The following is a 144,179-nucleotide window of genomic DNA, read 5'->3' as shown; positions in this document are numbered from 1 at the left end:
CTCAGAGAAGTGTATTCCAAGGAGGTGACATTTAAGTTGGCAGAAAGATGAGGAAGAGTCAGGTGGCCTTAGAGTAGAGGGAGTGTCCCAGGAAAGAGAGAAGTGTGTGTATGAGAGGGTCCCAGGATGGGGGGACAGGGAGAGAGGAGGGCTGGAGAGCACTAATCCCATCTAACTGGCAGGGATATGACATGGGAGTTAAAGAGTACAGACTCAGGAACCAGACTTCCCGGGTTCAAGTCTCCATTCTCCCTCTGCTAACAGTGTGATTTCATGTAAGTTTCGCGTTCCATTCCTCAGTTTTCTAACCTATAAAATGGAGGTTAAACATAATACTTGTCTCATAGGGTTTCAGGAGAAGCCATAAACCCACATTTTTACATGAACTCTCAATTGTTAAATTTTTAAATTTTGGTCACTTATTTTGGAAAGATTTTGTTTTTTTTAAATGAGTAAATTGGCCAGGCCCAGTGGCTCATGCCTGTAATCTCAGCACTTTGGGAGGCAGAGGCTGGTGGATCCCTTGAGTTCAAGAGTTCAAGATTAGCCTGAGTGGCCAGGCACGGTGGCTCACGCCTGTAAGCTTTTGGGAAGTTAAAGTGGGCAGATCATGAGGTCAGGACCTGCCTGGCTAGCATGGTGAAACCCCATCTCTAGTAAAGATACAAAAAATTAGCCGGGCATGGTGGCACACACCTGTAATCCCAGCTACTCGGGAGGCTTGAACCCGGGGCAACAGGCAAGACTCCATCTCAAAAAAAAAAAAAAAAGAAAATTAGCCTGGGTGGCATGGCAAAATCCCGTCTCTACAAAAAATACAGAAATTAGCCAGGTATGGTGGCGTGTGCCTGTGGCTGCAGCTACTTGGGAGGATGAGGTGGGAGGATTGCTTGAGCTGGAAAGGTTGAGGCTGCAGTAAGCTATGATGGTGCCGCTGCACTCAACCTGGGTAACAGAGTGAGACCCTGCCTTGAAAAAAAACAAAAACAAAAACACAAAAACACAAACTGAGTATTTAACTCCATTTGTGAACTCCTTATGACGTGGGGGTCACTAGTTTACAGTCTTTTATTTGGGGCCTCATATGGCACATAGTTCGGACTTTTCCCCTCAAGTTTTATGGGAATTCATTGAGGTGACATAGTCTGACCTATGTTTTAAAGATGATGTGACTGCAGACCAGAAAGTGGATTAGAGAGGGCAACGGGGAAGCAGTAAGACTGTTAAGACTTGGATGCAATTTCTGGAATGACCCTAGAATGCTTTAATGACCCAGTTCAGCTGTTTAGTTACTTCCTTTTCTTTGAAGCCACCCCCAAACTCCCATTAGTCCAGAGTCATTCTGAGACTTTCTTAAGGATTCATCCATTTACATTTGGAAGCCCCTGCCCATATTATCTATGTATTTGTTCATTCATCCATTCATTCAACAGACACTTATTATTTTTCTCTGTGCCAGGTACTGTTCTAAGCACTTCACATTTACTTCTCACAGTCTTCTAGAGGTGGGTACTACTATTATCCTTTTTTTTTTCTTTCCGAGACAGAGTCTCACTCTGTCACCCAGGCTGGAGTGCAGTAGTACAATATCAGCGCATTGCAACCACCACCTTCCAGGTTCAAGTGATTCTCCTGCCTCAGCCTCCTGAGCAGCGGGGACTGCAGGCATGTGCCATCGTTCCAGGCTAAATTTTGTATTTTTAGTAAAGATGGGATTTCACTATGTTGTCCAGGCTGGTCTTGAACTACTGACCTCGTGAACTTGAACTCCCGCCTCGGCCTCCCAAAGTGCTGGGGTTACAGGTGTGAACCACCACGCCAGGCCTATTATCCCATTTTACAGGTGTCTTGTCCCAGTCAACACTACTAGAATGAGGAAGAGCTTTTAACTGGGCAGTCTGACTCCAGAGTCTGATTAGAGTTTGCCTTTCATTGTGATCTTTTGCTGCCATGGCATCCTGCATTAAATAAAAGTACATATAAGTCTGTTAGGGAAAAATGGTGGGGATTGCTATGACTTTGCCTGTGAAAATATTTATTCCTGAATCTTGCTGAATTTATGGCAGACCTTGAGTTTCTCAACAATCACCATGCATAATACGATTTCTCGACAATCACCATGCATAATACAAAAATCTTGCAATTCAAAAAATCTAACCTACTACAACTGATTTTCAAATGTAGTGAAATGTTTATGAACACTAATTAACAGTGTGCTGCGTGAAGTGGCTCACGCCTGTAATCCCAACACTTTGGGAGGCCGAGGCAAGAGAATTGCTTGAGCTCAGGAGTTCAAGACCTGCCTGCACAACATAGCAAGACTTTGTTCTCTACAAAAAAATCAAAAAATTAGCCAGGTGTGGTGGCACGCACCTGTAGTTCTAGCTACTAGGGAGGCTGAGGTGGGAAGATTGCTTGACTCGGGAGGTGGAGGCTGCCGTGAGCTGTGATTGTACCACTGCACTCCATCCTGGGTGACAGAGTGAGACCCTGTCTCTTAAAAAAATAAAAATAAGTCAGACTCGGTGGCTTATGCCTGTAATCCTAGCACTTTAGGAGGCTGAGACAAGTGGATAACGAGGTCAGGAGTTCAAGACCAGCCTGGTCAATATGGTGAAACCCCATCTCTACTAAAAATACAAAACTTAGCCAGGTATGGTGGTGGGCGTCTGTAGTCCCAGCTACTCGGGAGGCTGAGGCAGGAGAATCGCTTGAACCCAGGAGGCAGAGGTTGGGGTGAGCCAAGATTGTGCGACTGCACTCCAGCCTGGGCAACAGAGCGAGACTCTGTCTCTAAATAAATAAATAAATAAAAATTAATAGTGGCCGGGTGTGGTGGCTCACACCTGTAATCCCAACACTTTGGGGGGTCAAGGCGGGTGGATCACCTGAGGTCAGGAGTTCGAGACCAGCTTGGCCAACATGGAGAAACCCTTTCTCTACTAAAAATACAAAAATTGGCCGGAGGAGGTGGTGGGTGCTTGTAATCTCAGCTACTCGGGAGGCTGAGGCAGGAGAATTGCTTGAACTGGGGAGACAGAGGTTGCAGTGAGCTGAGATTGTGCCACTGCACTCCAGCCTGGGTGACAGAGCGAGACTCTGCCTCAAAAAACAAAAAATAAAATAAAATAAATTAATAAGTGCACGACAGGGACATAATGCAATGCGTTGTAGACATTTAATTAACCATTTATTAATTTTGATTTTGCCAATTAAAATTTGTTTCCATGTCTTAAATTACTTCCATGAACCTTGGAACCCCTAAATATCTAAAGTCCTGACCTCAGTGGCCTGAGGGATGGGCTGGCCTCATAGCGCTCCTGGTCTCTATCCTCCACCTCTGATCCTTTCCTGACTGTATCTGGGATCCTGGCCCCTACTGGTTCAGGCCCTACTGGCTGAAACCCTTCTGTAAATCCCTGCGCAGAACTGAGATCCTGCTGCTTTGCTTTCCTCTTGCCAGTCCTGCCATAGGGCACTGGAGTTTTGCCCTGCAGATCCGGGGACTGAGTTCCACATCCCCTGGCCTGCTCACCTGCCCTCTGTGTAGTTTCTGCAGCTGAATTCCCTCTCATTTAGCCTAAGTGGATTGGAAGTCACAGGAGCTGACCATTTCCGAACAAAGCCCTGAGAGCCAAATCTGTTGTGTTTCTTGGACATTGTGCCAGCCCAGTCAGCACCTCATTAGGCAGCTCTGTCGTGCCAGCCTCCATTCCACCCTGGAACTCAGGGTAGGTGATGGGTCCACTTTGTTGGTTTTTCTGCCTTTTCTCCCACTGTCTCTGATGGACCTTCTGGGTACTGAGTAGCACTTGCTTTACATCTGCTTATGTGATTATTTGATTATTTCTGTCTTCCTTGTTATTCATAAGTTCTGCAAAGGTGGGGCCCAACACTGATTTTGCACAGCATTGTATCCCAGAATCCAACAGTGCCAGGCACTTAGATGGTGCTCCGCATGTTTTTATTGAATAGATTAATGACACTGAGGTGCATTTTCTGTTTACTCTTCCTGTTCTGTTCCCTTTTTTTCTCTTCCCTTTTTCATTTTTTCCTAGTTCCTCTAATCTCTTGGCTTCTTCAAATTCTTAATCTTTTTATCTGATAAAAGATGGTTCTCCTTTCCCTGTTCATGTATTTTGAATCAAGGGGCTCTTATTTCCCCCTTCCATCTTCATTTTCAAATGTGTGGTCATACAATGCTGTTGCAAATATATATATATCTGGAAGACCAAGTTAAAGGCTCAGACAGATTTGGTGTCGTGTAGGGACCCTGTCTCTGTTTTTCAAGATGTTGCTTGGAAACAGCAGCCTTGCTGCTACATCCTCCAGAGGGAATGAACACTGTCTTCTCATGTGGTGGAAGTGATGGTAGACAAAAGAGACTAGGCTGCTCTCTTCATTTTTTTTGTGGGGGCGGGGGACAGAGTCTCCCTCAGTCACCCAGGCTAAAGTCTGAAGTGCAGTGGTGTGATCTTGGCTCACTGCAACCTCCGCCTCCCGGGTTCAAGAGATTCTCCTGCCTCAGCCTCCCAAGTAGCTGGGATTACAGGCGCCCGCCACCACACTGGGCTAATTTTTGTATTTTTAGTAGAGACGGGGTTTCACCATGTTGGCCAGGCTGGTCTCCAACTCCTGACCTCAAGTGATCCGCGTGCCTCCACCTCCCAAAGTGCTGAGACTACAGGTGCGAGCCACCGTGCCCAGCCACCATTTTTTCTTTTTGATAAGAACAATAATCCCATTCGTAAGGATGGATATGGCCCGGTGCAGTGGTGCATATCTATAGTCCCAGCTACTCAGGAGGCTGAGGCAGAAGGATCATTTGAACCCAGTAGTTGGAGACCCAGCCTGAGCAACAAAGCAAGAACTTGTCTCAAAATAACAACACAAAGAACAAGCGGCAGCTTCAGCAAATAGAATTACAAGGTGGATGATGTATATACTCTCAAACACCATAACGTTGAAAAAAAAATCAGAGGAAAAAGAAAACTAAACTCTGTACTGGATAAAAGGCAGTAGGTAGTATTTTTCAAATGTCTCGACATTCTAAGAAGTCTCTCAACAGTTAATAAATATGTTTTTCTTTGGAAACTGCCTGTGAAATATTTTCACATTTAAGATTTGTTTTGGTTATTAAGGTTATGTAACATGCCAAGGCAGAAATTAAGTTAGAAAATTCTTGTCACAGTTGGATGTGACAACAACCCATTAGTATAGACCTTAAAATGAAACTATGTAATACAGTATTTTTTTTTTTTTTTTTTTTTTGAGACAGGGTCTTGCTCTATCATCCAGGCTGGAGTGCAGCATGCAATATCAGTTCACTGCAACTTTTGCCTCCTGGGCTCAAGCCATCCTCTCACCTCAGCCTCCTGAGTAGCTGGGACTACAAGCGCATGCCACCACACCTAGCTAATTTTTGTGTGTGTGTGTGTGTGTGTGTTTTGTCGACACAGTGTCTCGCTATATTGCCTGGGCTGTTCTCTAACTCCTGGGCTCAAATGATCCTTCTGCCTCGGCCTCTCAAAGTGTTGTGATTACATGCAGTGAGCCACCACGCTCCACCCATGATAAATATTTCTAATTTCTACGATGCTTGTCATCTGCAGCCCTCCAGTGACCAGCAAACACAAACAGTCTGATTTTCATGTGGGTGAATACATTTCCTAATGCCCGGTAGCCAAGCTTACTCTCATCCCCATGAGACAGGAGGGGAAGTATATGCTTAGATCAAGACACTTTCTATCTTGCAAGAAAAGAAATGGGTGCTAAAAGGTCAAGTGGCCTGACAACATTTCCTAGAGAAATGCATGGGGTATGGGGAACTCTGAGTAGAGCCCAGATTTTTCTTCTGGGAATCATTAGCTCTGAGGAATTAAGGGAAAGGTGAAATCAGTTTGTCCTATGTTGAAAAGTTTAGTAATCTTTCAACCCACATATCATACTGGACTATTTCCTACTTTTTATTTTCTTTTCTTTTCTTTTTTTTTTTTTTTTTTTTTTGAGACAGAGTTGAGCTCTTGTTGCCCAGGCGGGAGTGCAATGGCATAATCTCTGCTCACCACAACTTCCGCCTCCCAGGTTCAAGCGATTCACCTGCCTCAGCCTCCTGAGTAGCTGGGATTACAGGCATGTGCCACCACACCTGGCTAATGCTTTGTATTTTCAGTAGAGACAGGGGTTCTCCATGTTGGTCAGGCTGGTTTCGAACTCCCGACCTCAGGTGATCCACCCACCTCGGCCTCCCAAAGTGCTGAAATTACAGGCGTGAGCCAATGCGCCAGGCCTTTCTTCTTTTCTTTTTTTTTTTTTTTCCTTTCTTTCTTTCTTTTTTTTTTGAAACAGTCTCCCTTTGTCACCCAGGCTGGAGTACAGTGGTATGATCTCTGCTCATTGCAACCTCTGCCTCCTGGATTCAAGAGATTCTCGGCCTCCCAAGTAGCTGGGGCTACAGGCATCCACCACCACGCCGGCTAATTTTTTGTATTTTTAGTGGAGACAGGGTTATGTTAGCCAGACTGGTCTCAAACTCCTGACCTCAGGTGATCGGCCCCTCTCAGCCTCCTAAAGTGCTGGATTACAGGTGTGAGCCATGGCGCCCAGCCAGTTACCGACTCTTTTATACCATTAGGATATAAACCAACAGACTGGTTGATTTGGACATTTAGAACAGCTTTTCTGGTACTCAGTGTCTGTCAAAATATGGAGAAAATAATGTAACAGAATCAGTGGTCAGCTGAGTCCTGGCCCTGCCTGCAAGTTAGCTATGTGCTCTTGGGCGTATCTCACTGTCAGACTTCAGAAGAGGAAGGAAGGGAGAGAGAGAGAGTGATTGAGAGAATGAGAGGGAAGGAAGGAAGGAAGGAAGGAAGGAAGGAAGGAAGGAAGGAAGGAAGGAAGGAAGGAAGGAAGGAAGGAAGGAAGGAAGGAAGGAAGGAAGGAAGGGAGGGAAAAAAGAAAGAGAAGAAGAGATAGGGAAAGAAAGAGAGTGATGAAGGGAGAAAGGGAGAAAAGGAAGGAGGGAAGGAGGAAGAAAAGAAAGGGAGGGATGGAAAAAAGATGGAACAAAATGATTATGAAGCTGTATTTCGGTTGTAATAGTCAAAACCATGATTCTTTTTATTTCCTTTTCCTTTTTCTTCTTTACAACACAAGAACAACTTCACAAGAAAAAATGTGAAATCACAATTGATAGATACATATGGCTTTCTCCCATCTAGTTTTGGCAGGACATCCAATGATTCCTTTGTTCTAAAAAATTATTTAAAATCATAGATGATAAACATAAATGGAAAAACATTCCATGCTCATGGATTGCAAGAATTAATATCATTTGAATGGCCATACTACACAAAGCAATCTACAGGTTCAACACTATTCCTATCAAACTACCAATGTCATTTTCACAGAATTAGAAAAAAACTATCCTAGAATTCTTTTTTTTTTTTTTTTTTTTTTTTTTTTTTTTGAGACACAGTCTCGCTCAGTGCAATGGTGTGATCTCAGCTCACTGCAACCTCCACCTCCCAGGTTTAAGCAATTCTTCTGCCTCAGCCTCCCAAGTAACTAGGATTATAGGCACCCACCAACATGCCCAGCTAATTTTTGTATTTTTAGTAGAGACAGAGTTTCACTATGTTGGCCAGGCTGGTCTCAAACTCCTGACTTCAGGTGATCCACCCACCTTGGTCTCTGAGGCTGAGGCACACTTACAGGCGTGAGCCACTGTGCCCAGCCCTAAAATTCATATGTAGCCAAAAAAGATAAAAGAAAAAAAAAGTTTGAATAGTTGCAGCCATCCTAAGCAAAAAGAACAAAGCCAGAGACATCACATTGTCCAACTTCAAATTATACTATAAGGTTAAAAATAACCAAAACAGCATGATACTGGTATAAAAACAGACACACAGACCAATGGAACAGAATGAAAACCCCAGAAATAAAGCTGCACAGCTACAACCATCTGATCTTCAATAAAGTTGACAAAAACAACAATGGGGAGAGGATTCTCTATTTAATAAAATAAAAGGTGCTGGAATTACTGGCTAGTCATATGCAGAAGAATGAAACTGTATCCCTCCCTTACACCATATACAAAAATTAACTCAAGATGGATTAAAAATTTAAGTGTAATACCTCAAACTATAAAAATCCCGGAAGAAAACCTAGGAAATACCATTCTGGACATTGGCCTTAGCAAAGAATTTTTGACTAAGTCCTCAAAAGCAATTGCAATAAAAAAAAATTGACAAGCAGAACCTAACTAAACTAAAAAGGTTTTGCACAGCAAAGAAACTATCAACAGACTAAACAGATAACCCACAGAATGGGAGAAAATTTTTGCAAACTATGCATTTGACAAAAGTGTAATATCCAGAATCTGTGAGGAACTTAACAAGCAAAAACCAAATAACTCTGTTAAAAAATGAGCAAAGAACATGAACAGATACTTCTCAGAAGAAGACATACAAGTGGCCAACAAACATATGAAAAAATGCTCAAAACTACTAATCTTCAGAGAAATGCAAATCAAAACCACAATGAGATACCATCTTATACCAGTTAGAGTGGTTACTATTAAAAAGACTAAAAATAACATGCTGGCTGGTTGCAGCGGCTCACGCCTGTAATCCTAGCACTTTGGGAGGCTGAGTGAGGCAGGTGGATCATCTGAGGTTGGGAGTTGGAAACCACCTGACCAACATGGAGAAACCACGTAAACACTAAAAATACAAAATTAGCCGGGCGTGGTGGCACATGCCTGTAATCCCAGCTACTAGGGAGGCTGAAGCAGGAGAATTGCTTGAATCAGGGAGGCAGAGGTTGTGGTGAGCCGACATCACGACATTGCACTCCAGCCTGGGCAACAGGAGCGAAACTCGGTCTCAAAAAAATGTAAAATAACAGATGCTGGAGAGGCTGTGGAGAAAAGGGAATGCTTATATACTGAAGGTGGGAATGTAAATTGGTTCAGCCTCTATGGAAAACAGTTTGAAGATATCTCAAAGAACTAAAAACAGAACTACCATTCCATCCATTACAGATCCACCCAATCTCATTACTGGGTATAAACCCAAAAGAGAATAAATTGTTCAACCAAAAAGACACATGCACTTGTATGTTCATTACAGCACTATTCACAATAGCAAAGACATGGAAACAACCTAGATACCTACCAGTAGTGGACTGGATAAAGAAAATGTGATACGCATACAGCATGGAATACAACTCAGCCATAAAAAAGAATGAAATCATGTCCTTTGTAGCAATATGGACGCAGATGGAGGCCCATGATCCTAAGGAAGTTAACACAGGAACAGAAAACAAAAAACTGCCTGTTTTCACTTTAAATGTGAGCTAACCATTGGGTAGATAAGGACATAAAGATGGGAACAGTAGACACTGACAACTGCTACAAGAAGGAGAGACGGAGAGAGGCAAGGCCTGGAAAATGACCTATAGGGCACTATGCTCACTACCTGGGTGATGGGACCATCTCTACCCCAAACCTCAGTGTCATGCAATGTATCAAGTAAGAAACCTACACATGTATTCCCTGAACATAAAATAAAAGTTGAAAAAATTATTTGCATTGCGTTTCCTCAAAAGAAAGAAGCAGTTAACCAGTCTGGGTCATCGGAGAGTGCCTCTCCTACCCAGTGGAAGAAAATCCTTTTGCTCGGCTGGGGCAGAATTGTTAGCTGACAGGTACAGAAACTGCAGGGGGCATCTGGACATCACATTCTCTTATTTCATTCATGTGCTTTGCCCATATTAACCAACTACCTAGACCTTCACTGCATACCCCATGGACTGTGAATGGCTGCCTTTCACTTGCTTTGTTGTTAAGTCATATTAATATATGTGTATCAAGTTTCTAGAAAATAATGTCTTTGCAGTACCGGGAATATGATGAAGTCAACGGCACTGTCCCTACCCTAGTGAGATTTGAATGGGCATAGAGAAATGTGCTCTTCCTCTTCAAGGCATGCGACTTGGCTTCCCCTTTCCTTCTCTTTGTTTGAATTCTTGTAGTTGCAAAGGCCAGAAAAACTCTTACTATTAATAAAATTTCCCATAGCAAAATGGGGAACTCTACTGGCTTTTAACACAGACCGGTTTGCATACGGCCAGATTTCGGGATTGAATTATGTCACTGAGTCAGGTCCATCTCTTGGGTAGAATTTCCGTCATGTACACTTTAGTCTCTGGAAGGTCCTTGTCAGAAAGGTGAAGGCCAGCAGAACTTCACCTAATCTTCACAACGTGCATGCAGCAACAACAATAAAAAAATACCTCTTTTCTGGTCCCTTCAGCAATAGTTGTGGGATTGGTTCAGAGTGAGTCTGATTGGGTGGGTACCATTCCTGAATCAGTCACTGTGGCTAAGGGAAGGGATGCTCCAATTGGTCTGGTCTTAGTTAGCAGGCAACAAAAGGAGCTGAGAATGTGGTTGACCCCACTCACTCAGCTACAGGGACTGACAATGGGCAGTGGGTAAAATTTCCCAAGAGAAAGGAGGGACACCTATACTTAACTCCAAGAAGAGTGAATGAACACTGGCCAGGCTATGTGAACCAATATCCACATTATCCCGTAACATGAATCTTCTGAATCTCTTCATTCAGAAGAATAAGGGAGAGTAAAGAGGCAGAGGGATGATGAGATCAACCAGGTTGAGGCTGGATACTTGACCAACCCCAGTATCATTTTATCCTAAGGACGAACTGAACCAAGTACTAAGTAGACCGTCCACTTTTCTGTTTCTTTTCTGTTTATCTTTGTCATATCACAAGTTAGAATTCTTACAAATCCTTAAGAAAGCTGCTCCGGCCGGGCGCGGTGGCTCAAGCCTGTAATCCCAGCACTTTGGGAGGCCGAGACGGGCGGATCACGAGGTCAGGAGATCGAGACCATCCTGGCTAACACGGTGAAACCCCGTCTCTACTAAAAATACAAAAAAATAGCTGGGCGAGGTGGCGGGCTCCTGTAGTTTCAGCTACTCGGGAGGCTGAGGCAGGAGAATGGCGTAAACCCAGGAGGCAGAGCTTGCAGTGAGCTGAGATCCGGCCACTGTACTCCAGCCTGGGTGACAGAGCGAGACTCCGTCTCAACAACAACAACAACAACAAAAAAAAAAAAAAAAAAAAAAAAAAAAAGAAAGCTGCTCCTTACAATGTACACAGGGTTTTGCTATATTATTATTTAAATGTTGAAAAGTGTTTCTTTTTTCATCCCTCATTGCATTTTGGCTTTTCATAGTGTGCAATTTTGCTGCATTTATAATCATTGTGTACTTTGTTTCGGGAGAATGCATTTGGTCATAAAAGCTCTTCACACAGCAAGAGGAATGATCAGCTTCATGATCAATATCCAAGGACAACCTGGTTTTTTTTCCTCCCTAAAAATATTTAAAATAAGTTGTAAAACTATATGTACAGAAATTGAAAAAAGAAACTGAAATCAATTTGATTTTTTTAATCAAGAAATAATTAATTTGTGCATGACAATATTCGAATATTATTTTTAAAAGGCTGGATGTATTTCTTTCCCTTTTCCTTTCACAAAGTTGCCATTTAAATCTAGCTTTGTTTGTGGTATAATAATGCAGAGCTTGTGCACAAAGTGCGACAAAACTAACAGAAAGACTTTTCTTATGAATAGGAAAAATGAATGTTTTTTTAATTTAAAGGAAACTGTATTTAAAATTCAATTTTTGAAAAATATAATAAAGTCAAATATAAATATTGTGAACAGATGTTTCTTAAGAAGCTTCTGAAATGAATAGTCACCATCTGGAACCATTTACAAGGAGAAGAAGGTAAGCACGCACCTGTTTCTTTCTTTAAAAAGATGTAATCTCTGTCCCAAATTATAAAGAAGTATGGCAGTTACCACAAAAATGTAATATTCAATTTGTCAAACTGTTTAGAAAAATATTGATAAGAATGTAGATGGTTTAGAAAAGTGTGCTTCTAAAAGGCTTAATCTGTTTTCAGATTTCTTTGCTTATAATTTTTTGAAGATAAAACTCTTTGAAATGGATGCATGTTTTAAGTTTCAAAAAACATGCACAAAACCTCAATAGACACTATCACTGCTGCTGCCACCACTATCATCGAAGGTATCCATTTGCCCATTATTACATTTTAGATACTCCACAACAAAAATTGAACCCATATACTTCTTCCAGTTAACCTGATTGATCGCATTACAGGCTCTAATTAATGCCCTACCTGTATCCATGCCCTTTGCAACATGGTATTGCAGCCGCTCTCATCAAAAAATGGAGTTTTGACTGGGCATGGTGGCTCACGCCTGTAATCCTAGCACTTTAGGAGGCTGAGGCCAGTGGATATCCTGAGGTCAGGAGTTCGAGACCAGCCTGGGCAACATGTCAAAACCCCATCTCTACTAAAAACACAAAAATTAGCTAGGCATGGTGGCAGGTGCCTATAATCCCAGCTGCTCGGGAGGCTGAGGCAGGAGAATCACTTGAACCTGGGGGATGGAGGTTGCAGTAAGCCGAGATAGTGCCACTTCACTCCAGCCTGAGGGAAAGAGTGAAACTCTATTTCAAAAAAAAAAAAAAAAAAAAAAATGGAGTCTTGTTGCCCATCCTTTGCATCTGGGCTGAACTTGTAACTTGCTTTGGCCGAGAGAATACAGGAGAAGAAACAGCATGCCAATTCTGAGACTAGCTCTCAAGAGGTTTTGTACTTTCTCATTCTCCCTCATGGAGCCTTGCTACTGCCAATGTAAATAAACTTGGACTATTCTGCTGGAGGAGGAGAGATGACATGGGAGAGAGCCTTGCAAAGGCCATCTTAGAGCAGTAAGACAGCCAGCCAAGATCAGCAGAGCTGCCTTACTTAGCTGTTTGCCTGCAGCAGGAAGATTTTAATTTCTCCCTGCCTTAAGATTGACAGAGGGTGATATAAAAGTTGCTTAAATTTTGGGAACTTCTGGCTACTGTCCTTGAACTTTAGGGAGGTAAGCACAGTTGCAGGGACATAGTGCAAAAGAGAAGATACTGGGATTTACAGATAGATCTTGATTTGCAGATTGGAGGCTGTAAATAAACAAAATAGGAACAACTCATGGGGTTTGTATAGAAATACAATTAACTTATTGAGGAGGATAATCTATTTTAAATAATTTTGGCATATTTTTAATATAATAACAAATGAGGCTAATCTCTTTATCAAAACCCATCCTTCCTACAAATGAATTCTTCGTGTTCAATAGTTAGCTCCACATGCTATATGTTCTTTTAAAATACTCAACTAATTTATCTGTAAGTAAACTCTATTTGTTTCCTAACGAAGTCATCTTACTTAGAATACTTTTACCATAACTGAATTAATTGAGTTGTATTAACTCTGTTAGTAAATTTATCTAAAAGTTCTTGAAACAAAATTTCAAAGAGTGAAGCAATGAAGAATTACTTTTTGCCTGGCGCGGTGGCTCACGCCTATAATCCCAGAACTTTGAGAGGCTGAGGCAGGCAGATCATGAGGTCAGGAGTTCTACACCAGTTTGGCCAACATGGTGAAACCCTGTCTCTACTAAAAATACAAAAATTAGCCTGGTGTGGTGGCAGGTGCCTGTAATCCCAGCTACTTGGGAGGTTGAGGCAGGAGAATCGCTTGAACCCGGAAGGTGGAGGTTGCAGTGAGCCAAGATCATGCCATTGCACTCCAGCCTGGGTGACAAGAGCAAGACTCTATCTCAAAAAAAAAAAAAAAAAAAAAAAGAAAGAATGAAAAGAAAAGTTACTTTTCATATTAGTAACGATCATTTATTGGTTACTTCCCTGGCATCCATCTTGCAGTTTTCCCTTTATCTTTACCCCACAATGTCTTTCCCTCATTCTTGGTCATGTGATTTGGGTGGGAACAACTTTACTCCAAATGACAGGGGTGGGCTCCGATTGGTCTGGGGTGATATATTGCACAGTCAGAGATAACAAGATGCAAGGAGATGTTTGTTGGCCTTCTGTTGTGGAAAAGCTGGGCAATTTCCCAGCATGGTGTGAGAACTAGAATTAAGGAAGTCCTTCCTTCCTTCCTTTCTTCCTTCCTTCCTTCCTTTCTTTTTTCTTTCTTTCTTCTTTTTTTGACTGAGTCTTGCTATATCACCCAGGCTGGAGTGCAGTGGGATGATCTCGGCTCACTGCAACCTCCACCTCCGAGATTCAAGCGATCCTCCTGCCTCAGCCTCCTGAGTAGCTGGGATTACAAGCACGCACCACCACGCCCAGCTAATGTTTTTATTTTTTAGTAGAGATGGAATTTCACCATGTTGGCCAGGCTGGTCTTGAACTCCTGACCTCAGGTGATCCACCCACCTTGGCCTCGCAAAGTGCTGGGATTACAGGTGTGAACCATCAGGCCCAACCAGAAGTCATTTTTCTATAAGCAGAGGGGAGGAGATCCTAGAGTTGCCAGAGAGCCACAAAGTGGAGTCTAAGGGTAAAGGCAGACCATAGAAGGCAGAAAAGAGACATATAGAAAAAAATGGGTCCTTGGAAACATTATTCGAACTGCTAGATACAGCCTTGCCTGAAGTTAACATTGCCTCTGGAGTTTTTGCTGATGTGGCCAATAATTTCTATTATTATTTAAACCAAATTGAGTTGTTTTCCTCACTTGCAAGTGAAAGATCACTGAAACAATCTGCACCTCTTAGTTTCCAGCTTTGCCTCAAGCACCCTAGTTCAGGACCTCTTTCCTCTTGCCTGGACTACTGTACTCTCTTAACTACAGGCCCTATTTCAAGTCTGTACCGTCTGATCTCTACTTCCCTACTGGGTTAATATCTCTCTTTTTTATTTTTTAAGACAGAGTCTCACTCTGCCACCCAGGCTGGAATGCAGTGGTGCAAGCTCTGCTCCTTGCAACCTCCACCTCCCGGGTTCAAGTGATTCTCCTGCCTCAGCCTCCTGAGTAGCTAGGATTACATGCATGCGCCACCACGCCCAGCTAATTTTTGTATTTTTAGTAGAGACAGGGTTTCACCATATTGGCCAGGCTGGTCTTGAACTCCTGACCTCGTGATCTGCCCACCTCGGCCTCCCAAAGTGCTGGGATTACAGGCGTGAGCTACCACGCCAGCCCATGGCTTAATATCTCTTAAGCACATCTACAATCATATCCCCTTGCTCAGACACCTTCAGTGGGTCGCCAGTGCCGACTGGACTGTACTAAAAACAAACATTGTCTTTTGACATTCCAGGCCCACCTTCATGTGTCCCAGCCATTTTCCTTAAGGCTTTCCATGATCTCCATTCAATGTTGGTAAGTCAGAAAATTTCTTTTCACTTTTTCTTTGAGATGGAGTTTCATTCTTGTTGCCCAGGCTGGAGTACAGTGGTGCAATCTCGGCTCACTGCAACCTCCGCCTCTCAGGTCCTGCCTCAGCCTTCCTGAGTAGCTGGGATTATAGGCATGCACCACCATACCTGGCTAATTTTGTAATTTTAGTAGAGACGGGATTTCTCTATGTTGGTTAGGCTGGTCTAGAACTCCCGACCTCAGATGATCTGCCGGCCTTGGCCTCCCAAAGTGCTGGGATTACAGGCGTGAGCTACCGCGCCCGGCCCACTTTTTCTTATTTGACAGCTTATTAGTGTTTAGCATTGTTGATGGCTCTCTACTAAGACATTCTGTTCCCTAGTGTCTGTAGTACAGCACTCAGATTGTTCTTCTCTGCTCAAACATTAAATGTTGGACTTTTTCAGGTTTGTATTCTAGTATTGTTGCTTTCTTCTGAGTCCACACACATCACATTTTCTGGATATCTCTCATCTACTCGTATGACTTAAAATTCCCCCATTTTGTCTTTTCTTTCCCTTCCTTCCTTCCTTCCTTCCTTCCTTCCTTCCTTCCTTCCTTCCTTCCTTCCTTCCTTCCTTCCTTCCTTCCTTCCTTTCTTTCTTAGACCAAGTTTCGCTCTTGTCACCCAGGTTGGAGTGCAGTGGCGTGATCTGAGATCACTGCAACCTCTGCCTCCCCAGTTCAAGCGATTCTCCTGCCTCAGCCTCCCGAGTAGCTGGGATTACAGGTGCTTGCCACCATGCCCAGCTAATTTTTGTATTTTTAGTAGAGATGGAGTTTCACCATGTTGGCCAGGCTGGTCTCGAACTTCTGACCTCAAGTGATCTGTCCACCTTGGCCTCCCAAAGTGCTGGGATAACAGGCATGAGCCATCGCACTTGCTTTATTATTATTATTATTATTATTATTATTATTATTATTATTATTTTGAGACAGAGTTTTGCTCTTGTTGCCCAGGCTGGAGTGCAGTGGCACAATCTCAGATCGTTGCAACCTCTGCCCTCCACGTTCAAGAGATTCTCCTGCCTCAGCCTCCTGAGTAGCTGGGATTACAGGTGCCTGCCACCACACCCAGCTAATTTTTTGTATTTTTAGTAGAGAAGGGGTTTGATCTTGTTGGCCAGTCTGGTCTCGAACTCCAGACCTCAGATGATCCGCCCGCCTTGGCCTCCCAAAGTGCTGGGATTGCAGGCATGAGCCACCGTGCCCAGTCTTTCTTTAAAGATGAGGCCTCACTATATTGCTCAGGCTGGTCTCAAACTCCTGAGCTCAAGTGATCCTCTTGCCCCTTGGCTTCTAGAGTCACTGGGACTGCAAGGTGCACCACCATACCACCACACCTGGTGAAAATACCTTTTAAATGCCAATGACTCCTAAATCCAAGGCTCCAGCTGAGACTTCTCCTCTAAGTTTCAAGTACCAACATCCATTTTTTTCCATTGGACATCTTCATTTCAGCTTTTCCACGTTACCCTTTCCTACTCCCATAGTTATCACCACTTACCTAGGTGCTCATGCCAGAAATTTTGCTGGCCTCTTGCACCTTTTTAATTCTTCAAATCTAATCAAACACTAAATCCTCTCAATTCTACCTGCTAAACATCTCTTGTGTTTGTTACTTCTCTCTGTTACCTATACTGTCACCCTCTAGGAAAAGCCAAAAATCACCTGTCCTGAACTATTCAATAGTCTCCTAACTGGTTTCCCAACTCCCACAACCTTTCAACATTTACTGGGGGGCTTAGTTAAAAATACTAAACACAAACTGGGCTGGACGCAGTGACTCACGCCTATATTTACCTTTTTAAAATTTAAATTTAATTTCTTTTATTTTTTTAAACAGAATCTCACTCTGTCACCCAGACAGGAGTGCAGTAGTATGATCTCGGCTCATTGCAGCCTCTGTCTCCCAGGTTCAAGTGCTTCTCCTGCCTCAGCCTCTTGAGTAGCTGGGATTACAGGCACACACCACCACCCCTGGCTAATTTTTGTATTGTTAGCAGAGATGGGGTTTCGCCATGTTTAACAAGCTGGTCTCAAACTCCTGGCTTCAAGTGATCTTCCTGCCTTGGCCTCCCAAAGTGCTGAGATTACAGGCATGAGCCACCATAAAATATTTTTAAAAATTTTTTAAATACAGGAGTCTCACTATGTTGCCCAGACTGGTCGCAATCTCCTGGACTCAAGCAATCCTCCCAACTTGGCCTCCCAAAGTGCTGGAATTACAGCTGTGAGCCATTGTGCTGGCCTCATGTCTATAATTCCAGCACTTTGGAGACTGAAGTGGGAGGATTGCTTAAGGCCAGGAGTTCAAGACTAGCTTGGGTAACATAGCTAGACCTTGTTTCTACAAAAACAAAAAATTAGCCAAGTGTGGTGGCACATGCCTATCTTCTAGCTACTCAGGAGGCTGAGGTGGGAAGATCACTGGAGCCTAGGAATTTGAGGCTGCAGTAAGCTATGATTGCCGCCACTGCACTCCAGGCTGAGCAACAGAGTGAGACCCTGTCTCTTAAAAATAAATAAATAAAATAAACACAAATTCTGTCTTTTCTTTTTAAAATGTCATGCTTACATGTGCGTGAAGATTGAAAATAAATTTAAAAGGAAGGTAAATGTTTTGCATAAAATAAATTTCTCAAAGTATATTCCTAGCTTGTGAAATAAAAAAGTGTATACAGATGCTCCCTTTAAAATAATATTTTAAAACCATTATTTAAATAAGTTTCTTACAAAGGAGTATATTTGAGAAAGCAAAGAAGTAAAAACCCTGAAACCTCTTAGCATGTTTCTATCTTTGCATCTATTTGCTACAGTGGAGAGAATTGCTGACAAATTAGAAGTTAGGTACTATAGGTCATGTAAATAGGCAGTTGCTAATGACAATGTTACAAGTTAAAAATTTGAATTACAGACATTAAATTAATTTTCATTGCATGTGTTTTCTTTTGATAAGATCCTTTTAAATGTAGTCTAAATTTTAATTTATTGCACTTGAAAATAAAATCAATGCCATTGATTAAAAGAAAATGTGGGCTGATTGTTAATTCAGCCTCTGTGTTTGGGGTAAATGAGTCAGAACCTCCTAGCACCTAAGGTTTTCTTAGGTGGTAAAGGGAAATTCTTCGAAACCTTTATTAACTTTTCCTAGCCACATGAACATGTTCAAAAAGCTAGTTAGAAAGCTGTGCTAACAAAGAAGAATACAGCGCCCAAACTCAAACTGATTGCACTGTGCAGTTCACCCAGTAAACAGTCATTTCCTACATTAATCAGTTATCAGAGCTTTAGGAGATATGCCAAATACAGATAATTAGTTTTTGAAAACTTAGTACATAATAACTGCATTTAAGGCCAAAAAGATACTATACATAATTTTAGGTATTTGTGAACTTAATAATTGATAATGTTCATAGCATTATGCTACATGCCCTGCATGCGCTATCTCATTTAATCTTCCCAAAAATTCAATGTGATATGTACTATCATTCTCTATTCCCTTTATATAAAGGAGGCAATTGAGGCTCAGAGTGGTTAAGTAACTTGACTATAGCCACACAGCTAGGGGGAGCTAGAATTACAGGCCATGGAGCTGGGTGTGGTGGTGGGTGCCCATACTCCCAGATGGGAGGATCCCTTGAGCCCAGAAGCTTGCAGGCATCCTGGGCAACAAAAATAAGACCCTGTCGCTGAAAAACAAAACAAAACAGAGTCAGAGTTTTCTGACTCTGAAGCCAGTAGATTTAGTCACAATGGTGTACTACTTCTCTTTAGATTATGAATTTGAATATTCCTATCCTGATAAGGTGTGGAAATGATAATACCAATTTCTGATTATACAATAACGAAAAGCTGACTCTGATGCCATATTTAATTTAATTTTTCAAATTTCTCACAGGAAATATATTTTTCTCACAGAGAGAGTTTTAGCAATCAAAAAACAGTTCTTTCTTCCGGGAAACGGGTGGACTTCTCTTATCTTAGGACACTTGGTGGCTATCAGTATCAACTTCATTTCCCAATGCTTGTTTTAGAGTAATTTAAATTCTATTTATGCTGATAAGCCCTGCCCATCTCCCTATCAGTTACAGGATGGGACATCTGGGAGGCAGGCTCTGTCTGATGGGGAGATGCCAGTGGGGATTTGCCTGGGGGAAAGGAAATATGTGCACCTTAAGCAGAGAATTGAGAAAACTAGAGTCCAGCTCACTGCAACAGTTTGTTTGTTTGTTTCTTGAGACAGGGTCTCACTTTGTTACCCAGGCTGGAGTGTGGTGGTGTAGTCATGGTTCACTGTAGTCCTGGCCTCCCGGGCTCAAGCAATCCTCTCGCCTCAGCCTCACAAGTAGCTGGGACTACAGGCACACAACACCATACCCAGCTAATTTTTGTATTTTTGGGGTTTCTCCATGTTGCCCAGGCTCTTCTCAAACTCCTGAGCTCAAGAAGTCCTCCTGCCTCAGCTTCTCAAAATGCTCAACAGTTATTAAATAAAGGTGGAGCATCCCTGGCCTGAAAATCCTAAATCTGCAATGCTTCAGAATTTGAAAACTTTTGAGCACCGACACGATGCCACAAGTGGAAATTCCACACATGACCTCACGAGACAGGTAGCACAGATTATTTAAAATATTGTATAAAATTACCTGCAGGCTATGTGTAGAAGATGCAAACGAAACATAAATGAACTTTGTGTTTAGATGTGGGTCCCCTCCCCAAGGTATCTCACTATGTATATTCCAAAATCTGAAAAAAGTCCAAAATCTGAAAAAATTCCAAATTCAAAACACTTCAGGCCGGGCGGGGTGGCTCACCCCTGTAATCCCAGCACTTTGGGAGGCCAAGGCGGGCAGATCACCTGAGATCGGGAGTTCGAGACCAGCCCGGCCAATGTAGTGAAACCCCATCTCTACTAAAAATACAAAATTTAGCCAGGTGTGGTAGCACACATCTGTAATCCCAAGTACTCGGGAGGCTGAGGTAGGAGAATAGCTTGAACCTGGGAGGTGGAGGTTGCAGTGAGCTGAGATTGTGCCACTGCCTTCCAGCCTGAGTGACAGAGTGAGACTCCATTTCAAAAACAAAAACAAAAAACCCCACTCCGGTAGCAAGCATTTTGGATAAGGGAATAAGGGACACTCTACTCGTTCCTGTCATGTGTTAGGCACTGTGCTCCCCACTTTTATTTGGTAATATTATTGGCTTTTACAGTTGAGGAAACTGAGGCCCAGAAGGGTGTGACAGCCACAGTCACAGTAGTGCAGAACCCTAATGTGTCTGATTTTATCCAACACTCTGCTCTGCAGTACTGTCGGGTGAAGGCATGCACAGAGGCTGGAATCCAGCACTCACTGCCTGTTCAGAGTCCCAGGACAGGCAACTCCGAGCCAGCACTGTGAGGGCTGTGAGAAACATGGGACATTGCCGCCTGCCTTTCAGGACAATGCAGTCTCACTTCCTCTGGGATCAAGTCCAACAATTCTTTCACTTCCCAATCTCCTCTCCCAGTTTATTAACAGACCCAAGTTTTCTTTATCAAAAAAAAAAAAAAAAAACCCTAAAAAATAAAAAAAATAAAAAACCTTTCCTTGACCTTGCTACACCTGGAAGCAACCCACTTATCTTTCAGCTTTTCCTTGCTCAACCTCTCTTGAAAGGGGTTTACACCAAGGCGAGGCACCGTGGCTCACGCCTGTAATCCCAGCATTTTGGGAGGCCAAGGTGGGCAGATTATTTGAGGCCAGGAGTTTGAGACCAGCCTGGCCAACATGGTGTAATGCCATCTCTACTAAAAATACAAAAATGAGCCAGGCATGGTGGCGCACGCTTGTAATCCCAGCTACTAAGGAGGCTGAGGCAGGAGAATCGCTTGAACTTGGGTGTTGGAGGTTGCACTGCACTCCAGCCTGGTTCACAGAGCAGACTCTGTCTAAAAAAAAAAGGTGGGGCTGGGGGCGGGGTGGTTACACCAGCTGCCATGGGTAGGGTGGCCCTGGGTTACCCAGGATATAGGAGTTTCCTGAAATGTGTGACTTTCCATGCTAAAAAGGGGACAGTCCTAGACGCATTCGGACAGTTGGTGACCATAATACCAAGAAGATCCTCTGCTCACTCTGGGCTTATGTTCAGATTTAACCTTAGGAATCTGCCTTTCTTCTCCACCCACTGAAACCAACACTAACACCCAAACTCAGTGGGTTTTGTTGTGTTTTCTTAGTTCTGCAGTATTTGACTGGTGAACTTTGCCTTCTTGAAATTCCTTGGTTTCTTTCTTTACCCTCAGTAGCCCCACAACATTATAATTTTGTTTCTTCTAGGCCAGGCGTGGTGGCTCACGCCTGTAATCCCAGCATTTTGGAGGTTGAGGCAGGTGGATCACTTGAGGTCAGAAGTTCAAGACCAGCCTGGCCAACATGGCAAAACTCCATCTCTACTAAAAATACAAAAATTGGCCGGGTATGGTGGAGTGCTTCTGTAATGGGTATGGTGTACAGTATGGCCAGGTATGCTGGGGTGTTTCTGTGCTACTCAGGAGGCTGAGACACGATAATTACTTGAACTTGGGAGGTGAAGGTTGCAGTAAGCAGAGATCACACCACTGCACTGTAGCCTGGATGACAGAGTGACACTCTTATCTCAATAAATAAATAAATAAGTAAATAAATAAACAAATAAAATATATAAGCCAGGCGCGGTGGCTCACGCCTGTAATCTCAGCCCTTTGGGAGGCCGAGGTGGGTGGATCATGAGATCAGGAGCTCGAGGGCAGCCTGACCAATATTGTGAAACCCCGTCTCTACTAAAAATACAAAAAAAAAAAAAAAAAAAAAAAAATTAGCCAGGCACGGTGGCACACGCCTGTAGTCCCAGCTACTCAGGAGGCTGAGACAGGAGAATCGCTTGAACCCAGGAGAGGGAGGTTGCAGTGAGCCAAGATTGCGCCCCTGCATTCCAGCCTGGGCAGCAGAGCAAGACTCCATCACAAAAAAATAAAAATAAAAATGAAATAAAATAAAAATAAATATATAATTTTATTTCTCCTAACAACTGCTTCTCTGTCTCTTTCATTGACTCCTTTGACTACCAAATTCTGACATCAAACTGCATGGGATCAGGCGGATCTGGGTTCAAGTTCTGATTCTTTACTTGTGAGTTCTGTGAACACGGCAAGTTATTTAATTCCCCTGAAACTTAGCTTTCTGGTCTGCAATATTGAGTTAACAACACTTACTTACACTGTACCATAACGACTGGGAGAGAAATATTTAGAATATTTAAGGCAGCTGTTGGAAGAAAGCAAGTCTCATTAAAAGGAAGTTATAGTTACGACTGTGGTTCATCATATCTTAGGGCTTCAACTTTCGTTTCCATGCAACTTGACAGACTGCAGCCTTAAGTACCCTTTCTACTTCTATGACCTAATTTCTAACTGCTACCTTTCCCAGGTTGTCTTCCAGGTCTATCAGTGAAAAATATTAGGGGACGAGGTGGCTGGCGTCTCTAATCCCAGCACTTTGGGAGGCCAAGGTGGAAGGATCCCTTGAGCTCAGGAGTTTGAGATTAGCCTGGGCAACATAATGAGACCTCATCTCTACAAAAAATTAAAAAATTAGCCAGGCATGGTGGCATACACCTGTTATTCCATCTACTCAGGTGGATAGGAGGATCGCATGAGACCAGGAAGTTGAGGCTGCGGTGAGCTGTGATCATGCCACTGCACTTCAGTATGGGTGACAGAGTGAGTTCCCGTCTCAAAAACCAATTTAAAAAATTAAAATTAAAAATATTTAAGGCCAAGCGCAGTGGTTCACACCTGTGATCCCCACATTTTGGGAGGCCGAGGCGGGTGAATCACTTGAGGTCAGGAGTTCCAGACTAGTCTGGCCAACATGGCGAAACCTCATCTCTACTAAAAATGCAAAAAATTAGCTGGGTGTGGTGGTGTGCACCTGTAAACTCAGCTACTTGGGAGGCTGAGGCAGGAGAATTGCTTGAACCCAGGAGGCAGAGGTTGCAATGAGCCAAGATGCTGCCACTGAACTTCTAGCCTGGGCAACAGAGCAAAACTCTGTCTCAAAAACAAACAAACAAAAAAACAATTTAAAGCCAGGTGCGGTGGCTCACGCCTGTAATCCCAGCACTCTGGGAGGCCGAGGTGGGTGGATCACGAGGTCAGGAGTTCACGATCAGCCTGGTCAACATGGTGAAATCCCGTCTCTACTAAAAATACAAAAAATTAGCCAGGCATGGTGGTACATGCCTGTAATCCCAGCTACTCAGGAGGCTGAGGCAGGAGAATTGCTTGAACCCAGGAAGTGGAGGTTGCAGTGAGCCGAGGTCACGCTGTTGAACTCCAGCCCAGGAGACAGAGCAAGACTCCGTCTTGAGAAAAAAACAGAAAACAAAAAAAAACCCCAACAATTTAAGACCAAAGCCATCATCTTCCCCTGAAACCAAATCTAAGAAACTGTCTCCTGCTAGGTAACAGGATTCTCAGGAATCAGGTTGAAACACTCCTGGCTAACTTTGACTCATTCTCTGATTCTCCTCTCTCCCCATCCACATCTAATCAGTTCCAAATCTGACTTGTTTTCTATGGCATGTTTGTGGATTTTCCTTCCTCTTGTTGTGATTCCCAGTGCCACTGTTCTCCCCGCTTCTGCCCACCCCCTAACCCCCGGCTCCCATCTCAGTGTCTCATAAGCTCGTACCCGGGCTATTCCAGTAGTCTTTTTATTGACTCTTCAACCCACAAGATCTTTTGTGCCTGCTTCTGCCAGATTAATTTCCTAATGCAAGACTCAAAAAGACCTTCAGAAACAAATAAGGCACAAATTCATTAGTCCGACTTTCAAGGCTAAAGGTTCAAGACTTTTGAAAATGACTTAGCCCACATCATTTGATTGCTTAATACGTGCTTTTTGAGTGTTCAGATTCAAGCAATTCCTTGAGAAATACTATGATTATTTCCTCAATTCAAATCATGATTGACTGGTCATGCCTGTAATCCCAATACTTTGGGAGACCAAGACAGGGAGGACTGTTTAAGGCCAGGAGTTCAAGACCAGTCTTGACAACATAGTGAGACCCCCATCTCCATAAACAATAAAAATTAGTCAGGTGTGGTGGTGTACCTATAGACCCTGTTACTCTGGAGGCTGAGGCAGGAGGATAGCTTGAGCCCAAAATTTTGAGGCTACAGTGAGCCATGATTGCACTACTGCCCTCCAGCCTTAGTGACAGACTGTCTCCAAAACATTAAAAAAATCAGGATTTTGTTCCCACCCTCCAACAATATTCCTGTTTGTAAGTTCACCTGTAACCTTACACTCCCAAATCCAATGCTACTCCTTTTTTTTTTTTTTTTTTTTTTTTTTTTTTTTTGTTAAGATGGAGCCTCGCTCTGTCACCCAGGCTGGAGTGCAGTGGTGTGATCTCAGCACACTGCAACCTCCGCTTCCCAGGTTCAAGTGATTCTCCTGCCTCAGCCTCCTGAGTAGGTGGGATTACAGGTTGGAGCCACCATGCCTGGCTAATTTTTGTATTTTTAGTACAGATGGGGTTTCAACATGTTGGCCAGACTGGTCAGATGATCCGCATGCCTTGGCCTCTCAAAGTGCTGGGATTACAGGCATGAGCCACTGCAGCCAGCCCCAGTGCTACTCTTCTTTGCATTCATGCTATCCCAACTCTTGGCTGTATACAGGGCCTCACCCTCCTTTACACATTTCCTCTCCTCTGCCACAAGGAATGGATCAAGAATGGTTCCAAAGTATTTGGTCTGAGCAACCAGAAGAATGGAGGTTCGAATATGGGAAGGAATGAGCTGGAAATATAAAAATGGGATGCTTGATTGAGGCTATAGAAAAAGGCTTAAGAAAATGTTAAGACAAAATCTAGTGAGGGCCATGGGAGTGTATGGTTAAGATAGGGTAGAGACAAAATATTAAAGGTGAGGAGATTAAGAAAGTGAGCCGTGTGTGGTAGTACATCCCTGCGGTCCCAACTACTCCAGGGGCTGAGGTAGGAGGATCCCTTGAGTCCAGGAGTTCAAACCCAGGAGTGTGAGGCCAGCCTGGACAACATAGCCAAGCTTCCACCTCTGAAAAAAAAAAAAAAAAGAAGGAAAGGAAAAGAAAAGAAAAAATGAGGCTGGAGGCTGGGTCCAGTGGCTCACACCTGTAATCCCAGCACTTTGGGAGGCTGAGACAGGCAGATCAGTCAAGGTCAGGAGTTTGAGACCAGCCTGGTCAACATGGTGAAACTCCATCTCTACCAAAAAATACAAAAATTAGTTGGGCATGGTGGCATGCACCTGTGGTCCCAGCTACTCGGGAGGCTGAGGCAGGAGGATCACTTGAGCCCAGAGGTGTGCAGTGAGCTGAGATTGCCCTGCTGCACACCAGCCTGGGTGACACAGCAAGACTCCATCTCAAATAAATAAATAAATAGACCGGCTATGTGGCTCATGCCTGTAATCCCAACACTTTGGGAGGCTGAGCTGGTGGATCACCTGAGGTCAAGAGTTTGAGACCAGCCTTGCTAACATGCAGAAACCCCGTGTCTACTAAAAATGCAAAAATTTGCCAGGCATGGTAGCAGGCACCTGTAGTCACAGCTACTCGGAAGACTGAGGCAGGAGAATCAGCTGGACCCAGGAGGCAGAGGTTGCAGTGAGCAAAAATCATACCACTGCACTCCAGCCTGGGTGACACAGCGAGACTCCATCATCAGAATAATAATAATAATAAGATGAAATTAATATTGACATTGTTACTTGCTCATCTTCACACCCCATTCAAGTTTTGCCACTTAGGTCAAAAGGATTCAATTCCAAATCGGCATTACGTTTAGTTTATCATGTTCCTTTAATCTACTTCATTATAGAAAGGTTCCTTGGTCAGCGCCTCTGCCAGGCGGCCAATCGTCTGAGAAGTGAGGGGTGCCTCTGCCTGGCCGCCGCCTCATCTGGGAAGTGAGGAGCGCCTCTGCCTGGCCGCCAACTGACTGGAATGTGAGGAGTGCCTCTGCCCGGTAGCCAACCATCTGGGAAGTGAGGAGCGCCTCTGCCAGGCCACCCCATATGGGAAGTGAGGAGCACCTCTGCCTGGCCGCCCCACCTGTCTGGGAAGTGAGGAGCGCCTCTGCCCAGCCACTGTGCAACCTTCCAAGTGTGAAGTGACAGCCTTGTGTGTGAGCATTTCTCTCTTCCCCAAGTTTGCGTTTTCGACATTAAAGTTTACTTTTTAATTAAAAGTTTTAAATTGTAGAATAGATAGATAGATAGATAGATAGATAGATAGATAGATAGATAGATATAGAGATATATATAGAAAGAAAGGTTCCTTGGTCTTCTGTTGACTTTTATGACCCTGATAGTTTTGAAGCTTGTAGTTAGCTTATTTTGTAAAATGCCCTTCAATTTGGGTTTTTCTGATAGTTCCTTGTGATTAGATTCATGTAGCAGGATGATCACAGAAGCAATGTCATGTACTTCTCACTGTATGGTATCAGATGGTGCACAATTTCAATTTGTCCCATTACTGATGTCAAAACGCAAAATCATTAGTTTAGTTATAGACCTAATTGGCTTTTATTTGGAATTTATGAGTTGAGATAGCCTTTATTCTACAAAATGGAAGAATAGATTGGCAGGGGGCAATAGAGAAGTGGGTTTTGTAAGGTGAGAACAAGGAAACAGAACAATAGAAATGAAGCTGATTAGCCAATGTCAAGTTACTTCAGATTACTTTTTTTCTTTTTTCTTTTCTTTTCTTTTTTTTTTTTTTTTTTTTTGAGACAAAATCTCACTCTATAGCCCAGGCTGGAGTGCAGTGGCATGATCTTGGCTCACTGCAACCTCCTCCTTCTGGGTTCCAGCGATTCTTGTGTCTCAGCCTCTCCAGTAGCTGGGACTACAGGTGTGTGCCACCACACCTGGGTAATTTTTGCATTTTTAGTAGAGATGGGGTTTCACCATGTTGGCCAGGCTGGTCTCAAACTCCTGGTCTCAAACAATACACCCACCTCAGCTTCCCAAAGTGCTGAAATTACAGGTGTGAGCCACCACACCCGGTCCAGGTTACCTTTTTGCAAGGGTTAAAGCAGAGGGAACTTCCTTATCATGCTGGATGAAACTGGCCTGTTTAGGGATTTGGCTATTTTTTTCTCCTGATTTCTTGGAAGGTCAGATAAGCAACTTAGTTTTGGCTTGGTTTAACTCCATTTTGGTCTGTTGGGCCTAGGGTAGGAGCCTAGTCTAAACAATGCCCTCCTATTAAGTTTTATTTAATTAACACTGATGATGTTCATTTTGTATAATTTTTTTAAAAAACACACTCTAAGAAACCAGAATAATGTGGTTGTTTTAGAGATAGGGTCTTGCTCTGTCACTCAGTTTGGAGTCTAGTGACATGATCGCAGTTCACTGCAGGCTCAAACTCTTGGGCTCAAGCAATGATGGTGTTCAGCTGGATCACATGATTACTGTGGTGTCTGCCAGCTGCTTCACTGTAAAGATACTCTTTTTTCCTTTATAATGAATAACTGTGTAAATCTTCCATCCCTTCAAACTCTTAATTTACTCATGTTTTAATGTACATCTGCATGGGCTCATGATCTCTATTTTAGCAAATAGATTATAATTTGCTACTATCATTGTTTATTTAATGTTCAAATCCTGACCACACTGGCCAGGGGAAGCCCATTCAAGTTCACTCCGTGTCCTTTGACAGACCCTCATCACTGTTGTGATACTGTCTTGATTTCTGGTACAAGATGTTCCAAGCTCATCGTGTGCATTCTCAGTCCTAACTCCAGAATCAGCCAGCTCTCCAAGAAGTCCTCATTCCTTTTAGTGAAAAACAATATTTAGAAACCAGATCTGAGCACTAGGTGTGTTCGCTGCTCTTCGGGTGTTGCTGCTCTCAGCACACGGAGCTAGGTAATAGAAATATATATGCATATATATACATTTAAAACTGTATTATTCATTGATCTCTATGCATGAAAAACTGTAAGTTTTCACCAAAGCATCTAATTCCAGTTCAACAGTTCAGAATTTATCCTAGTTTTCTCCCTTTCCATAGAGACCTGACTCTTATTATCCTTATCACATTCATTTATTTGATCAATCCTCTGGAGTACAGCTAATCTCCCATCTCCTTCTCCCATGTAACAGGCTTTCTCTCCTGTTTGAGCCCTGACTCACCATGCCAGAGGCTGCCCTGCTGCATGGACAACCTGCTCACCTCTCCTGGGCACTGACATTCCACATCCGTTCACCTGGCATCCCACTATGCGTCCTGCCCAGGCTCTGCTTCCTCATGCTAGGCCACTGTGGATTCCTCTCTCTCCCAACTATGGAGGTCTACCATGTTCAATTAACCTAAAAAATGGAGGGAAGGGGAGAAGAGAGAAGGGAGGAAGAAGTGTAAGGAAAGTGAGAAGCGGAAGGCAGATGAAGGAGGGAGGGGAGGGAATAGAAGTGGGATGGGTAGAAGGAGAAAGGAAGAGAGGAGGAAGAGGAGGGAAAAGAAAGAGAATGAAGAGGGAGGAAAGGGTCAAGAGACGGGTGGAAGAGAGGAAAGGTGAGGAAAAATGTGTAATTTTTTATCTCTTTAAAAAAGGCAATGGCTAGGCTCGGCGTGGTGGCTCATGCCTGTAATCCCAGTACTTTGGGAGGCCAAGACAGGTGGATCGCTTGAAGTTAAGAGTTTGAGTTCAACATGGTGAAACACTGTCTCTACTAAAAATACAAAAATTAGCTGGGCATGGTGGCGCATGCCTGTAGTCCCAGCTACTCGAAAGGCTGAGGCAGGAGTGTCACTTGAACTAGGAAGGTGGAGGTTTCAGTGAGCCGAGATTGGGCCACTGCACTCCAGCCTGGGGGTGACAGAGCTAGACTCTGTCTCAAAAAAAAAAAAAAAAAAAAAAAGCAATGTCCAAGTACAGTGGCTCGTGCCTATAATCCCAGCACATTGGGAGGCCAAGGTGGGAAGATCATATGAGTTTGAGACCAGCCTGGGCAACATAGTGAGATCCTGTCTCTAAAAAAAAAAATGTTTAATTAGACAAACATGGTGGCATGGGCTTTAGTCCCAGCTAATTGGGAAGCTGAGGTGTGAGGATCCCTTGAGCTCAGAAGGTTGAGGCTGCAGTGAGCCATGTGGGCCACTGTACTCTAGCCTGGGTGATAAAGTGAGAGTCTGTCTCAATCAATCAACCAATCAATAAAAATTAAGGCAAAGGCAAATATGGTAAAATGTTAAAGTTTTTTTTTTTTTTTGAGACTGTTTCTTGCTCTGTCTCACAGGCTGGAGTGCAGTGGTGCGATCTCGGCTCACTGCAACATCTACCCTCTGGGTTCAAGCAATTTTCCTGCCTCAGTCTCCTGAGTAACTGGGATTACAGGCACACATCACCATGCCCGGCTAATTTTTTGTATTTTTAGTAGAGACGGGGTTTCACCGTGTTAGCCAGGATGGTCTCGATCTCCTGACCTCGTGATCCGCCCCCCTCGGCCTCCCAAAGTGTTGGGATTACAGGTGTGAGCCACCATGCCCGGCCAAAATGTTAAGTTTTGACAAAGCCTGAGTAATGGCTAAATGAGTGTTTGGTGTTTTTTTTTTTTTTTTTTTCTTTTTTTTTCTTTCTTTTTTTTTTTTTTTGTATTGTCTGTGGTTTGCTTTTCAAACCATGTGTGATAAAGTTTCCTTCTTCTTGAATTATTTCCATTCCATTATGGACTGATATCCTTGTAAATATGCTAAAAATGAATAACTAGAAAAGTGAAATAGCAAACCAAAGACATGTAAAACATAGGCTCTCCAATTTTTATTATTAGATTCAACAGACATAAGATTATTCTGTGAAAGTGCTCTGAAATTTTCAAAATGCATTCTCTCAATTTCTTCATTTCTCCATTGCCCAATAGTAAGAGTCATGAGAAGCACTGTCTGTTAGCAACCCACAGTTTGAGTAACACTGTAGTCTAGATTTTTTCATGCTCAACATATGACTTTTAAAAATAAGATAAAAAACAGGCCAGGTGTGGTGGCTCACACCTGTAGTCCCAGCACTTTGGGAGGCCGAGGTGAACAGATCACGAGGTCAGGAGTTCAAGACCAGCCTGGCCAAGATGGTGAAATCCTGTCTCTACTAAAAATACAAAAATTAGCCAGGGGTGTTGGTGGGTGCCTGTAATCCCACCTACTCAGGAGGCTGAGACAGGAGAACTGCTTGAACCCCGGAGGTGGGGTTTGCAGTGAGCCAAGATGGTATCACCGCACTCCAGCCTGGGCCACAGAGTGAGACTCTGTCTCAAAAAAAAAAAAAAAAAAAAAAAGATAAAAAACAAAGACTAAGAGCCTGGATTCTACTTTGAAAAGTCACAGCTATGTTCATGAATTTGTGGGTGACTAGATGAGGCCTTCTGCAGGCATTCATTCCATTGCCAAAGCATCCTGCCAAAATAATGGTATTTAGGGACTGGTAAGTTGCCCTGACCTTGACTTCCTGGAATCTAGGGACGAAAGAAACGAGAGAGAGAGTAGACTGGGAGAACCAAAGGGACAGAAGCCCAGGCAGACAGAAGCCCATTAGAAGGCTCCTTACAGAACACAAAAACTTCTAAGCAGAGAGAGGAGATGAGCAGGCCTGTTGTAAAGAGATTACTTTCAAAAAACTGCATCTGTGTTTCTGGATCTTCCCCAGACAAGGCAGTCTCCTTTCCAGTCATTCCTGGTCCATGAGCCTGAGTAACTTGGAGTGCTGGCAGCTACTCTGAAAGCCTTTGGCTCCACGTTTTGCAGACAGTGACTGACCCCTGAGAGCCTTGTCTCCTGTCATCCGTGTGGAGATTCTGCAGTCCCCGTTGTTCTAGGATCCTGTAAACAAAATCACAGTGGAAGAGGGGAGATAAGGAACAGATGTGACCAGCACATCTGAAATACAAAACAAAGCACAACAGAAAACAAGGGTGCTGCACAGTTTTTTCCACAGTGGGGATCAGGTTTCTACGGGGTTTGACTTTGCTTTGGCACAGGGCGCTCTGAGTGGGTAGTGAGCGTGCTCAGCACAGGAAGAAAAGTGCTCTCTGCAGTGTTCATTTTGAAGGTTTATGTTTTTAGAGCAGCCATTTTGATTTGAAAAATGTGTCAGCTTAATGCCCTCTCCCCAGGGCCCTGAAAGGCCATTTCTTTAAGTGTGAATTTCCCAGCAAAATATTTACTAGATTTTTGGCTTTTTTTTTTTTTTTTTTTTTTTAAGTACAGTTAACCTGGAATTTTCCCTAACACTTACAAGTGGTTTTTTCTTTAAATGAACCCCTTAGCTCAGTCGTGTGGAAAATATTATTCTTTATATTTCCTCTGCTAGAAGGCGTTAGGTTGCATTTTCCTTCCCCCGATGGCATTTTTATTCGTGCTTGACAAGTCACTTTGACTACTGTCAAAAGTGGCCCTGGGAATTCTCTAGAGGCCAGGATGAGGTCTGGATACCATTCCTGGGTGGTCTGAGAGCAGGGTATTTAAAGCTAACTTTTCACATTCTGGGTCTGGAATCGTTTCTGAATCCATTCCTCAGAGCTCTGCTGCTTATTCTGAGACTTCTTCCAGTGCATGAATTGGGATTTTGGCTGCATGTGCTCATTAAGAAAACCCATGTCACTTGTCACAAGCGTAAAAAGAGTGTTTCAAATGTTCCTGGAAAACTTTCAGCTGGTCCACATCCATGCCTAGGTCCTTCTTATAATTTCCCGTATTCCTCCCTGCCCGGGTTATCCTTCGGAGTTATTTCTGAGGCAGAATTACTGCCACGGGTCAGCCAGTCAGACTGGCTGCCTGTAGGTGATGGGTAAAGTCATTGATGTGGATGACCAACTGACATTGGGGAAGGGGCTCGGGGGTGAGGGAGGTGTTCCTAGGCTGGATTTCTATTAATGTGGCCAAGACATAAGATTTATAACAACCCTTCAAGGATTTTTTTTTTTTTTTTTTTTGAGACGGAGTCTCGCTCTGTCGCCCAGGCTGGAGTGCAGTGGCCGGATCTCAGCTCACTGCAAGCTCCGCCTCCTGGGTTTACGCCATTCTCCTGCCTCAGCCTCCCGAGTAGCTAGGACTACAGGCGCCCGCCACCTCGCCCGGCTAGCTTTTTGTATTTTTTTAGTAGAGACGGGGTTTCACTGTGTTAGCCAGGATGGTCTCGATCTCCTGACCTCGTGATCCGCCCGTCTCGGCCTCCCAAAGTGCTGGGATTACAGGCTTGAGCCACCGCGCCCGGCCCCCTTCAAGGATTTAATACCCTTTTGTGAATATGATCCCAGAGGATCTTACTAATACAGAGGCTCATTCTGAAGCGAAGAAACTCAATAGACGTAAAAAAGCAGAGGGGGAAAAATCCTAGCCTTTATTCCCAAACATTTACTTAGGATGGATTTTTTTTTCTTTTTTTTTTTTTTTTTTTTTTTGAGATGATGTCTCGCTTTTCCACCCAGGCTGGAGTGCAGTAGCGTGATCCCAGCTCACTGTAACCTCCACCTCCCAGGTTCAGGCAATTCTCTGCCTCAGCCTCCCAAGTATCTGGGATTACAGGCACCCGCCACCACGCCTGGCTAAGTTTTATATTTTCAGTAGAGATGGGGTTTCACCATCTTGGCCAGGCTGGTCTCAAACTCCTCACCTCAGGTGATCCGCTCGCCTTGGCCTCCCAAAGTGTTGGGATTATAGGCGTGAGCCATCGCGCCTGGCTAGGATGGAATTTTTTTTTATGAAGCCCCATTCACATGTAATTTCTTAAATGTTTTGAGCTTATTTATCCTAATTATTTTTTTATCTTCTATTTTTAATTGACAAATAAAAATTGTATGTATTTATGGCATACAACATAATGTTTTGAAATTTGGAGTGTCTAAATCAAGCTAATTGGCATATGCATTACATTACGTTATTTATTATAATTTTTAATTACAAAAAAAGTTTGATGTCATCAGTATGGCTGTGAACATACATAAGTAAGCACTTTGAGACTGTTCTGAGATCTTCAGGATTTTTTTTCTCTCCTTCCTTCCTTCCTTCCTTCCCTCCCTCCCTGATGGAGTCTCACTCTGTTGCCTAGGCTAGAGTGCAGTGGCTCAATCTCGGCTCACTGCAACCTCCGCCTCCCAGGTCTGAGTGATTCTCTTGCTTCAGCTTGCCAAGTAGCAGGGACTACAGATACCTGCTGCCATGCCTGGCTGATTTTTGTATTTTTAGTAGAGACAGGGTTTCACCATCTTGGCCAGGCTGGTCTTGAACTCCTGACCTCAAGTGATCCACCCGCCTCAGCCTCCCACAATGCTGGGATTATAGGCATGAACCACTCTGTTTTTTCCTTTCTCATCTATTTTGTGAAAGAAGGTAGTCTTAAAGCTATGGTACTGGGCAACACCGACCTCAGGGGATTAAGGAATATTAACCTGCATTCAAAACAATATCACTCTTTTTAAAAATAAATAAATAAATAAATTGAAACAGGGTCTCACTCTGTTGCCCAGTTTGGAGTGCAGTGGCATGATCATGACTCACTGCAGCCTAGACCTCTAGGGCTCAAACAATTCTCCCACCTCAGCCTCCCGAGTAGTTGGGAATACAGGTGTGTGCCACCATGCCCAGCCAATTTTTGTTTTTTGTTTTTGTCTTTTTTTATTTTTTTGGTAGAGACAGGGTTTTGCCATGTTGCCAAACGGGTCTTAAACACTTAGGCCTAAGCAATCCACCACCTCGGCCTCCCAAATTGCTGGGGTTACAGGTGTGTCTGGCCACAGTATGACTCTTAAGGGAATGAAAAGACAAGACTGGGAGAAATTCTTTGTAAAACATGTATTTGATAAAGAATTTAGGCCAGGCTCAGTGGCTCATGCCTGTAATCCCAGCACTTTGGGAGGCCGAGGTGGGTGGATCACGAGGTCAGGAGTTCAAGACCAGCCTGGCCAAGATGGTGAAACCCCATCTCTACTAAAAATACAAAAATTAGCCAGGCGTATTGGTGGGTGTCTGTAATCCCAGCTCCTCAGGAGGCTGAGGCAGGAGAATTGCTTGAACCCGGGAGGTGGAGGTTGCAGTGAACCGAGATGGTGCCACTGCACTACAGTCTTGGCGACAGAGCAAGACTCCGTCTCAAAACATATACATATACATATACATATACATATACATATACATATACTTAGAATGTAGATACATATACTTAGAATGAGCAAGACTCTGTCTCAAAACATATACGTATACATATACATATACTTAGAATGGTAAAAATATATTTAAAAAAACACTGACACCACCAAATGCTGGGTGAGGATGTGGAGCACCAGGAACTCTCATTCATTCCTGGTTGTAAATGCAAAATGGTACAACCATTTTGGAGGACAGTCTGGCAGTTTCTTACAAAGTTAAACATTCTTACTATATGATCTAGCAATTGTGCTCCTGGGTTTTTTACCCAAATGAATTAAAAACTTATGTCTACTCAAAAAGTTGCACATTGATATTCATAGCAGCTTTATTCATAATTGCCCAAAACTGGAAACAATCAAGATGTCCTTTGAGAGATCAATGAGTAAATTGTAGTACATCCATAAAATGGAATGTTATTCGGTGATAAAAAAGAAATAAGCTATCAACTCATGAAAAGACATGAAGGAAACTCAAATGCATATTTCTAAAAGTAGCTAGTCTATAAAGGTTACTTTATGATTTCCCATATACAACATTCTAGAAGGAAAATCTTTGAGGCAGTACAAAGATCAGTGGTTGCCAGGGGTTGGGGAGGAGGGAGGGAGGAGTGGATGTGGGTGAAGCATCACTGTTACAATGGTGGATATATGATGGTATGCATTTGTCAAAACCCTTAGAACTGTACAACACAAAGAGTGAATCCTAATATAAACTATGGCCTTTGCCAAGTGTTGTGGCTCACACCTGTAATTTCAGCATTTTGGGAGGCTGAGGCAGGGGGATCACTTGAGGTCAGGAGTTTGAGACCAGCCTGGCCAACACGGTGAAACCCTGTCTCTACTAAAAATACAAAAATTAGTCAGGCATGGTGGCACACACCTGTAATCCCAGCTACTCAGGAGACTGAGGCAAGAGAATTGCTTGAGCCCAGAGGCGGAGGTTACAGTGAGCTGAGATCACACCACTGCACTCCAGGCTGGCTGATAGAGTGAGACTCCATTTAAAAAAACAACAAAAAACAACAAAAAAAAACTATGGCCTTTGTTAATAACAATATATTCATATTGGTTCATCAGTTGTAACAAATGTACCACATTAATTCAAGACATTAATAATAAGGAAAACCAGGGGAGATGGGAGTATATGGAAACTCTTTGTACTGTCTGCTCAATTTTTATGTAAACCTAAAACTGCTCTAAAAAGTAAAGTGTAATAATTTTTTTAAAAAGAGACTTAAAATGATCAGCTTTCATGATGAAGGGAAACTCTATCTTCTACTATATCTCATATCTTTGCTGGTTCCTCAAGGGCCCTGGTCTAGCTTGTTCACTATTATATCCGCAGTGACACATAGATGCTCAATAAAGACTGCTTAATCAGTATGTTCAAAAGGCTTAGCTATTAAAACCTGCTCTTGGCTGGGAGCGGTGGCTCACGCCTGTAATCCTAACACTTTGGGAGGCTGAGGTGGGTGGATCGCTTGAGGTCAGGCATTTGAGACCAGCCTGGCCAACATGGTGAAACACCATCTCTACAAAAAAAATACAGAAATTAGCCAGCTGTGGTGGCAGTCACCTGTGGTCCCAGCTATTTGGGAGGCTGAGGTGGGAGGATCGCTTGTACCTGAGAAGTTGAGGCTGCAGTTAGCTGTGATAACACCGTGATCAGCCTGGGTGACAAAGTGAGATGATATCTCAAATAACAACAATAACACTTTTGTTCTCATCACTTTATACTCTGTTTGAACACACAGATCTTGACCAAGCACAAACCACTGTATTAATAGTTATTATGTATGGAACATTTAATGTGTATCAGCCATTTTTCTAGAACCTTGACATGAAGTACTTAATAATTCATTTACTCCTCATAAGAACCCCATGAAATGATACTTGTTTTACAGATAAGGAAACTTGGCCATGAAGAGTTTAAATAGGCCAGGTGCGGTGGCTCACACTTGTAATCCCAGAACTTTGGGAGTCTGAGGCAGGTTGATCACTTGAGGTCTGGAGTTCGAGACCAACCTGGCCAACATGGTGAAACGCCATCTCTATTTAAAAACACACAGACACACACACACAACAAAAATTAGCCAAGTGTGGTAGTGCGTGCCTGTAATCCCAGCTACTTGGGAAGCTGAGGCACGAGACTCGCTTGAGCTTGGGAGGCAGAGGTTGCCATGAGCCGAGGTCACGCCACTGCCACTCTAGCCTGGTCGACAGAGCAAGACTCCGTCTCCAAAAAAAAAAAAAAAAAGAGTTTAAATAACTTGTTCAAGGTTACAGAATCTGTGAGTTACAGAGACAGGATTCAAACCCAGAGAGTCTAGCTCCAGAGGCCACACTCTTTGACAACTCACTACAATAAAGCTGTGAGAATAAAGATGTGTACCTCCTCACTTAAGGAGATTTCAGTATAGGATAGTGAGGCATGAAGACTACAGACTACTGTACAGAGGGCTGATCTCTGTCCTCTGGAGGGCTCACTCAGCACAGCTCTAATGGATACACCTCAGCGGGGTGGCTTATTTATCTACATCCTGAGCCTAGTTTTTCCTTCAGACACTATCACAGTTGACATTACTTACTGATTTTTTCTTCTGTGTTTATCATTTCCCCCAATTAGACTCAAACTCCTTCAGGTCAGCGATGACTTCTTATAATTGGCTCTCTTCCTGCATGGTGAATGGTTTTCTTAGTCAGTTCAGGTTGCTATAACAAAATACCTTAGGCGGGGTAATTTATAAACAACAGAAATTTATTTTTCACAGTTCTAGAGGCTGAGAAGTCCAAGATCAGGGCAGTGGCAGGATCCTTGTCTGGTGAGGGCTGCTGTCAGCTTCCAAGATGGCACTTGTTGCTGTGTCCTTACATGGTGGAAGGACAAAAGACCTAGGCAGCTTTCTGAAACCTTTTCTATAAGAGTATTAATCATATTCATGAGGGCTCCATCCTCATGGCCTCCTCACCTCCTAAGTCTTTAGCTCTTAATACTATCACATTGGCAAATACGTTTTGACATATGAATTTTGGGGGACATATTCAGATCCTAGTAGTGGTTAATAAATACTTTTGGATTGATTCATTGTTGGAATAACACTGAGTAAGAGAACAAATTCAAGTCCAGTTTTGAATAAAAATAGAATTCAAAAGTTATTGGGTCTGTGTTTGTTTCTTAGGATGTTTAGTAGCAGATTTCCACTTTATTTACATTTGGTTAACTGTGAAATCATAGTTGTTTGATGTTAGCCATACCTTTGATAGCCCATTAGGGGGCAAATGCTTGTGTAAACCATTCATACAAAAGCAGAGAGGGGTCCTGACTGGATCCCAGAGTTAAGGGGTCAGGAATCACCAGACTTAGTAGAAGGGGTCAATCTTCGGGGAGTTGGAGAGCTATGCTTTAGCCTAATATTGTTACTGGCACTGTGTCTGGGGTAGGTCATTTAACTTCTCTAAGCCTCAGTTTTCCCATCCATGACATGAAAGGTCACTTTTCTGGTGGGGGTGGACAGAGTCTCGCTCTGTCACCCAGGATGGAGTGCAATGGCACGATCTTAGCTCACTGCAACCTCCACCTCCTGGGTTCAAGCGATTCTCCTGCCTCAGCCTCCCGAGTAGCTGGGATTACAGGCACAAGCCATCATGCCTGGCTAGTTTTTGTATTTGTGTAGAGATGGCGTTTCACCATGTTGGGCAGGCTGGTCTTGAACTCCTGACCTCAGATGATCTACCCACCTTGGCTTCCCAAAGTGTTGGGATTACAGGTGTGAGCCACTGCACCCGGCCAACATGAAGATAATTTTACTTGCCCTGCCTACTTCGCAGGCTTTTTGCGTCAACTGAGATTTTGGTAAGTAAAAGATCAGGATGTTACGTAAATTGAGAGAGAACACAGTAGTAAAGGATAGTGATTAAATATTTTGTACTTCATTTGACACTAATTCTGCATTAGAGGATTATTGTTTGAAACGGGGCATTGCATAAACCATTTTTTTGGTGTTGTAGGATATGTTAAGAGGTTCTGGAAGAGGGTTTTGGTCATCTGGGTTAGCTGTTGAAGAACACCAAGTGAATGTCCTATTTTCTCTCTAAATAAATTTCCTTCTGCTGGGCATGCTAGCTCATGCCTGTAATCCCAGCAGTTTGGGAGGCAGAGATGGGAGGATTGCTTGAGGCCAGGAGTTTGAGACCAGCCTGAGCAACATAAGGAGACCCCCATCTCTACAAAAAACGAAAAGAAAAATTAGCTGGGCTTCGTAGGACACATCTGTGGTCTCAGCTACTTGGGAGGCTGAGGTGGGAGGATCGCTTGAGTCCAGGAGGTCAAGGCTGCAGTGAGCCGTGATTGCACCACTGCACTCTAGCATGGGTAAAGAGGAAGACTTGTCACAAAAAATAAATAAATAGATAAATTAAATTAAATAACATATATAAAACATCCAGCCCAGTGTCTCACATGTAGTAAGAGTTCGCTGGTTGTTGTTGTTTCACATGACAGCCGTGTTAGGGTTATTTGCATATATGCCAGTCAGTCCTATTTGGTTATAAGTCCCCTGGGGGCAGGCTCTGAGTGTGCTCATCTTTGTCTTTCTTCTTCTGGAACTGAGGACTCCCTGAAGGCAGAGACCATTTCTTTTCTTTTCTTTTCTTTTTTGAGAAGGAGTCTTGCTCTGTCACCCAGGCTGGAGTACAGTGGCGCCATCTCAGCTCACTGCAACCTCCACCTCCCGGGTTCAAGTGATTCTCCTGCCTCAGCCTCCCTAGTAGCTGGGATAACAGGCGTTTGCTGACATACCTGGCTAATTTTTGTATTTTTAGTAGAAACGGGGTTTCACCATGTTGGCCAGGCTGGTCTTGAACACCTGACCTCAAGTGATCTGCCCGCTTCAGCCTCCCAAAGTGCTGGGGTTACAGGCATAAACCACTGCACCCAGCCCATTTCTTATTCTTGTAGATATTGTTCTTAGCAAATGGCAGGCACATGATAAGCAACATAGAAACTAGGTTGAAGGAGTGAGTGAATGAATGAAGGAGTAAATGAATGGATGGAAACCACACAAAAATGAAGCAAATGGAAACCCAGGAATAGAGTGTGATTCCATATGCCTGTTATTTTTGCTTGAAGTTAATTCTCAGATCTTCTCTGCTGGGATCTTGGCTGACATGCATTTGCTGGAGTTGACTGGATTATATAATTGCTGTTTTCTGTCTCTACTGTGATTATGACTCAAACGGTGGATACATTTATGGTGCTACATAAATAATAATTATTTTAATTATGGTTTGACCTGTACAACATATTCTAGCAACGTAGCTGACTGTGCATTTGTGTATGTGCTCCTCTGAGGGTCCGGGAGAAGACTAGTATTATGAGAGTACAAAAGAATCTCCCCTCTATGCACATGATAATTTTACAATTATAACATGGAGAAGTACAATACCACTGTAATTATAGCAAGTTTTCAGAACAAAATGGCTTTGAAATAATATATACTCTAACTGTATTGTACATATGTGGTATAAAGTTTAATTTGATTAACAATGTTTTATTTTTGGTGCCAGGAAAAATGGGTGTATGGCCATTTTTCAGGCTTCCTATAAGAGTATGAAAGTGACTTAAAAATTTTAAGTGAGACTTAAGCAACATGATTTGTGTAACATGCTTAACTAAGTGCCCAGCATGTAGTAAGTGCTCAATAAGTATTAGGTAACTGAACTTAACAACAAGGATAAAAAAAAATAGGTATAATTTGGCCATAGTGTATCTAAGTAAGCATTCGATATAAATGATGGTGTCTCTGCATTTTAAAAATGATCCCAGGGAACTCGGATTTGGTCCACATGCCACCTGTAGACTCTCATCAATTCAGTGAACTTTTTTTTAATCCCACTTGTAGTGCATAGGGGACCATGTTAGACACTGGAGGGGCTGAAGAATGGTTTAGGCCCATGGGGCCCATGGGTAGGACACAAAGATAAATATGATAATAACTGCTGCTATGAAACTGACAATGTAGTGAAAGAGACAAGACAGTCATGGAATAATAGAACTCTCACTGAGCACTTACTACATGCCAGGCAGTGCTCTATGATTTTACTCAGGAAAAATCACTTAATCTTCATACAGATGAGGAAACTGAGGCATAGAGAGTTAAATAGGGTGTTACATATAAGAAGCAGGTGAGATTCCAACTCAGGCTGTCTGATCAGAGTCTACACTCTTGACTGCTACATTATGGTTTCCCCTTTACACCTCACACCTTTAGTGTGCAAATAGCAGTGATATAATTTGCAGAGAGGGGTTAGAGAACTACCGTGGAAACATTACAGCCAAGATATTGGGACTACTTCTCCGAGGAGTGGCATTGAGTAAGAAAGAACAGCTGCTTAGAGGTTTTAACTGACACTCCCCATTTCCACCAAGTCTGGGGTAGACTACTCCTATAGGGTCCCACATCAACTATAATCACCCCTATTGGAGCCCTAAGTACATTTTACTGCAATTGCCTGTTTATCTGTCTCTTTGGCCATTAAATATATGAGCTCTTTGACCTGCTCAGACATATTTGTATCCTGAGCATCCAGGAGACCCTCAAGAGTTCACTGAGGGCTGGGCAGAGGGCCTTGCACCTTTAATCCCAGCACTTTGGGAGGCCCAGGTGGGAGGACCTCAAGCCCAGAAGTTTGAGGCTACAGTGAGAAATGATCATGCCACTGCACTCCAGCCTGGATGATATAATGAAACCTTGTCTCTTAAAAAAAAAATACTGATATGACCTGTCACCTTTTTTTCCCCCTGAAATTAGATATTTTACACAATAAAATGAATACATTTAATTTAAAAGACCAGATGCCTTGCAGAAATGCTCATTTATATAGCGCTAAGATGTGCTGAGCATGTAACTCAGGATTTGAAACAGTTTTGTGGCTAAAAATCAGTAGGATTATTGGAGCAAAAAGTAAACCTTTTAAATGCATACGTCATGGAGGATGAATGTTTTCCAATTATCTGGAAAGTTAATATGGCATTTTAAATGAAAATAACAGGCCGGGCACGGTGGCTCAAGCCTGTAATCCCAGCACTTTGGGAGGCCGAGACGAGTGGACCACGAGGTCAGGAAATCGAGGCCATCCCGGTCTACACGGTGAAACCCCGTCTCTACTAAAAAATACAAAAAAAAAAAAAAAAAAAAAAAAAAAAAAAAAACTAGCCGGGCGAGATGGCGGGCGCCTGTAGTCCCAGCTACTCGGGAGGCTGAGGCAGGAGAATGGCGTAAACCCGGGAGGCGGAGCTTGCAGTGAGCCGAGATCGCGCCACTGCACTCCAGCCTGGGCAACAGAGTGAGACTCTGTCTCAAAAAAAAAGAAAAAGAAAAAGAAAATAACAATAAATCCTGCTCCTGCTGTCATTTGAATGCTCTGTGCTTTGCTATTCTATTCACACATAGAGGGTGTTCAGCCTTTCCAGTCCAGTAGGAAATACATAGCCCTAGTTGTCAGATGGGTGCTATTTAATTGAGTAGACAATAGAGGGAAACCAGGTTCACACAAGAGAGGATGACCATACTTCAGAAATGAACAAAATTAACAATTTGTGATAATTAATGTATTCTCAAATTCCTTCCCAGGAATACTATTTTTCACGTTATCAAATTCTGTCTCCATTGTTATTGAAATGTTAGAATATTAGAAGCATATTCTTTCTCACACCAAAGTTACTGGCTTCAGGATCTGAGCCAGCTGGTTTCTAAGGGCACTGTCTTCTGGAAAACATTAGGGTGCTTTTTGGAGACATGGAGGGCTATTTGTTTATTTTTAAAAATTCATTTCCTAGGCCAGGTGTGATGGCTCGCACCTGGAATTGCAGCACTTTGGGAGGCTGAGGAGAGTGGATCATCTGACGTCAGGATTTCGAGACCAGCCAGGCTGAGGTGGGAGAATCCCTTGAATTTGGGAGGTGGAGGTCGCAGTGAGCCTTGAGCCCACCACTGCACTCCAGCCCCAGCAACAGGGTTAAGACTCTGTCTAAAACAAACAAACAAACAAACAAAAAATTTATTTCCTAGAAGACCCAAACCCTCCCCCAGGACTTAAGCCACACTCTCCTTCTTCAAGAACCCTCCTTGGGTTCCCCCCTGATGCTTTTTTCTCGAGGCGCCTGGCTCACAGACAAGCTCTGAGCTGCCTGTCTATGCATTGCTTGGTCTGCCACTCAGCCCCTTGCTAAGTCCACTTTTGGCCATGTTTTCCATGCATTTTCAGTGAGTGTCAAAATTCCATACCCAAAGGTGATATTTGACATTATTTTGGCTGGGCACGGTGGCTCCTGTAATCCCAGCACTTTAGGAAGCTGAGGAGGAAGGATTACCTGAGGTCAGGAGTTTGAGACCAGCCTGGATGAGTGAGACTCCTGTTTCTACAAAAAATTAAAATTAAAATTAAATGGGCATGATCGTTCGTGCCCATAGTCCCAACTACTAGAGAAGCTAAGGCAAGAGGATTGCTTGAGCCCAGAAGGTCAAGGCTGTAGCAAGCCATGATCACACCATTGCACTCCAGCTTGGGCGACAGAGCAAGACCCTATCTCAAAAAGGGTCAATTTACACATTGTCTGAAATACACTGGATTCATTCATTCATTCTTTCAAAAAACATTTGATGAATGCCCAGTATATGCCAAGCACTGTCTGGCAGGCACAGGTACTAGAGTGGCTTATGAAGTAATGAGGCTCCTTGTTTTCATGAACTTTATACTCTAAAGAAAGGAACAAACAAATAAACCAAGAGATCAACATGTACCTATAAACTGTAGGTCAGTGCCATGTGGTAGTCCTATGATGAGAATAAGAACAGGAAGGAGGGGTCAAGGACTTCCCTCCTAAGGACAGATATTAAATCTGAGATAGGAGGGGTAGGGAGGGAGGCTAGTGAAGAGGTGGGAAAGAAGGTGGATGGAGGAAAGTTTTCCAGGCAGAGGAAAGCAGTCTGCAGATCCAGATGTGGGAAAGAGCTTGATAGATCTTAAGAAGGAAAAGACCATTGTAGAAAGGAAAAGGAGTGGTATGAGATGACATTGGAGAAGGTAGGCAGAGCCACATTTAGGTGTCTGGGTTTTGTTTTAAATTCAATGGGAAGCCATTGATGGCCACTAAGTAGGAGGTGACATTAATCAGATTTATGAAAGAGCATGCTGCCCATGAGAATGGCTAAGATTAAAAAAACATCAAATCTTGGCAAAAATACAGAGCAAATGGAACATTCATATCTTTTCAGTAAGAGTATAAATTGGTATAAGTACTTGGGAAATTGGCAATATCTACTTAAGTATGCATACCCCATGCCCAACAATTTCATTCCTAGGTATATTTCAACAGAAATGCATACATACACTCACCAGAAGAAAGGCATGAGAATGCTCATCGCAATATTACTCATAATAGTCAAAAGCTGAAAATTACTCAAGTATCCATCAACAGTAGAATGGGTAAATAAATTGTGGTAAATTCATACAATGAAATACTTCCCAGGAATAAGACTAAACAATCTGCAACTATAAGTGACAACATGGATGAATTTCATCAACAAAATGTTGAATAAAAGATGCCAGGTACAGAAGAGGATGCATGGGATGATTTTACTTACATAAAGTTTTAAAGCAGGAAAAAGCAATCTTATGGTGTTAGAAGTAAAGACAGTGGTTCCCCAACCCAAATGCTCATCAATGACAGACTGAATAAAGAAAATGTGGTACATATACACCATGAAATACTATGCAGCCATAAAAATGGGTGAGTTCATGTCCTTTTCAGGGACATGGATGAAGCTGGAAATCATCATTCTCAGCAAACTAACACAGGAACAGAAAACCAAACACTGCATGTTCTGAACACATGGACACAGGGAGGGGAACATCACACACCAGGGCCTGTTGGGGTGTGGGGAGCTAGGGGAGGGATAGCATTAGGAGAAATACCCAATGTAGATGACGGGTTGATGGGTGCAGCAAACCACCATGGCACGTGTATACCTATGTAACAAACCTGCACGTTCTGCACATGTATACTAGAACTTAAAGTATAATAATAATAAAGGATGAGGTAGCATGGAAGGCGGTAGCATGGAAGGGGCATGAGTGGGTGTCTGAGATGCTGGTCATATCTTATGTATTGATCTGGCATTGGTGACATGAGTATCATCTTTTATGTAAAACCACTGAGTTATACAATATACGTTATATTTGAATAACCTACATATAACTTGCATAAAAAATAAGACTTTTTTTTTTTTTTTTTTGAGATGGAGTTTCACTCTTGTTGCCCAGGCTGGAGTGCAATGGTGCAATCTCGGCTCACTGCAACCTCCAACTACTGGGTTCAAGCGATTCTCCTGCCTCAGCCTCCTGAGTAGCTGGGATTACAGGCATGCACTACCATGACCAGATAATTTTTGTATTTTTAGTAGATACAGGGTTTCAACATGTTGGTCAGGCTGGCCTTGAACTCCTGACCTCAGGTGATCCATCCGCCTCGGCCTCCCAAAGTGTTGGGATTACAGGCATGAGCCACCACACCAGGCCAAAAATAAGACTTTATGTTTTAATAAGGGTACCCTGATTGCTGTGTGGAGAATGAATTGACAAAGGCAGGAGTTGATGTAGGTAAGCAATTGGAAGGTGATTCCTGGAGAGAGGAACCTCTTGAGATTAGATTGACGCTGTGGAGCAACAGAGGAGTGGACAGACTTGAGAGACTCTTGGAAGGTAAAAATCAATAAAACTTGCCATTGACCGGGCACGGTGGCTCACGCCTGTAGTCCCAGCACTTTGGGAGGTCAAAGCAGGTGGATTGTTTGAGGTCAGGAGTTCGAGATCAGCCTGACCAACATGGTGAAGCCCAGTCTCTACTAAAAATACAAAAATTAGCCAGGCATGGTGGTGCACACCTGTAATCCCAGCTACTTGGGAGGCTGAGGCAGGAGAATTGCTTGAAGCCAGGAGGTAGCAGTAGCAATGAGCCAAGATCATGCCATTGTACTCTAGCCTGGGGCACAGAGTGATAATCCACCTCACACAAAAAATTAAAAATTAAAAAACTTAAAGCTTGCTATTGGCCTGAATGGGAGTTAAGAGAAAAGGAAGAACAAAGTAGACTACTAGATCTGGGGCCTGGGCTACTGAGTGGTGGTGTTATTATTTGAGACGGGAAAGTCTAGGGAAGAATCAAGCTTGGGTGAAAATCTACAGTTCAGGACTCAAGGCTTCCCATCACGTCTATTGGTGCAAGGCTGATTTTAGAGGAAATGGAGAAAATCAAAATGACTCAGGACACCTATAGCTTTGCCAGCTTTGACAAGGACTCTCTGGACAAAAAGAGGGAACATTCACATTCAAAAGAATTTTCTTCCCAGGATTTCACAGTCTCTCCTCCAACTCTTCTCCACTCCTTTAGCTCTGGATCTGACAAGCAAACTCCTGCCACCAGAAAAGTGATGAGTATGTCCTTGCATTCCTCTCTCTTGGCCAGAAAGTGGAAAATTCCCATGTCTTCTTTTTAGGTCAGGGAGTGTTGCAATTAAAGAAAAGAATTTTCCTAGGATAAGAAGGAAAGGAAACAAAAGTACCAGCCAGAGAACACAAAGTGGACGGAAAACGAAGAGTGTTTTCTGAGCTGCCCAGGTTCTGACCCAAACAACACAATGTTGAAAGAGCTGAGATGCTGGAGCTGCAGGGTGCAGGTGGGGGTGTCCGGGGCAAGGCAGGAGAGGGCATCGGGGATCCTATATTATATGGTAGGCATGGTAGGCTCTGCAGAGGATTCTCGCACTCAAGCTTATAGTCATTGAACACCTTTGAATAGCGCAGTGTGGTTTGCATTTCAGAAGGATCCTTATGGTAGGACTGTGGGGGGTGAGGAAAAGAGGTAAAAATTGGAGTTGGGAGATGTAGTTAAGAGGCTGTGACCACAGTCTGGACAAGCGAAGGCAAGGACTTGAACTAAGGTCCTGGAGGCAAGAAGGAATGAAAGAAAGACCTGGTGCCAAGAATGATTTGGGAGGTCAGTCTGGAGATTTCCCAGTTTAGGGAACTGGGCAGATTCTGAAGGGGCAGGGGATGGGTTAGTCAAGGACAATGTCCAGGCTGAAGGGACCCTTGGAACTGTGACATCAACAACTGAGATAATACAGGACAAGAAGGAGGTTTACAGGAGCTTGAATAGGATTTGTTGACTCCTGTGATCTGGTGAGAACCTAAATCCTGTCCCTCAAAAGTCGTCATTGTTCTGGTCAATCGATGCCCCACCCAGGCACTCAGTCACTGGTTCCATGCATTTGTTCATATGCTAATTTGTTCATAAACTTCTGGGAAATTACTTTCTATTTCTTATCTCCTCGCTGTTTCTTCCTAGTCACCAAGTACTCAGCCTTGCATGTAGAAGGTACTGTATCCAAATGACCTTTTGAATTTAGTGGCATTTATACAGTGTGAACCATGAGGCTAGGAAAAAGACACAGGAGACCAGTCGTGGTGGCTCACGCCTATAATTCCAGCACTTTGGGAAGTGGAGGCTGGTAGACTGCTTGAGCTCAGGAGCTAGAGACCAGCCTGGGCAACATGGCCAGACCCCATGTCTACAAAAAATACAAAAATTAGCCAGGTGTAATGGCACACGCCTGTGGTCCCACCTACCCAAGAGGCTGAGGTTGGAGGATTGCTTGAGCCCGGGGGTTGAAGCTGCAGTAAACTGTGATTATGCCACTGCACTCCAGCCTGGGTGACAGAGCGAGACCTGTCTCAAAAAGAAAAAAAAAAATAAAAAGACAAAGGAACACTAAAAAGACAAAGGAACACTAAAGCCCACCCAATTTAGATGAAAGGACAAAAAGAATGTTTTCCTTTGAGTTCTTTGGTTAGCAACTCTGTCCCCATTATGTGCACATAAATTATTTCAAATGGCAAAGAGCACAATGATGTTTGAAATATCATTGCTGGGAGCCAGGAGGGTCCCTGTTCTTTCCTTATCTGAGTAGCTTGAGTAAATCAGTGACCTCTCCTACTCAGTTTCTTTTTATTTTTTTCTTTTTCTTTCTTTTTTTTCTTTTGGAGACAGAGTCTTGCTCCATCACCAGGCTGGAGTGCTCTCTGGGCTCACTGCAACCTCTGCCTCCCAGGTTCAAGTGATTCTCATGCCTCAGTCTCTTGAGTAGCTAGGATTACAGGTGTGCACCACCATGCCTGGCTAATTTTTTTAAAAAATCTTTAGTAGAGATAGAGTTTCACCATGTTGGCCAGGCTGGTCTTGAACTCCTGGCTTTAAGTGATCTGCCCACCTCAGCCTCCCAAAGTACTGGGACCACAGGCATGAGCCAGTATGCCTGGCCTTCTACTCAGTTTCTGTGTGCAAATGGTGATAAATCGCTGCCCTTTCTTTCTGTGGCTGTGAGGATCATCAAATAAGCTCATATATTCAGATATGCTTTGGAAGGAGTAAAATGGCATTGGAAATACCGGGCCATATAAAATGGAAAAGCAAAACTAAACTGAAAGGAAATGACCTGTATACTTCTATTGGTCCATCGGGATTTTGGAAGTACCAGGGTAATTGAAATATTTATTTTTCATTCAACTTTCAGGTAAAATGTAGACCCAGTGGGTGTTTTATCCTCTAGGTGGTGTGTGTGATTGCACGTGTGACACAAGGATGAGGTACTTGTCACACAGCTTTAGAATGAAACTTGAAAAGGTTACAGAGAGGGCTGTGAATTTTAACCTGTGCTCCAAGATGGAGTACTAAGCAGCACCTATCAGAAAAGCTCTTCCTTTGTCCTCCAGGTGGGGTGAAAAGGGAACTCTTGAATCTCCAATCCCACTTTCTCAGGTTCTATTAGTGGCTTTAGTGAAAGCAAACAGGACTCAGACAGGCAGATAAGATAACCACTATCTGAAGTGTGAGCCTGCAGTTTTAAATTGCCTACTATTTGGAAATACTTTCAGTCTCATTTGGATGCTAAGGGCAAAACTTAAATCTATCACACATAGCCCTAGACGACTTGTTTATTAAATGTGCAGAATAAAGATTTGATGCAAACTTCTATGGCAATAAACCAGGTTCATGGGTGGGTATTAGGTTAAACCAAACGAATCGCTGACATTCAAGGGATTTTTGGCTGCAACAGTTACATAGGCCAGAACTGCCTAATCTAATCCAGATTCTGTCACTGGCAAATTCGAATCACCCACAGGAATCTTTGACAGAATTTATATTAGTCATTCCTTACTTTTTGTGTATGTGATAGTCTGGTATGTCTCTAATTGTCTCAAAGAGTATTGAAGTATACGTTAAATCAAGTTTACTTTCATATATCTTTACAAATAAAAATATGTCATTGCACTCTTATTTAGTACAATATGTGTTAATGTTAGAGAATAAACACAAATCTTGGAAATCATCATGATCATCCTGAATTTGACCAGAATAGAGGCAAGCATTAAATCTGAATTAGCAATATCGTGTGTGTGTGTGTGTGTGTGTGTGTGTGTGTGTGTGTGTGTGCGGGTGGCTGTAGCAACATAACCACAAATACATGAATCTTGTAGTTGGATAAATCATTTTGATTCAGCCAACCTTTATTTTCTCAAGTGAACAAAATGCGGCTTTCCACAATAACAAGAATATCAAGTTTTTCACAGGGCTGCCATAAGATAGTATTTGATAATAAATATTTTCTATAATGAATGCTTGTTTTAGAATGTTGCTTTTATGGAAAAACCTCAGAAAGTTAAATCTTCTAATTCCACAATGAAGTCTAGTCTGTCAAAATACTGTTTTTGTGATAATAAAGGCAAAACCTACTATGCTATTTCTTACCAGCAGCCAAGTTTTTTTTTTTTTTTTTTTTTTTTTTTAATGTTTGAGAATTTCAGCAGTTGATGCAAAGTGGACATTATGAGCCACGGATCTATGTTACAGGAGTCAATTTTAGACATTTAATTTGAGTGGAATTTAAGTTTAGCTCCTCCCTTACCTCTTTGAAGTTGCTGGGGCCCTGTTGCATTTTAAATCTACTCAAAAGTGTCTATAGGAGCAAGACCCGCTGGTCGCAGCCACTGATGGAGTTCACCGCCAACCCTCTCCCCACTCCTGTCCCTATGCCTTTGTTCATGCAGTTCCCTCTAGAAGAAACACACCTCTGGTCGTTTTTCTCTCTCTCTTTCTCTCTTTTTCTCTTTCTTTTTTTTTCTTTTTCTTTTTCTTTTTTTTTTTTTTGAGACAGAGTCTCACTCTGTCGCCCAGTCTGGAGTGCACTGAAAAGATCTCGGCTCACTGCAACTTTCATCTCCCAGGTTCAAACGATTCTTGTGCCTCAACCTCCCGAGTAGCTGGGACTACAGGCATGTGACACCACGCCCGGCTAATTTTTATATATTTAGTAGAGACAGGGTTTTTCCATGTTGGCCAGGGTGGTCTCGAACTCCTAGCCTCAAGTGATTCGCCTGCCTCGGCCTCCCAGAGTGGTGGGAATACAGACGTGAGCCACCGCGCCCGGCCCGTTCTTTTTTTTGAGACCGAGTCTCTCTCTGTCGCCAGGCTGGAATGCTGTGGCTCGATCTTGGCTCACGGCAACCTCTGATTCTCTGGTTCAAGCGATTCTCCTGCCTCAGCTTCCCGAGTAGCTGGGATTACAGGCACGCGCCAGCACGTCCAGCTAATTTTTGTATTTTTAATAGAGACGAGGTTTCACCATGTTGGCCAGGATGGTCTCTAACTTCTGATCTCGTGGTCCTCCCGCCTCGGCCTCGCAAAGTGCTGGGGTAACAGGCGTGAGCCACCGCGCCAGGCCCGGTTCTTCTTACTCTTAAAGGCGGCTCAGACAGCAGCCCAAGAAGCCCCCCGCCCCGCCCCCCAAACCTCTTAGTTTGCGTAGAGCGCCCCGATTCCGTGTGGTCATGGCTTTATATTTGTCCCTCTTCCAGTTGAAATAACTTGTGCGCCTATTAGGGCCTGGCCCGCGGTGGAATGGTAGCGGCTGCAGCTGGAATCGCATCACCTCCTCCTCCCCTCCCCCAGCACTGACACACGAGCCCCAGTGTCCTGAGGATGACTCCAAACAGCGTCGGGACTTCAAGTGGAACCTCAGGCTTGTTGAAGAGTGGCCTGGAACTGCACCAGATTTCAGGGGTGCCTGGGGAGGCTTAGAGATGGGAGACGCCCTGACTTGGTTCCTTTCCAGAACATTTGGGAACACTTGGCTTGGTTTCAGGCACCAAATGAGGACTCGCCCACGGTGGACTTAGTTCTGAGGTGGCCTCTTGCTCCCTCTAGTGGTTTAGAAATCACAGCCCTGCAGGCGGGTCAAAAACGGGTCCGGTTTTTCTCCGAGGAGGAATTCTCATTAACCATTTAGACATCTACTGTGCAGTGAAGTCAATTCATGAATACGTTTCTGAGCAATCCAATAATTAACCAAATGCACACACAATAAGGACTTTGGACCGTCTTGTGGGATCCTTGGAGGACCTTGGGTTCATTTTATAATGCAAACCTAACATGCTGTTAAGTACCCAAGGGATAATTGAAAATATGTTTTAATCAAAGCCAATCACCCTGTCATTGTCAGCCTGTGAAACATTAGCTCATGGAGCGGGATGACAGCACGCAGTTCGCTTATCGCTCCAAGATAACTCTACCAGGATGACAGAGAAGCATCAGATTTGGAGATGTCACTAGTCTGGAGTCTTAGTTACATTCAAATTTCATGATAGTCTATCCTTGGGGAACTGAATTGTCTCTTTTGAACATAGACAATTTCCTAGTTGAGTGAGTTCAGTCATTTTGTGATTCAATATCAGATCATTACAGTTCCTTTGGGACATAAAAACTATCGTTTCTAGAGACAGAGGAGTGTACTTTGCTATGTATGTTCCTGCCCTATACATACACTTCTTATGCGACATATATTTTCTGAATGACTTAAAAATAATAGCTGAATGTGGCATCTTTCTTCAGAATTGCACGAAGCTTTAAATATCACCTACTGTGGGGTGCAGTGGCGCATGCCTGTAATCCCAGCACTGGGGAGGTTGTAGTGGGAGAATTAGGCTTGATTTTCAGAGTTTGAAACCAGCCTGGGCAACATAGGGAGACACTGTCTCAATTATAAATAAATAAATATCACCTCCTCCGGGAAGATTTCCTGAGGCACCAGACCAGCCTGGGCTTCCCACAGTGATGATGGCCTCCCACAGCACTGGCTGACCACAGAGCACTGGTCATGCCTGCCATTTAATCAGGGCCTGGTTTGTTTTCCGTCTGTCTCCTCTGTCCAAAGCTGAGCTCCATGGTTGTTGGTCCATGACAGCATCTCAGAGTCTAGCACAGTGCCTGGTATAGGAGGTGCTGAATAAATATTTATCAACTGATACAATCTGGTGGGGGGGTAAATGCTAAGGAGACAGACTGCAGAGGAGAGCTGGTACTGATTTTTTTTTTTTTTTTTTTTTTTTTTTTTGAGACAGAGTCTCACTCTGTCATCCAGGCTAGAGTGCAGTGGTGCCATCTCGGCTCACTGCAACCTCTGCTTCCCAGGCTCAAGTGATTCTCCTGCCTCAGGCTCCCAAATTGCTGGGATTGCAGGGGGCCACCACACCTGGCTAATTTTTGTATTTTTAGTAGAGATGGGTTTCACCATGTTGACCAGGCTGGTCTCGAACTCCTGACCTCAGGTAATCCACCTGCCTCAGCCTCCCAAAGTACTAGGATTACAGACGTGAGCCACCTTGCCTGGCCTGATTCTTAGGGCTGTGAGGGAACCCTTCATTCAAATTATGAGCAGAAAAAAATACCTGATTAAAGGCTCAGGATAGTGAGGTGCAGGGCTGAGATTAGCACCCAGGTGGCCAGTGCACATCTGCAACCACAGTGCAGTGAGAGAAACCCAGAATTCTCCCACTCAACTCCCAAGTCAAGCAGGAATCACCATCCCCTGGCTCGTGGAGCTGCATTTCTTTGCCAAGGGCCTGACGGAAACTGTCCTAAGCTCTGGGGGATGGTTTACCAGCAGGACTGTCCTATTATCTTAACATGTGTGGGATGTTTACCTTTCCAAAGGCATTTTTTTTTTTTAAACAGACTGGAGTGCAGTGACATGATCTCAGCTCACTGCAACCTCAGCCTCCTGGGCTCAAGAGATCCTCCTGCCTCAGCCTCCCGGGTAGCAGAGATGGCAGGTACATGCCACCACACCCAGCTAATTTCTCTACTTGTAGGTGAAATGGGGGTTTCATCATGTTGGCCAGGCTGGTCTTGAACTCTTGACCTCAAGTGAGCCACCCTCCTTGGCCTCCTAAAGTACTGGGATTACAGGTGTGAGCCACTGTGCCTGGCCTCTAAAGGCATATTTTTAAAGCACTGAAAATTAAACAATAACATAAATACCTGGAAGCTCTGGAGGCAGCAAAGACAGAGGCCAAAAGTGTGCCAACTGTACGAATAGAATAAAGAGTAAGGGTAAGACTATAAAGAGGAATGAAAATATGAGGCCAGGCGAAAAGACAGGGAAAAGAGAATGAAGGTGTTCCTTCTTGTGTCCTTCAGCTTTCCTTCGGTATCACTGACTATCCGAAGAGAAATGTAGTTAAACAGGCAGCATGTATGAATTGAATGCTGGGAAAGAAACACATACTTCTAAAATCCCACAGGAAAATTATAAATGTGAGCAGGTCAGCAGGGAGGCACCCAGCCTTGGTAGGCCTCCTGGGATGTCATGTAGCTGAGTGTGTGTTTTCAGCCCTGCTATATCCCAGGTTTCATTTTTGAGTGAGGGTGATTGTATTTGGAGTTAGAATGAGTAAACCCTTTTTGACTTTATTAGGTAGGATTGTTAAGGTTGGCTGTAAATAATAGAAAAAAAATCAAAATAAGTGGCTTAACGAGAGAGAAGGTAGAATTTTAGGCCAGGCACTGGCCTACATTTGTGGTTCATGCCTGTTATCCAAGCACTTTGGGAGGCCAATGCAGGAGACCAGGAGGTCGAGGCTGCAGTGAACCATGATTTCACCAAGGCACTCCAGCCTAGGCAACAGAGTGAAACCTGGTCTCAAAAAAAAAAAAAAAAAAAAAAAAGAGGCTGGGTGCAGGCGCTCACACCTGTAATCCCAGCACTTTGAGAGGCCAAGGCGGGTGGATCACCTGAGGTCGGGTGTTCGAGACCAGCCTGACCAATGTGGAGAAACCCCATCTCTACTAAAAATACAAAAAAAAAAAATTAGCCGGGCATGGTGATGCATGCCTGTAATCCCAGCTACTCGGGAGGCTGAGGCAGGAGACTCGCTTGAACCCAGAAGGCGGAGGTTGCAGTGAGCCAGATTGCGCCATTGCACTCCAGCCTGGGCGACAAGAGAAAAACTCCATCTCAAAAAAAAGAGAGAGACAATTTTCTCTCTGCTCGCGTGGCTGACTTGCAAGGGCGCCGCAGAAAGACAAGAAGCCCAAGAAGTCAACCTGGAAGTTTAATTTGGACCTTACTCATCCAGTAGAAGATGGAATTTTTGATTCTGGAAATTTTGAACAATTTCTACGGGAGAAGGTTAAAGTCAATGACAAAACTGGATATCTTGGGAATGTTGTTCACACTGAATGCTTCAATAAAATCACATTCTTTCTCAGAAACAGTTCTCTAAAAGGTGTTTGAAATACCTTACCAAGAAATACCTTAAGAAGAGCAATCTTCATGATTGGCTTTGAGTGGTTGCATCTGACAGGAGACTTATGAACTTCATTACTTCCAGGTTAGTCAAGAAGATGAATCAGAGTTGGAGGACTAGGCAAAGGCTTCCCTTGTAGGGCTTTGCTTATTAACAAAATAAATGAAGTATATGTGAGAAATACCAAGAAATTGGCTTTTAGTTTATCACTGAATAAAAAAAATTGCACTCTTTTAAAAAAAGAGACAATTTTCTTTCTGCTACATTTTCAAGAAGGCAGGAGAAAGATTATCAGGCTTTGTTTGGGGCTTAAGGGTGAGGGATCTTCTACTTGATAGTACCACAGTGCAGAGTTTCCCTTTTCAAGGTGGCCTCATAGTCTAAGTTGGCTGCTGAGGCCTCACTCACACACCTGCTTTCTATTCAGCACAAAAGACCAGACTGAGAAGGATGCATCCTTTATTTTAAAGGCGCTTTTTAGCAGTTGTTCTCACAACTCGTGCTTACGTCCTGTTGGCTGGAACTTTTCTTCATGACACATTGACCTGCAAAAAAGTTGGTGAAAGGAAAGCTTCTGTTCCGGGGCGGGGGGCGGGAGTGGGGTGGGGAATAAACTGAAATTAAAAATCAAGGACTCTATTACTGAGAAGGAAAGGAGAATGATTATTGGAGGACAATATGCAATATGCAGTCTTCATCACTGGAATCGAACATATATTTTTTTGTTCCTGAAAATGAGTCCTGCCTCACTCTCTCCAGGGCATGGTGAGGGTTGGCAGTGGTAGCTGGTAGAAAGCTAGTGTCCTTAAGACAAAGATTGGCTTTAATCCTGCTTTGGGTTTTTGGGTGATCTGAAATCCAAATGTGGACACAAATGTCTATTTCTGTGTTTGTCTTTGAGACAGGGTCTCACTCTGTCATCCAGGCTGGAGTGCAGTGGCGCTATCTTGGCTCACTGCAGCCTTGACCTCCTGGGCTTGGGTGATTCTCCCACCTCAGCCACCCAGGTAGCTGGGACTACAGGTGCCCATAACCATGCCCAGCTAATTTTTTGTATTTTTAGTAGAGATGGGGTTTCACTATGTCACCCAGGCTGGTCTCGAATGCCTGGACTCAAGCAATCCACTCGCCTCAGCCTCCCAGAGTGCTGGGATTACAGGCATGAGCCACCGCACCCGGCCAAAAGTCTATTTAAGAGCACAAATGAGGGAAAAATAATCTAGCTTTGCCAATTATATTATCACTAAAGCTCTTACGTTGTTGTAAAAAGTCACCAGACATGTTGTATAATGTCACTTCTTCCTTCCTTCTTCTTTTCTTCTTTCCTCCCTCCCTCTCTCCCTCCCTCCTTCCCTCCTTCTCTCCGTCTCTCTCTCTCTCTCTCTCTCTCTCTCTCTCTCTCTCTCTCTCTCTCTCTCTCTCTTTCTCCTCCCCCCACCTTTAGAGACAGGGTCTTACTCTGTCACCCAGAGCTGGAGTGCAGTGGTGTGATCATAGCTTACTGCAGCCTTGAACTCCTGGGCTTAAGCCTCCTCCCACTTCAGCTTCCCAAATAATGTTGAATTTAGATGATAAGTTTACACAAGTCTTTAAATTCAACCAACTCTCATCCTGTGGATTCAGAGACAACAGCTGACTATCCAGGAGATAAAGGTTCCTTGCTGTTCCTTTTCACTATCTTCTTTGCTTATTGGAAAATGCTGGAGTTACCCTAAATTCTGTCCTGTTTTTTTTTCTCTCTCATTTTAATGCTTCTTGAGTTTTTTCCAATTTGTCATGTTTAAAAGTGGACTCATCCTTTCTTTTCTTTTCTTTTTTTTTTTTTTTTGAGACGAAGTTTTGCTTTTATTGCCCATGGCTGGAGTGCAATGGCGCGATTTTGGCTCACCGCAACCTCCGCCTCCCGGGTTCAAGATATTCTCCTGCCTCAGCCTCCCAAGTAACTGGGATTACAGGCTACTGGCTGATTTTGTATTTTTAGTAGAGACGGGGTTTCTCCATGTTGGTCAGGCTGGTCCAACTCCCGACCTCAGGTGATCCGCCTGCCTTGGTCTCCCAAAGTGCTGGGATTACAGGCGTGAGCCACCATGCCCGGCCGATCCTTTCCTTTCTAACCCTGTTCCTGGTTGTCCCCTACTGAGTAGACAGCACCAGCCATGGCCTCAGCCAGGTACCCTACTCTCCCTCACAGTTCACATTTAGCCAGTGAGTGTTAGGCTTTCTACTTCTTTCTCTCTAATTCACTTTTCACTTTCTCCAAACTTCCTGCCATCTGCCAGGAACAGGGAAGCATCCTCTCTTGCTCAATTATAGCAGGAGCCTCCCTATCTCCTCAGATCATCCAGGCTGATCTTGCTAAAAGTTCAGCTCTGCTCCTGTCTTGCCCCTCTTTAAACCAGATTCTTCCATAGAATTAAGCCCAGGTTCTTTTGTCAATTGTTTTCCTTTTTATTAATTAATTAATTATTATTATTTTTGAGATTGAGTCTCGCTCTGTTGCCCAGGCTGGAGTGCAGTGGTGCGATCTCGGCTCACCGCAGCCTCTGCCTCCTGGATTCAAGTGATTCTCCTCCCTCAGCCTCCTGAGTAGCTGGGACTATGGGCACACGCCACCATGCCCGACGAATTTTTGTATTTTTAGTAAAGACCGGGTTTCACTGTTGGCCAGGCTGGTCTCGAACTCCTGACCTCGTGATCTCCCCACCTCAGACTCCCAAAGTGCTGGGATTACAGGTGTGAGCCACCATGCCCAGCCTTATTAATTTATTTTTTAGAGATGGTGTCTTGCTCTGTCTCCCAGGCTGGAGCGCAGTGGTGTGATCATAGCTTACCTCAGCCTCGAACTCTTGGGCTTATGCAATCTTCCTGCCTCAGCCTCTGGACCAGCTGGGAATACAGGCGTGTACCACCAAACCTGGTCAATTTTTAATTTTTTTGTAGAGATGGAGTCTCACTATGTTGTCCAGGCTGGTTTTGAACTCCTGACCTGCAGAGATGGGAGGATCGATGGAGCCTTCCATCTCTGACTTTTAACATGGTCTAGAAGGCCTCCATGAGCTCCATCTCACCTCTTTTTTGCTCCTTCCCCACGGACCTTTACAAGGTGCAGCCATTCCAAACTCCTTTCGCTTCTGATTATCTCATGTTCTCTCTCACCTCCCGGCCCATGCAATGAGGTTGCTCCCCAACTACATTCTTACTCCTCTTAGATTTGCAGAGAAGCCTTCCCTGAAAGAAGCCCTCTCTCACTTCCCAGATTGGGTTAGGCTCCTCCTGTGCGCTGACTTCATTGTCTCCCTCCAACATTGCTTAGAATTTAAGTTGCAACTTTATGTCTAATTGATTGCTCCACTAGTCCATAAAATCTAGGAGGAAAGTGCTGTATCCTCAGCCCTTGACACACGGCCTTGTACATCTTAAGTTTGCATATGAACCACTTTATTTACCAGGGATATTATCTTATTTAATCCTCAAGACAACCCTATAGGTTGTGCATGATTATTCCAATTGTTGTCATTGCTGTTATTTTAAATAAAGATGGGGGCTCACTATGTTGCCCAGGCTGGTCTTAAACTCCTGGGCTCGGGTGATCCTCTCACCTTGGCCTCCTAAAGTGTTAGGGTTACAGTCGTGAGCCACCTTGCCTGGTCAATTATCCCCCTTTTAATGGATGCGCAAAGAGTCGAGGTTCCACTGGTTTTCCACTGCAGTGTCTCTGCTGAAGACTTAAAAAAAAAAAAAAAAAATCACAGAGCAGTGCTGGACTCCTGGGACTTGCAGAGGACAAGGCCCTCTCTTCAGTGAGGCTGATCTACACAGAGCCAGCCCTCCTTCCCCTCCCAGCCACAGCTGTGTGTTGGAAAGCTGGAGGCCTGGGCCCCTAATAAAGAGCAGACCTCCCAATCTCCTCGTTCCATCCCCCTCCCCTCACACGGTTTTCAAATTAAAAGCAACTAAAACGAAAGACCTAAGGAGCAGGAGAGGGCGGAGGCACAACAACATGTCTAAACCGAGGAAGGAGGCTCTCTCGCGAGGGAAGGGGTATCCAAAAGCCAGATCCAGAGGGTTCCAGTCCTACCAGTCTTCCCAGACTCTAAGGAGTGTATGGCCCACCGGGCTGGACTGGACCAGGAAACAAGTTCTTGTCCTCAGGTCCGTAAACAGGCTGTGGTGTTAGGAATCCTCTGCTTCTACTTCTCCTTGGAGAGCGAGCCCCTCAAACCCAGAAGAGAGGCTGCACCTTTAGATCCAGCCAGCAACCACAGAGAAGAGGAGGTGGGTGCAGAGTCCTGGGGAGGGTAACTTTCACCTCAAGCTGCACAGACCCATCTCGATCTTTTTGGAGAATTCCTCCTTTTCCAAGACTTGTGCCGTTCTGAATTCTGAGCGTGCAAAGAGACTCCTTAGAGCTAGCTTACAAGCCTCAGCTGGGGCAGACCCGAGGCCAGGGCGTCCCTCTCTCTGCCAGGATCCCTCACATCTGTGCGTCGCCTCCACTACCTCCGGGCAAAGGACCCTTCCGCGCTGGACCCAGGGAGGGGGCTATTCCAGATGCAGCCAAAGGTTAAAGGGGGTGAGGGAAGGAGCAGTTAGCACCATTTTCTTTTGCAAACCACCAAACGGGCACTTCGTTTTCAAACTGTGAAGCCAGAAACATCCCCTGTTCCCTTGCCCCGCCCATCACCATTTGAAAAAAATAATTCACAAGTTTAAACGTGATTTTCACAACTAACGGCTTTGATAACTTACATTCGTAAGGCTTCTAGAGCAAACGGACTTGAATTCTTCGCGGAAAGTATAATTGGGGGTGGAGCTGTGGAGCAGAGGAGGAGAAGACACAAAAAGCCAACTCAGCGGGAAGCGCCCTCAAAGCCAAAGGTGTGGCGCTCGGAGCTGCGGCCTCACTCGCCCGGGAGTCGGGGCCGGGAGAACAGGCCCTGGAGGCAGGGCAAGGCACGGCGAGATTTTGCTTGTGTTTTTAGTGACCGTTTTGATCTGGTTGTAAAAAGTTTACGAGACCCTCTTTTTGAAGGTCAGCTCATCGACTGCACCTTTTTATGCCCTTGCTCCCAATTTCATGTCGCCTGCAGGCGTAGATGCGCAAGGCCGAGGACAGAACTGTCACAGTCCCTACCCTTTTCTCCCAACTTCCCGGCCCGGCTCAATTCGGAAGTTGAGCCTCCTTCCTTTCCGCACGCAGCCTCCCCGACTCCCCGTTTGGGGAGAAAACTCACATTCTTAACCCCTTGATAATCCCTTAAGGAAAAAACAAAACAAAAAACCCCAAGAGGCTGAAAATTAGAATCCGGGCGCGGGTTGAGATCTGCGCAGAGCTGCCCAGGCCGGTGCAGGTCGCTCCTCTCCGGGTACACGTGATGGCCTGGTCCCCTCCTCCCACCTCCCGCACGGCGCCCAGTCAGAAGCACAGGAAGGGGAGAAAAGACCCGCAGCCCGCCTCAGGAGGGCAAGCTTTCTCGCCCCCTGTGGTTCCGGGGCCATCCAGGACCCGGGGCGTCGAGGGACCAATCTGGAAGATCTTAGAACAACACTGGGAGAACGCGGCAAGAACTCGCCCCGCCTTCACCCGACGCTCCAGACTGACTGCCCGGCGCAGACCCGATCTTCCCGAACCAGCCTCGTACCAGCCTTAGAAGGCGGAAAACAGGATTCAAATCCGCCTATGAGCAGTGGTAGGGGCGGGGGCTGTGGGGGCAGGACTCGGTTTAAGGAACCAACCGCCTCAGTTCGAGGGTCTTCTGTCCGGAGGTTGCTCCTGACCACTGGGTTTATTTTGTTTTGCAGAGGAGGCAGATGTTGACCTCTCTTCTTTGCACAGTCTCTCCGCGAAATCTTCCCCCAACCATTTGCTTTCTTGCGCCACCCCCCACCGGGGCACTATCCCCAGAGTCAGCTCCTCAGGCCTTTAAACCTTCCAGAATGTCACACATGGAAACCTTTAACAAATGTTTGTTAATGGTCATAACAAAGGCATCATTCAAATTAGGCAGGTAATTACTACCAGAAGGACAACTGGGTGCTCGCTTGCTCATCCATTGCTTTCTGCTTTAAACTCCTGAGGAGTCGCTGCCTGGAGCCACTCCCGCCCGGGCTGCTTTTCGGGCCCCGAAATGCTCTGAAATGAACTGTGAAGTTACCATTTGTGGGCGGAGAGCGCTGGGGCCCTGCGGACGGAAGACCCTGGCTTGACCGGGCTAGCAGTGTCGCCGAAACAAAGCAGTCCTTCTGGGTAGGCTCTCTGTCTCGCCTCCTACCCTCTGGGGCAACTTGCCTAAAAACCCAGTTCTCAACTTAACAGCAAGAAGCCCAGCAGCCGCTTTTGCCTTTTATTCCGCACTCTGATTTTTGGGGGGAATCGTTTGTTCCCGCTCATTTTCTACAAACATTACGGTATCCTGTTAGCATTCCGAACAAGGGGCTGTTCATATATTTGCCTTCAATGATTTCCTGAAGGAACATGTGGAAGTAATAGCGAGCTGTGCAGTCACCCGAGCTGAAGATGCACGAGAGCGGGTCGCGTAGAAGAGCTGGGGCAATGGGGCCCCCAGCGCAGCCCCAGCCGCCCTATTTCGGAGGCTGATACCCCAAGATCCTGTCCTGATTAGACACAGCACCGCGCCCGTTGGAGTACTTCTCTGTGACTCTCCTCTGTCCACTGCACTGTGTCCACCCTCCTGGTGAAGGAGGAGACGGCTGTTGGACGTGTCAGTCCCAACCTGGCCACCTTGGCCATTTTCAGAGTGCTTGTGTGGGGGTGGGGTTGAAGGAGAAGGATGAAAGATGATCCCCAATCCCAACAAGAGAATTCAAAAATCAGAGAGCGAGAAAGGTGAACGCGCTCCCCTCCCCCGCTGTTGCTGGGAAGCCCCACTCTGCCCAGGTCTGGTTTCTGGAGCATCAGCGCCCCCTTTCCCTCGCCGGCAGGATCGTTTCCTCCCGACACTGGCCTCGCGCCTTGGGCGCAGGGTTTGGGGCTCAGCTGTCAACTCCGAAGCATTCGTAGGGTTCGACCCACTCGGCGGGAGGGAACGGAGGGAGAATCAAAAGGCACCCTCCCCCACGACGCGGAGGCGGCAGGACGATTCCCCAAACGCCCAAGCTTGAACTTTTTTGTATGCGAGATAGAAGCCAGGGCAACCTCGCCCAGATAACCCCCAAAACAAAGGCACGACTAGATAAGTGACTTAAAGGGAGTAAAGGTCGTTCTATCGGAGAACGTTCCAAACTTACACAGACTCTCTTTTCTTTGTACCCTATTTCAGACTCCACCCAGTCTTGCACACACACACACACACACACACCCCACACACAAAACAAAAACCCATCGTTGTCATATTGGACTCAACAATTTGCCTAATCCCATTAAAGAACTAGCAACCATATAGCCCTTAGCCCTTCCCCTAAAAGACCTTTAGTTCAAAACGGCGCAACCGCTTGGAGATTTCTCCCGAGGGCCCTATATCTAGTTGGGCCGAGTTTGTAGAAGGGACATTTCTTGATTCTAGATTTATATTCTCCCTGGGTATTAAATGCAATTTTGTATGTTCCTTTTCTTCTTTTCAAAGAGAACACAAAACTATAGGAGTCTAAGAAAATAACCCCAAAATGGGGAGGCAAACTCATTCTGGAAATGATGGGCTGTCTGTAGTTTCACAAAACCGCTTTCCCGGCAGAGCACCAACACCTCCCCCTTCCACCCCCCCCATCCCATCTGGTCGGCTTCTCCCCGCCCTGCAGTTGTTGTCGAAGTCTGGGGGTTGGGACTGGACCCCCTGATTGCGTAAGAGCAAAAAGCGAAGGCGCAATCTGGAGACTGGGAGATTCGGAACGCAGGGGAGTTTGGGCGAAACTTTTATTTTGAAGAGACCAAGGTTGGGGGGGGGGCTTATTTCCTGACAGCTATTTACTTAGAGCAAATGATTAGTTTTAGAAGGATGGACTATAACATTGAATCAATTACAAAACGCGGTTTTTGAGCCCCTTACTGTTGGAGCTACAGGGAGAGAAACAGAGGGGGAGACTACAAGAGATCATTGGAGGCCGTGGACACACTCTTTACTCCATGTGTGGGACATTCATTGCGGAATAACATAGCAGAAGGTAAGGGAGAAGAAAAAATGATTTTTTGTTTATAAGACAAGTCCCTGATCAGACTCTGGGACTGGAGAAAGAGAAGTAACTTCAAACTTTGGGCGACAAGAAAAAAAAATGGAGCTGGATTCCAGTTGTGTGTCCAGAGAGCAATTTTTTTTTTTTCGGAATAAACTTCACTTGGGGATGGGTGGGAGATAACCATAGAGTTAGAAAGTCTAGCGATTTTTTTTTAAACACACATTTTCCAGACCTATTTTTAAAAAACAATGTTTTTCTAACAACCCTATGGCCTCCCAAAGAAATTGTTTAGGCTTACATTTTTGAGGTTTCTTTTGGGAATGGGGGTGGTGTTCATGAATACTGGGCCGAACACCAAGGAACTGGGGGTGGAGGCAGAGGTGTTTGCCCTCTTCTTGGCAGTGGGTCCTGGAAGGCGACAGGTTTTAAATGAGTGTTTTCATTCCTCGCCTGCGGTTTGGCGGGACAGCGCTGCAGCCCGCGGTGTGGAGCGCGGCTGGGGGACCAGGGGAGGTGGGGAGAGGGGAGCGCCGAGGGGGCGCGGGAAGGGGTTGCTGGTCGCAGGAGGCGGGCGGGGCTCGGCTGGAGACCGGACCTCCGTGCTGGCCTGCAGCACATGGAGCCGGTCGAATGCGCGTAATTACTGGACGGCGCTGCTCTGGGTGAGAGTCCGGGCCAGATTTGGCGCGGCGGTGACGCGGCTGCGGGACAAGCAGAGGGGCGCGGGCGTGGGCGAGGGTTTGGGGCGCTCTGGAGGGGTTTGTCGGGTCAGTGAGGTGCTAGGGAGAGCGGGTGCCTGCTCGGCTGTACGCTCGGGTTGCACGCCCTAGCGCGGGGGCGACAGCGGCGGCGCGGGCGGGCGGTCTGGAATAATGACAAACACATTTGGCCCTGAGTGAAGAAGTCGATGTCGCCTCGCATTCCAGCAACTGGGATTTGAGGAATTTCGAACCACACACCAAGGGGTCCTCATTGTGCGCCGTGGCCCCCGCCCGTCTCCCCGCGCCCCCTCCTCGGTGGAACCGTTTCTGCATTGCCCGGGGCTCTGCTGCCGCTCAGTTCTGGCCTCAGGCAGGAAGAGAGGAAAGGTCTACAGGAAAGTGTCGAACTTCTTGTGAGTAAGTTAGGGACCACTTGGAACTGGGGAAACTTGTTTGCAGGTAAGAGAAAGGTGGGCGGTAAACCACATTCTCCCTCCAGGCAACTGAGCCCTGGGCACCCCCTACCCGGCGCCCCTTTCTGCGCGGGGGTGCACGGCACTTGCCGTCTGCGCTCGCCCAGCGCTGCTCGGTCCTCTCTAGTCGCCCTTTTCTCCGTCTCTGAAGACGGCTTCAGAGCCATCTGTGCGTACTTCTCCTTCCTCTGCTGTCTACCCCCATGGAAACCAGGTTTATACACGATTAACTCCGCCCTGCTGCGTCCGGGGAGCGGGCTGCGTCCGTTTGACTCTGAATATGTGGGATCAGCTGTTCTATTCCGAGAGGGTGTCGGCCAGGTCGGAGCGGCAAGGAGTGTGGCCCGACCCAAGTCCTGTTGCCGGAGGAAGCCAGGAGCCGGGGCCAGGCCAGGTGTGCGGGAACTGCCGGTGACCTGGCCTCGCGTCTTGGTCGGGAAGGACTTGTTGCCCCGGCCGGCTGTCGGTTGTGCAGCCCTCCCGCAGCCAGAGGGCCGGTCCCGCACTGCGCTCCCCCAGTTCTGCTAAGACCTCAGGATGTGCGCAAAGAGTGCCTGGAAGAACTTGCCACTCACTCCATCTCTCTGGGTGGGAGGCAAGCATGGATGGGACCCCTGTCAGGTCCCGACCGCCCCACGTCCGAAAAGCCCCGGGCTGGGCGGTGTGGGAAATGGCTTTTTGGCTCCGAGGCCGAATTGCTCAATGTTTTGGACCGACTCGCCTCGCCGCAGTCGCTCCTGACCAGAACTAGACAGATTTTTGGAGCAGGGAGAGGCATCCAGGGCAAACGAAGCACGACAATGCACCGCAGTGCATCTTACCGGACAAATATCCCGCAGCCACAGGAGGGGAGGAAAGGGCTCCCCGGGCGTGCGCACCTCACCAGTCGCCGAACTGTCCCACCCCCGACCCCTAATCTGGTCAATCTGGACCCCCGCACTGCCGAATTGCATCCCCTCCCTCTTCTCCGTCTCTCCTCGGCCTCCACCTTTCCACAATCCTCACTATGAGGAGGCCCTGTCTCGACTTCCCGACAAGCGCGAGGCCGAGCAGCCTCGCTTTGACGCACAGGTCAGGCCCTGCTTCGGAGCTTGCACAGTTTTGGGTTGAGCCAAGTGCAGCTGGACCTCGTTCACAAGAGTGAGGAAGAATGAGAGTGGGGGGACGCCAAGAATGAACCCGTCGTTAGCCCCCGGTGCCCTGGCTCTTGTTTAAATCCTTAGATCGAGAGGGACTTGAAGGAGAGCCCAGGCTCCCAGCTCTCCGCCCCTGGGCCAGTTTCCTCTCGGGACGCGGACCTAGGAGGGATGCAGGGGGAGGGGCATTGGGCTGGGCTTTCCAGCTGCAAACACGTCTGGCGCCGAGGCGGGCCCATTTTGTGCCTCCTGGGGACAGACCGTGGGCGGCGCGCAGCAGCGGGACGCGTTTTGGGGACGTGGTGGCCAGCGCCTTCCTGCAGACCCCACAGGGAAGGACTCCCTCTGACCTCCGGGGAGCTGCGACCAGGTTATATGTTGCTGGTGGAAAAGTGGCAATTCTAGGAAAAGAGCTAAAAGCCTGATCGGTGACCGAAAGGTGTGGGTCTCAGGGTCCCCCTGGTCTAACTCGCCGGGTCCACCCGCAGCATCAGCCTTGGGGCGGCAGATAATCTTTCGGTCTCGCCTGGGGCGCAAGATACAGGATGGGGCAAATGGCTTCTCCCAACTTCGCCCTAGTTCAGGTTCTGCCAGATGGTTGTCGTTTGCTGAAGTGGCTCGGCAGCATTTCCTATTGTTTTAAACTGATCAGTGAGTTTCAGCCCATCAGTGAACCCGGGATGGGCTGAAAAAGTAGATTGTACGAGGGAATAATGGGAACCCCGACTTGGGGCGCCTCCTTCCTTGCCTCCTACTGCAGTTTCTCGGCCCCCGCGAAAGGGGAGCTACAAGCGCGGGTGGGCGCGGACTCGTCAGGGGGCAAAGGCGGCTAAGGCGCGTGTCGGGCAAGGTGGCACCAGAGGGCACTTTTTTTTTTTTTTTTTGACAGAGTCTCACTCTGTCGCCCAGGCTGGAGTGCAGTGGTGCGATCTCGGCTCACTGCAACCTCCGCCTCCCGGGTTCAAGCGATTCTCCTGCCTCAGCCTCCCAAGTAACTGGGATTACAGGTGCCCGCCACCACGCCAGGCGAATTTTTGTATTTTTAGTAGAGACGGTATCACCATAGTTGGTCAGGCTGGTCTCGAACTCCTGACCTCAGGTGATCCGCCCACCTCGGCCTCCCAAAGTGCTGGGATTAACAGGCGTGACCCACCGCGCCCGGCCAGGAACAGTTCTTAAATGCCGAGAGGGCGCAGGCTAGCTCTCTCCAGCATTCCATGTGAGCCGCTACCCACGGCCGGGCGGCTCTCGTGCCCATAGGAGGCGCTGGCGAGCGCCTGTAACCCTAAACCCCTCGGCCCTTTTCTCCCCACCCGCCCCGCCTCTCTTCCCGCTCTCCCCCCTCTCCCCACACCCTGCCCGGCCCCCTCTCGGGTCTCAGTTGAAAACAATGCAAACGCCGAGCGTTGTGCCTGGGGCGTGGCGGCCTTTGCAGCTCTGAGGTACAGAGTGGGGCGCGCATGGGCGCAGGTCCCGGGAGCGGCTGGGCATCGCCACCAACCCCAGGACAACCGAGCCGCCAAGGGCGTGGTGGAGGCGGGAGGGAGAGCTGACCGCGCAGTGTTCCTCTGGATCCCGGGGTCAGAAACCGGACGGTGGCTGGGGCTGGACTGTCCGAGCGCAGAGCCTCCCGGGTGAAGTCTGCGCGCAGCACTCCCGGCAGCGCTGTCGGGGACCAGGAGCCTGTGCTGCGGGCTAGCGAGCCGGCGAGCCAGCGAGCCGAGTAAGATTTGCGGGGCTGTCGCGCCCTCTAGTGGGCTCTGGGGGCGCATCCCACTTTCCCCAGCCCCGGGCGGTCGGCCCCAATCTCAGTGGAGCGCGGTGCTGGAACCCCGGGGGCCTGGAGCGAAAGCTAACCTGGGTCACTTTTCCTTTCCTTCGGGCCGCCAGTGGACGCCTCGCAGGCTCTGTGTGGGCCCAGGAAGCGCCGGGTGGACGAGAGGGGGCCGAGGTCGCTGGGTTTGGATTGAGAATGGAGCGTCCTTTTAGTTCAATGTGGGAGAAGCAGGGGAGGATGGAGGAGGATGGGTCCCGTGCGTTCTCGGGACGCAGGCGGCGTCTTCTGCGTTCCAGCCCCTCGCCAGCTCCCTTGCCCCTCGGGCGGCCTGTTGCTGTTTGCTTGTTATACGACCCTGCGTTATTGTGCGACGGGAACAGTCGTTTCCAATCCGCCCGCGGTTCCCGGGCTGCGCGGCCGTCGCGGCCTTCGCCAGGCTGGTTTATGAGGGGCGGCAGTGGCGCGCGGACAGATAGGGCAGCGCAACCCGGGAACGGCGTCGCGGCCAAGGCGGTCCCCCGCCCTGATGGCGCGTAAATGCTGAGGTGTAGAGAGCGTGGGTTTCACAGAACCCGAGTAGCTAGTCCAGCTGTGTCTCTGCGGCCTGGTCCGGCAGCGTCGTCTTCCCGGCTTCCGAAGCCCCGCTGTCCCAGCGCACCCGCTCCCAGTGATGGGGATGGTGATGGGGACGATGGGGAGATGTCCGCCTACCCCGAATTCTTCTGGGGTCCCGAGGAGATTGAGCCATTTTCAACAGCAGTTTTCGTATTTCTGCTCAAACCCCGCGGGCTTTCAACTGAGGTCTCCACGAAAGCTAAAAGTACAGCCTAAGGAAGGGGGAGACTGGAAGTTAAGATTTGGGATAGTGGAGCTCAGAATTTCTGGCAGACGCGTCTGTGTTGCAACCCCTGGATGCACGTCCTTCGACCAACACTGCCATCTGCTGGTCACTTGCAAGAACTACCGCGACCCGCTGTGAGAATGGGCTTTGCGGAGACTCCAAGCTAGCACTGGCATTAGGAGGTGCTTTTTTTTGCCTTTTTTTTTTTTTCCTCTGTAGGACCGTAATAGGTGACTGATTTTCTTTTCCTGTGAGGCTACAAGAATTGCTGGAAGACAGCATTTTTATTTCGTGGAAATTTGTGTTGTGTTTCGCCTTGGTTATTAATGCTTTGCATTTACATAGTGAACATATTATGAGAGCAGGCCTGTGAGGAAGGTAGTGGGGGGTATTGGTGTTCCCGTTTCTGAGTGAGGAGATCTATGTGGGGGCCTTGGTGACCTCAAGCTGAATGCTCAAACTGCTACTGCTACTCCTAAGGTTGTGCCATTAGGAGTCACACCCGTTTGGTGACATTCGAAATGATATGTCATTTTATTCTCCCGTGGTTAAATATCTGGTGAAAGGAGAGCACACATGTTTATGAGCCCAGATTGTCCCATAAAACGCTCCTGTGTAAAAACACGCCAGCCTCCTCCCGTTACTGGAATGTCTGATGGAGCTCCTGGAGATCAAAACAACAAAACAGGCTCTGGTAGGGTGCAGAGGTCCTGGTAAACACACCCTCTGCTGGAAAACAGGGAGAACTTTCCATCAGTGTAGACCTGCACTTGGGTTGCCTGGACTGAAGTTAGGAGACTGTGTAGAAAAAGGAAGATGTGTAATTTTCATAGTTAGAATTAACTTAGGAGAGCTGAAATTAGCTGAACCTCGGAAATCTGAATCTTGAAGTCACCAGTGGCTTTGGGATTATGAGAGAGTCTCCTGTGATCTTTAATCATGTGAGGGTGGGGTGAAATTAAATATTCAGTGGTTCTGCAATGGGATGCACTGTGCAATTGGTGATTGAGAAGCAAGCTCTTTGGCTTTAGGAGAAGAATGTCTTGCTCTTAGTCCTTCTGGAAATGGAGCCTTGCATTGCCTGCTGTCTGTTTACACTGCCTTTGGTTATACAGTCGTGTTCAATGGCTCTTTACTTCTGTTTGCAGGGCAGGAGATGGCACCCTGTTAAAGAGAAAGGATAGTAGCTGCAAAAGCATTTGTTTCTCTGTTTCTGTGACTGTATATATTGGCTCATCTTTGAATGGTCTTTATAGCTACAGCAGGCTGGAGGTAACAGGGTCATGGGAGTGGACTGCTGGTGTGGGCTGAATCAGAGTTCAGATCCATGTCTCCAGGAGGCAGGAGGTGCAGGGCAGGTCATGTTGCTTCTGGGGCATCCGTCACTTTCTTAGTTAAGGAGAAGTTGAAGGAGCCGATCTAAAATATCTTGGGAGTCTGCAGAAAAAGTCGTGAAAATTAAAGCACTTTCAATTAAAACTCTATAATTTAGTCCTTAAAATAATGCCACAGCGCAAGCAACCAGTCAGGCCTTACTAGTGCTTCCTAAAAGAAGAGACTGAGGCTCAGAGAGTTGGACAGAGTGTCAGATTTGGGATCAGTGGCTAGTCCAATGTGATTTCCATCCTTTCTTCTGAGAGAAAGCATAAGAAGGCCAAGAGGATGGGGGGAAAGCACAAGTCACCTGCCTGAGGGTCAACAGGGCAGGGGTCTCTTTCTCAGTTTGTTTCTCTAAGTTATGGCAAACGCTTTTTGAGCTGTGATTATTGAAGATGGGGGCTGAAGTTCAACATGTAGTTGGCATGAGAGAAGTAATCATGATTGAAGAAAAGATTTGGTTGAAATCTATCGTTCTTCCCTGCAAAGGGGGCTGTTCTCATGGATTCTTAGTAGTGCCATGTTTCTCAGAATTTGTAGCTTCAATTACTTATATTTGCACACCTGACTTTAGATGAGCTCTGGAATAGCAGTTACTAATTAAGGATGAGCATTTAGAATAGAAAAAGTTGCAGGAACAGCCAGATTCACTCCCAGAGAGCCTCACTACAGGTCTGATAGGTGAGGAAAGTCCCCATCTTTCCCATTTTTCTTCATTACCTCCCTGTGGGGCAAGCACTGCCATTATTCGTGAGTCACCTGTCTGAGTTATAGATAAGTAGTGACATGCAACTTCACAAACACACTGAGCACAGTGGCTCACGCCTGTAATCCCCGCACTTTGGGAAGCTGAGGCAGGTGAATTGTTAATGCTTTGCATTTACATAGTGAACATATTATCAGAGCAGGCCTGTGATGAAGGTAGTGGGGGGTATTGGTGTTCTCGTTTCTGAAGTGAGGACACCTATGTTGGGGTCTTGGTGACCTCAAGCCGAATGCTTAAACTGCTACTGCTACTCCTAAGGTTGTGCCATTAGGATTCACACCTGTTTGGTGACATTCAAAAGAATATGTCATTTTATTCTCTCGTGGTTAAATATCTGGTGAAAGGAGAGCAACATATACAGTCACAGAAACAGAGAAACAAATGCTTTTACAGCTACTATCCTTTCTCTTTAACAGGGTGCCATCAAGACCATCCTGGCCAACATGGTGAAACCCTGTCTGTACTAAAAATTCAATAAATTAGCTGGCCATGGTGGTGGGCACCTGTAGTACCAGCTACTCGGGAGGCGGAGACAGGAGAATCGCTTGAACTTGGGAAGCAGAGGTTGCAATGAGCTGAGATCACGCCACTGCACTCCAGCCCAGGTGACAGTGCGAGACTCTATCTAAAACAAAAAGAAAAAAAAGAAAAAAAGAAACTTCGCAAACAGGCCTAGATTTCTACCCAGGGAGCCACTGTTATTGGAGACGGGAGTTTGGAATCTTAAGCAACAAACATGTTTATTCTCTTGCCTCCTGATGGCTTGCTCAGAGGGCCTGTTTCCATTGCCTACTTTTTTTGAGACGGAATCTTGCTCTGTCACCTAGGCTGGAGTGCAGTGGCAAGATCTTGGCTCACTGCAACCTCCGCCTACTGGGTTGAAGCCATTCTCCTGCCTCAGCCTCCTGAGTAGCTGGCATTATAGATACCTGCCTCCATGCCTGGCTCATTTTTTGTATTTTTAGTAGAGATGGGATTTCACCTTGTTGGCCAGGATGGTCTCAAACTCCTGGTCTCAAGGGATCTGCCCACCTCAGCCTTCCAAAGTGTTGGGATTACGGGCGTGAGCCAATACGCCCGGCCTCATTGGCCACTTTATATGTCAGTAAATAATCTTTCCTGGCAGAGGGTCCACTGTATCTGGAGGCACTGAAGGAAATCTGGGAGTGTCTGGCCAGGGCAAAGCACTGCTTAGAGCTTGCACAGGAAAAGCAGCGAGCCCTTCTTTTAAGCTCAAGAGTGCTTTAAAGATGCATCTTTGGCAAGTCTTGCCAAAGAAATATGGGATCTAAATGTGATAAAACCAAAGACATCAAGCTGGCTCTGGAGGCCTTCTTTGAAGTTTGCTGAGTGGATTGTCAGTGGGAGGCTGATATTTACATGTACAAACACACAAGCGTGCGTTACTGCTAATTGTGGTAAATCAGGCTGGTCAGCCTGGCTCTGGGGCCCACTGTGCCTGCCACTGCAGCAGTATGGAAGCCCTGCATCCCAGGCACATGTCAGCATCCTCAGAGGCCATCAGCCAGCCAGCATTGTGTGAATTGCATTTGGGTTCACAGCACTGTAATTGTGTTTCTCCTGCTGTGGTGAGCAAAGGAGGAAAATGGAAGGAGGAGGTGTAATTTGCCCTAGGAAATAGTCAGGCAGACGGCACACAGGGGTGGGATATGGCTAAAACACTGACCTTCCCTTGAGAGAGACCATATGGTGAAGTGGAGAGGGCATAGCCTTTGTATCACACAGACCTTGTGTTCAAATCCTGGCTCTGTCATTGGCTGTGTGACTTTGGGTCATTTGCAAAACTTCTCTGAGCCTCAACTGCCACTTCTTAAAATCAACTCTAAGTAATCTCTAAGGATTATTCTTCACAAACACAGCATGTACATGCAAACTTTGGCTTAGTAAATAATGGTTTCTCATTCTCTTATTTTGTTTTCTACGTACCCCACTCCCCTTCCTGTTAGGAGCCTTCCACCTTTTACTCTGTTTTCTTCCTCTCTCATTTTCCTGGTGGCATTCAATAAAGCAGAAATCTGATTTCTGCAAAGCAGGCCACCTTACAGGAGAAATGCATGATTAGGTACCACCAAAAACTTTGTTTAGGCTATTATCTTCTGGATCCTCTCCAACCAAACTAAACCCAACTAGGGATAAACACAGCAATACAGGAATACATTGAATTTCTCTCTTACTCTCTCTTTTTTTAAACCAGTTTACTCAAGAATCACATGCACACATATTTTAGCTTCCAAAGTCAATGATGGAACACATTGAGTCCCATTAGGCTCACTCCATTGTATGAGTTAGCATCAGAGGAGTTCTTACCAGAGTGTCTTCATCTTGAATAGGGCCTAAGTAAGAAGAGGATGGACCTGCTGGGCTGCATTCCCAGGAGGTTAGGCATTTGTAGTCACAGGAGAGATAGGAGTTGGAATAGGAGTTGATATATAAAGGTCATAAAGACCCCAGTGGTAAAACAGGTTGCAGGCCAGGTCTGATGGCTCATTTCTGTAATCCCAGTACTTTGGGAGGCCAAGGCAGGAAGATTGCTTGAGCCCAGGATTTCAAGACGAACCTGGACAACATAGTGAGACCTTGTCTCTATAAACAATAATTTTAAAAACATGAGCTGGGCATGATGGTGCAGGCCTATAGTCCCAGCTACTGGTCTGAGGGGTGGTTGGGGGTGCAGACTGAGGTGGGAGGATGGAGGCTGCAGAGAGCTGAGATCAGGCCACTGCACTCCAGCCTGGGTGACAGAATGATACCCTCTCTCAAAAATAAATAAATAAATAAGCCAGCAAAACCAGGATGCGGTGAAGAAGCTGGCCAAAACCCGCCAAAACGAAGATGGTGATGAAAGTGACCTCTGGTCATCACTACTGCTTATTATACACTAATTATAATGCAGTGCCATGTTAAAAGACACTCCCACCGGTGCCATGGCAGTTTACAAATGCCATAGCAATGACCAAAGATACTCTGTATGGTCTAAAAAGGGGAGGAACCCTCAGTCCTGGGAATTACCTGCCCCTTTCAGGGAAAACTCGTGAATCTTCTACTGCTTGTTGAGCATACAATCAAGAAATAACTATAGGTATACTCACTCAAGCAGCCATGCAGTTGTTGTGCCCATTGAGTAGCCACTTTTTTATTCCTTTACTTTCTTAATATATTTGCTGTTATTTTACTCTTTGACTTGCTCTTGAATTCCTTCCTGCATGAAGCCAAGAACCTTTGTGACCTCCCAGGTCGAACCCCAATGTTGAGGTTCACCCTATGATATCTTTTCTGGTGACCAATGACGGGACAATGGTGACCTCCCATTGACTTTAAATTAAGACTGATTGGCACTGTGTGGGCTTCACTAGTGGGTGAGTCTCTCCTTGCCCAGATTCAGCTTGCTAACATTTTTTTCCCTTCAAATTGGCTCCTTTGTCCTTTCTAATGTTCTTTATTTTGGACGGATGGGAAAGTGGCTGTGAGGCCTCTGGCTTAGCAGCCTGATAGCGGCCTCCTGTTGTCTGGCTGCCCCAGATGGGAGCATGCCTGGCTGGTCATATCTTTTGCAACCCACCTTGTCATCCCTTTTCTGAGACCTTTTCTCTTTAGTTTCTTTTAAAAATTTTTTTAAATTAATTAATTAATTAATTAATTTTTAGAGATAGTATCTTGCTCTGTTGCCCAGGCTGGAGTGCAGTGGCATAATCATTGCTCACTGCAGCCTGGACCTCACAGGCTCAAGTGATCCTTCCACCTCAGCTCCTGAGTAGCTGGGACTATAAGGCATGCACCACCACACCTGGCTAAATTTTGTGGGTTTTGTTTGTAGAGACAGGGTTTTGCTAGGCTGCCCAGACTGGTCTTGAACTCCTGGGCTCAAGCAATCTGCCTGCCTCAGCTTCTCAAAGTACTGGGATTATAGGCATGAGCCACTATACCTGGCCTGTCTTTAGTTTCTAATGACTGGCTGTTTGACTTCTCTGCTCTTCAGGCTGATATACTTATTTCATGTTTGTTGTCTTTGCCTTGGCTATTTGGCAATTGTTTAAGGCAGGACATTTGGTTGTGAGAGTTCTCCTGTTGTGTTGACCCTGGGACACCAGAGTCATCGTTCTGTAGCTCCAATTATATTAGGTCTCATACTTTCGGGGTTCACTATTGGCCATCCCCTAGATACTCTGGGGTTTTTGGCATTTCGTGTGGGGACCCTTGTTAGCTGATACTCCAGGCTTTGTGGCGTTTGGATGCTCCAGGGTGTTTGGCATTGGCATTCCCCTCTAGCATTATGGGTTAGAGTCCCACCCAAGAGGAATCTTGGTCTTGCCTTTTCTTGTTTTCTACTCTAAAATTATCATTTTCTGTAAAAGCATTTTCTTATTGTCACTTCATTTAATTTTTTGCTCCAGGAGGTGGGAATTTGCAGGGGAAAATAATTGGACTCTCCCTATACTTAGAAAAACTTTGTGTCTAGTAGAGATCCTTGTTAGACAAAGGGACAGTGGCGAGTCCCAAAGGACTCGTCACTAGGGTGCCTTTTAGGCAATTGGAGCAAATTCAAATTAGCAAAGTTTAGCCATTTGGATAAGTCCCAGTTTTGTCAGGGAAATAATTTGGGTCCAGCTATCTTTTATAAAATAGTGCATTTGCGTTTCTACATTATGGCTAGAGCTCAAAGATAAAAGCTATTGGATCTATGTTTATGTGTGTGTATAAATGTCTAGATGTGTTTATGTGTATGTACATTTATTGTGTTATATATTGTGTCTACAGGGTACCAAATTGGCTTATAAATAAAAGAGTGCTCATAAAAAAAGTAAATAAGTCCAAGCATTTCTCAAGCTCATGTAACTTAAGTTTGCTAAAATTTAGAGTTACTAAAAATTCATATATAACTCTGTATAAATGTGCCAAAGAAGATATGCTCTTAGTGAAAATAAATTCTTTTTGGCCAATTCAGATGTCATTTATATGTGGGGTTTAAAATACGAGTTTAGAAAGAAAATAAAAACAAGTAGAAAGAAATAAAAAACAATAAGTAGTGGAGAGAGATGTGAGGAAAGTTATGAATATGAAGATGTATTTTGGTCAGGAAGGTTATAAATAAATTTTATGAGAAAGGATCTTATATGATAAGTTCTTGTCCTAAGGTAGAATGACTGATTGTTTAGAGAAGAAGGAAATATAGGACAAGTCAGAAAGTCCAAGCATGTTGTAGATGACCTGTATAAGTCATGGTAAAATTTATAAAAGAGAATTAAAATTTAGACGTAATTAGCCATAACTGAAAGGTAATTAATTAATTTATTTATTTATTTTGAGAAGAAGTTTTGCTCTTGTTGCCCATGCTGGATGCAATGGCATGATCTTGGTTCACTGCAACCTCCGCCTTCTGGATTCAAGCGATTCTCCTGTCTCAGCCTCCTGAGTAGCCAGGATTACAGGCATGCACCACCACGCTTGGCTAATTTTGTATTTTCAGTAGAGATGGGGTTTCATTATGTTGGTCAGGCTGGTCTTGAACTCCTGACCTCAAGTGATCCACCCATCTCAGCCTCCCAAAGTGCTGGGATTACAGGCGTGAGCCAACTCATATGCCCAGCCAGGAAATTTATTTATAATAGTCTATCTAAATTTTGGTGCCCTATGTTAAAACAAGTTTGTCTTAAAGTATTGGTTGGCTTTCAGTAAGATTGCAAGAAATACTGACTTTTAATTCTAGAATCTGTTTCCTTTGAAGGCCTCTCAGATTTATATCTGTTCCTTTTCGCTTGAAAAAGTGTATCCTTTGTAAGCTCAAAACTGACTTCCCTAGACTCCTTTTAGGAAAAGCAATACAGTGCTTGTTTCAGGCTGTGGCTCAATAGCTAAGCCTTTGTTCTTTCATGGTGGTGGCCTGGGTTCAGTTCCTGGTTTAGGGAATGAGAGATTTCCAGTTTGCTACTTCTGGGACTTTTGTCATTTATTCTTTTTGTCTGCATTGACAGTTTCTGATTTTTTCACTTGAATTTTTTTTTCTGTGAGCTACCTTAGGGGTAATGCTGGGTCTTGTAAAAATTGCTTGTCATCTTTTTGGAGACACCTCTTGTGTCCATGGTTAAGTTATAACCTTGGTTAAGGCCTGTTGGTTTCACTGGGGAAAATACCTTTAAAAAAAGGCTTAAAAGCCAGAGATGTTGGCTATTTGTCCTGGCTAGAGTCTAGTATTAAGGGATTTAAAAGGATTTTTTAAAAGGACCTCTATAATTAAAAGTCAGCTTAATTAAAAATGGATATTCCATATTCATATATATATACACACACACATATATGTGTGTGTATGTATATATTTAAAAGAGCTTTATGATTTTTTTTCTTCTTGGATCTTATTTTTAAAGAGAAAGTTTTTTGTGTGTTTGTTGTTTGTTTTTCTTCTCAGTGGTCTGAATTATTTCTCCATTCTGTCTTTTTGCCCCCTTTAATGCCCATATTAGAGGACCTAAGATAATTTCTGACAGCCTGGGACTCCTTGGGAGGAAACAGAAGGTGTCACAGACCTCGTTTTGGGAGAAACCTCTGTTTTCTTCATGGAACCCCCAGAACTGTAAGCAGACAGGACCCCTCAGAATCCAAGGCTCTGCTCTGTTTTACCTCACATTACCTGACCTTTGTGACTTTTGGGGGCATCAGAAATTACTTTGCATTGTGAGAGAACCTTTAGCATTGGTTTGTATTACCTAGGTAGGATGTATACTTTTAGTGATGGCAGTTGCTTACATGAGTGGTTATTACTACAGGCCAATACTTACTTCTTTTCACATTTAAATAAAAAAAAGCATGCTCTTGGGCATCCACCTGTGAATGGAGGATGGGCTGATTTGCTTTAGGTTGGCCACCAGCCTTTGGGGAACATCCTTGCAGTGAAATGCTTGGTGAAAGCATTGCACTGTCTGGTCGCATAGTGTTCCATTTTGGGGGATCCAGTATTTGGTATAAATATGGGATTCTTGATTTTTGGAGATCTGTTTGGCCTTCCAGCTGTGCCTCCTTATTTGGACCTAGAAGCTGCATGCTTGAAAGAAAAACTTAAAACTGACAAATGAAAAAAAAATCCTACAGCTACTGGATATTTATATGTGTTCTGTGTATTTAAATGTGTTCTGTGTGTGATATTTATATAAAAGAGCTCTAATTCATTGGTTTAAAGAAAAATAAGTGCTTAAATCAAATATATTGTCAGAAAAATGGAAACTTTAATGCCTTTGAGTTGAAGTGACTTTAGTAATCTTTGGGAAATAAAGATAGTGTTAAAGATCATTGATAAAATAAAAATGTCTTCAAAATTTGGACATGTGGTCTAAATTAGGCAGGTTTGATACTGTTTTCTACTAAACAACATAAACTGCTTCTTTGAGTTTTGATAATTGTTCAATTTACCTGCTTTGGAACATTAGATGCTAGGTAAGGCCTGGGGACATGTGGAGTTAACCATGTTAGGTTTTTAATCAAAACTAAAAGTTACTAAGAGTTAACACTGTAACATATGTACCTGAGATTACTGGAGAAACAGTTTTACATACAAGATATGTAAGGAAAGCAAAATGTGTTTTTGGTAAAAGATTATAGGAAGGCATGGGAGTACAGTTTTGTTTTTGTTTGTTTTTGTTTTTTGTTTTTTGGTTTTTTTTGGTTTTTTTTTTTTTTTTTGCTTACTTTAGTGGATTAAAGGATTGTTTTAAGCTGAATAGGAAAAAGCTGAAGTATGAGCAAGTTGTGAAAGGTATATGAAAGATTAACATTGCAAAAGAAATTCTGTGTGTAAACATTGGCTAAAGTTGAAGGGATATTATTATTATTATTTTTGTAAGTTAAACATTAGGATTAAAAAGCACAGCAGAGTTTTCTAGAGCACTGATCTGCTCTGTAACAGAAAATTGTAAAGGGTTATAAAAGGTTTATGAGAATCTTACCTTATGGTCAAACTGATTAAGATTGGAAAGATTTATCTATAAAGTTTTATTAAGAATTGGGTTTAATATTAATAGTACACTAATGCAAAGGTGAAATTTGGCTTACTCTCTTGAATAAGATTTTCATGTAGTATTACACGATAATGAAAGATTTTTGTTTGCTTTTTAAATAAACTATAGGAAAAATAAGGGCGAAAAAAGTGACAGATTATTTGGAAACCCAAGTCTGCCCTATATCAATTAGTAAACGTTTTTACCCTTTTGAAATCTTTGAGTTATCATTTTGGTTAAATAAATGCTTTATGGTGACCTGGGATTCTATTTTGTAATATCAACTGTTCAAACCTTTTATATTTGATGAACGTTCCAAAATGAAATTCTAAAGTAAGTCTTTTTCTGATCTGATTAGTCCTTCTAGATATTAGGTCCCCTAAAATCCAAAAGTGACATATTTGGCTTATTTGGCATATTAAAATCATACAGGAAGCACTGTCAAATATGAAATACTATTTAGCTTTCTTTGGGCTATACTTATATAAATGTGTTATTGGTATGTGTTCCAAAATTATGCAAAACTCCTATAATTCTGATATGACTTAGTGTACATTATCAGTCATAATTATAGTTCTTATGTTACATTATTGTGTGCTACAGAGGTAACCAAATTTCTTTGTCAATTGCATATTTAATTGGCTGTCCTAAGACTTTTGTCACCCACAGACAATTGTTGTCTTGTTTTTAATCCTTTTCAAAAGGTAGTTTATAATCAGCTATAGGACTCTGATGGGTACTCTAAAATGCAAGCCTCTGATAACTTTGAAAATTGTGCCATTGGCTGGGCATGGTGGCTCACACCTGTAATCCCAGCAATTTGGGAGACTCAGACAGGCAGATCACTTGATGTCAGGAGTTCGAGACCAGCCTGGCCAGCATGGTGAAATGCCGTCTCTATTAAAAATACAAAAATCAGCCAGGCATGGTGGCATGCACGTGCAATCCCAGTTACTTGGGAGGCTGAGGCAGGAGAATCGCTTGAACCTGGGAGGCAGAGGTTGCAGTGAGCCGAGATTGCACCATTGTACTCTAGCCTGAGCGATAAGAGAGAAACTCCATCTCAGAAAAAAAAAAAAAAAAAAGGAAAAAAAGAAAAAGAAAATTGTGCCATTGAAATAGAAAAGAAAACACAAAAAAACTTCCAGGATTCTCATAGAAACTTAACATATTCATAAGGAATGTGGCCCAATATCAGGCAAAACAAGAGTTAATAGCATGGACTAAACTAATAAAAGACCAAAACAATCTTTTTATGACTTTTTGCTTAAGACATTGCTGATCCTTTCTGTTTTGGTTTTCAGAGTCAAGAAAACTTTTCCTTTGGAAAGTATTAACTGCTTTTAACAATTGAATAAAGTATACTACTGTAGACAAAATTTGGAGCATGTCTTTCTTTTTACCTGATTTCTCCAGAATTTGAAAACTATTTGGGAGTATTCTTAACTAATGGCAATACAGTTATTTGCATAAGTGCAGTAAGAATCTTTTCTTTTGTAACAGAACACTATTAAAGAAACTGCTTATTTTGTGAAGGCTTTGACTAGAATGGTGTGCTTTCAGATACAAACAGACTGCTTTAAGGGATCAAAGTTGACTTACAGAGCCAATAAAAGGTACTTGGGAAAACTGACCTCATTCCTTGTCTATGCAGTCTCTGTATGGGGTTCCTGACCTGTGGTAAGTGAAAATGTCACTTTCTGACAGGCCCAGGAGCCCCAAGTTATCTTGGGACATCAAGAAGAAAGGAATGCACCCAACTTATACAGACATTTTCAGGCACAGATAAATCTGTGGCTGACCCAAGGCTTTAAGAAGCCTAATTTGAGATTCTTTATAAATTAAAGTTCCATCAAAACTAATTTTAAAAAGAGCCTATGTGGCAAATAATTATTTTTGCTGCACTTTATATAAATAATCAGGCCAAATATAATAAGATTAAAACTTTATGGCAAACGAATTGGTCCCACTGTGATTTGTCTTTGGTAAAAATGGAAGCTAGAAAGAGAAGTTGTTTCAAAAACTGTGATACACCAGTTATTAGATTCTAGTCTCATCTGTTGTTTTTGAGTTTCTTCTGCAATTTAGACAGACCGTGCTTATTCCTGAGAATCAACCAGTGATCTATGGCTGTCGCTCAGAAGAAATAAGAGGGATGGCTAATGTAAAGATCTGGATCAGTATTCTAATTCTGGGCATGTATTGGAATTGGCTAGTGACCACATGTCAGCTTGGTTTTAACAATTACTCAGTTCATGGAAAGCCTTCTTATTTAGTTTACTTGGGATAATTGTGCTAATTTTGCTTTACTGTTGTGGAATATATTGCTGTTGTCCTCTTTGTGTGGGAATGCATGATAAACTTACTTAACATTTTCTTAAATTGAACACTTATTAATCTTCCAGATTTCACTTTTGTCAGAACTCAGAGTTATGATTTGCCCTCACTGTACTGACAACAGGCTCTGGTAGGGTGCAGAGGTCCTGGTAAACACACCCTCTGCTGGAAAACAGGGAGAAGTTTCCATCAGTGTAAACCTGCACTTGGGTTGCCTGGGCTGAAGTTAGGAGATTGAGTAGAACATTTGCTGCAGAGAAAAAAGAAGATGTGTAATTTTCACAGTTAGAATTAACTTAGGAGAGCTGAAATTAACTGAGTCTTGGAAGTCTGAATCTTGAAGTCACCAGTGACTTTTGGGACTGTGAGAGAGTCTCCTGTGATCTTTAATCATGTGAGGGTGGGGTGAAATTAAATATTCAGTGGTTCTGCAATGGGATGCACTGTGCAATTGGTGATTGAGAAGCAAGCTCTTTGGCTTTAGGAGAAGAATGTCTTGCTCTTAGTCCTTCTGGAAATGGAGCCTTGCATTGCCTGCTGTCTGTTTACACTGCCTTTGGTTATACAGTCGTGTTCAATGGCTCTTTACTTCTGTTTGCAGGGCAGGAGATGGCACCCTGTTAAAGAGAAAGGATAGTAGCTGCAAAAGCATTTGTTTCTCTGTTTCTGTGACTGTATATATTGGTTCATCTTTGAATGGTCTTTATAGCTACAGCAGGCTGGAGGTAACAGGGTCATGGGAGTGGACTGCTGGTGTGGGCTGAATCAGAGTTCAGATCCATGTCTCCAGGAGGCAGGAGGTGCAGGGCAGGTCATGTTGCTTCTGGGGCATCCGTCACTTTCTTAGTTAAGGAGAAGTTGAAGGAGCCGATCTAAAATATCTTGGGAGTCTGCAGAAAAAGTAGTGAAAACCAAAGCACTTTACATTAAACTCCATACTTTAGTCCTTACAGTAAAGCCACAGCGCAAGCAACCAGTCAGGCCTTACTAGTTGTGCTTCCTAGAAGAAGAGACTGAGGCTCAGAGAGTTGGACAGAGTGTCAGATTTGGGATCAGTGGCTAGTCCAAAGTCATTTCCATCTTTCTTCTGAGAGAAAGCATAAGAAGGCCAAGAGGATGGGGGAAAGCACAAGTCACCTGCCTGAGGGTCAACAGGGCAGGGGTCTCTTTCTCAGTTTGTTTCTCTAAGTTATGGCAAACGCTTTTTGAGCTGTGATTATTGAGAATGGGGGCTGAAGTTCAACACATTGTTGTCATGAGAGAAGTAATTATGATTGAAGAAAAGATTTAGATGAAATCCATTGTTCTTTCCTGTAAGGGGGTTGTTATCCCTGATTTTTTTTTTTTTTTTTCTCTTTTTTAGATGGAGTCTTGCTCTGTCACCCAGGCTGAAGTGCAGTGGTGTGATCTTGGCTCACTGCAACCTCTGCCTCCTGGGTTCAAGTGACTCTCATGCCGCAGCCTTTCCAGTAGCTGGGACTACAGGAGTGTGCCACCATGCCTGGCTAATGTTTGTATTTTTAGTAGAGACGGGGTTTCACCATGTTGGCCAGGCTGGTCTTGAACTCCTGATCTCAAGTGATTCACCCACCTTGGCCTCCCAAAGTGCTGGAATTACAGGAGTGAGCCATTGCACCTGGCCTATTCTCACTGATTGTTATAGTGCCATGTTTCTCAGAATTTGTAGCTTCAATTACTTATATTTGTGCACCTGACTTTTAGGTGAGCTCCGGAATAGCAGTTACTAATTAAGAATGAGCATTTAGAGTAGAAAATGTGGCAGGAATAGCAAGACTCACTCCCAGAGAGCCTCACTACAGGTCTAATAGGTGAGGAAAGTCCCCATCTTTCCCATTTTTCTTCATTACCTCCCTGTGGGGCAAGCACTGCCATTATTCGTGAGTCAACTGTCTGAGTTATAGATAAGTAATGACATGAAATTTCACAAACAGGTCTAGATTTCTACCCAGGGAACCACCGTTATCAGAGAAGGGAGTGTGGAATCTTAAGCAACAAACACATGTTGATTCTCAGTATATGCTTCCCGATGGCTTGCTCAGAGGGCCTGTTTTCATTGCCCACTTTATATGTCAGTAAATAATCTTCCCTGGCAGTGGGTCCACCGTGTCTGGATGCACACAAGGAAATCTGGTGGGGTCTGGCCAGGGAAAAACACTCCTCAGAGGTTTTGCAGGAAAAGCAGTGAGCCCTTCTTTTAAGCTTGAGAATGCTTTAAAGATGCATCATTGGCAAGACTTGTCAAAAAAATACGGGATCTAAATGTGATAAAACCCACAACATCAAGCTGGCTCTGGAGGTCTCCTTTGAAGTTTGCTGAGTGGATTGTCAGTGGGAGGCTGATATTTACATGTACAAGCACACAAGCGTTACTGCTAATTGTGGTAAATCAGGCTGGCCAGCCTGGCTCTGGAGCTGCCACTGCAGCAGTGTGGAAGCCCTGCATTCCAGGCACATGCCAGGCTCCTCAGAAGTGATCAGCCAGCCAGCATTGTGTGAATTGCATTTGGGTTCACAGTACTATAATTGTGCTTCTCCTGCTATGAGGTGCAGAGAAGGAAAATGGGAGGGAGGGATGTCTAATTTGCCCTAGGAAGTTGTGAGGGAGGGACACGCACGGGGGCGGGACATGGCTAAAACACCAACCTTCCCTTGAGAGAGACCATATGGTGAAGTGGAGAGGACACAGCTTTTGCATCACACAGGCCTTGTATTAGAATTTTGGCTCTAACACCAGCTGTGTGACCTTGGGCCATTTGCAAAACCTCTCTGAGCCTCAACTGCCACTTCTTAAAATCAACTCTAAGTAACCACGGGGTTATTCTTCACAAACGCAGCATGCACATGCAAACTTTGGCTTATTAAATAATGGTTTCTTTTTGTTCTGTCTACTCCACGCCCCTTCCCATTAGAAGCTTGCTGCCTTTCACTCTGTGTTTTCTTCCTCTCGTATTTTCCTGGTGGCATTCAATAAAGCGGAATTCTGATTCCTGCAATGTAGGCCACCTTAGAGCAAAATACACGATCAGGCACCACCAAATTAGGCTCTTATGTGCTGGATCCTGTCTAACCAAACCAAACCCAACTCAGGCTAAATACAGGAATACATGAAAACATTGAATTTCTCCCTTTTACTTTTTTTTTTTTTTTTTGAGACAGAGTCTCGCTGTGTCACCCAGACTGGAGTGCAGTGGCGCCATCTTGGCTCACTGCAAGCTCTGCCTCCCAGGTTCATGCCATTCTCCTGCCTCAGCCTCCTGTCACCATGCCCAGCTAATTTTTTGTATTTTTAGTAGAGACAGGGTTTCACCGTGTTAGCCAGGATGGTCTCAAGCTCTTGACCTCGTGATCTGCCCACCTCGGCCTCCTAAAGTGCTGGGATTATAGGCGTGAGCCACTGCTCCTGGCCCTCCTTTTTTTTTAAAAAAAAAAAAAACAACAACAACAATAGGAGGTTGAGGCAAGAGGATGGCATGAACCCGGGAGGCGGAGCTTGCAGTGAGTCGAGATCCTGTCACTGCACTCCAACCTGGGCGACAGAGCGAGACTTCATCTCAAAAACAAAACAAAAAACAAAACAAAACAAAACAAAACAACAACAACAACAAAAAACAGTTTATTCAGTAATTATGTATACGTATTTTAGCTTCCAAAGTTAGTGATGGAACAAACTGAGTCCCATTAGGCCCACTCCATTGCATGAGTTAGCATCAGAGGAGGTCAAACCAGAGTGACTTCTTCTTGAATATGGGCTAGGTGAGAAGAGGATGAGGCCTTCTGGGCTGCATTCCCAGGAGGTTAGGCATTGGTAGTCACAAGATGAGATAGGAGTTGGGTAGGAATGGTTTCACAAGATACAGGTCATAAAGACCAGGATGCAGCCTGGGTGTGGTGCCTTATGTCTATAATGCCAGTACTTTGGGAGGCCAAAGCAGGAGGATTGCTTAATCCTAGGAGTTCAAGAGCAGCCTGGGCAACATAGTGAGACCTTATCTCTACAAATAATTTTTATTTTATTTTATTTTGTTTTTTGAAATGGAGTCTTGCTCTGTCACCCAGGCTGGAGTGCAGTGGCACGATGTTGGCTCACTGCAACCTCCACCTCGTGGGTTCAAGCAATTCTCCTGTCTCAGCCTCCTGAGTAGCTGGGATTACAGGCGCACACCACCACACCCGGCTCATTTTTTTGTATTTTTAGTAGAGATGGGGTTTCACCATGTTGGCCAGGCTGGTCTTGAACTCACTTCAGGTGATCTGCCTGCCTCGGCCTCCCAAAGTGCTGGGATTACAGGCATGAGCCACCATGCCCAGCCTCTACAAATAATTTTTTTTTTTTTTTGAGATGGAGTCTCAGTCTGTCACCTGGACTGGAGTGCAATGACGCAATCTCGGCTCACTGCAGCCTCCGCCTCCCTGGTTCAAGCACTTTTCCTTACAAGTAATTTTTAAAAAATGAGCTGGGTGTGGTGGTTTCACAAGATACAGGTCATAAAGACCCCAGGATGTGGGCCAGGTGTGGTGGCTTATGCCTGTAATCCCAGTACTTTGGGAGGCCAAGGCAGGAGGATTGCTTAAGCCTAGGAGTTCAAGACCAGCCTGGACAACATAGTGAGACCTCATCTCTACAAATAATTTTTTAAAAATGAGCTGGGTGTGGTGGTGTAGGCCTGTAGTCCCAGCTCTTGGGCTGGGCGTGGGGGTCAACTCAGGTGGGAGGATTGCTTGAGCCCAAGAGTTCAAGGATACAATGAGCTATGATTGTGCCAGTACACTCCAGCCTGGACAACAGTGCAAGACCCTGTTTCATAAATAAATTAGAAAACCCCCAAAACCCAGGATGCAATGAAGAAGGAAGCCCAAACCCACCAAAACCAAGATGGTGATGAAGGTGACCTCTGGTCATCCTCACTACCCATTATATGCTAATTATAATGCATTAGCATGCTAAAAGATATCACCAGCACCATGACAGTTTGCAAATGTCATATCAATGACAGGAAGTTACCATATATGGTGGAAAAAGGAAGGAACCTTCAGTTCTGGGAATTTCCTCTCTGTTTCTGGGAAAACTCATGAATAATGCACCCTTTGTTTAGCATAAAATCAAGAAATAACCATAAGTATACTCAGTTAAGCAGCTCGTGTGGCTGCTCTGCCTATGGAGTAGCCACCCTTTTTGATTCCTTTACTTTCTTAATAAATTTGCTTGAATTCCTTCCTGGGTAAAGCCAAGAACCCATGTGGCCTCCCACAGTGATCTCCAATTTTGGGATTCACCCTGTGACTTTAGGAGCAACTTAGGGATCCAGTACATCCCAGGCCAAGACTAACGTGGTGATTTTCAGGGGGTTATGTTAAAACTGGGGGCTCTGCCCAGGACCCTTACTGTGGCTTCTTCAGTTAAGAACTGGGTACTTACTGGCCCCAGCCCCTACAAGTTCATTCACAGTTCCTTCTCACTGACTTCACCAGTGACCACTATCAGTGACTTCAAGGGAGAAATGACATGGGAGATAAAATAAAGTGAATGGGGAATTCACGGTGTGCCAGAATAGTCCCTTACAGTGGTTTTACCGCAGGGCAACAGGGGCCCCCTTTTAATTTCTTTCTCTTTTTTAATTTCCTTTTCCCTTCCCTCCTTTCTTCTTGCCCACTTTTTGCCTTATTTGTGTCTTATGGACAGTCAATTTCCATCCTTTCTCTACTTCTTCATTCCCAGATTTGGCTGTAGAAAATTAGAAAGTTCTTGAACTTGGTTTGCACGGGTGCTTTTACCTTAACATGGAAATGAATGATCAGCCTCCTGTTAATTTTATCCTAGAGTCTACTGCATCCCCCCTACCCCCTGCACAGAAATTTAGTCACACTTATCTCTCCTACTTTCTCTCCCTCCTTCACTTTCTGTATTCCTCCTCCTTTCATGCCTGTACCTGGTTTTCCATGCCCTGTTTAGCCTGGCTTGGGATCCAGCAGGTTCTCCGAGGGTTCCTGCGAGAACCCGGGCTGGGTGCCCAGGTCTGAGCCTGGTATGTGCCTCAGTATCACAAAGGCCTCCTGTAAATGACCTCCATTGTTGGAAGTTTCAGAAATTCTAGGTCAAAATGGCACTTAAATATTAAGGTATTTACTCAAACCCAAGCAACTTTTCTAAAAGTTGTAGAGGGTGTTACCTCTTTATTAATCGAAACGTGAAAATCAGCTCTAGTTTGGAAGCTGAGAAAATATATATATATATATGTATTTATTTCTTTGTTGTTCTAATCTTGATATAAAGGTTTAAAGGACCATTGAAAGCTGCATGCAATCACAGAAGGTTTTGGCTTCAGGCAGCTCCCGCCATGATCTTGGGGCTCCATTGATTCTTTCATCTTTCAGGCGTCTTACTGTTTGAACCTTGAATTTTAACCTGGGACATGTTTGATTAAAATGATGCTGTTAATATTTTCTATTGTTCAAAACACAAAGAGAACTAGGCTCCAGGATTATTTCTATTTGCTAACGCTGTTTCTGTTGACTTTTGACTTTTCTAGTTTCCCAGAACTATGGGGACTTCCCATCCAGCGTTCCTGGTCTTAGGCTGTCTTCTCACAGGTATGGAGCCCAGTCCTCTCTGAGTTCCTTGTTTGGGTGTCTTGTTTTCTAAGCTTTGTGCTCCATGGGTTTATTACCAGTACTCTGCATACACAGTCCAAAAGAATGAAATGAAATAGAAAACTATAGGACGTTATCCAGAATGACCACAAACCTTCAGTTCCCTTTGCTGTATTGCACTTTACTCCATTTCAAAAGGAATGCTCTCCAGTGGCAGTTTTAGTAACATATATAATGTTGGCATTGAAATGTTGTTAGTAATAATGTCTAAATTTACTTACTACTCTCTTTCTTTTCCTAGGACAAGGCTTCCATTAGAGCTAGATTAGATAAATTCAGGAATGGTCAACTGTGGGAGGTGGCACATCTGTTGTCTTAGCTCCTTGAGCAGCCAAGGTGGGAGGATCCCTTAAGGCAAGGAGTTCAAGGTTGCAGTGCACTGTGATTATGCTTGTGACTAGCCACCACACTCCAGCCTGGGCACCATAGCAAGACCTCATTAAAAAAAAATGTTCAAAGAAAATAAATAATAGAAAATTCTTGCCCAAGAAATTATACCTTAAATCATAACTCTCCTGATGAAAGATGCTTACATTGCTTCCAAATCTCAGAGCCACCTTTATCTTCTCTAGGAATCAAATTGATAGATACATGTTTGGTTCTTGGAAAATCTTAAAAACTTTCCCACCAAAAGGATGCCATTGGGGTAATTTGTTGATGTATTGGACTTTCTTAGTTTTCCTCCAGATATTTATGCACTGCAGATGTTTGCCATGGAACCAGTGCTCTTCTATCCTGAGGAGTTAGCTCAGTCCGTTAGTGTCTTTGTCTTACTCATTTGGATATGGTAGAATTGAGCAAGACCAGAGATTTAACAGTTGTAAGCTCCACTAAGTATACCCCATCTACAGAGTAATAGGTGATCCAGATGTACTTACAAATCCTACCTTAACAAGCTTCAGGAATTATAGTGGTCATATATTGAAGTTGGGTGGGAGTCTCACATCAGGCTCCAAGGGAGATTACAAATCATTAATTAATAATTAAGTCAAAATATCTCTTCTATCAGTCTTGGGTTTCTTGTTTTCTAAGTTCTGTGCTCCATGGGTTTATTATCTGTACTCTGCATACACAGTCCAAAAGAGTGAAAAGAAGTAGAAAACTACAGGACGTTATCCAGAATGACCACAAACCTTTGATTCCATTGCTATATCACATTCACTCTATTTCAAAAGGAGTAAGTTCAGTTTCAGTCTAAATAAGTGAGACTGAAATTTGAGGTTCAACTGAGTTTTCACTCTTGGGTTTTACTTACCAATTGTGAATTAAAATCCATATCATCTGGCACCACTGCACTCCAGCCTGGGAGACAGAGCAAGACTCCATCTCATAAAAACAAATAAATATATAAACAAATAAATAAATCCACATCATCCTGCTTGGCCCTGGAAGTCATGAGGGAGAGACAGCATGCCCGAGGGCTATAAGAAATGGAAAATGTGGAACTCTTGAGCACAGATGTGCTTTGTGTATTGTTCAGTCCGTATCCTTGCCTCTGTTCTAATTCCATGTGTTTTTGTTTTGTTTTGTTTTGTTTTTTTGAGACAGGTCTCTTGCTCTATTGCCTAGGCTGGAGAGCAGAGGCTCACTGCAGCCTCAATCTCCTGGGCTCCAGTGATCCTCTTACCTCAGCCTCTGGAGTAGCTGGGACTACAGGTGTGCACCAGCACACCTGGCTAATTTTTTTATTTTTTATTTTTTGTGGAGACCAGGTCTCACTATGTTGCCCAGGCTTGTCTCAAACTCCTGAACTCAAGCGATCCTCCCACTTCCACCTCCCAAAGTGCAGGGATTACAGACATGAGCCGCTGCACCCCAGCCTCATCTCATTTTAACTAAGGGAAACCTCTGCAGTGACTGTGAACCATGAAGAACCCATATGTACCTGAGCCTGTGCCATCTTGGGATATTTTATGGTTACACATAAGAGTCTGAAATATGGAATTGGAATCAGACATCCTCTGTCCATTTGAGTGTTTGGAGGAGTGAATCTAGTGGGGCTTGGTGGAGCTATTTGGAACATTTGCTGCTCTCAGCAGATGCAGTGGCTGTTATAATGGGGGACCTTTCATGGGCGTCCAGGCTAACGGATTTTTGTGTAGAAATGGTCATTGTTCATCTAAGCTGCTACTGTTGCTTCTCTCAGTTCTCGGAATGAGACTGTCCTTTCTGGCTGCATCCTATTCAGAGCGTGTTTCCTTTTGCAGGGCTGAGCCTAATCCTCTGCCAGCTTTCGTTACCCTCTATCCTTCCAAATGAAAATGAAAAGGTTGTGCAGCTGAATTCATCCTTTTCTCTGAGATGCTTTGGGGATAGTGAAGTGAGCTGGCAGTACCCCATGTCTGAAGAAGAGAACTCTGATGTGGAAATCAGAAATGAAGAAAACAACAGTGGCCTTTTTGTGACAGTCTTGGAAGTGAGCAGTGCCTCGGCGGCCCACACAGGGTTGTACACTTGCTATTACAACCACACTCAGACAGAAGAGAATGAGCTTGAAGGCAGGCACATTTACATCTATGTGCCAGGTGAGTGGGATGGGTCCCCAGGACCGAGCTTCTTCTCTTCCTGTCCTTCCTGTTAAATTTACTAAGGTTTTAAACATATATATAAATAATTAATATTTATTGCAGGAAGTTTGAAAGATGTAAGCGAACACACAGAAATAAAAATCATTTGTAATATTATCAAGAAATATTCATTGTTAGCATTTCAGAGCTGTATTAAGTTTGGAAAGTCATCTTTGTTATGACATGTCCTATATTGGTACTGTATAAACAATCTGAAATATACTCATCTCTATTCAGTTCATTCAAGTTGCACACATACTCACAGTGTGTCCAGCACTGGGCTACGTGTTGAGTATACAAAAATTAATAGGTAAGCCCGGTCTTGGAGTTGCTGATAGTTCATTATAATATCTTCCAAATAAACACTCGATTTACTCCTGGGCTCAAGTGAGCCCCACCCACCTCAGCCTTCCAAAGTTCTGGGGTTACAGGCGTGAGCCACTGGGCCTGGCCTACTCCTACATTTAATTAAAAGGACAAAGGATTGAACACAAGTGGTGGCAGTTGGGTAAATTAAAAAGGACTGTGGCTAGAATCCTTGGTTTTAGAACAAAATAGAAACCGCTTAGGATTCCTGCCATCCTTGCTGTTTTGGCATAGGTCGAGGAAGGGGGTTCTCACAGAAGTGTGTCTTCCTACCTTTCTGCCTTTTCTTTTTCAGTTTTTAATGGGCTCCTCTTCCTACCCTCTGTAACTACGGGTGTCCCCAGGGATCTAGACCCTCTTTACTTCTTTCATGATACTCTTATTCATATGAGCCTTCCTTCTTAACAATTAAGGAAAAAGTAAACAACTTTGTTTTGAAAAGGGAAGACATTTAGAATGTCACCCCAACTTCATTCACACTTAGATTCCTTCAGGAAAATCCTCTAGGTGTGGAGGGATTGTCTCCTGCTGTGAAGAGAATGGTAGGATCATGAATGTGTTAAAGGCACACAAGTCCCTGAAGTTTTAATCCGTGTAAGATTGTCCAAAAATTCTTCTTGTTCCCTATCTTTTTCCAGCACAGATGCCATCCAAGTAGCCCCTGCATCGCTGGTCTGACAGGGATCTTTTTATTTCACAATAATGGAGACTTAGGGGCCTTTTCTGCAGCTGATGTTTGAGAATCTTAGAACTTCTTACCATCGTAGCTTAAGTAGCTGTTTTTCTTTTGGAAAGGAAATTCTCAGGCTCCTTCTCCTTCTTTAAATTTTATGTATTTCTCAAAGGATTACTTTTTAACAAACACATTTCTGTGCTACTTTTCAATCGTACTGACTACAGGTGATAAGAGTTTTTTGAAAGTATTTCATAATAAAACTAGAAATATTTTTTCCTGTTTTGAACAGAGTTGGACTCTATTATTTTATTGTTCATTTTTGTTTTTAGTTGTTTAAATTTTGATTTAGGTTCCTGGTTAGTATTTATTTATTTATTTGTAGAGACAGGCTCTCTCTATGTTGCCCAGCCTGGTCTCAAACTCCTGAACACAAGCAACCTTCCCACCTTGGCTTCCCAAAGTGCTGGGATTAAAGGCATGAGCCACAACTCTTGTCCAGTATTGATATTTATCATCAGTATTATCCATCAGGAGACAGGCAATTTGATATTATTCATACTTAAAAATCATTTTGTAGCTGTCATGATAACTAATGCCAGTGGGGCAATTCTTCTGGATATATGTGTAAAGGTGAACTTCATACCTAGTATCAATACTGCCAGTGGGATAGTTTTTCTGGATTTATGTGTAAAGGTGAAATTAATGTCTAATAGAGTCTTCATTCTTTTTCAAACCACAGACCCAGATGTAGCCTTTGTACCTCTAGGAATGACGGATTATTTAGTCATTGTGGAGGACGATGATTCTGCCATCATACCTTGTCGCACAACTGATCCCGAGACTCCTGTAACTTTACACAACAGCGAGGGGGTGGTACCTGCCTCCTACAACAGCAGACAGGGCTTTAATGGGACCTTCACTGTAGGGCCCTATATCTGTGAGGCCACCGTCAAAGGAAAGAAGTTCCAGACCATCCCATTTAATGTTTATGCTTTAAAAGGTACTTGTATCATCTCCTTCCTTCTTTAAATAAGAGTAACAGGCAAAATCATCAGGTGCATGTATGATTTTTTTTTTTTAAATCATCACCACTGGTGATCCTAAATTCTGATTTTGGGATTTAGGACCCCAGCTAATACAGTGTCAGGGTGACCTCTATGGTTATAATAATAAGCTTAAAATTACTAAAGGCTAAAGCTTGATTACTCATGCAAGATTTCATGTTTCATCAGTTGACTTCAAAATACTGTAAGGAATTCTTTTCTTACATAAGCCTCTTACTTTCATTCACATTCCTGACTACGGAGGCCCTAAAAACAAACATACACCTAGGGGGTTAGATTCCTAGATTAATTTTAGTAACTTAAGAAAAATGATTTCAATTTTGAAGAAAGTAGTTGTAGACTTCAACCCTTTGATGTCCACAGTTAGTACGCTTGGGGAAGTATAATACATGCTGAGGTCAACAGATATTTCCTGACCACTATTCTATGTGGAGGAATGGGTAGCAGCAAGAGTACACTGTTTTAAAATCAGAGCACAGCTAATTTTGTGCCAGGCACTGTGCTAGGTTCTGGGAAAGTACTGAGAATAACTGAGGAGCAGAGTGGAAGAGAAGAAGAGAAGAAAAAATTGGATGGAAACAAAGTGTCTAGAGCAGTGTGGATCATCAAAGGTTGGTTGATTAAATGAATAAATATGTCAGTCAAGGTGATTGTAGACGAGTATAACCATAACTAACGCACTGCTGAGGAATGCGGTGTTCTGTTTGATTGGAATTTATTTTTATTGTTATTATTTTATAATTCTGTATTATAACTATACACCTAATTGTTGTACACCATCTCAAAATCAAGCCTTGTGAGATTTTCCAAATTTTATCTTGATCAGGGCTTCTATTCATAATTGGTTCACAAATTATTTTTCAGGGTTTTCTTAAAAAAAACAAAAAACAACACCACCACCCAAACTTTATAAGATCCTTACTATCCTATGGATTTTTAGGCCCTTGTATTTGTTCTTTTTTATAGCAACATCAGAGCTGGATCTAGAAATGGAAGCTCTTAAAACCGTGTATAAGTCAGGGGAAACGATTGTGGTCACCTGTGCTGTTTTTAACAATGAGGTGGTTGACCTTCAGTGGACTTACCCTGGAGAAGTGGTAGGTACCCTCAAAATGTGCAATGGCTTGGAGCAGAGCAGCAGGGCTCAGAAGACCTGCATTTGTGCTGGGTCTGTCACTGAGGGGCACATCACTGAGTTTCTCTAGACCTTAGCTTCCCACCTCTATGATGAACACATTTGATTAAAAGGCCTTTAGGGCTCCTTGATCAATGGGCGAGTTTGAAACGATAGTTGCTGGACCAGGGCCTTCAGAATACATAAAGAGTGTGCACTAAGCCTTCTTTCTCAGAAGTCAGACAGAAATAGGAAGGTTCTCTGGCTACAAGATATCAACCAAAGACTTAGAAGAGCAAAAAAACCGCTGGATTTTACTATTGAGGAGAGTCATTGATTGTCATTGTCTTGGCTTCTGTGCTCCTGACGGTTGATTCATCTGATAGTGTTTATTGCCCGCACTCCTTCCTCTTCTGCCTTGTTGACACTGAGGACAGTGTGTCTTCCTGTTCCACCTCCTATGTGCCTGACCTTTGCATGGCTCACCTTCAGTGAACAGTCACCATGTAATCATTCAGCAAAGGTTTAATGATGTTTACTCAATCCCAAGCACTGTACCAGAAGCTGGTCCAATATTGCCGGATGAAGGGAGGAGGGGAGATGGAAGTGGGGAAAGGGAGCCACCATGCTGCCTCTTGGTCACTGGAGATTTACAGAGTCTCAGTCATTCTAATGCATTGTCACCAAGTAAGAGAGCCATGTGTAAGAGGCTATGAATGCCCAAATGCAGGAATGACTAACATTCTTATGGGGAACAAAAACCAGATATATATATATTTCTTCCCTCTACTCCTGACTTGTAAATTTCTGCTCCCTGTTCTTTTAGGCATTTGACAGCTTTCTGTCCTTCTATCCATTGATCTCCCTCCTTTTATATATTTCTCTCTCCCATGCATTTGCCACTGCTTTTCATTCGTTCTGGGGCATCTGATTGGAAGGTGGGCATTTTCACTATTGCCTCATAAACTTCACATGGTGAAGGGACATTTACAGTCCAACAAATGTACATCTTCCCTGAAATATGGAGTGATTTGGTTCTTCTGTTCACGCTTGATTGCTGTTAATCCCTAAAACATAAACACTACTTTTTATTTATAGGATACAGCATTTTTTTTCCAAACCAAAGTACATGCTATTTGGCTTACAAATATATAATCAAAGTATTGTTTCATACAATATGGTTTTTTTCTGATTGTAAAAGTAATGTAGGTTTATTGCAGAAACTTTGTAAAATACGGAGAGACAAAGGAAAGACTACTTCTCAGAGCATCACTGTTTATATTTTAGGGAGCTAAAACTTTTATTTTTTATTGGTCTTTCTCTTTTTTTTTTTTCTTCTCCTTTTTTTTTTTGTAGAGATGAGTGTCTCACTATACTGCCCAGGTTGGTCTCGAATTCCTGGACTTAAGTGATCCTCCTACCTTGGCCTTTCAAAGTGTTGGGATTACACATGTGAGCCTCTGAGCTTGACTGAGATAAGGCTTTTAACTCTTTCTTATCCATAGATAAACATTGAATAATTAATAGGTGTTATTCTTTAAACAGTAGTTTGTTACATTCTTTATACTTCAGCAGTATAGCACAAACACCTTATATGTGTCATTAACTATCCTTTTAAAAAATGGGCTGGGTGTGGTAGCTCATGCCTGTAATCCCAATACTTTGGGAGGCCGAGGCAGGAGGGTCACTTGAGGCCAGGAGTTTGAGATCAGCCTGGGCAACGTATCGAGACTCCGTCTCTACAAAAATGTTTTAAAAATTAGCCAGGCGTGGTGGCATGGGCCTGTAGCCTCAGCTACTCCGGAGACCAAGGTAGGAGGATCGCTTGAGCCCGGGAGGTTGAGGCTTCAGTGAGCCATGATTGTGCCACTGCACTCCAGCCTGGGCAGCAGAGAGAGATTCTGTCTCTAGAAAAATTAAAAACGAAATAAAAAATCTCATGAGTTTCTAAGCAGCTAGCTTTTTTTCTTTAGGTTTTATCTTTTAGAGCAGTTTTAGGTTTACAGCAAAATTGAGTGAGAGGTACAGAGATTTCCCATGTGTTTCCTGCTCCCACACATGCATAGCCTCCCCGCTTGTCAACATCCCTGCCATCCATTTGCTGTAACTGATGAACCTCCATTGACACATCGTATCACCCAGAGTCCATAGTTTACCATAGAGTTCACTCCTAGGAGCGAGCTTTTTAAAAGTCGGTTTTCTTCCCCTTTTGCTATAGAAAGGCAAAGGCATCACAATGCTGGAAGAAATCAAAGTCCCATCCATCAAATTGGTGTACACTTTGACGGTCCCCGAGGCCACGGTGAAAGACAGTGGAGATTACGAATGTGCTGCCCGCCAGGCTACCAGGGAGGTCAAAGAAATGAAGAGAGTCACTATTTCTGTTCATGGTACATTCCGCTTTCTAAAATGTCAGTCGTCCATGCTGCTCGGGATCCATATGTGGTAATCTTTATTTAATGGAAACTCTTCCCTGTACAGAGAAAGGGTTCATTGAAATCAAACCCACCTTTAGCCAGCTGGAAGCTGTCAACCTGCATGAAGTCAAACATTTTGTCGTAGAGGTGCAGGCCTACCCACCTCCCAGGATATCCTGGCTGAAAAACAATCTGACTCTGATCGAAAATCTCACGGAGATCACCACTGATGTGGAAAAGATTCAGGAAATAAGGTAAAGAAACACTCTGCCCAAGTATGCCTTTTTTTAGTGTGCATCAGAGGCGGACTGAGGTTTGTGTGTGTCTTACAACCCAGACGCAAAGTCATTCTAGAAAATGTAGCAATCTGAGTTAAGAGATGCTTGAAATCACATCCCTTGAATGATAACATTGCAATATGGTATTTATTTAATGAGAAGATGAGAAGAAAGAACTAAAAGCTCTGGCCCCTGGGGAAAGACAGGTCACTGTATTCAGCTAGGGTGGAAGAAAGGAGGTAAAATTGGACTCACCAGGATTGAATAGATTGAATACATTCCCTGATGTTCATCATCCATATTGCAAGTAGACATGTATGGTGATTACACCCATGAAGTAGTTATCACATCACCTTACGTGAAAGTTAACATCATAGACTTAATCTGGAACCCATTTGCCCTAACTGAGGACTCCACAGGAAAGAAGAGTAGAGCCTGGCTGACTTTAGTCAGGAAAGAGATGTGCAATGAATCACTTGGATCCCTGCCTTTTAATCAGAATGGTCGATTGCTCTCATCTCTTAACTGGTAGTGGTGTTTTGAGTGAGTCACCCTCAGCCACAGTTTCCTCATCTACAATGCAGGGTAAACAATACCTTATGTCCTTCAAGGCAAGGCATTGGATCAGATGATATCATGGGGCTTCTTGAGGTTTTAAGCTGTGATTAGAACCCAAGAGTCAGAAGGTACATCTTGCACCCAGCTCACCAGCCCTATACTTTTGTCAGAAATCATCTCAGAAAGGCAAAGTCAGTCCTATATTTCAAGCCTTCAGGAGGAGGAAGAACAGAGCCTTTCTCATCAGTTCAGTTCACCTCATGATTTGCTTTCTTCTTTCTGAACTAAATTCCACGTGTAATTGAGAAGCAGTCTGAGAAAGTGGAATTTTACAACCTCTATAGAATAGTAAAGGAAAAATGAAGTGGGGTACTGAATCTGGTAGGCTTTCTGTTGACACAAAATGAAGGTGCACAACGAGGAGGGCAGCTTTCCATAAGGAACTTCCATGAGGCTGTGCAGCCAGAGAGGAATAGGGTAACACTGGTACAGCTAACACCTCCAACACATGTGTGAGCATTGTCTGCAAGCCATAATCCACAGCAATGGCAGGACAGGCTTGCCAACTGAGTGGTTCTGGAAAGCTGCGTTTTCCTTTTAATGATTCAAGGATCCTTCAATGTGTATTTTTTAGTTCCTATTATGAACCAGTAAATATAAAGATGAACATGGTAGGTGGGGGATCTGGCTTCCTGGAGCTTAAAACTAGTGGACCCACTGGTTTTCTTGGCTGAAGAAGTGTAGACAACAAACAGCAGAGGATAATTTGGTAATCAGCATCCCACTGTGCCCTAGGGGACTCTCTAAGGAAATCCAGTCCTGGAGCACACTCAGTATGGTTCAGCCTGCTCTCTTCATAGGTCTGAGTGCCCCAGCATTTGCAAAGTGTTTTGGAGACTATGAAATCCTTTCACACATACAATCTCCTTTAATTAACTCTCACAATGACTCTGTGCTATGTGTACAATTATCATGTTTTACACACAAGGAAACTGAGGCATGGAGAATTGTAATAATGCCCGAGATCTTCTCACTCCATGACCGGTGCTTTTCTTTTCCATTCCAGTTGCTTTTTCACACTGTGATGATTTATAAAGGACAATCCAGTGGGCACATACTATATTTATGCACACGCATGCACACACAGACACACACACAACCAGATGTCATTTATAATCCATGTAAAATATTTTTGGGGAAGCTTCTCTTTAATAAAGTTTGTAGAAGCATATTTTTTCTAACTTTTTTTTTTTTTTTAAGATGGAGTCTTGCAAGCTCTGTCACCCAGGCTGGAGTGCAGTGGTAAGATCACAGCTCACTGCAACCTCTGCCTCCTGGGTTCAAGCGATTCTTCAGCCTCAGCCTCCTGAGTAGCTGGGATTACAGGTGTGTGCCACCATGCCTGGCTAATTTTTTTTTTTTTTTTGTATTTTTAGTAGAGATGGGGGTTTCACCATGTTGGTCAGGCTGGTCTCGAACTCCTGACCTCAAGTGATCCACCCGCCTTGGCCTCCCAAAGTGCTGGGATTACAGTGTGAGTCATCACACCCAGCCTATAACTTTTTTTTTTAAATAGGTGATAGAATCCCATGCTTGAAAAATAATCAGATATAAAGAGAGTACATTGTAAGAAGCCTTACTGTACTCCTGTCCCCAACTGCCCAATTCTCCCCTCCTTCCCACAGGGAAACACCTTTATTTGTTTAATTAGGTTCTTAGGAAACCTTCCAGAGTTTCTTTAAGCAAAATACAAGCAAGTAGGAATGTCATATCCTGTGGACCTCTCCATACCAATATGTAGAAAGTGTCCTTATTCTGTCCTCCAATGGTATTCCATTGTTTTGCTGAACCACCTAAATGATGGATATTTAGGGGAAGCAAATGTTTTTTTAAAAAGGTAAAAATCAAAGGGTTTTTTTTTTTTGTTTTGTTTTTTTAAAGAAAAGCTGGTAGGCTGTGTTTATTCTTTCAGAAATCAGACCCTGGCTGAACTGATAGCTCTTGGAGATGACCACTGCTCATCTCTGAATGTCTGATTTTCTCTTGTAAGAATTGTGTGTATGATCCAGGCCTTCAGTATGTGCACTGAATGTTGAGAATTCCAGAAGAGATGATATGGACAAGGAAAACAAGATGACTTTAGTTTTTACAGTAAAAATAAAACTTAAATTGAATAGTACAATTGCTTAAACAATTGGAACTTACTTAGCTACTGCTTGTTGAAACAAAATCCTTTTTTTTAAAAGGTATCGAAGCAAATTAAAGCTTATCCGTGCTAAGGAAGAAGACAGTGGCCATTATACTATTGTAGCTCAAAATGAAGATGATGTGAAGAGCTATACTTTTGAACTGTTAACTCAAGGTATGTAAAGGGAGTATAAAGATAATGCTAGCTCTGTAGATGAGTGTCTTCCAAGGAAAGCCTGGCACTTTCCTCCTGGGTCATGGAAGAAAAGCAACACTTAGGGGAGAAGCAGTGTTTGCAGATGTCACATATTAGGGATACCTCTGCTGAACTTAGGAATTCAGGTATTTCTGGGAGGTTCGGGGTTACTCTAGAGTAGGCGGGGAATCCCTAGGCTCCACTAGCTTTCTTTATTTTTGTAGAGATGGGCTCTTGCCATGTTGCCCAGGCTGGTCTCCTGGGTTCAAGCTGTCTTCCCACCTTGGCCTCTTAAAGTACTGGGATTACAGGTGTGAGCCACTGCACCTGGCCTTCACCAGCTTGCTTAGCACCTGCTTCTCAATCTGAGAAGAGAGAAGTGATACTTTTTGGTCCAGATGATCTTAGATTGTTCTGGAGAGTTTTGCTACAAGTTTTCCTTATAGACATTGTACACCAGTCCCTACCAGAACAGAGTGCCCAAGTCTGTTTACAATCAGGCGCAGCACCTATCCCCAGTCCCAGCCATGTGCCAGGTGCCATCTGAGGTGCATTCATGTGATCCTCACAGTAAAACCTGTGATACAAACATCACCGTATACCTAATTTATTTGACCACAGATTTAGGGAAGAATCTTTAAAACCTGATAATATACCACAGATGCATTTTGGTAAATGCTGCTTTAGATTATACTTTAGCCGAATCCATTAGTTGAATCCTAAGCTATAATATAATTTTAAGAAATTCCTTGCCTTTCAAGCCAAATAACCAAGGGACTTCCTCCCTCCCTCCCTCCCTCCCTCCCTCCCTCCCTCCCTCCCTCCCTCCCTCCCTCCCTTCCTTCCTTCCTTCCTTCCTTCCTTCCTTCCTTCCTTCCTTCCTTCCTTCTTCTTCCCTCCCTCGCTTGTTCTCTCTTTTCCTTTCCTTTCTCTCCTTCCTTCCCTCTTCCCTCACTCTCTCTTTTCTTTTCCCTTCCTTCCTTCCTTCTTTCCTTCCTTCCTCCCTCACTCTCTCTTTTCTTTTCCTTTCTCTCCTTCCTTCCTTCTTTCCTCCCTCACTTGTTCTCTCTTTTCCTTTCCCCTTCCTTCCTTCCTTCCCTCCCTCGTCCCTCACTCTCTCTTTTCTTTTCCTTTCTCTCCTTCCTTCCTTCCCTCCTTCCTTCCCTCCTTCCTTCCCTCCTTCCTTCCTTCCTTCCTTCCTTCCTTCCTTCCTTCCTTCCTTCCTTCCTTCCTTCCTTCATTCTCCTCTCCGTTCTCCTCCCCTCCCCTCCCCTCCCTTTCCCTTCTCATCTTTCTTCTCACCATGTTGCCCAGGCTTGCCTCAAACTCCTGGGCTCAAGTGATTCTCTTCCACCTCAGCCTACCAAGTAGCTGGGGTTACATGTGTGAGACATCACAACCATGGACTCTTCACTTTGTTCACTCCAGATTAAAAACATCACAGGGATAAATCTCAAAACACCAAAACTGTGAAAATGCTGCTAATCATGTGGGTCTGTCTAAATTGGAGTGTTACTTGTACAACTGGTTTCAGCCCCTCTGGAGTGGTTTGAATGCCACGTGGATGAGTTGTGAACTCATCTTCCACTTTGTAGTCCCACATGTTCTGGGACACGAACTCTTCCATTCTGACTTCTTTCTGCCTCTCGCAGTTCCTTCATCCATTCTGGACTTGGTCGATGATCACCATGGCTCAACTGGGGGACAGACGGTGAGGTGCACAGCTGAAGGCACGCCGCTTCCTGATATTGAGTGGATGATATGCAAGGATATTAAGAAGTATGGAAAACAGATGTATCTTCTTCCTTTGTGGTCAGAAGCTTTCTCCCTTGACACAAATGATGTCAAATACATTTTACTTATTGACTATAAGATAGGGTTTTGGGTGTGATAGCTTCAGGGTGTGTATCTTTTGTCACAAATAGCTGTAAGGAGAAGGTCCCTGGCTTTCATTAGACCTTCAAAGTGTCTCCAATCTAAAAAAAAGAGTGAATTTTAAGAACCACTGTCCTAAGAAGATTTTTACTACCCTGGCTCACATACCTTATTTGGTGAACTTTGTTTGGTGGTCAGACTGCATGTAAACATAAATGTGACTGCTTAGTCCCTTATCTGCCTACCTGCTGTTTGGTGGGTTAATTTGCCAGTGCCTCCTCCCTTCTCCCAGTCCTCAGCCTTCTTAAATGGGCACATGAGCGGTGTGTTTACACTTCATCCCTGGTAACTGGTTGTGTTCAGAAGCCTCAGTTGTTTCTTCCTCTAGACAGAGACTCCTCATCTTAACTTCTCCTAGGGCTAAGGATGGACTTGGATGTTGACTGGAGTTTCTAGTAGATTCCAGTGTGGAGCAGGAATCTAGCTCTTATAACTCAATCTGAGGATCATCGCAACCCTAGTGACACCTTAGGGGCTCTTCCCAGAGTGAGTGTTGAGAAGGGAGGGTTCCAGGCCTTTTTGAAGGTGTGGGAGATTGAGATCATTAAATATGGTTGAAATTGAACTGTTCAGTTTGCTCATAGGTTCAAGATTGGGGAATGGTAGTCGTATTTTATTAAACGCATTTATCTCTGCCTGCTATGTAAACACGTTCAGTTCATGTGTGAATTATTCCCTCTTTAGCACATGCAGACAAGTTTTAATGTTCATCTGCATGTAAAATAAATCAGTGTGTAGTGCCCCAAAATGTAGACAAGATCCCAACACCTTGCCATCTTAGAGTGTTCCCTTGGCTCCACTCATTGCCATGACTCTCAGGAATTGGCCCTATACTTAGGCCCTTTTTCTCTCTAGATGTAATAATGAAACTTCCTGGACGATTTTGGCCAACAATGTCTCAAACATCATCACGGAGATCCACCCCCGAGACAGGAGTACCGTGGAGGGCCTTGTGACTTTTGCCAAAGTGGAAGAGACCATTGCGGTGAGATGCCTGGCTAAGAATCTCCTTGGAGCTGAGAACCGAGAGCTGAAGCTGGTGGCTCCCAGTGAGTTCCTCAACAGTCAGGACAACTCATCAGCTGAGCCCCATTTCCCCCAGGCAAAACTTTGAATCCCAAATAGGAGTCATATAGAAATGAAGGTCCCAAGGCAGAAATTTAGTTATGAATGCTCTTAAAGGCAGGCATGTGGACTTTGCTTTATTTTGTTTTGTTTTTTGAGACAGAGTCTTGCTCTGTCGCCCAGGCTGGAGTGCAGTGGCACAATATTGGCTCACTGCAACCTCTACCTAGGACTTTGTTTTAGATTCAGATCCAAAACAGCATTTTGCAGAGGCTCCTCAATATTTTGCTTGTCTAATAATATAGCTACAGTTTCTACTTTGAATGTCTGTGTATGTGGATGCAGTGTGGGGAAGAAGGATCTTCTGTCTCATTGCTCCTTAAAAGATGGATGAAGCCAAAAGCAATATAAGCAAAATGCAATTTACAAAATAAGCTTTATAATAAAGCATATGGAGTAGAGGTGTCTGCCCATATAGTAGCTGTCAATTGCATTTATCCATCTTTATTGTTCCTATTCAAATTCTGCCCATAAGTTTACTGTTGGAGCAACTTTGGAGAAAATACTGAGTTCTCCTGATTGAATTTTGTCCCCTTCTTGTATAAGGAAAGAGTTGATGTAGTTTCCTGGGTGTAGATAGTTTGAGAGATGGTACTTCCTATCCCTAAAATGAACCAGACAGCCCTCACATTTCACCACCAGCAGTGAGAGATTCCTGGCTCAGACACAGCCACACTACCTTGCTGCCCCTGTGCATGTCTGCCAGGAAACTTTTCATTGTGCCTCTCTCTCTTGTCACGTAGCCCTGCGTTCTGAACTCACGGTGGCTGCTGCAGTCCTGGTGCTGCTGGTGATTGTGATCATCTCACTCATTGTCCTGGTTGTCATTTGGAAACAGGTAGATATTTTCTCATAAAACTAAAGATCTTTGAAGCCAATGAGAACAAGAACAGCAACCTGGCTCAGTGCTTGGCACAGAGAAGGAGCTCAGTAATTATATGTGGAGTGAACGTTGTTGGACTCTACTGTGTCCAGTCACTGTGCAGCTTCATTGAAGCTCTGGTGCACTGGGACTTTGGTAATTCACCAGTTACCGGTCCTGGTCATTTATAGAAACCGAGGTATGAAATTCGCTGGAGGGTCATTGAATCAATCAGCCCAGATGGACATGAATATATTTATGTGGACCCGATGCAGCTGCCTTATGACTCGAGATGGGAGTTTCCAAGAGATGGACTAGTGCTTGGTAAGTTCCATGGGGTGACCTCCCAAGACTCCCTTTTCCCTTGCACACAGCTTTACAATTTATAGGCCTTGGCAGAATAGAGACCTGAGCTTGTGCTTAGTAAGAACTAGGCAATAGAAATTTGCTTTCAGAAATACATTTCTGTCTTGACAATGAGTTAATTGGATCACTGCAATGATTTTTTAAAATCTCGTTCCATAACAAATTATAGTTAAGGAAAATTTTACAAAGGGAGAAGAGAATATGAAAAGGGCTGGCAAAGATACCCACCAAAATTGCTTTGCTTTAGAAATGACATGAATTGAAAATGAGATGAATTTCTGTGACTAAAAATGAGCAGATGAGAAATGAATGAGGACAACCACAAAATGTGTTTTGATTCAGTATGTTTTAAAGGTGCATTAGATACTCCTTTTTATTTTTTATTTTTTTTAATTTTTTTTTTTTTTTTGAGATGGAGTCTCGCTATGTCGCCCAGGCTGGAGTGCAGTGGCGCCATCTCGGCTCACTACAAGCTCCGCCTCCCGGGTTCACGCCATTCTCCTGCCTCAGCCTCTCAAGTAGCTGGGACTACAGGCGCCCGCCACCACGCCCGGCTAATTTTTTTTATTTTTTTTCAGTAGAGACGGGGTTTCACTGTGTTAGCTAGGATGGTCTCAATCTCCTGACCTCCTGATCCGCCCGCCTCGGCCTCCCAAAGTGCTGGGATTACAGGCATGAGCCACCGCGCCTGGCCGATACTCCTTTTTATATATTTAGAATATGGAATATAAAAATATAGGTACATTTTAAGGCAAAATATGTAAAAATAAGCAAGTCAACTTACCACAAGCATTTCAAATATTTCAATCCTGGGCTGAGACCAAGAATATGAAGCTTTAGTCCAAGGCAGTATTTCTTTTTTTAAATCACACTCCTAATGAATGAAAGCAAGACAAAGGCAAATGAAGTATAGGTAGAGGTTGTGTTATGATGAATGATCTAACAGTACATACGTTAAAGAATGCCAAATGCAGGTTTTAATTACTTACCTGTCTCATTCCAAAATACAGAAGTCTGCTTGGAGAGTTACTTAAACTGAAATCAAGCAAGGCAGCAGAGTGAAATCACCTTTCCAAAAGTTGCAACTGAGGAAATTATGACAGTGAATGAGATATGATCTAACCAACTCCATTTTGCTTTAGCCTCCAAGTTGTCCTTGTTCCTTCCTGGGCATAGGCCAAACTAACTTTGAGAGGAACTTATTTTATAGTTTGACTTTGAAAAAAAGACAATAATAGCCCTTTGCCAAAACAAACCCTCTTCTTGCCTGGGAACTAGACTGCCTTTGTGGGACTAACAAATTAGCTACAAGATTAGAAAGCACGGTTTAAGGGTCACTGTTGTGAAACCTGAGGTCAGTGCTTGAGATATTTTGGAGACCCTGTATTTTGATGCATCAGCTGACACCACCCAGGTCAATAAACTGGCTCATCTGATCTTGTGGCCCCTACCTAGGAACTGACTCAGTGCAAGAGGACAGCATCAGCTCATGATTTCATCTTTGACCCAACCAATCAGCACTCCTTATTTCACCCCCTACCCACCAAATCATCCTAAAAACCCCATTACCCCAGTTTCAGAGACACTGATTTGAGTAATAGTAGAATAGTAGAAATTCCCCAGTTTCAGAGACACTGATTTGAGTAATAGTAGTAATAGTAGAATAGGTATCCTGTACAGCCACCTCTGTGTGAATTAAACCCTTTCTCTATTGCAGTTCCCCTGCCTTGATAAATTGGCTCTGTCTAGGCAGCGGGCAAGGAGAACTCATGGGGCGGTTATAAGAGCTGCTCCCAATTTCAAATATTTATATCTAAGCTTTCTTTATTTTCCTGCCTATTTCCCAAAAAGGGATGAGGAGCTTAGGGAGTTAAAAAGTAGTAAAATACGGGGAAAGGGGCATAATTCCCATTATACTGAAAGGCATTGCTGGTGAAGCAATACCTTTCCAGGTACGATTTCCAGTAACACAGACATGCAGTAAGAGTCAGTGTTGGCTGTTAGTGTCTTTCATGAGCCAAGTCTTTCCTGGGCTTGGCTATCCGCGGTGAGACTGACACCCTGGGAAATGTTTCTCTCAGACTGTGAGCACTTTCAGGGTGGGACAACAGCTTCAGTGTCTTTACGTAAGTCTCCTCCCAACATGAAGCTAATTGCTGTGCTCTGGGGCATGCTTAGCTCTTGGTGGAGTGGCTTTCCTAATTAATAGGGAGCAGTGAGCCCAGTCTGAAGTTTTTACTTAGTCACTCCTTGGAATCAGTGATATTTTGAATCCTGAAGTATTTCCAGTGGCTAATAATTTACTAAGACAAAAGATGCCCCTGTTTGCATATGGAAAACAGAAGGGGAGAGAACCAGGGCGTATGGGTGAGAGCCTCCGAAGGCAGAGGATCCCAGGGGCTGGCCCAGCACGGAGCTGGTAGACAGCATGCTCACACCAGGGAGGGCTGCACCCTCCTTTCTCCCGTCTGTGTTTTCTTTCCCCTGCAAATGTTACTCGACAAAAGCAATTATGCTAATTTCCTTCCCTGTGGGCTCAATTCCGTTTTTGACACGATGACTTGGAGGAGTCATTATGCTTATTCCAAACAGGAAAGACACCCGCCCAGCTGTCCACCCACAGAGAGCTGGCTATGGTGCAGAAAGCTGAGGAGGCGGATGGAGTTTTTGGGTGTTAATGATTCTGCCTGCCCACAGGTCGGGTCTTGGGGTCTGGAGCATTTGGGAAGGTGGTTGAAGGAACAGCCTATGGATTAAGCCGGTCCCAACCTGTCATGAAAGTTGCAGTGAAGATGCTAAAACGTAAGTGCTCCTTCCTGGGGATTTTTTGAGCATGGGGATATTAAAGGAATTTCTCAAAATCATACAGCTAGTAAATAAGACATTTAGGACTAGATCCTGATTCTTTTGACTCCAGGTTTTATGTGTATTTAGACAATTTTGTCAATTAGGTTTATTTAGATTGCTTTTGCTGCCCATATGTTGGAAAATTAAGAGCTTGTTATTTCCGGACTTCATTTTGCTAGAAAGACCAGGAATTAGTTATTAGCATTGAGGCCAAGTAGCCATCTACTTCATTTAGACTTTTGGTAAATAGAATGATATCCAATCACAGGATTAGTCATGTTCTTGGTTTTTTTCTGAGCACGGGAAGTTGGTAGCTCAGCTGGACTGATATGTGATTTATTCCTTCAACAGCCACGGCCAGATCCAGTGAAAAACAAGCTCTCATGTCTGAACTGAAGATAATGACTCACCTGGGGCCACATTTGAACATTGTAAACTTGCTGGGAGCCTGCACCAAGTCAGGTGGGCTCACTGACCTGGAGTGAGGGTTTTCACTGGACACATGTGGTTCTGAAAACTGTTCATTCAGGCTTAAATCCTCCACTCTCCATCCCCACACATGCCAGGGAATGGAAGTCCCTTAAATGGAGCTGACCGGTCCCTTGAATTGATGGAAGCTCATTGTTTTTTGAGCAAAATCTGTTGCCAGTCCAGTCATAGCCATTCATGGCTCTTTTTTTTAAAAAAAAAACAACAAACACTTTTTTGGTATGTTGTTTTTTTCTGCCCCATATGGTCTGCAGGATAATTCATGACTTTTGTTCTTCATTTTCATACCCATCTCCTAACGATTTTTGTCTCCATAGGCCCCATTTACATAATCACGGAGTACTGCTTCTACGGAGATTTGGTCAACTATTTGCATAAGAATAGGGATAGCTTCCTGAGCCGCCACCCAGAGAAGCCAAAGAAAGAGCTGGATATCTTTGGGTTGAACCCTGCTGATGACAGCACACGGAGGTGGGTGCAAAGAGAGACGTTGCTATCTATCATTATCTTACAGGCATCACAAATGAAAAGACCCATGTCCTGATAGATTCCATGTCTGCAGGTTCAATGCCCAAGGTAGCAAGACTTAGAGTCAAACCATCCTGCCCAGTTGACTATTCCATGATCATGCAGAGAGATTTATGATGTCTACAGGTGTTTTGGACGTGGGAAGGCCTTGCTGATAGGTTTGAATGAGAGTGAGAGTTAGAATGATTCTGGGAGCTCTTCTGCTATTTACATGTGATCCATTTAGACCTATAAAATGCAGCTCTGGTCAGGGATGCTTGAGTTCTGGAACCTTGCGAGAACTGTCTGTGGATCTCCAAGCTCGAGGTCCTTGCTGAACCTGGATCTATAAATGACGCCAATGATAGTGATCCCTACTGCGGAAACCTACAAGTGGCTATAAAGAGCTGTAGATAGGAAGTTCTGTAATATCAGAAAGTACAATGAATTCACTTCATAATAAATTACTTAGTGGACACCAAATGGGTGCTAAATTGATTGGGTAGAAGGAATTATATGCCCAAGCCACATGGCCACTTGGCTCAGGTTCCAAGGCCTGTGAGTTGAAAAACTGAGAAAGAATAATGACAGACTTAATGTAGTGAATTCTTCAAACTTTAAGTGTAATGGACTTACAGATCCATGGGAGCACAGCCCCACTGTCTTAGATGTGGCTCTACAGGAGGTGCGGGCTCCTGCAAGAGAAGCGCAGGGAACTGGCTCTGAAAACAAGTGGACAGTAATCATCATGGCAACTGACATTGTGGAGTCCTTTGTATGTGCCAGGTGCCATGACAAATATTCCCCCAGTCTTTCCCATCTTTGTCAGTGGGATTCTTTCTACGTCTTCTGAAAAGTGCTTTCGTGATCCCCAGATCAAGTCATTTTTCTTACAGGCTATTGAAACCATTCTTCCTTCACAGCACATCTGAGTTTGAGTTGATCTGTGTATTTATTTTGTTTGTTATATTTCTTTTTTCCCCTGTTTAAAAAAATCTTTTATTTCCATAGGTTTTGGGGGAACAAGTGGTATTTGGTTACATGAGTAAATTCTTTAGTGGTGATTTGTGAGATTTTGGTGCACCCATCACTGGAGCAGTATACACTGAACCCAGTTTGTAGTCTTTTATCCCTCACCCACCTCTCTTTTCCCGAGTCCCCAAACCCATTGTGTCCTTCTTACGCCTTTGTGTCCTCATAGCTTAGCTCCCACTTATAAGTGAGAACATACGATGTTTGGTTTTCCATTTCTGAGTTACTTCACTTAGAATAATAGTCTCCAGTACCATCCAGGTTGCTGTGAATGCCATTAATTCATTCCTTTTAATAGCTGAGTAGTATATATATATATATACACCTATATATACATATGTATAGATACACTGCAGTTTCTTTATCCATCCTTGATTAAGGGGCATTTGGGGTTGGTTCCACATTTTTTCAATTGTGAATTGTGCTGCTATAAACATGTGTGTGCAAGTATCTTTTTCGTATGACTTCCTTTCCTCTGGTAGACATCCAGTGGTGGAATTGCTGTGGTGCATGTATTTGTGTGACTATTTGATTAATGCTCATCTCCTTGACTAGATCACCTCACGTGAAGGGTGTGGATTGGTTTTGCTTTTACCTGGTTAGCTCCCTTGCCTACCTCAGTACCTGGCACGTTGTAGGTCCCCCAAAATCATCATCTACTGAAAGTGGAATGACCATTTCAGAAGGGCACCCTGGGTAAGTTTTCTCTTTCTGTTTTTACAGCTATGTTATTTTATCTTTTGAAAACAATGGTGACTACATGGACATGAAGCAGGCTGATACTACACAGTATGTCCCCATGCTAGAAAGGAAAGAGGTTTCTAAATATTCCGACATCCAGAGATCACTGTATGATCGTCCAGCCTCATATAAGAAGAAATCTATGTTAGGTAAAAGTGTCTATACTCACTCTGGGTATTGGGACTGTCCAGTGGTTTATTATGATACTTAAAGTATTTAGGGGGGAAGTGTATAGGGATGGTAAGTGAACCTGGCAGCCCACGTGGTCTCTAAATTCAGGTCTACACAGCCAGTTCTGTGACATATTTCCAGGTTTGTGGCCTGTAAACTGAAAAGAATAAAACCCGACAATGTAACAAATTTTTTAAACTTTAAATGTAATAGTTTTAAAGAATTCTCCTGGTATGTTCCTGCAGTAAATATTTTTTAAAAAATAATTACTTATTCTGATATAATGAACTTCCTTTTTTGTTGCTAACATGTCTTTCTTTTTTAATGAAAATATGGTGATTGATATTCTTTTTAATGCCCTTACTTGGCAGTAATGTAATACCCCTACAAGTTGGCAGTCTTATGTTTGTTCCTCACACCGTTTTTTTTCCTTAAGTTTTAGAAGTCTCTGATGTCTATGAGTTCAGTAACCCTTGCTTTTACTTTTCCTAACATTCAGTTTGTGAGAGGAACTCTAGAGTAGATAATTTGCAGTTACATTTTCTGGACAAGTGTTTCTGGTGAATGTTTTTTGAAGGTGGGTCTATCTGTGTTTTAAGCACACGAATATATAGCAGGGTTAAATTGATTTATAAACTCCAGGGAGTCCAGCTGATGCCCAGACCAGATGGACCACTTCACATCTGCTCAGGGTGGTTCCTCCAGAGCCCTGGACTGGTCAGAGACATGAGGTTGGAAGTCTGACATTGGCTTGTCCTGTGAGCTTGTCTTTTTGGGTCTGAGTCCTCCCATTAGTCAATGCAAAAAAGTGTTGAGCTGCCCTGGACACTGTTTTGGAAATTATTGATGTGCTCTGAATGTTTTCAGGGTTCTTAAGTGAAAGGTACAATCCATTAAAAAAGGAATTTGTTTGTTTTGCAAAGCTCAGTACACAATATTTTCCATTTCTGCAGTTCCAAGTTCCATTCACTTCTCATTGCCAAATGGGTGAACTTCCAAGCGCTTTTAAAAGATTAGCCAGTGAGAGTATCGGAACCAGTACTTCCTCTCCCCTCCCATATTGTTAAAAATAGTTTACATTGCTTCCCAGGCTGGGCTGGTGGAGTTGGCACAAAATGTCAGAGGAACCTGAGTCATGCTCAGGCCCAAGCCCTTTTGGCAGGCAGACCACTGCTTTCTGGCCTTCCGTGGCTATCTGAAAAAAATGTGAATGGCTAGAGCTACTCTTCACTTGCCTGAACATTTTCAAAAAGAATTGAGAACTTCTGGATTAAATTGCCTTCTTCCTCGAAAACCCTGGGACCCTTCCAGATGGGACTAACTGGGGAAAGTGGACAAGTTACAAACAAAGAAACTCAAAGCAAAGTCATTGGCACTGATCTCTAAGATGCTATCACATGTGATTGGTGGTTGATTTTATTAACAATCTATAAGCAAAGTACTACAAAGGTGGCTTTAAAAAGAAAATAAAGCAATTCCCAGAAGCTACTTTTTCATGTAGCTTGTATATGTGCTCCATGTATTTCATCATGGAAGATTTTAGTGTGTGTTTATGTGTATGTGTGTTTTAAAGGTAACTGAGACGATTTGCTAACTATGGTTGATAAAAAGAAATTTAGGAGGCAAACAAAATAATTATGTGTGAGATTTGTCCTTGTGGCTATCTGTGTGTGTGTTGTGTGTGTGTGTGTGTGTGTGTGTCTGTGTGTTTTAGGCTGTTCTTTTATTGCTATAAAGAAATCCTAGAGACTGGGTAATTTATAAGGGAAATAAGTTTAATTAGTTCATGATTCTGCAGCCTTTACAGGAATCATGATGCTGGTAGATCTGCTCGGTTACTGGGGAGGCCTCATGAAGCTTCCAGTCATGGCAGAAGGCAAAGTGGTGCAGGCACATCACATGGCCAAAGCAAGAGCAAGTGAGACAGAGAAAGAGAGAGACGTCACACACTTTTAAACAGTCAGATCTTACAAGAAGTCACTTACTATTTGCAAGGACAGCACCAAAAGGATGGTGCTAAATCGTTCATAAGAAAGCTGTCCCCTCCATTCATCCCCCACCAGTCCCTACCTCCAATACTGGAGATTACAATTCAACATGAGATTTGGGCGGGGACACATATTCAAACTATATCATATTGACCCTGGACCCTCCCAAATCTCATGTCCCTCTCACATTTCAAAATACAATCATCCTTCCTCAATAGTCCCCTCAAGCCTTAACTCATTCCAGCATCAACTCAAAGTCCAAAGTCTTATCTGACCAAGGCAAGTCCCTTCCACCTATGAGCCTGTAAAATAAAAAACAAGTTATTTACTTCCAAGATACAATGCGGTTATAGACCTTGGGTCAACATTCCCATTCCCAAAGGGAGAAATTGGCCAAAAGAAAGGGGCTACAAGCCCCACAGAAGTTCAAAACTCAGCAGGGCTGAAAGCTCCAAATAAACTCCATTGACTCCGTATCCCATATCCAGAGCACACTGGTGCAAGGAGTGGAGCTCTTGGGAGGGGTGGAACTCCCTGTGGCTTTACAGGGTTCAGCCTCTGCAGCTGCTCTCAGGGGGTGGTGTCAAGTGCTTGTGGTTTTTCCAGGTGCAGAGTGCAAGTTGTTGGTGGATATATTATTCATGGAGGATGGTGGCCCTCTCTTCATAGCTCCACTAGGCAGTGCCCTGGTGGAGACTCTGTGTGGGGTCTTCAACCCCACATTTCCCCTCTGCACTGCCTTAGTAGAAGTTCTCTATGAGGGCTCCACTCCTGCAGCATGCTTCTGTCTGGGCACCCTGGTTTTTTTTAATATATCCTCTGAAATCTAGGCAGAGGCTCCCAAGCCTCAACTCTTGCACTCTGTGCACCCACAGACTAATACCACATGGAAGCTGCCAAGGTTTATGGCTGTCACAAGCTGAAGCAGCAGCCCAAGCTGCACCTGGACTCCTTTGACCCATGGCTGGAGCTGGAGTCATAGGGATGCAGGGAGCAGTGTGTCAAGGCTGCACAGGGCAGTGGACCCTGGGCCTGGCCTATGAAACCATTTTTCTCTCCTAGGCCTCTGGGCCTGTGATGCGAGGGGCTGCCATGAAGGTCTCTGAAATGCCTTCAAGGCCTTTTTCTCATTGTTTTGGCAATCAGCCTTTGCCTCCTTTTTAGTTATGCAAATTTCTCTAGCAAGTGGTTGCCCAGCAGCCCTCTTTAATTCTCTCCCCAAAAAGCTTTTACTTTCTCTGTCACATGGCCAAGCTACAAAGTTTCCAACCTTTTATGCTCTGCTTCCCTTTTATTTTTTTTATCTTTTATTTTTTTTAAGAGATGGGGTCTCGCTGTGTTGTCTGGGCTAGTTTAAACTCCTGGACTCAAGCAATTCTCTCACCTCAGCTTCCCAAAGTGTTGGGATTACAGGTGTGAGCCACTGTGCCTAGCTTCTGCTTCTTTGTAAATGTAAGTTTCAACTTCAAGTCGTTTCTTTGCTTTTGCATCTGAATGTAGGCTATTGGAAGCAGGCAGGCCATGTCTTGAATACTGCTGCTTGGAAATTTCTTCCACCAGATATCCTAGGTCATCACTCTCAAGTTCAAAATTCTACATATTCCTAGGGCATGGGCATAATGTGGCCAAGTTCTTTGCTGAGGCTTAACAAGGGTGACCTTTACTCCAGTTCCCAATAAATTCTTCATTTTCATCCGAGACCTTGGCAGCCTGGATTTAATTGTCCATATCATTATCAGCATTTTGGTCACAAGCATTTAACCAGTCTCTAAGAAGTTCCAAACTTTCCTTCATCTTCCTGTCTTTTTCTGAGCCCTCCAAACTCTTCTAATCTCTGCCTGTTACCCAGTTATCTTTACAGCAATTTCCCATTCCTTGATCCCAATTTTCTCTATTAAGCTGTTTTTGCATTGCTATAAACACTTGAGACTGAGTAATTTATAAAGAAAAGAGGTTTCATTGGCACATGGTTCTGCAGGCTATACAGGCATTTGCTTCTGGGGAGGCCTCAGGAAGCTTCCAATCATGCTGGAAGGTAAAGGGGGAGCAGGCATATCACATGGCCAGAGCAGGAGCAAATAGAGAGAGAGAGTGGGCGGGGGGGAGAGAGAGAGAGAGAGAGAGAGGTGCCACACAGTTTTAAACAGGCAGATCATGCAAAAAGTCACTCACTTTTGCAAGGATATCGCCAAGGGGATGGTGCTAAACCATTCATGAGAAATTCACCCCCGTGATCCAGTCACCTCCCACCAGGCCCCATCTCCAATACTGGGGATTACACTTCAACATGAGATTTGGGTGGGGACACATATCCAAACTATATCATTTTGTGTGTGTGTGTATAATTTTTAAACCAGATATATGTTTCTGCATATCTCTTTTCTTTTCTTTTCTTTTCTTTCTTGTATTGGGTATTTCTTTCCAGGAGATTATTTTTTTTTCTTTCTTTCTTTTGTTTCTTTCTTATTATGAGGGAAGGTCAAGGAAGGAAGGAAAAGGAAGTGAAAAGCGGAATGAGGAAGGCAAAGGTCAGTAGGTAGGAAGTACTTGAAGTACCCTTCCCTTCCCTTTCCCTTAACTTCCCTTCCCCTCCCATCCCATCCCCATCCTCCCTCCCTCCTCACCCCCTCCTCTCCTCCCCCCTTCCCCCTTCCACCCTCCCCCCTTTTCCTTTCCTTTCCTTTCTTTCCTTTCCTTTCTTCTTTCTTTTTAGACAGAGTCTCACTCTGTCGCTGGAGTGCAGTGGTGTGATCTTGGCTGACTGCAACTCACTGCAACCTCCTCCTCCCTGGTTCAAGCAATTCCCCTGCCTCAGCCTCTCGAGTAGCTGGGATTACAGGTACATGCCACCATGCCTCGCTAGTTTTTTTGTATTATTAGCAGAGACAGAGTTTCACCACATAGGCCAAACTGGTCTCGAACTTCTGACCTCAGGCAGTCCACCCTCCTCAGCCTTCCAAAGTGCTGGGATATAGGCATGAGTCACCATGCCTGGCCTATATATCTGTTTTCTAAGATAGAACCTTCGCATAGTGATATTCACCTGTGAGATCTAAACATTCTACAAGAAAATTAAGAAAATATTTGGATGTGTTCTTTGGGCATGCCTCTGCAACCTGATGATTTCCTGCTGCCTGCCAGCACCAATACATTTAATTTCTTTTCTGCAGACTCAGAAGTCAAAAACCTCCTTTCAGATGATAACTCAGAAGGCCTTACTTTATTGGATTTGTTGAGCTTCACCTATCAAGTTGCCCGAGGAATGGAGTTTTTGGCTTCAAAAAATGTAAGTTCAAGGAACAGAGACCTTTCTAGACCCAGCCACAGATTTCAGAGTGAGTGGAGTGTGGAAGGAGATGCTAGGAGATAGATCTTGGAAAGGCCATTAATAACAGGGGCCTCTTACTTACCTGTCTCTCTCCTTCCTCCCCTACACAGGGCAGGGAGTCCTAAATCATCAGGCATCTACTCTTCTCTAGAGCTTTCTCTCTGTTGGGAGTGGGTGGAGTGAGAACCTGGGAGAAGGCCAGCCCTTTATATCCAGGCAGGCAGCTCCAAGTGCCACCATGGATCGGGGATTGGCCAGTCTTGCAGGGGTGATGCTGGTTCAGCCACAGATGGCTTGACCCTGAGGCATTTCTTCCTTTTCCGTGCAGTGTGTCCACCGGGATCTGGCTGCTCGCAACGTCCTCCTGGCACAAGGAAAAATTGTGAAGATCTGTGACTTTGGCCTGGCCAGAGACATCATGCATGATTCGAACTACGTATCGAAAGGCAGCGTACGTCCTCTCTTCCCTCAGTGGGCATGCTCACCCTCCTTCACTTTAATCTCTGAAGTCAGGTGTTGCTTCTAGAGATTTGGTGCCTGTTTTTTAAAACATCAATACACTACAAGGGGTCAGTACACAGCCTTGGCAGCAGATTGCCCAGGTGTGAGTGCCAGCTCCACCACTTACTTGATTTGGATTCGGGGCTAGATACTCGACTGTTCTGCCCCTCTATGTCCCTGACTGTAGTGGGAGGTGATAATAGTACCTATTTGCTGAGTTGCTATGGAGATTAAATCAATGTAGTGCTTAGGACAGTGCCTGGCATATAGAAACAGCACTCAATAACTGTTAGCTATTTTATTTATTTATTTATTTTCTATTTTTTTTTTTGAGACAGAGTCTCACTCTGTCACCCAGGCTGGAGAGCAGTGGTGCAATCTTGGCTCACTGCAAACTTCTGCCTCCCAGGTTGAAGCGATTCTCCTGCCTCAGCCTCCTGAGTAGCTGGGATTACAGGCATGCACCACCATGCTCAGCTAATTTTTGTATTTTTAGTAGAGACAGGGTTTCACCATATTTGCCAGGCTGGTCTCGAACTCCTGGCCTCAAGTGATCTGCCTGCCTCAGGCTCCCAAAGTGTTGGGATGACAGGTGTGAGCCACTGCACCTGGGAAGTGTTAGCTATTAATATGTCAATTGCATGTATGCATGGACAAGCATGCATTCCCAAAAATGGTGTCTCTATATTTTAAGCTTTTATGAGATATTCAAAAGCCATCTGTGACCCCTAAAATATTGAAACCATTTGGGTTTATATATCTTGGAGGCACAGTTTCCTTAAAGATATTCATTTTGTTGTCTACTTGGACCATTCTCCCCATTCCTTCCACTTCTCAGCAGATGACACAGCTCCCTGTAGGGATGCATCTGCTCCCTGTAGGTACAATTCCAAATCACCTCACTGCACTGGACGTGAGACAGCTCATGGCAGCTGCTGCTTCCACCTAGGAAAAGACATGGCCTGCATCCATGCTGTGTGTGATTCATGTACTCCTGTGGCCGGGATAGCTGTAATCGGCTCATAGATCACTGGATCTGTTCTTAATTTTGTTCCCAGGAATATCTAAATAGAGGAAACAGGTCCCTTCAGGGCTTACACCTTTTGGGTGAAAATTCAAGATTAATGTTTTTGGATATTATTCCTTTGGAGGACATAAAAGGCAATATTGATCATTCATCATTCATCTAGTATTTGTTGAACACCTACTATGTGCCAGGCACTGAGAGTTCAGCAATGAACAAAACACATATAAGAGACACTCAAGTGGGACAAGATAATTAGCACAAGTTATTAAGAGCCCAAAGGGAACCCTTTTCCATTTCCACTGCTGTAGATCATCAGTGAGTAGACATGGGTTTAACTCTCTCCCTCCTTCCTTGCAGACCTTTCTGCCTGTGAAGTGGATGGCTCCTGAGAGCATCTTTGACAACCTCTACACCACACTGAGTGATGTCTGGTCTTACGGCATTCTGCTCTGGGAGATCTTTTCCCTTGGTATGGGCCTGACATTGCTGCTTGTTTGGGCTGTTCTGAAACACCACTGGAAGGAAAATGTATTCTTTCAAGCCCCAGCCTGTAGACAGTGTTAAGATAACCTGGTGTGAGGCCAGTACACTGCAGCCGCCTCATATCACACGTTGTGCCTTATTGTGTGTGAGATAGGCCCATGCAGGTGGAAATGGGGTCTTTGTTGGGGGTTGCATCTCACTCCTGATCTCTGCCCCTCCTCTCCTTTGGGCTATGCCAGAGTGACTTCCTCCCATTGGAAGTGGTCCCAATGACATTTGCATCCCGGCTGCTTTTTCATTTTGGGCTTTGGGTCACATGGGTACACCCTTGGAGAGTGGGCCCTCCCTCACCTGGTGGTGATTGATATCAGGTGAAAAGGGATATGTGGAGGGAAGGGCAGGGCTCTCATTCCTGGTTGTCATTGGCCAGTCTTGACAACCCAGGTGCTGAACAACCCAGGTGCCCAGGGCTGCACGGTGAGGTCCCTAAGAGAAGGATGAGCCATAACCCTGACATCTGGATGGTTCATCTGGGGAGATGAGACTTACACACTTAGGGATAAACAGTGTGGTACTGATTTAAAATTGTAATTCGAGCCTTGAGTAAAGAGAAAGGAGTCCTGGAATAGTGTGGGAAGGCTTCAGAGAGGGAACTTAACTTGACCTGGCCTTGGCTTTGAATGTGTGAAATGTTTCATGGATTTATCTGTGATCAGGATGTAATAGGAAAGTGTGTCTTCCTGCCCCGTCTCCTTTTTCTTCCTAGTTCTCCCTCCATGGATGATCACAATGGATCATCCCCCACTGGCTTAATGGAGTCTCGTACTCCCTTAAAAGCAGAGAGGCCCCCACTTTGATTTTTGCTTTAGCGATTTGAACATACCTGGTGAAAAAGACTCTCTGAGTTTTAATGATACAGAATTTCTCCTTGCTTTTCTAGTTCATTTTGTCTGTGTTGATCCAATAGTCATACACATTGAAAAACACTTGAATGCTTGTTTCTAAACATGTAGAATTTTTGTGATGGTACTTGGACTTGACCAACCTGGAGTCCTAATTAAATTTAAGATTTGAGCTGGTCTCTGAAGTGAAGGAGATGATGACACTGAATTTTCTTGAAAAAAACAGTGTTTCAAGGCTATAGGATCTGAAAGGTATTCTAACGGTGTTCTATCATGCCAAGTGTTTCAACAATGCACTGAACATTTGTTAGTCCTGCTGTTTATTGTTTGGCTTGTAGGTGGTACTCCTTACCCTGGCATGATGGTGGATTCTACTTTCTACAATAAGATCAAGAGTGGGTACCGGATGGCCAAGCCTGACCATGCTACCAGTGAAGTGTGAGCTTCTTCCCCATCCCGGGGGCCTGTGTTCACACTCTGTGGGTCTAGGGGGAGGGAGGGGCCCTGAGACTTCCCCCCTGTGCCCACTCTTGAGTTCTGTCCCTCAGCTATGAGATCATGGTGAAATGCTGGAACAGTGAGCCAGAGAAGAGACCCTCTTTTTACCACCTGAGTGAGATTGTGGAGAATCTGCTGCCTGGACAATATAAAAAGGTGTGTTTGGATCTGTGGGTGGAAAGGTCTGGATAAAGCTGAAAGTTATACCAGTGAGCTGTGCTGTTTGGCATTTCTAGAGGAGCATTTTCAAAAGAGGCAAAAGATTGTGTGATCCAGTTGCTGGGCTTCATGGCAGTGCTCCACAAGACCCTAGTAGCAATAATGAATGAAAACGCTCTCCTTCCCGCAGGGCTTTCCTTTCATCTTAAATGTGTAGCGCCTACTCTTCTCCAGATGTTTGAGTATCAGAAGTTAGTGTGCAGTTAGAAGACTCAGGGAATCCATGGCCATTACGTCGCTAATTTGAATGCACTTAAATCCATGCAAAATTGGCTTTTACCAGCTGACTGGAAAGAACAACCTCAGCTGTTATCTGTGGCACCAGCTGGGTTTTGTGGAGTAGGAAGCATTGTTCAGAGGAACAAATGTAATTTCATGGAACCAAGCAGGATATGTAAATGAATAAAACAACTTTCTGCTGAGGTGTTGAGAGGAAAACTCAGACATAACCTCAGTTCCTTAGATTCAGATTAGTCCCTGTGTAGACTTTTTATACTTATCATTGTTCTTCCTTTCTCTCAAGGAGGAACAGCATTAGGAGATTGTGTGCTAAACTGCAAATTAAACACTTCTGTCTGTTAATTATCTCACTGCCCACTACACTTTCACCGGTGAGGCAGTGAGGCAGTGAGGAGGCAGAAGGAAATTAACCCTCAGTTGGTCAAAGAGGCTCTGATTGGTGGAAATGTGTTGGTGGGAAGAGATTGAAGCTATTGTTGAAAATAGGGTCTGTTCACATCTAATGATAGACCTCTCCAATGTTTAAGGATCATGAAGGCTTTGGGTATTATCCACCCAATAGTAGTCCTCACTGCCTCTCTATGGGACCCATCCAAGCCCTGGAAAGGCAATGTGATGGGGACCAGAAGGGTTCTTGGTTGTAGCTACTGACTTGGAGAAGGGGCCACTGGTATCTTAGCACCCACCAGCAGAAGCTCTTTACCATTGGTGGCCACTTCTTCATGTTCTACGTCTCTGGGGATAGTTGACATGACTCTCCTTCAACTAAGTCCCACATCTTCCAGATAGTTTGGAAATATGTGCAGTTAAATAACAGTAAGTTCTGAGTGTCTCTATTCATTTTTGAGGTTTGGTCATTAAAACTTGATTAAATATGTTTAATGAATGTTTATAGAGTTATGAAAAAATTCATCTGGATTTCCTGAAGAGTGACCATCCTGCTGTGGCACGCATGCGTGTGGACTCAGACAATGCGTACATTGGTGTCACCTACAAAAACGAGGAAGACAAGCTGAAGGACTGGGAGGGTGGTCTGGATGAGCAGAGACTGAGCGCTGACAGCGGCTACATCATTCCTCTGCCTGACATTGACCCTGTCCCTGAGGAGGAGGACCTGGGCAAGAGGAACAGACACAGGTAGCTGTGGGGGCAGCGTCAGTGTCTCACCTTTCCCCTCCCCCACAGGCCCTGAAGGAGAGGACCTGATAATGGTGCACTCCTGGGTGGTAAATCTGTACTTGGGGGCAAGTTGCAGAATCCTCAGGAGGTCGGTGTGGTTTTGAAAATGCTTCCCAGATGATTCTAATATGTTCCCCCTGGGGCTGGGAGACGGGTGTGCATGTTGTGGGGAGAGGGTCATGCTTCCCTGGTGGAGAATCTTTGAGCTAAGTTCTCAGGTAATTTGATCAAATTGATACAGAACTGTGATTATTGAGATCATATAAGCCTCTCCTGCCATTGTCTTAAATAGTCATTGAACTAGGGAAAAAGTGGAGAGAGGCAGGACTGAGTCCTTTGATGCTATACCCTACCTGTGAATTGGAATCACCTGCAGAGATTTAAAAACTGTTGATATACAAGCCTCACCCAAAACAACAAATTAGAATCCCTGGGGGTGGTGGCCAACTGCTCCCTGGCTGATTTGATTCTTCTTTCTTTTAAATTTTGTATTCTGGAAGATTTCTAACATGTGCACAATTCACATAGTATAGTGAGCTGTTCAGTATCCATCACCCAGCTTCAATGACTATGCACTCTGCCAGCCTGGATGTATGCATGGCCATGTCTGTCTCTCCTCAGCCTCCTCTGGATTGTTTGGAAGCAAATCCTAAACACCATATCATTTCACTCATAAATATTCCAGTGTGTGTCTCTTAAAGATAAGGGCTCTATTTTAAAGAATAACAACACTTATTAAAAAGTTATTAAAAATAACTACAATGCCATTATCTCACTCAAAACAGGGACAATAAATCGTTAAGACATCAGACAGCCAGTTAAAGTTCAGATTATCTCACAAATATGATCGTACTCCATTAAAAAGTGGGCAGAGGACATGAGCAGACACTTCAAAAGAAGACATACGTGCAGCCAACAAGCATATGATAAAATGCTCAACATCACTGATCACTAGAGAAATGCAAATCAGAACCATGATGAGATACCATCTCATACCAGTCAGAATGGTTATTATTAAAAAGTCAAAAAATAACAGATGCTGGTGAAGTTGTGGAGAAAAGGGGATGCTTACACACTGCTCGCTGGAGTGCAAATTACTTCAGCTATTGTGGAAAGCAGTGTGGTGATTTCTCAAATAACTTTTTTTTGTTTTTTTTTTGAGACAGAGTCAAAGAACTTTTTTTTTTTTTTTTTTTTTTTTGAGATGGAATCTCACTTTGTCACCCAGGCTGGAGTGGATTGGTGATATCTCGGCTCACTGCAAGCTCCGCCTCCCGGGTTCATGCCATTCTTCTGCCTCAGCCTCCCGAGTAGCTGGAACTACAGGCGCCTGCCACCACGCCTGGCTAATTTTTTGTATTTTTAGTAGAGACGGGGTTTCACCGTGTTGGCCAGGATGGTCTCGATCTCCTGACCTTGTGATCCACCCGCCTTGGCCTCCCAAAGTGCTGGGATTACAAGCTTGAGCTACCGCGTCTGGCGTCAAAGAACTTTTAGCAGAATTACCTTTCGATGTAGCAATCCCATTATTGGGTGTATAACCAAAGGAATATAAATCATTCTACCATAAAGACATGCATACGTATGTTCAGTGCAACACTATTCACAATAGCAAAGATATGTAATCATCCTAAATGCCCATTGACAGTAGATTAGATAAAGAACATCTGGCACATATACACCATGGAATACTGTGCATCGATGAAAAAGAACAAGATCTGAGATACCATCTCCCACCAGTCAGAATGGCTATTATTTAAAAGTCAAAAATCAACCAATGGTGGTGAAGTTGTGGAGAAAAAGAAACACTTTTACAATGTCAGTTGGAGTGTAAATTAGTTCAACCACTGTGGAAGACAGTGTGGCAATTCCCCCAAAGACCTAGAGGCAGGAATACTGTTTGACCCATCAATCCCGTTACTGGGTATATACCCAGAGGTATACAAATCATTCTATTACAAGGACACATGCATGTGTATGTTCACTGCTGCACTGTTCACAATAGCAAAATCGTGGAAGCAACCTAATGCCCATCAATGATAGACTGGGTAAAGAAAATATGGTACATATACACCATGAAACACTATGTAGCCATAAAAAGGAATGAGATCATGTCCTTTGCAGGGACATGGATGGAGCTGGAAGCTGTTATCCTCAGCAAACTAATACAGGAACAGAAAACCAAAGACCACATGTTCTCACTTATCAGTGGGAGCTGAACAATGAGGACACATGGACACATGGAGGGAAACAACACACACTGGGGCCTTTCAGGAGTTGGGGGTTAGGTGGAGCATCAGGAAGAATAGCTAAAGGATGGGTGATGGGATGATTTGTGCAGCAAACCACCATGACACATGTTTACCTATGTAACAAACCTGCACAACTTGCACATGTACCCTTGAACTTAAGAAGTGGAAAATACAAAAATGAAATAAAAAAAAGAACAAGATCATGTCCTTTGTAGCAACATGTACGGAGCCGGAGGTCATCATCGTTAGCAAACTAATGCAGGAACAGAAACTAATGCTATTGTGAATAGTGTTGCACTGAACAGAAGACCAGTGTTAAGCAGCAACTTAACACTGCTCTCACTTATTCAGCCCCAACAGCCCCAACACATGTTCTCACTTATACGTGGGAGACATTTATAAACAACGAGAACACATGGACACAAAGAGGGGAACAACACACACCAGGGCATAGTTGAGGGTGCAGGGTGGGAGAAGGAAGAGGATCAGAAAAAATACCTATCGGATACTGTGCTTATTACTTGGGTGACAAAATAATCTGTACACCAAACCCCCATGACATGTGATTTATCTATGTAACAAACCTGCACATGTGCCCCTGAACATAAAAGTTAAAAAAAATTATCGTACACTTGTTTTGTTCCATTTGAGATCCAGATAAGAGTCACACATTGCACTTGGTTACTATGTCTCTGTAAGTTCACTTTGCCTCTTTTTTTTTGCCCTCTTACATATTATTTGTGAAGAAACCATAGCGTTTGCCTATGGAGTTCCCACAATCAGAATTTTGCTGATTACATCCTTGTAGTGTCCTTCTCAGGTGCTTCTGTCCTCTCTATGTGTTGCAAACTGGTAGTTAGTCTAGGAACTTAACCTGACTCAGGTTAGATCTTTGGCAAACATGCTTCAAAGAAGGTTCTGTGTGCTTCTGTCAGGAGGTTTGCCCTGTCCAGTTGTCTGTCTTTTGTAACATTAGCAGTCATTGGATGATCATTACCTAGATTTTCTTTCTTTTTTTTTTTTTTTTTTTTTTTTTGAGATGGAATCTTGCTCTGTCACCCAGGCTGGAGTGGTGCAATCTCAGCTCACTGCAACCTCTGCCTCCTGGGTTCAAGCCATTCTTGTACCTCCGCCTCCTGAGTAGCTGGGATTACAGGCACATGCCACCATGCCCAGATATTTTTTGTATTTTTAGTAGAGGTGGGGTTTCACCATGTTGGCCAGGCCGGTTTTGAACTCCTGACCTCAAGAGATCCACAGGCCTTGGCCTCCCAAAATGCTAGCATTATAGGCATGAACCACCTCGCCTGGCCTAGATTCTTTAACTCAGCACCAAGGTGGAGTTAATGCCCAGGCAGGACTGAGAATCACTGGTTCACATGGTCGGATGGAGGAGACTATGCCCCAGTTCTCCGCTCTCTTTGCATGGCCCTTGGACAGAGGTAGGAGAAGGTGATGATAGTGGCCCCTACTTCAAGGTCCAAGTTGCTTGTGTGTGTGTGTTTTTTTCCCTCTTCTTTCCCATCAGAGCATTATTTTGAAGGCTTATGACTGTGACCTTTGTTAACCAACTTAGGTATAATATGTAGACAGCCCTTGTTTATTTATATGAACTGGGTAATTTTAAAAGTATGGCTTTTCTATTTTGTTTTAGAATATGTTATGTGATTTGAAGATGGGACAAAGTGGCCTATCAGTCTTTGGTTTTTTATTATGCTTTGCTCAGGCCAGTTTTTATAATGTGTTTATATCCCTTGAGCAAATGGTGTTCCTCCAAGTTCACAGGGGTCGGGGAAGGCTGAGCAGGGAATCTAGGGCTCTCTGTCTCAGATCTTTTCTCAATTTGGTTACTTTGTATTTGTGGGCTCTGAATAATATTTGAATTGTAAGAGGGTTCTGCTTTTATATACAGTTAGAAAGTCACATTGAAATAAATAACATGAGAAAGGTGCCCAGAAATTTTCTAGGGCTACACCAGGCTGAGCTGCAGAATTTGACACACCAGGAATTGAACTTTCCCAGTTGAAGTTCAAGTTCAAGTTAAGTAACTTGTGTAGCATCACACAGCTAGTAAGTGGGGGCACCATTCCAGACCTAAGGCTTTCTGACTCCAGAACTCCTCTTTCAGCCACTGCTCCAGTATGTAAGGAGCCATCACCTGGGCCTTCAAGATGGGGTGGGGGGTGCGGGCATTGGATGTCAAGAGAGAGGGGAAGAGGGCATTCCAGGCAAGTGGCACGAGATCCTGAGAACACAGTTGGGATGCCCAGGAGGCTTCCAGGAGAGCACCTGATGGGCCTGGCTGCAGCTTGCAGCTGACTTCACCCCCTGCTCTACCTTCCCGGGCCTTTGGATCAGGCATTGCTTATTTTCTCTTCCACTAGGATTGAGTAGGGCAAGTAGAAATTGTTGCAGCTTGTCAGCAACTTTGATGAAAGACCTGGCAGAAAAGCAGGAAAGCTGAAATGTAAAAATGATGGGTGGACCTTGGTTTTCCATGTGACCTACCACAGCATGTCAGGCCTGGGGGCAGAATCTTGCCATACTGTACAGCCCAGATTTGAGTGCCAAAGGCTTTCCTTTGTCTCTAGGGGGCCACAGTCTAGTTCTAGTTCTTTGCAGGAGTTGTAATCTTTGCTCTTCTCTCCCTCCTCCAGCTCGCAGACCTCTGAAGAGAGTGCCATTGAGACGGGTTCCAGCAGTTCCACCTTCATCAAGAGAGAGGACGAGACCATTGAAGACATCGACATGATGGACGACATCGGCATAGACTCTTCAGACCTGGTGGAAGACAGCTTCCTGTAACTGGCGGATTCGAGGGGTTCCTTCCACTTCTGGGGCCACCTCTGGATCCCGTTCAGAAAACCACTTTATTGCAATGCGGAGGTTGAGAGGAGGACTTGGTTGATGTTTAAAGAGAAGTTCCCAGCCAAGGGCCTCAGGGGGCCTTCTAAATATGAATGAATGGGATATTTTGAAATGAACTTTTTCAGTAGCATCTCAGCGTTGTGTGAAGTTTGGAGATAGATGGACAGGGGAATAATAGGCCACAGAAAGTGAACTTTGTGCTTCAAAAACATTGGTGAGAGTCCAACGGACACAATTTATACTGCGACAAAACTTCAGCATTGTAATTATGTAAATAACTCTAACCAAGGCTATGTTTAGATTGTATTAACTATCTTCTTTGGACTTCTGAAGAGACCACTCAATCCATCCATGTACTTCCCTCTTGAAACCTGATGTCAGCTGCTGTTGAACTTTTTAAAGAAGTGCATGAAAAACCACTTTTGAACCTTAAAAGGTACTGGTACTATAACATTTTGCTATTTTTTTTAGTGTTAAAGAGATAAAGAATAACAATTAACCAACTTTGTTTAATAGATTTGGGGCATTTAGAAGCCTGACAACTCATTTTCATATTGTAATCTACATTTATAATAATACTACTGTTATCAGTAATGCTAAATGTGTAATACGTAACATGATTTCCCTCCAGAGAAAGCACAATTTAAAACAATCCTTACTAAGTAGGTGACAAGTTTGACAGTTTTTGACATTTATATTAAATAACATGTTTCTCTATAAAGTATGGTAATAGCTTTAGTGAATTAAATTTAGTTGAGCATAGAGAACAAAGTAAAAGTAGTGTTGTCCAGGAAGTCAGAATTTTTAACTGTGCTGAGTAGGTTCCCCAATCCATTGTATTAAAAACAATTAACTGCCCTCTGAAATAATGGGATTAGAAACAAACAAAACTCTTTTTTTTTTTTTTTTTTTTTTTTTTTTGAGTCTTGCTCAGTCACCCAGGCTGGAGTGCGGTGGCGCGATCTTGGCTCACTACAAGCTCCGCCTCCCGGGATTCCCGCCATTCTCCTGCCTCAACCTCCCGAGTAGCTGGGACTACAGGCGCCCGCCACTACGCTCGGCTAATTTTTTTCTGTTTTTAGTAGAGATGGGGTTTCACCATGTTAGCCAGGATGGTCTCGATCTCCTGACCTCGTGATCTGCCCATCTCGGCCTCCCAAAGTGCTGGGATTACAGGAAACAAAACTCTGAAGTCTTAAAAGTTCTCAGTATAGAGACATAAACCTGTGCTGAACATAACTTCTCATGTATATTACCCAATGGAAAATATAATGATCAGCAAAAAGACTGGATTTGCAGACGTTTTTTGTTTTTTCTTTATGCCTGGTGAAAGCTTTGACGACCCCAATATATGTATTTTTTTGAATCTGTGAACTTGAAAAGGGTCAGAAGGATGCCCAGACATCAGCCTCCTTCTTTCAGCCAGACATCAGCCTCCTTCTTTCAGCCCTTACCCCAAAGAGAAAGAGTTTGAAACTCGAGACCATAAAGGTATTCTTTAGTGGAGGCTGGATGTGCATTAGCCTGGATCCTCAGTTCTCAAATGTGCATGGCAGCCGGGATGACTAGATGCTGGGTTTCCATCCCTGAGATTCTGAAGTATGAAGTCTGAGGGAAACCAGAATCTGTATTTTTCTAAACTCCCTGGCTTTCTGATCTGCCAGTTTTCAGAAACACTGACTTAGGTTTCAGGAAGTTGCCATGGGAAACAAATCATTTGAACTTAGGAACAGAGTTGGAATTCAACCATGCAGGAAGCCTACTATTTAAATCCTTGGCTTCAGGTTAGTGACATTTAATGCCATCTAGCTAGCAATTGCAATCTTAATTTAACTTTCCAGTCTTAGCTGAGGCTGAGAAAGCTAAAGTTTGGTTTTGACAGGTTTTCCAAAAGTAAAGACGCTACTTCCTACCGTATGGGGGAGATGAACTTGCCCCATCTCCCATCTTCTGCCTCCCACTGCATTCCCCACCAAGGAAAGGCACGTACAACAATTATGCAATTCAGTGTTCCAAGTCTTTGTGTAACCAGCTCAGTGTTTTGGTGGAAAAAACATTTTAAGTTTTACTGATAATTTGAGGTTAGATGGGAGGATCAATTGTCACATCTATCCACACTGTCAAACAGGTTGGTGTGAGTTCATTGGCATTCTTTGCAATACTGCTTAATTGCTGATACCATATGAATGAAACATGGGCTGTGATTACTGCAATCACTGTATGTGCTATTGGCAGGTGATGTTTTGGAAGATGTAGAAGCAATAACAAAGTACTTGACTACCTACTGGTGTAATCTCAATGCAAGTCCCAACTTTCTTATCCACCTTTTACATAGTAAGTGCCAAGACTGAGCCAGACTGGCCAATTAAAAACGAAAACCTGACTAGGTTCTGTAGAGCCAATTAGACTTGAAATACATTTGTGTTTCTAGAATCACAGCTCAAGCATTCTGTTTATTGCTCACTTTCCCTTGTACAGCCTTATTTTGTTGGTGCTTTGCATTTTGATATTGCCGTGAGCCTTGCATGACATCATGAGACCGGATGAAACTTCTCAGTCCAGCAGTTTCCAGTCGTAACAAATGCTCCCACCTGAATTTGTATATGACTGCATTTTTGTGTGTGTGTATTTTCAACAAATTCCAGATTTGTTTCCTTTTTGGCCTCCTGCAAAGTCTCCAGAAGAAAATTTGCCAATCTTTCCTACTTTCTATTTTTATGATGACAATCAAAGCTGGCCTGAGAAACACAATTTGTGACTTTTTAAATGATCAGTGATGTCCTTAAAATGTGGTCTGCCAATCTGTACAAAATGGTCCTATTTTTGTGAAGAGGGACGTAAGATAAAATGATGTTATACATCAATATGTATATATGTATTTCTATATAGACTTGGAGAATACTGCCAAAACATTTATGACAAGCTGTATCACTGCCTTTGTTTATATTTTTTTAACTGTGATAATCCCCACAGGCACATTAACTGTTGCACTTTTGAATGTCCAAAATTTATATTTTAGAAATAATAAAGAGAAAGATACTTACATGTTCCCAAAACAACAGTGTGGTGAATGTGTGAGAAGAACTAACTTGATAGGGTCTACCAATACAAGGTGTATTATGAATGCCCCTGTTCATGTTTTTGTTTTAAAACGTGTAAATGAAGATCTTTATATTTCAATAAATGATATATAATTTAAAGTTGTGCTAAGGTTCCAGCATTTTTGTTTTTAGTTTAATCATAAGAATTAAAGCAATCCTGTTCAATTTACTTTCTTAGCAACATTTGTAGGACTCTATATTAGACTTTTTTTTTTTTTTTTCCTGAGATGGAGTTTTGCTCTTTTCATCCAGGCTGGAGTGCCGGGGTGCAATCTCAGGTCACTGCAACTTCTGCCTCCCGAGTTCAAGCAATTCTCCTGCCTCAGCCTCCCCAGTAGCTGGTATTATAGGTGCCTGCCACCATGACCGGCTTATTTTTGTATTTTTAGTAGGGACGAGGTCTCATTGTGTTGGCCAGGCTGGTCTCAAACTCCTGACCTTAGGTGATCTGCCTGCCTTGGCCTCCCAAAGTGCTGGGATTACAGCCGTGAACCATCACACCTGGTCTATGTTAGGCTTTTGATGAACCAATAGAATATCTAAGGTTTAAGACATTATATGAGCTAGATTGTTCTACAACACAGTATTTGACTTAAAGATGATTGTAACTTGACTCATCTTTGGTCTCATCATTTTTTTGGTTGTTTGTCTTTATCCTGTGGTGTTTTCTTCCCCTGCATGAGGAATACAGGGCTGCATTTACTCTGTACAACATTCAACTTTCGTAAAAGTGTAGGAGGTAAAATGTTAAAGTATTTTTTTCACCGTGTCTTCTTCTGTCTCCCTGTCCTGTTTCCAAGAGGCAGTGCTGCACCACTTGGTGTGTCTTTTAGCCTTCTAGTTCCCTTTCTATGCATCTGTGCATATATATTCCTCCAATACACACATCTCTACGTTTGCTTCATCTACCTAAATGGGATCTCACTTCATGTAATCCTTTGTAATGTTCTTTTTTCCTTTTCTTTTTAAAACTATTTATCAAAGCAGTTTTAGATGTGCGGCAAAATTGAGTAGAAGGTACAGAGATTTCCTATGTGTCCCCTGCCCCCACACCCACAAAGCCTCCCCATCACTAACATTCTCCACATTTGCTTCAGCTGATGAACCTACATTGCCACATCATCACCCATAGCACAGTCCACAGTTCTGTTTTTTTTTAATGCTGTTTTAGCGATCTCTGTGGAAAGTATATAGAGGCAGGCTGCCCTCATTTTTATTAGCTTCACAGGATCCCATTATGTAAATGTACCATAATTTATGCAATTATGTTCCTATAAAATGGATTTAGTTTCCAGTTCTTTGCTATTAAAATGATTTCATGAACATCTTTGCAACATACATATTTGCACACAATATGTGTTTTGTAGAATGGATTTCTACAAATGAAATTGCTAGGCCAAAGGGTGTGCAGAAATAAATTGATGTTGAGCTCAAGTCTTCAGACAAGATTGCTACATAAGTTCTTGAGCGTCTGCACATGAATCACTGGCTTTGCACATTACATGCAGTTTTCTAATTTCCTCTGCCCCACATTGCCCAGGAATCATGGTCTTATGGTCTTCAAAATAGGATTGGAAGAAACACAATGTGGTAACTGTGAGAGAATGTGGGTTTTGTGTTCTGAAGCATACTGAAGCAAGTGACTTTAGGAATTCTAAAAATGGTACAACTCACCTTATTTTGAGCTCACGGACAACGAAAATTGATTATGTTGTTAATAATCAGAATATAGCACCCTATTCCAACATAACTCCTTATCCAAATTCAAATAGCCTGCAGCTGGAAGCATACTTCTTTGGAGTTAAACCTCCAAGGAGGGATTCAGAAGATCATGGCGTATGAGAGGCAGGACTAGATTGCAGCTCAGGACAGAGCAGCATGCAGAGGCTTACATTGTGAATTTTAGCTCCAGATTGATTGCAAGGACAAACCAGCAATCCTGAGAGGACCCATAGACCCTCTGATGGAAGTGGACTTCTCCTGCAGGACCGGGGAGACACCCCAAATATTGTGAGCGCCCCAACTGCGGAACTGGGATAGGGAGACGCTCCTTTACCCAATGCACAGTCCCACTGGAGAAGCTGAAGGTTTGCTTGCAGAAGTTTCCTACTTTACCTGGAGCTGAGTCAAGTTAGAGAGCCGAGCAAAATACAGGGGTAGAGGAAGCAGCAGAAAGGCCCTGGGAGCTTGCTGGGTCCCCAAGCAGCCCATTCCTGCCCGGCACCACAGGGATCCATAGGGAGGATGGACAAAGGAGCAGGGGGTAAAACTCCACAGGGAGAAGGAAATCTCTAACTGAACTTTGCAACAATTTGAACGGGTCAAGAAGGCTCCTGGCAGGAACTCGGGAGGGTGCAAATCAGGGCGTGCAGACTTCACAAGCAGGGGAATAGCTAAAGCCCTTTTCTCTCCCAGCTGGGTGGAGGATAGCCTCAGGCAAGTTTTCCAGCTCCTCTTGCCCTCTGCCTGGAAACAGACTCAGGGCTGTGGGGGGAGGGGCATGGTGGGAGTGAGACAAGCCCTTCGGTTTGCGAGGGAGCTGGGTGAGGCTTGTGGTTGCCGGCTTTCCCCCACTTCTGTGACAACCTGCATGACTCAGCGGAGACAGCCATAATCCTCCTAGGTATACAACTCCAGTGACCTGGGAATCTTACCCCCATTCCCCCACAGCAGCCTCAGCAAGACCTGCCCAAGGAGAGTGTGAGCTCAGACATGCCTAGCCCCGCCCCCATCTGATGGTCCTTCCCTATCCACCCTGGTAGCATAAGACAAAGGGCATATAATCTTGGGAGTTCTAGGGCTCCGCCCTCCGCTGGTTCCTCTCCACACTACTATAGCTGATGCTTCCTGGAAAGTACCGCCTTACGGCAGGAGGTCAAGCAGCACAAAGATAAAGCATTAAACCACCAAAACAAAGGAGCCTCATGGAGTCCATTGCACTGTCCACGACCTCCACCAAAACAAGCACTGGTATCCATGGCTGAGAGACCCACAGACAGTTCACATCACAGGACTCTGTGCAGACAACCCCCAGTACCAGTCCGGAGCTGGGTAGACTAACTGGGTGGCTAGACCCAGAAGAGAGAAAACAATCACACAATCACTGCAGTTTAGCTCATAGGAAGCCACATCCATAGGAAAAGTGGGAGAGTACTACATCAAAGGAATACCCCGTGGGACAAAAGAATCTGAACAACAGTCTTCAGCCCTATACCTTCCTGCTGACAGAGCCTACCCAAATGAGAAGAAACCAGAAAACCAACCCTGGTAATATGACAACACAAGGCTCTTCAACACCCCCCGAAAATCACACTAGTTCACCAACAATGGATCCAAACCAAGAAGAAATCCCTGATTTACTTGAAAAAGAATTCAAGAAGTTAGTTATTAAGCTTATCAGGGAGGGACCAGAAGAAGGTGAAGCCCAGTGCAAAGAAATCTAAAAAATTATATAAGAAGTGAAGAGAGAAATACTCATGGAAATAGATAGCTTAAGGAAAAAACAATAAAAAAATTCAGGAAACTTTGGACACACTTTTAGAAATGTGAAATACTCTGGAAAGTCTCAGCAATAGAATTGAACAAGTAGAAGAAAGAATTTTAGGGCTCAAAGACAAGGTCTTCAGATTAACCCAATCCAAAAAACACAAAGAAAAAAGAATAAGATGCAACCATAAAAAAGGATGAGTTCATGTCCTTTGCAGGGACATGGATGAAGCTGGAAACCATCATTTTAAGTAAATATCACAAGGACAGAAAACCAAACACTACATGTTCTCACTCACAGGTGGGAGTTGAATAACAAGAGCACATGGACACAGGGTGGGGAACATCACACACTGGGGCCTGTCAGGGGGTTAGGGGCCAGGGGAGGGATAGCATTAGGAGAAACACCTAATGTAAGTGATGAGTTGATGGGTGCAGCAAACCAACATGGCACATGTATACCTATGTAACAAGCCTGCATGTTGTGCACATGTACGCTAGAACTTAAAGTGTAATAACAAAAAAAGAAAAAGGAATAAGAAAATATGAACAAAGCCTCCAAAAAATCTGGGATTGTGTTAAACAACCAAATCTAAGAATAATTGGTGTTCCTGAGGAAGAAGACAATTCTAAAAGCTTAGAAAACATATTTGGGGGAATAATGGAGGAAAACATCCCTGGCCTTGTGAGATACTAGACAGCCATATACAAGAAGCACAAAGAACACCTGGGAAATTCACTGCAAAAAGATCTTCACCTAGGCACACTGTCATCAGGTTATCCAAAGTTAAGACCAAGGAAAGAATCTTAATAGCAGTGAGACAGAAGCACAGAGAAAAACCTATCAGATTAACAGCAGATTTCTCAGCAGAAGCCCTACAAGCTAGAAGGGATTGGGGCCATATCTTCAGCCTCCTCAAACAAAACATTTTATCAGCCAAGAATTTTGGATCCAGCAAAACCAAGCATCATATATGAAGGGAAGATACAGTTGTTTTCAGACAAATAAATGCTAAGAGAATTCACCGTTATCAAACTACCACTACAAGAACTGCTAAAAGCAGCCCTAAATTTTGAAACAAATCCTGGAAACACATCAAAACAGAACGTCTTTAAATAATAAATCACATAGGACCTGTAAAACAAAAATACAATTTAAAAAGCAAAAACAACAAACAAAAAACCAAAGCACACAGGCAACAAAGAGCATGATGAAAGCAACAGTACCTCACATTTCAATACTAACATTGAATGTAAATGGCCTAAATGCTCTACTTAAAAGATACAGAACCACGGAGTGGATAAGAACTCACCAACTAACTATCTACTGCCTTCAAGAGACTCACCTGACACATAAGGACTTACGCAGAATTAAAGTAAAAGGATGGAAAGAGGCATTTTGTGCAAATGGACACCAAAAGCAAGAAGGGGTAGCTATTCTTATATCAGAACACACACACACACACACACACACACACACACACACACACACACACTTTAAAGCAACAGCAGTTAAAAGAGATAAAGAGGGACATTATATAATGGTAAAAGGCCTTGTCCAACAGGAAAATATCACAATTCTAAACATATGCACCTAACACTGGAGATCCCAAACTTACAAAACAATTACTAACAAACCTAAGAAATGAGATAGACAGCAACACAATAATAGTGGGGGACTTCAATACTCCACTGACAGCACTAGACAGGTCATTAAGACAGAAAGTCAACAAAGAAACAATGGATTTAAACTATACTTTGGAACAAATGGATCTAAGAGATATGTACAAAACATTTCATCCAACAGCCACAGAATACACATTTTATTCAACAGTGCATGAAACTTTCTCCAAGATAGACCATATGATAGGCCATAAAAAAAGCTTCAATATATTTAAGAAAATTGAAATTGTATCAAGTACTCTCTCAGACCACAGTGGAATAAAACTGGAAATCAACTCTAAAAGGAACCTTCAAAACCATTCAAATACATGGAAATTAAATAACTTGCTCCTGAACGAGCATTGGGTCAAAAATAAAATCAAGATGGAAATTTTTTTTTTTTTGACTGTCCTAAATTGTTTATTAGGTAAGAATTTTACAAACTTTACTTATATTAGCGGTAACGGTGGAGCTGGAGAGTATTGCGCCTTCTCCAAGCTGCCCGGGGAGAACCACCAATAGTATGGTGGAACTTATGGCCCTTTCCAAGGCCAGGGCTCTTTCGGCCTGCAGATGTCAGCCCACGCATCTCCCTGTGCTTGTGGACTGGTTTGGTGATCCACTGGGTGTCAGGATTTCTTCTGATAGCTTTATGGAATGGATCAATGAAGATAACCTCAAAAAATTTGTGTGTGGAATCTTCTCCAACCCAGTAAGAATTCAGGACTCTCAGAGCCCCACAGTGGCGTCCAGCTCGCTCCTCTGCAAGGGACTGAAGGCTTCCAGCAAACTTTAGCTGGTTAACACCATGATGGACAGGCTTGCCGTAAGTTGCACCCTTAGGAACTGGGTGTTTTCGGCCACCACGGCGAACACGAATCCTATATATAACGTAACCTTGCTTGGCCTTGTAGCCCAGTCGGCGCGCTTTATCAGGCCGGGTGGGGCGGGGAGCCCTGCGGAGAGCAGAGAGCTGGCGGTACTGCCAGCAGCGGACCCTCAGAAGAAAGCGCATGACATCAGACTGCTTCTTTCTCCATAGCTCCTGGATGTACTTGTATGCACCCATCTTGGCTTACCTGATGGCTGCCGCCAGACGGAAAGGAAAGAGCTGTACTCCCACAATCCCTTTTTTCAAGATGGAAATTTTAAAAATTATTTGAACTGAATGCCAATAATGACACAACCTATCAAAACCTCTAAGATACAGCAAAGGTGATGCTAAGAGGAAAGTTCATAGCTATAAATGCCGATATCAAAAAGTTTGAAAGAGCACAAATAGACAATCTAAAGCCACACCTCAAGGAACCAGAGAAACAGGAACAAACCAAACCTAAACTCAGTACAAGAAGGAAATAATCAAGATCAGAGCAGAACTAAATGAAATTGTAACAAACAAAGATAAATGAAACGAAAAGCTGATCCTTTGAGAAGATAAATAAAATACACCATTAGCAAGATTAACCAAGAACAGAAGAGAGAAAATCCAAATAACCTCACTAAGAAACAAAACAGGAGATATTATAACTGACACCACTGAAATACAAAAGATCATTTGAGGCTACTATGAGCACCTTTATGCACATAAACTAGAAAACCTAGAAGAGATGGATAAATTCCTGGAAAAATACAACCCTTGTGGCTTAAATGAGGAAGAATTAGATACCCTGAACAGACCAATAACAAGTAGCGAGATTGAAATGGTCATTAAGAAATTATAAACCAAAAAAAGTCCAGGACCAGACGGATTCACAGCAGAATTCTACCAGACATTCAAAGAAGAATTGGTATCAATCCTTTTGACATTATTCCACAAGATAGAGAAAGAAGGAACTGGAACCTTCTCTAATTCATTTTATGAAGTCAACATCACCCTAATACCAAAACCAGGGAGGACGCAACAACAACAACCACCACCAAAAAAAAAAAAAAAAAAAAAAAAAAAAAAAAAAAAAAAAAAAAAAGAACTACAGACTGATATCCTTGATGAACATAGATGCTAAAATCCTTAACAAAATACTAACTAACTGAATCCAACAACATAAAAAAGATAATCCACCATGATCAAGTGGGTTTCATACCAGGGATGCAGGGATGGTTTAACATATGCAAGTCAATAAATGTGATATACCACATCAACAGAATTAAAAACAAAAATCACATGATCCTGTCAATACATGCAGAAAAAGCATTTGAGAAAATCCAGTATTGCTTTATGATGAAAACTCTCAACAAAATTGGCATACAGGGCACACACCTTAATGTAATAAAAGCCATCTCTGACAAACCCACATACAACATAATACTGAATGAGGAAAAGTTGAAAGCATTCCCTCTGAGTACTGGAAAAAGACAAGGATGCCCACTCTCACCACTCCTTTTCAACATAGTTCTAGAAGTCCTAGCCAGAGCAATAAGATAAGAGAAAAAAATAAAGGGCATCCAAACAGGTAAAGAGGAAGTCAAACTCTTACTCTTTGCTGATGATATGATCATTTACCTGGAAAGCCCTAAGTAAAGACTCCTCCAAAAAGCTCCTAGAACTGATAAAAGAATTCAGCGAAGTTTCTGGATACAAGATTAATGTACACAAATCAGTAACTCTTCCATACACCAACAACGACCAAGTGGAGAATCACATCAAGAACTCAATCCCTTTTATAATAGCTGAAAAAAAGTACTTAGGACTATACCTAACAAGTAGCCAAAAGACTTCACAAGGAAAACTACAAAACACTGCTGGGAAAGAAATCATAGATGACACAAACAAATGGAAACACATCCCATGCTCTTGGATGGGCAGAATCAATATTGTGAAAATGACCATACTGCCAAAAGCAATCTACAGATTCAATGCAACCCCCATCAGAATACCACCATCATTCTTCACAGAATTAGAAAAAACAATTCTAAAAATCATATGGAACCAAAAAAGAGCCCACATAGCCAAAGCAAGACTAAGCAAAAAACAAATCTGAAGGCATAACACTACTTGATTTCCAACTACCCTATAAGGCCATAGTCACCAAAACGGTGTGGTACTGTTATAATAATAGGCACATAGACCAATGGAACAGAATAGGGAACCCAGAAATAAACCCAAAAACTTACAGCCAACTGATCTTTGACAAAGCAAACAAAAATATAAAGTGGGAAAAGGACACCCTTTTCAACAAATGGTGCTGGAATAATGGGCTAGTCACATGTAGAAGAATAAAACTGGATCCTCATCTCTCACCTTATACAAAAATCAACTCAAGATGGATTAAGGACTTAAACCTAAGAGCTGAAACTATAAAAATTCTAGAAGATAACACTGGAAAATCCCTCCAGACATTGGCTTCGGCAAGGATTTCATGACCAAGAACCCAAAAGCAAATGCAATAAAAGCAAAGATAAATAGCTGGGACCTAATTAAACTAAAGAGCTTTTGCATGGCAAAAAAAACAGTCAGCAGAGTAAACAGACAACCCACAGACTGAGAGAAAATCTTCACAATCTATACATCTGGCAAAGGACTAATATCCAGAATCTACAACCAACTCAAAGAAATCAGTAAGAAAAAAACAATCAAAAAGTGGGCTGAGGGCACAAAGAGACAATTCTCAAAAGAAGATACACAAATGGCCAACAAGCATATGAAAAAATGCTCAGCATCACTAATGATCAGGGAAATGCAAATCAAAAGCACAATGCGATACCATCTTACTCCTGCAAGAATGGCCATAATCAAAAAATCAGAAAATAGTAGATGTTGGCGTGAATGCCATGAACAGGGAACACTTCAACACTGCTGGCAGGAATGTAAACTAGTACAGCCACCATGGAAAACAGTGTGGAGATTTTTTTTTTTTTTTTTGAGACAGAGTCTCACTCTGTCACCCAGGCTGGAGTGCAGTGGTGTGATCATGGCTCACTGCAACCTCTGCCTCCTGGGTTCAAGTGATTCCCCTGCCTCAGCCTCCTGAGTAGCTGGGACCACAGGCGCCTGCCGCCATGCCCGAGTAATTTTTGTATTTTTAGTAGAGATGAGTTTCATCATGTTGGCCAGACTGGTCTCAAACTTCCTGACCTCAGGTGATCCACCCACCTTGGCCTCCCAAAGTGCTGTCATTACAAGTGTGAGCCACTGTACCCAGCTGAGATTCCTTAAAGAACTAAAAGCAGAACTACCATTTGATCCCACAATCCCACTAGTGGGTATCTATTCAGGGGAAAAGAAGTCATTATTTGAAAAAGATACTTGCATACACATGTTTATAGCAGCAAAATTTACAGTTGCAGAATTGTGGAACCAATCCAAATGCCCACTAATCAACAAGTGGATAAAGAAACTGATATATGGATATATATGGATATATATTATATATATATATTATATATGTATATATATATGAAGGAATACTACACAACCATAAAAAGGAATGAATTAACAGCATTTGCAGTGACCTGGATGAGATTGGAGACTATTTTTCTAAGTGATGTAACTCAAGAATGGAAAACCAAACATTGTGTGTTCTCACTGATATGTGGGAGCTAAGCTATGAGAATGCAAAGGCATAAGAACTTTGGGGACTTTGGGGAGGTGTGGGAGGGTCCGAGGGAGAAAAGACTATAAATATGGTGCAGTGTATACTTCTCGGGTGATGGACACACCAAAATCTCACAAATCACTACTAAAGAACTTAATCATGTAACCAAATACCACTGGTACCCCAGTAACTTATGGAAAAATAAAATAAAATAAAAACCTCCAAGGAACTGGCTGTAGGTGGGATATTGGCTGTATCTCAGTTTCAGCTCCAGGAAGAAGACAGATCATTGGGAACAAGAACCATGCTGATTAAACAATAGCTGCTTAATATGGTAGCAACACAGGTTACTCCAAACTTGCTTGGATCGTTTTGTCCTTTTAAAATGTACAATTCTACTTCTTAATACAATGTAGACAACTCCATCTACTTTATACTTTAGTCATAATAAAATAGAAATGACTTTTACTCTTAGAATACTTAAAACTTGTTCAAAGATTCTTTCACATTTACTTCTTTTGATTCTTAAAATGGCCTTTTTTTTTTTAATTCTTACAAAGGAAGGGAAGACATTTTATAGACGAGGAAACCAAGATAGCACAAGACAAATGACTTTTTAAAAATCGTATAACTGAATACTGACAGCACTAGGTTTAGAAACTGCAAATATACGAATGCCAGTGTCATTTACACTACAACAAACCATGGGAAAATGAAGAGGTACAGAAAAATATCTGCCCTCAGAAGTAGGTTGCTTGCTTCTTGAGATATTTCAAAAGACAAGTGATGAGCTAGTCAGCCTATGGAACTATTCTACATGTTTATAATCAGAACAATTTCTTTTCTGAAATACACCAGTTCTAATAATGGATATTATGATTTTAATAGCTATGTGCTTCACAAAATGTAGTTCAGGAAAATGGCTGAGAATATCTGAATCCATCATAAACTAGGCAATTTTCCCTGGAATAACAGTGATAGAAATGCTTCATTATCTCTCATTCTAAATACATGTAAGGATTAAATCCAACTACATTGTTATAGCAAAATTAATATACTGCATTTAGAACACAGTTTTTCACTCCCTCCCATTAAGATATATGTGAAAATACATATGTGGCTTTAATTAGCAGATTATAAAATTCTCTTCCACGCAGTTAGATACATAGCACCTGTGTCCTAAAGAATAATGAATATATTCTCCAAAATCTATTCGTCTGTGAGTAATGTTTCCATCACCCACACTTTCGTTTACATATAAGTGATGGAGACATCAAGGACACATGGTCTCACATGGCAGAGGGAGCATATTTGCTCCCTGTTTCTGGTTTATAGGCTAATTGGAATTTTAAAAAGATTTGCCACATTATGCTGGCAGATGGTATTTTGCTTTATCATTATTCATGGGTATTAATGACTTCCCTCTGGAGCATGTGTATCCTGTCTATTTTGAATTTCATTACATTTCATGCTGACTGCTTCGAACAGAATCGGATCCAGTATTTTCTGTGTGGTGTTTGAGCTGTAGATTGTGCGGTTGGTCAAAGTTTTAGACTTGATTAAGAATTAAGTGACTCTTTGAAATAAAGAAATCCTTTTTGGTCACTTTCCTGACTTTCCTGAGTATTCCATCAGACTTCTCATTTTGTTCAGCTTGCTATCTCACAGGGTTGCATATAATATCAGATGTATATGAAGGCAATTCCAGAGTAGATGCATCTTTCATTAGCCTGAGATTATTAGACATCCTTTCTTTCTTCCTAGAAAGACTAGGATTTGGTTTCCAAAAAGGAGAAAATGCATGAGAACATGCTATCATAATCCAGCCACAGAACATCACTTTTAATTAATTCCTTCAACAAATATTTATTAGAGAACAGCCTCCTCTTCGTTTAGTTGATCTCTGAAATGCCTACATGTGACAGCTGGTACAGTTGATTTCAACCAGCTAATTACCTGAGGGAAACACTACATCATAGAGAAGAAAATTGTGGTAAGTGGAGGCCACAGTCCTTCCTTAGAGTGAAAAACAAGAAAGCCAATGCAGTAGGATAAAGAATAAAGCTTACCGGAGCCTTCTGATAAAACTGAAGCATTCTTGCAACCAGAGAACACAAAGTATGGTTGCAGAATTTGAGAGCAGGGAACTAAGTAAGGCTGAGGTAACCAGATCTGGTAGGTTTACTTCTGCAGTCTCTGTCTTTGCTTTAATTCCAGACATTTTCATGGCCACCTTCACATCCATCCTCCCCAACTATTCTTCCATGTTATTGAGCTCAGCACTGTTTTAGGTCCTGAGGTTTGGTAATTAATAGAACAGACAAGATTCCTCTCTATCATGGAAGAAAGAGAGAGTCCCTCTCTAGAGCAGAGGGCAGATTTGCTTGATGTAGGTCCTGAGGTTTGGTAATTAATACAACAGACAAGAGTCCTCTCTCTATCATGGAAGAAAGAAAGTCCCTCTCTAGAGCAGAGGGCAGATTTGTTTGGTGTGCAATATAATAAAGATGATGTCTCCCTCTGGGACTAACGTTTGTCAGGTTTGCTTGCAGCTCATTATAAAAGATTGGGATTTCCTAAATGTTGCAGTTTTTAGTGCATATATATATATATATACACACACACACACACACATATACATATATATAGATAGAGTTACCTTATTTATAAGTATTTCATGTTTTTAGCTGATGCTATTGTAAATGGTATTTTTAAAATTTCTATTTCTATCCAGTTTATAGAAATGCAATTGACCTTATCTTCTGCAACCTTGTGTATTCCTTAGAATTTTAGATGTAGACAATGATGTTAACTGCAAGTAAAGACAATTTTGCTTCTTCCTTCCCAACGTGGATGTGTTTTATTTCTTCTGCTTACCGTATTGCATTGGCTAGGAACTCCAGTACAAAGTGGAATGGAAATGGCAAAAGCCACATCCTTGCTTGATTCCTGATATTAAGGGGAAAGTATTCAGTCTTTCACCATTAAATATGATGTTAGCTATAGAGTTTTCATGGACATTGTTCATCAGTTTAAACACGTTTCTTTCTGTTCCTAGTTTGGTGAGAGGTTTTTAACTGGAATGGATGTTGGGATCTGTGGGAAGTGTTTTCTGCATCTATTGAGATTATCACATAGTTTTCTTTTTTTCATTTCTTAATACAGTCAGCCTTTCAATCTGCAGGTTTCACATCTCTGGATTCAACAAACTGTGGATGAAAAATATTTTTTAAAAACCTATAAAAATAATAATGCAGCAATACAAATAATACAAATAAAAAAATCTAGGATAACAATTATTTGCATGGCATTTATGTTGTATTAGGTGGTATAAATAATGTAGAGATTTTTAAAGTATATAGGAGGATGTGCATAGGTTTTATGCAACACCACACCATTTTATGTAAGGGACTTGAACATCCTCAGATTTTGATATCTGCAGAGAGGTCGCAGAACCAATCCTTCACAGATACTGAGGGATGACTGTATGGTAAATTACACTGACTGTTTTCCAAATGATAAAGCAATTTTGCATTCTCCAGTTTATACCATCTTAATTATGATATGTTTATATATTGCTAGATTCAACTTGCTAATGCTTTGTTAAGGAGTTTTAACTCTATGTTTATGACTGATATTGACCAGTAGTTTTCTATTCTCGTCACATTTTTGCCTTCATTTGATAACAGAGTAATAATAGCATCACAGAATGGGTTTGTGTAGAATTGGTATTTCTTCCTTAAATGTTTGATATAATTTACCATTGGATCCACCTGGACCTGGTAATTTTTTGTTGAAAGTTTATAAATTACTAATCCAATTTCCTTAATAGACATAAGGCTATTCAGGATAATTAATTAATTACTTAATTACTTTTTAGTGATGAGCTCTCCCTCTCTCACCCAGGCTGGAGTGCAGTGGCACAATCATAGCTCCCTGCAGCCTCCACCTCCTGGGTCCAAGTAATCCTCCTGCCTCAGCCTTTCCTCAGTAGCTGGGACTACAGGCATGTGCCACCATGGTCAGCTAATTTTTAATTTTTTGGAGAAACAGGGTCTCGCTCTATTGCCAGGGCTGGTCTGAAACTCCTGGCCTCAAGCAATCCTCCCACCTTGGCCTCCCAAAGTGCTGGAATTACAGGCATGAGCCATCATGTCCGGCCAGGATATTTACTTATTCATGAGTAAGATGGGATAGTTTATGTTTTTCAAGGAATTTGTTGATTTCATATGTTATTGAATTTACTAGCATGAAGTTGTTGATAACATTATTACTCATTAATATTGTAGGATCTGCAGTGTCCCTTCATTCATTCATGATACTGATAATTTGTGTGGTCTTTCTTTTCCTTTTGATGATTTTGCCTAGAGGTTTATTAATTTTAGGGATAATTTCAACAAATCAGCTTTTGGTTCCACTATTTGTCTACTCCCTATTATTTGTCCCATTTTATATCATTGATTTCTACTCATTATTACCTCTTTCCTGCTGCCTACTTAGGTTTAATTTGTTATTTTTCCTTTACTTTCCTATGGTGGAAGCTTATATAATTTATATGAAATCATAATTTTTCTTTTTTTCTTTTTTTTTAAGACAGTCTCACTCTGTCATCCAGGCTGGAGGGTGGTGAGCGATCTCGGCTCACTGCAACTTCCAGCCAAGTTCAAGCGGATCTCCTGCCTGAGCCTCTCAAGTAGCTGGGATTACAGATGTGTGCTACCATGCCTGGCTAAATTTTGTATTTTTAGGAGAGATGGGATTTCACCACGTTAGCCAGGCTGGTCTCAAACTCTTGACCTCATGTAATCTACTCGCCTCAGCCTCCCAAAGTGCTGGGATTAGAGGTGTGAGCCACCGCACCTGGCCCATTCTTTCTAATATAAGGATTTAATGCTATGTTTCCATCTAAGCATTATTTTAGTTGCCTTCTACAAATTTTGATTAAATGAAGTATGGTAGGTAATTCAAAGTATAATCAGACTACAAAGGAAAGAGCTTTTAGTCAGGCTAGAAATTGAAGGGAAGCATTTGAGTTGAGGTTTTTTTGTTTGTTTGTTTTCTTTTTTTTTTTGAGACAGAATCTCGCTCTGTCGCCCAGGCTGGAGTGCAATGAGCCATCTGGGCTCATTGCAAGCTCCGCCTCCCGGGTTCACGCCATTCTCCTGCCTCAGCCTCCCAACTAGCTGGGACTACAGGCACCTGCCACCATGCCTGGCTAATTTTTTGTGTTTTTAGTAGAGACGGGGGTTTCTCCGTGTCAGCCAGGATGGTCTCGATCTCCTGACCTTGTGATCCGCCCGCCTTGGCCTCCCAAAGTGCTGGGATTACAGGCATGAGCCACCGTGCCTGGCTGAGTTGAGTTTTGAAGGATTTTTTTTTCTAGTCAGAGAAGAAGGTAAGAGTATTCTAAGCCAAAAGAACAATAGGCCATAATTCATTAATTGATATTTCTATTATAAAGTGGGCTCATGAATATTTAATAACTATAATCTACAGACAGAACATCTCTTTGAAAGGCAGGGACAGAGCCAGTCATTCCCATAAACCAAAAGTGATGATGGAGCTGCAAGGATGACTCTTGAAGTCATCCTCTTGAACTGATCTCATTTTAAATGAGAATGGTATTGGTCCAATATACAGTTAAAACAAAAATTCTCACATGTGAAATTCTTGGATGTTGATCAGAATAAAAACAAAATGAGGTTCAAATGGAAGCAATAGGGTAGTGGTCTGGTTATAACTCTCAGATACAGGTACAAAGTCATTTAGATACATTTATTTATCAGAGAGATATTACCTTGGACACTCCAGCTTTCCATTTATTTCTACAGCCATAAGATCCTTGTTGTATCATTTCTTACCCTCTGCTGCAGATGCTGTATACATGACTGAGTAGATTGGCTCACTGAACATATGTTCTAAACATTGCCATTGTCACTTTTTTCTAATACAAGTGTTGGAAAGCAACATACTCAAATTCCCTTGCAGATGGAATTTTATTCTGGCCAGTAAGATGTAGGTGCAATTTCTTGGAGGACTCCTCAGTGCATTGAAAAAGTAAAAGCTTGAGGAAAAGGTTCTGTCTTTCTCATTTTGCTCTTCCCATTTCTTTCTGCCTGGAACTTAGAATCACTCCCTGGAGTTGCAGCAATCATCTTTTGACCATGAAGTTAAAACTTACATACTAAAAGTGGCAGTCCAGGAGACAGAAGACAGGCTTTTAAATGACATTCTTGCATAGTTATATTAGCCCTGACCTATATACCTCCAGATTCTTTTTTGCATGAGAAAAATACTTCTTTAGGTGGCTTTTTTCAGTTAACCATCCTTTGTAACAAGTAATATTTATAAGCATAAGGGATACAACTTTTTTGCAACAAACTAAAAAGTTGTATGGGGATGTCTGTCATTTTAATCTTTAATGCATGCTTTCCTCATTGGGCTTCCAAGACATCAAACTCTTGTTATTTCTTCTGCATTACAGGTTGCTTTTTACTCAGTTGCTTTGCTGATCTTTTTTTTTCCTGGCCTCTATTCATGTTAGAGTGCCCCAGGTCGCTAGGTTAGGTGCCGCAGACTCTCTAAGAGTCTTTGAGACTCTTTTTGTTTGTTTGTTTTCCTGGTCTCATCTAACTTCAGGGCTTCAAATACTATCTATATGCTGGCAGATCCTAGATGTATATTTGTAACCCAGGCCTCTCTCTCTCTCTCTCTCTCTCGAGTTGTGTGTCTAATTGCCTACTCAACGTCTTCATTTGGATGTCAAAAAGTTGATCTATCTATCTATCTATCTATCTATCTATCTATCTATCTATCTATCTATCTATCTATCTATCTATCTATCTATCTATCTATCATCTATGTATCTGTTTTAGAGATGGGGTCTCACTACATTGCCCAGGCTGGACTCAAAGAGATCCTTTGCTCAAGAGATCATTCTACTTCAGCTTCCCAGTAGCTGGGACTGCAGGTATGCCAGGATATAAAGTAGTTGACCACTTATCTTCAAAACAATTTCCGTCACTTGAGCCCAGGAGTTTGAGACCAGCCTGGGCAATGTGGCAGAACTCTGTCTCTACTAAAAATGCAAAAAATTAGCCAGGCATAGTGGTCCTTGCCTGCAGTCCCAGCTACTCAGGAGACTGAGGTGGGAGAATCACTTGAATCCAGGAGGCCGATGTTGCAATGAGCTGAGATTGTGCCATTGCACTCCAGCCTGGGCGACAGAACAAGATCCCATCTCAAAAAACAAAACAAAACAAAACAAAACAAAATCCCAAAAAACAAGAAACTTAACTTCTTCCTTCTCTCAAGCTTGATCCACCATCAGTGTCCATTATCTCCGTTGAAGGCAACTCTAATTTTCCAGTTGCTCATGCCCCAAATCTTAGAGTCATCCTTGGCAACTCTCTTTCTCATGTTCGGTGTCTAATCTGCCATGACTCTGGTTCTACCTTAAAAGCATACCTGAAATGTATTCAAAATCTGACCACTCTCACTCTCTCTAGTACTACCATCCTGGGCCACGCCACCATCAACTTTCACCTGTTTGACTGCAGTAGGCTCCTCAAAAGTCTTCCCACTTTGCTCTTTTCCCTCCCACAACAGACTACTTTCAAAGCAGCAGCTAGAGGAATCCTTTTAAAGCGAAGTCATGATCACTCTTCTGCTCAAAACCCTGCAATGTCTTTCCATCTTACCCAGGGTAAGATTAAAGTCTTTAAATTACTTGTCAAGGTCTGTCACGATCTGGCCTTCATCACCTCTTCAAAGTTCTCTTCTGTTCTCTTTGTTTACTTCCTTTCAACCTCACTGGCCTCATTGCAGTTTCTAGAGCACAACAAGAACAGGCCCCTGTTATGGCCTTTGAACTGGCTGTTCCCTTTGTATGGAACACTCTTTCCCCAGATGTCTTTGGATAATTCTCTCACTTCCTTAAAGTGTCTCCTTAAT

The 144,179-nt window shown here is 43.4% G+C and overlaps 2 protein-coding genes and 1 pseudogene across 5 annotated transcripts; 2 read left to right on the top strand and 1 right to left on the bottom strand.

Annotated features, from left to right (window-relative positions):
• The first annotated feature begins 45,851 nt into the window (after positions 1–45,851).
• On the top strand, positions 45,852–54,372 carry LOC115892707 (annotated as a pseudogene). The gene is made up of 3 exons (XR_004052604.1): positions 45,852–46,044; positions 50,524–50,569; positions 54,014–54,372. The product of XR_004052604.1 is annotated as a 60S ribosomal protein L22-like 1 (transcript).
• Positions 54,373–62,124: 7,752 nt separating this feature from the next.
• PDGFRA (platelet derived growth factor receptor alpha) lies at positions 62,125–124,360 on the top strand. 3 transcript variants are annotated; one of them, XM_010358986.2, is made up of 23 exons: positions 62,125–62,370; positions 86,342–86,402; positions 88,670–88,987; positions 90,811–91,071; positions 92,102–92,232; positions 94,468–94,639; positions 94,731–94,920; positions 97,749–97,864; positions 99,538–99,664; positions 100,676–100,869; positions 101,689–101,783; positions 101,999–102,131; positions 104,871–104,975; positions 105,372–105,482; positions 105,827–105,980; positions 107,772–107,938; positions 113,119–113,234; positions 113,605–113,727; positions 115,162–115,273; positions 116,528–116,627; positions 116,738–116,843; positions 118,042–118,283; positions 123,235–124,360. In XM_010358986.2, exons 2-23 carry the CDS (start codon positions 86,354–86,356, stop codon positions 123,380–123,382), a joined length of 3,270 nt encoding a protein of 1,089 aa, XP_010357288.1. In that variant the 5' UTR covers positions 62,125–62,370; positions 86,342–86,353; the 3' UTR covers positions 123,383–124,360. The 3 variants fall into 3 exon arrangements, with proteins under 3 accessions (XP_010357288.1, XP_030778224.1, XP_030778217.1); XM_030922357.1 differs by lacking the exon at positions 62,125–62,370 and adding an exon at positions 66,330–66,415; XM_030922364.1 differs by lacking the exons at positions 86,342–86,402; positions 88,670–88,987 and having other exon boundaries at positions 62,197–62,370.
• A 7,725-nt stretch (positions 124,361–132,085) lies between these two features.
• On the bottom strand, positions 132,086–132,823 carry LOC104658856 (60S ribosomal protein L15). Its single transcript, XM_010358985.2, has one exon. The coding sequence runs from the start codon at positions 132,761–132,763 to the stop codon at positions 132,149–132,151; it is 615 nt and encodes a 204-aa protein (XP_010357287.2). The 5' UTR covers positions 132,764–132,823; the 3' UTR covers positions 132,086–132,148.
• Positions 132,824–144,179: the final 11,356 nt, after the last annotated feature.

The sequence above is a fragment of the Rhinopithecus roxellana genome, chromosome 2 (assembly GCF_007565055.1).
Source record: "Rhinopithecus roxellana isolate Shanxi Qingling chromosome 2, ASM756505v1, whole genome shotgun sequence".
Taxonomy (NCBI): Eukaryota; Metazoa; Chordata; class Mammalia; order Primates; family Cercopithecidae; genus Rhinopithecus; species Rhinopithecus roxellana.
The sequence above is the reverse complement of the archived record's forward strand: the minus strand, read 5'-3'. Positions and strand labels throughout refer to the sequence as shown.

Bases quoted from the DNA above. Each gene is read 5' to 3' on its own strand.
- PDGFRA (XM_010358986.2), top strand. From the start codon at position 86,354: ATGGGGACTTCCCATCCAGCGTTCCTGGTCTTAGGCTGTCTTCTCACA. The intron at 92,233-94,467 runs GTAGGTACCCTC...CTTTTGCTATAG, and splicing joins GGACTTACCCTGGAGAAGTG to AAAGGCAAAGGCATCACAAT. The intron at 115,274-116,527 runs GTATGGGCCTGA...TTTGGCTTGTAG, and splicing joins CTGGGAGATCTTTTCCCTTG to GTGGTACTCCTTACCCTGGC.
- LOC104658856 (XM_010358985.2), bottom strand. From the start codon at position 132,763: ATGGGTGCATACAAGTACATCCAGGAGCTATGGAGAAAGAAGCAGTCT.